We start from the raw sequence: 129,447 nt of genomic DNA, 5'->3' as shown, positions 1-129,447 counted from the left end.
CTTAACGTTCACTCTATATATCTAATCATTATTTTTATCTATTATAATATTAAAATTATCCTAACCTTTCTTTAAAATAAATTATCAAAATTATCTTTGATCTAATCACTATTTTTATCTATTATAATATCAGTTAATAATCAGCCTTCAAGAGTTTGATCAAACACATCTGGTCCATTGTTTAGAAAACTTGGAAATTAGGCCGTGTCTACTTAACAGGCCTTGTTGGGCTACACAACATTTTGGACCAAATTTCAGACTTTAATAGAAATAATTACAAGGACCATTAAAATTAATAATAATCTCAAGGAAAATAATTAAATGGGCCCTTTAAAACCCATAATAGCCCAATTAGAAAGCCTTTAGATTCTCATTCGCAAGATGATAATTTTGCTTACAAATATTAAATATTAAAAAAAGTTAAAAATTTATTAATAGAAAGAATTGTTCAAGTAATTTTATTAAATGAATTTATATAAATATTAATAAGTTAATGACAAATTTAACCCTAGGCAGAGTCTCTGTAATTAAGGAGGAAAGGACAGTAATCGAACGGTCAAAATTTGGGCTCTGAAATGTAACAGATGTCAGAAAAAAAATCAAAGTGGATGTAAAATATTGCCAAATTTGGTCATATAGGCAGCACTGTACAATGCTGTACTAGTAGGGGTGAAATAGTAAAATACACAAGAAGCCGAAAGAGGTAACCAAAAATTGATCATCTCGGGCAATGAAACCATTGCTCGTCTTCCTATATGATAGCCTCTGGAGACTCTGTTTGGTTTGGAAATTAATTCATTATTTATTTTACATTTAAAACAAATTGTCATTAATATTTAAGGCATGTTTAGAGTCTATAATTTGTTACAGTACTTTTACGTAATAAGTTAATGTAAAAAATTATTATTAAACATTTTACGTATAAACTCAATTCTCTATGTCTCTCATTTGTAGAATAAATTGAGTATAAGTTGAATTCTATTGAACGTACGTAAGAATAAGCTGGGATGAATAAGTTGAATAAGAAATTATATTTTGATGAATAAAAAATATATAAATGAGAGAATAATGTAATTTATTTACCATACTAAGGTAACTAGTAGTAAGAGAAAACAAAATATTACAAATTACAACTAAAAAAAAGCTATTTGAATTCAAACAGGATATGAATGTTCAATATGGATAGTTCTTTCTAATTTAAAATAAAATAAATAATAATAATAATATAAATTATTTTAAAAAATCAAAATGAAATTAAAATGATATTTTATGCTATTTTACGTTCGCCCGATAAAAGGGGGAGTGAGTGAATGTGATGATCACTGACACTGTAGAGATAGAAAGAGGAAATAGGGGTAATTAATTAATTAATTAATTAATTATTTATTTATTTGTGCCTTTTATCAGACCCGACACCTTCTGCTCGGACAAGGACCGGTCTAGTTCCTTTTGGCAAGTCGTTTGTGGGGTCCTACCCAATCACCTCCTGCCACGTCCCCCACTCTCAATCATTAATCAACTTTACCTTTTTTGTAATTAGCCTGTTTAATAAAAAAAATAATTCAAATTTTTATTTTGAAATAGGAATAATATGTTTTTAATGAATAGGTCGAAAAATACTTATAATAAAGTCGTTGATATAAAACTTTATTATTAAACACATCAAAAGAGTTGATACATAATTAGCTGAATCTAACTTATGATATGGAACTTAATATTTGAAACTTTCGTTGTGTTTGATTTCCAATTACTTCACTCTATGGCTTTGTTCGTATTTGGGTTTTCAAAATAACCCAACCAAATCAATTGTCACTTTACTCCCTCTCTCATCCTTCAAATCAATCAAGTCATTAACCAAAATACTAAAATACTCTATATTTTAAATTATAATTATTTATTTTATTTATATGTATCAATACCCTTTAAGTCTTTTTACCAAAAAAACATTATCATTTCCTCAAAATTATCACCAATCATTATCAATAATCATTTTTCTCCCTCTCCAGGTTATTTAAATAATTTGAACCGAACAAGCCCTATGATATTCGATTTAGACCTGCAAGTAAACCGACTGAACCGCCCGAAACCAAACCAAATCGTTAAAAATCGAACCAAAAACAAATCGAACCGATCAACCGAAAAATTGATAGTCTGAAATAGCTTGAATCGAAGTCTTTCGGTTCGGTTTGTCGATTTATTGTTTGCCAAACTGAACCACGACCGAATCGATAACTTATATTTCTGGGTTATTGGGTTTGTGATAATTTTGTGTGTGGATAAGAGGATGAGAGGCTTTCATTTTCATTTATTTTCATAAATATTTTTTCTCTCACATAGTTTTTTATTTTTTATAATATTTTAAGTTAATAATAGTTAATAATGTTCTTATTTGTTATCTTGATGGGTTTTCAAAATTTTACATTATAAAAAATAGTTTTGAGATTTAGGATTTTAAGCTTAACTAACATTGTTTTATACCGTGTATCTAAGATAATGTTTTTTAAAAATTTACAAATTATAAAAATTCTAACTATTTTACAAATTTTAAGTTTAGTTATTTTATAAACCGAGTAAACCGAATAAATCGACCGAATCGATCATCAAATCGATCAAACCGAACCGATCATCAAATCGATCAAACCGAACCGATCAATAAACCAAAACCGACGGTTTATGATTTAGGCAAACCGACCCCAACAGTTTGGTTGTACATTCTGATCTATAAATCGATCGATCGAACCGAACCGCTTACCGGCTTAATTCGATTAACAGTACTCAAATAGGTTTCATATTATTTATTAGCTCAAATTATAATTGCATGTGTTTAAAAAATCAAACTAGCCTATATCAGTAACTTATTTAATTAAGGACGGTTTGATCTCTATGTAATATTTTTTAAGTGATTTTTACTTAAAATCTAATCAAAGTTGCATTCATTTAATTACTCTTTTTTATGTATCAAAATAAAAAATATCGTTAAAATAAGGGTATTTTCGTCCACAAACATTCAAAAAATTATCAAACAAATTAAAAAAACCAAAAAAGTAAAAATCAAACCAGCTCTAATAGTGCCTTTTAATAATTTAGATATAGATTGATTGAGCTTATAAAAGTAAATAAGTCATGATTTATTACAAAACTGTTATAATAATTAGTATATACTTCTGAGTTTTGAACAAATAAGAAACATAAACACAAACGATTATGCATATCAATTAAATTCTATTGAAATAAATTGTTAAAAAGAAATTGCAAATGTATTAGTCATTTAAATATATCGAAAGTACTAAATCATTAAAATTGAATATATATTAAGATACATAAAAGACAAGAAATTAGTCGGGAGAGTCTTGTTTTATTCTGTTTACTTAAATAATTTGTGTATTTAAAATAATATAGATTTTTTAATTTATTTATAAAGAAATTGAATTAAAATGAAGAAATGAAATCGATGGGCGACGATAATGAGGTTAGACAGGATTTGATGCGACGGTTGGTTGTGACAAAAAGTACGATGAAAGGGAGAGAAGAGGAGAGAGAAAGAAAAAGTTTTTACGATAAAAGTTTGAGAGAGAAACCTCGACAGAGATGACTCAGAAGCCCCCCGCGTAAAAGTCGAGAGCTTTGCTGACACAAAACAAAATTAAATATTTATATTTTTTATTATTATTATTATTCAATGGTCTCTCCCCGTCGTCTTTTCTACTGGACCATCATCTATCTCTCACTTTCTCTCTCCCGTATCTGCCCACCACGCGCATTATTTTATTAAATTCATCTACATATCTTTTATTATTAATTTCAAACATAACAATAATAAAAAGAGATCCTATCTTCCCAAAATTAAGATGAAAGTATTGAGACCAAATATGATAAATCCATAGCATTCCTCATATAAAAGTTACCCCATAACATAAATAAATAAATAATAGATTTGTAAATAATTTTTATTTTTAGGTTAACTATATTAATATTTGATACCTTGACAATAATGTATAGGTAAGGTTTAATATATATATATATATGATAAATTTGATTCAGCTTAAACTCAGGTTAATCGATCGTTGAATAGAATTCAACTTATTCGTTCCAATTTATTCACCACATGAGATAGAGAAGATATTATGTTTAATTATTTTGGCTTAGCTTATTGTTCTAACTTATTCTTAATAAATATGATTAAATATATAATCATTGTTTCTGCAAATAAAATATATTTTTACAGGTATTGTTAGTGGCATTGAGTATAGTAGGCGCGTGAGGGTGCGTGAGTAAAGAGAGAAAATGAAGAAGCTGTAACCCGTTTAGTCCGGGTCCTCATAGAGTTATGGGTCCCACCCAAGTCCAATCTTCTTCTTCTTCTTCCTTGGTCATATGAGAAAATTGGACTGTTAAAAACAGAGTAAAAAGACGGGTAAAGCTCTCGCGAGCTCGCATTAACAACGCATACTCTACACTACTCTAGTCGACTTTCACTCTCTATAGGCCGGCCAGCCAGCCACACAAACGGCCAGTGCCTGTTTCCTTCGCTTTTACTGCCACCATCGCCACCAGGCACGGCTCCTTCCCAGGTGGGGTGAGACACAACAAGTATATTCATTATCAACACCTTTCAAATTCCAATTTTGATTCCAACCCAACTTAGATCTCTACCTCAATTCCGTTCTAGGCTTTTCTTACTATGTATGGTTTCATCGATCTCAACTCCGTAGACAACGACGACGACGATGACACCTCGCCTCCACCGCCACCGCTCGATTCCCCTTCATCTGTCTGCTTAGAGCTGTGGCACGCTTGCGCTGGTCCTCTCATTTCCTTACCCAAAATTGGAACTGCCGTCGTTTACTTCCCACAGGGCCATCTCGAACTCGTCTCCGATTTTCCCGCCCCACTCCTATTCGATCTCCCTCCTCACGTTTTCTGTCGTGTTGTTGATGTTAAGCTTCAGGTACTTACTTACTTTGAATGAATGAATGGATGAATACTGTTTTTTAATGAATGAATGAATGAATGAATGAAAGAATGAATGGATATGAGTTTCTTGTGTAGGCAGAGGCAGCCATTGATGATGTTTATGCTCAAGTCTTTCTAGTTCCTGATGCTGAGGTATATTATTATTAAGACTAAGACTCTAATTAAGTAACTGCAGTCTTGTCTGCAGCTGATTAAGAATATAAAACATTGCAGATTGAGGAGAAATGGAGAAAAGGAGATGTTAGTGCAGAATATGATGATAGAGGAGATCAAGAACATGTTGATTCTGGTCAAACAATTAGCACGCCTCACATGTTCTGCAAAACTTTAACAGCTTCTGATACTAGCACTCATGGAGGTTTCTCTGTTCCTCGTCGGGCTGCAGAAGACTGTTTTCCTCCTTTGGTAATATAATATACACAACAGCAACTTGATTGTTCTTTGTTTATTTCACATGTTGTTTCAATGATTTTCATGGCAAACAAACTGTAGGATTATAAACAACAGAGACCATCTCAAGAGCTTGTTGCAAAAGATTTGCATGGAACTGAATGGAGGTTTCGCCATATATATCGAGGTCAACCTCGAAGGCATTTACTCACTACTGGATGGAGTGGATTTATCAACAGGAAGAAACTCGTCTCTGGAGATGCAGTCCTCTTTCTTAGGTTTGTATTTGATAATTTGATTAACCCACCACACCAACCTTGGTAGCAGCTTATATTAGTTTGATTTGGTTGTTAATGAAAGAGGAAGTGATGGGGAGCTAAGATTGGGAATCAGAAGAGCAGCTCAATTTAAGACTAGTAATTATTGCTCTGCTTCAACAAATATGAATGCTGTTGTTCATGCCATATCTAAAGGAAGGGTCTTCAACATTTGTTACAATCCTAGGTATTTATTTTACTATTCAATTGTTACACATTGGGATGTCTTTGTCTCTAACATCTGAGCTTTATTTTGACAGGGCTGGTTTGTCTGATTTTCTAATACCTTTCAATAGATTCATTACAAGTGTTACACATCCCTTTGTTGTTGGATCGAGGTTCATGGTGTGTGCAGATGCAGAAGATGGAGCTGACCGAAGGTTAGATTAGTTCATTCATTTCATTGTTAATGTTTTCATTGTTTACCCACCACCAACAAAAGTTGTATGTAGATCTGCTGGAGTAATCACTGGAATTGGTGATATGGATCCTGTCCGATGGCCATGTTCAAAGTGGAGGTGTCTCATGGTAAAAATTACATTACGACTTGAAATATTTTCCCAACACTTTCTTACTTGAATTACGATTCTAGGTAAGGTGGGACGATAGAGAAACACCCCGAAACAATAGAATTTCACCATGGGAAATTAAACCCTCAGGCTTTGTTTCCACCAGCAGCAGCACCGGTAACAACTTGAAAAGGAGTCGAATCGAACACCCATTAGCACAAGACTATAGTAAGGTCTTGCAAGGTCAAGAAATAATCACCAAACTAAAAAGGTGCAGCCCCATGGTGGGAAGAGTAGGACTTTTCGAGTCGTTGGGATTCAGCAACAACACCAACAATCGGGTCTTGCAAGGTCAAGAAATATTATCAACATCTCCTTTTTCGCCTTTACCATCTGTACCCGCTTCATTATTCCACCAAGGAAGTGGAAATACTCGTGTTTTACCTTCCATTATTTACAATCCTTCCAGATTTGAACCTGACCTACCTGTCCATCCCCATCGCCCTTGTAGATTGTTTGGTTTTCCCCTAACCCAGGCTGCCCCAAACAATATTACCAGACCCACTTCTCAAGTTGTTTTCCCTTTTGTGATCCAAAAGAACAACTCTTTGGCCATGACTAAACTAGCTAGTGATATTCCACTTGATATTAATGTGTTGCAATATTGAATGTCTAAACTTTTTCATTTTATTTTATTATTAAACAATGTTGTTAACTTAATTTGCTATAATATTTTGTCATTATAATAGTACCTACTTCCTTTTCATATATTTCTTTTAATTTTTAAATCTCAACTTTATTTAAATAACTAATGAACAAAACAGTTACCCATTTAAACTATATTTTATATCATTTTCTTTTTTTGTCTAGAACTTATTTATTTATTTATTATGGATTTGAAACAAGTTATAAAAACAAATGCAACTTGTTAACATGGCTTAGAAGATATTACAATGATTACGTACGGAATACTTGACTAATTATACGGGAGGATAGAATTTTAAAGAATAATCAAACATTTTTTCTAATTAGGATGAATGACTATTTGTATAAACAATTTTAAAAAAGAAGAAAATAAATGTGAAGATAAAGTGGAATTGTCACCTATTTTCTATTGTATTGGGTGATGAATTGTCCACTAATATTATTAATTTATTGTAAAAAATTCTATGCCCCTCCATATTGGAGGAGGTATAGAATCAAAACAAATAAACACCCATAGTCCATCGTCATCATCCAATCTTACATTTGATTGATTGATGAATAATTAGCTGTCCAATTTTATTTAATAAAACAATTATATTTTTAATAAGTTACAGTCTAAATAACATATTTTTTTTTTTCCATAAAGTGGAATAAACAAACATCAAACAAGCTCTAGTTGACTCCAATAAATCAGACTTTTCTAAAACAATTATTGTCTTTTTCTTTTTAAAAATTCAATTTTTTCTCAACAACCTTAGCTAGACGTGTATAAATGAACGATAAATTGGTAAGAAAATGACTCTGGGTAGAGTACAAGCAAACTAGATTACTACTTTTGATTATTCTTGTATTTATTTATTTATTAATTTATCTCAAAATGTTTTGGCATAAATTGTACTTTAGACATTTTTTCATTTTTATAATGTTTAACAAATCCCGACGATAAATTAAGTGTGTTTTTATGATTTTCTCATTTAATATGTTAAACTTAGTTCCATTTGAATCTATGAGATATCAAGTTGGGGATATCTAAATTTTAAATTGAATCTTATATCTATATTATCAACTTCTATCTAATGATTTTGGATAATATTTATTTAAATAATCTTGAATAGAGTCATAAAAAAGTTACGTTATTTAATTAAAAAGCTTAAAAAGTATTTCTATATAACAAAAAATATTTAATAATTAATATTTTAATTATTAAAATAATATATTAATAGGCTATACAGTTATACTAAGACTCTTTCAACCCTTTGCATAGACTATGGAACTCTTTGATGTTAGGTTTATTAAAAGGAAGCTTAACTTATTTTGGTGCTTTTATTTCTTTCAAAATCCTGTTTTTAAAATTATTTTATTAAAAATATTTTTAGAATTTATTGACCTAAAATAATAAAAAGTTAAATAAGAAATAATATTATCTTATTTTATTTTAGATTTAAAACTCATTTGTTTGATTAAATTTTTAAGAGTCAAACAAATTATTTATTTTTTAAAGATAAATAAATTATATATATACACCAAGGTAATTAAGAGTCGACTTAAAGAAACAAAATGTGAACGTGTTCAATTTTATCTGAAAACTTTGAATTTAAAGGGGTCATGGTAGCTCTCATTTTTTAAAAGAATAAATAAAAAATAAATTTTAAACTTAAAAAAAGAATTTATTTATTTTATAAAAAAAAAAAAATTGGCAAAAGAAGGTGGGTTGGGCCGGTCCGTTGTCGGCTGGACGTAACTTTCTCGGAACCGTCACCTCTCTCTCTAACACGTTGACAAATTCTGACATGTTCCCACGTCATCACAACGTCTAGAAAAATAACACGCTGTCATCACCTGACGTAATCACTTCCATTAAAATTGATTCAATATAAAAAGTCTAATCACGTAACATATTGTATTATCGATCCCCACTCATAATTCAAATATAATGCAAGAAGCAATTGCGTACAAGACGTGGCTTTTCCGGCCGACCTCCGACGCCGGTTCACTGACAACGCCGGAAGTAGAAGAAAGGGCACCCAAAACCTGCCGGAGAACGTCGTCGCGATCGGAGAAGATGGTGTCGGAGAATGCCGTGATCGTGTTCGGGCGGCGGGGTTGTTGCATGTGTTGCGTGGCCAAGACGCTATTACTCGGTCATGGGGTTAATTCGCCGGTCGTGGAGATTGATGAGAAAGAAGAGACGATGGTTATGGAGGAATTGAGGATGGCCGGAATCGGTGCAACCGCGGAGATGAAATTTCCGGCGGTTTTTATTGGGGGGAGATATTTTGGGGGGCTAGAGAGAGTTATGGGTGCTCATATTTCCGGTGAATTAGTTCCGATCTTGAAAAAGGCCGGAGCTTTGTGGCTTTGAAAGTTATCTTTTTGCCGGCGCAGGTGCCGGCTTAACTGAGTGGCCGGTGGATTATTTGGCTGAATTCAATGTTTGATATCTTCCAAATAAACTTGTATTATTTGAAGAAGATGAAGATGAAAGGATAGGGAAGATTCTTGTTAAATCTGAAAAGTGGTTAAAATATTTACTCATTTAAAAATGTTAATAAAAATGTTAAATAATGAGAATCAAACCTATTGAGTTTTGAATTGGATTTATTTATTTTTGAATGTTTTTGTGATTGTTCTTAGGGGAGAGACATGTAAATCTAGTATTGTCAAATTTTTAATAAAAGTTATTTTTTTCTTAATTTATTTTTCTCCTTTTGTTTGAGTATTCCTTTGCAATACTTTTATTTTAAAATCGTGAGACAACTCGAGTTTAACTCAATAAAAAATAGCTTTACAATTTGTACTGTTCATGCAAAAATAAGGACATGATTTGATAGTTTTTTTTTATTTTTTTTATTTTTTTTATAATTTTATTGATAATACCTTTATTTGGATTTCATAAATTTTATACTTTTTTCAAAATTTGGGAAATAGAAAAGGTGGACTATATATCTGAGAAAATTTGTGGAATTTTTAATAATCTAGTTGTTAGATGGGTAATATTTACAATGATATTATTTTGATGTTTTCTGATATTTGTTTTGAAAAGTCGATAGATTTCATCGGGAAGTTAATCGTTTTTTCGAGAATTTACGAGTTTGATAATTTGTTTAGTAACGTTTTTTATAATTAAAGCTTTGACGTTATGTTTAAACGAGAATATCACGGTTTAGTCTTCACTCTTGGTTCAATTGAAGGATCCGATTAATTAAAATTTTCGTAGATCATAATTTTTTTGGGTTAAGTTAAAACCATTAAAGTGATTAATAAATAAATCGAAATCAAGTTGACCTTAAATATGAACCAAAGTAAAACTGTTAATCCTTGTATTTTGTGTTTGTATTTTTCTCAATGTTTCCTTTCTCAATTAGGAAGCCTGATTTTCTTTTCTTTATGGCGAGTTAGCTCATTTTTTTAGGATTTTTTTATATGAATTTGGAATTTAGTGTCAGTGTTATTTTATTTTAATGTTATTTTAATTTGAAATAAAAATGTAATATTAATTAAATTGAGCTGAATTCAATTTTAACCAAATTAATCGATTTGAATTCCAGCGATAAATTAATTAGATTGAAGTTACAGATTTTTACACAAATTAGTAAACATTCCGGTCAACTTTCTGACCTTCAACTTGAATCAAGGTAAAATCATGTCAATTTGAAAGGTAAATTTGACTAAATAACTTCAAAGATGAGGTTATTTGAGCTAGTGGTAATTTAATAATTAAATTACGCTCGTGGTCTTTTTATTGTTTTTTTGACAAAATTGTCCTTTTCGCGAAACGCGAAGTGAGAATGTGTGAAATGTCCAGATTACCCTTACTATTTAATATAACCTCCCTCATTTTTTTTTCATTTCATTTCTTCTCCTTCTCTCTCTTCCCGCTCTTCTCCTCATTCTATCTAAATTGGGCGGCGGCGATCGGCGACGACGACGGCGAAATCCACGACAATGAGTTTCACGACGAGCACAAGCACTGTTCCACTTGGTACGTTTATCTTATGATATTTCAAGTTTATTGATGTTTGGTTTATGCATCTTCGAATGACTATTGTTTAGGGTTTACTTCCCGTTTCGCTAAGGACTTCCCGTTTCGCTAAGGACTTCCCATTTCGCTAAGGATTTCCCGTTTCGCTAAGGACTTATCGTTTCGCTAAATACATAAACATGAGTCGTCTTAGCTGAGCTGGTAGAGTGTGTGGTTTTTAACCATGTAGTTGTGGGTTTGATTCCCACAGATGGCATTTTTATGAGTTTTTTTTTTTTACTTTTGCATAAATCAAATGCTCATTTGTAGAGAAATAGTTATGTTTTAATTTGATGCATAAATGAAATGGTATAAAAAATGTTTGTTATGGTTATGTTTTAATTTGATGCATAAATGAAATGGTATAGAAAATGTTTGTTTTTTTTTTTTTTTACTTTTGCATAAATCAAATGTTCATTTGTAGAGAAATGGTTATGTTTTAATTTGATGCATAAATGAAATGATATAGAAAGAAATGAAACAAAAGCGGCTTAAACATTCATTAACAAATACTAAAGAAAGTAGTTCACTTTTTACATATTATTATTTTCTTAATTAGAATTAATTTAATTTATTTACTGAAGTAATCTTCAGTCCTGTCCTTGAATCCAATTTGTCCAAAAGTCAATGCCAAGAACAATCCCAAGTGCCAAGTATCCCGCCCTAATCTGTTTGTTTACTTGTTTATGTATATTAATATTAGAAAGAAACAGAAATATATTTTAATTGCTCAGTCCCAATGCTGGAAAGAGTCCGTTGATCGCCGGAATACTGGAAGGTGCTAACCAACCGATCAACCCAAACCCAATCACGTTCAGATCTTTCCGTAGCCAAACCCTCTCGAAACTACAATCAAACAAACAAATTTCAATTATATTCTTATTTTCTTACATTACATACATACATGATACATACCATGTAAACTTGGCACTTAGCGAAATGCTAAGCATTTAGAGAAATGCTAAGCACTTAGCGAAATGCTAAGCACTTAGCGAAATGCTAAGCACTTAGCGAAATGTTAAGCATTTAGCGAAATGCTAAACACTTAGCGAAACGCTAAACACTTAGCGAAATGGTAAGTCCTTAACGAAACGGTAAGTCCTTAGCGAATATTTCCTGAAACGAAATTCATATGATCCAAGATTATATGCAAACCCATTAATGAACCACACTTAACGAAATGCTCAAATATGAACCCACAAATATGAACAAAATAACAAATATGAACCAATATGAACCAAATTAGAACGGGTTAAATCGAAGGGTTTGAAATGAAGAAAATGGAAACATGAACATCTTCTTCGACCTTCAAATCCTTAGAATCGAAGAGCTGAATGCAAAATAGGTTTAGGGTTAGGATTTATGAAAATCGTGTAAATAAAAACATAAATCGATTTAGGTTAGAGTTTGAAATAAAGATCTTGTAAATCTCTATGAATTGAACCGCCGCCCCGCAGCCTCCGTCGCCGTAGCCGCCGCCGCCGCCGCCGTGAAAGAGAGAACAAGAGAAGAGAGAGAAAGAAAATGAAGGAAATGAAAAAATTACAGTATTTATACTAAACCTAATCCACTTCGCGAAACGCTAAGCCCCTTCGCGTTTCGCGAAAAGGACAATTTCGTCAAAAAAAAATAAAAGATCACGAACGCAATTAAAATTATATTTTGCCACCACCTCAAATAACCTCATTTTTGAGGTCATTTACTCAAATTTCCCACTTGAACAAGGTAATGTGAACATTATGTAGGATTATTATTATTATATATATTTTATTTATCTTCATAAATATTTTGAAATAAATTTGTTAACTAACTTTTTATACATAAATGATTAACAATAATTTTATAATAAATTTTTTGTAGGCTTTATTTTACGAGTTTTAAAAATTAATTTAAAGCAAAATCTCGATTTATGGATTTATCTCGATTTTAACTGTATTAATCCTCCTAGTAAAAAGTAGAGCCCATTCAAACACACATTTGAATAACAAAATTTCGATTTTCAACGTATACCCTTATTATAGATCAGCATCAAGATTGAACTTGGACTGGACCATCAATTAACAAGCCCGATTCCAATGATCATTTATTTACCAAATTCTGTACACTATATATACTTCTTCTTACTAATTATTGTTATATAATTTTAAAAAATAAATTATATTAATATAATCATTTAGTTTTGGAACCAATCAAAGGCATTGTCATTTCATTGATATACACAATAATATAAATTCACAATCATAATCAATATTTTACTTATTCCCTATTTTTAGATTACAATCTCTATTGAGGTTAACCAAGGAAACTATATGCATAAATATATAATTTATTTATTATTCATGGGTACACAACTAAAATTAAGGAATATGATATTTTTACTTTTATTAATATAGTTAGTTAAATTAGAATACCATCTATGATTTGGTTTACATAATTATATAATTTATTTATTATTCTTGGGTACACGACTAAAATTCAGGAATATGATATTTTTACTTGTATTAATAGTTACTTCAATTAGAATACCATCTTATAGTAATCAATCAACCCACCGACGAGTAATCTTTAATGTCAATCGGATCGAATACATAACAAAATGGATCGAAAAGTCTATTCATTATGGTCACCCGACCCATGATCATTCTTTCTTCTCGATCCATAACAAAACATAAACAATTCATCATCAAACATATAGAAAATCAAATCACACCACATTTTAGATTAGTCGAGCCTCTTAAACCAATCAAAGCCATAAAAATCTTTGTCCAAGCAAGGCCTCGAGTCTTCATGGAACAAGCTCGAGCTCCCAACTTCATCACACGAGGCCGAGATAGAAGAAAAAGAAGAGTTGTAATTGTTGTTATTATTATTATTATTTATTGAAACCAACATGTCGTGAGCTTTATCCAAGTCGTGTCTAAGCCTCACAACTTCCCTCTCAAGTCTCTCGTTCTCGGTCAATACACTCTCCAACCTCATCTTGATGGTTCTATGGTCATCCTCAAGACTCTGGCTCTTCCACCTCGCACGCTTGTTTTGATACCAAACTGCGACCCTTCTAGAAGAAATACCTAGTTCCATGGCTAGTTGCAACTTCTGATCCGGGTCTAGCTTGTTATTGAAGTTGAAACTCGTTTCCAAAAGCCTCACTTGGTCCTCGGTGAGTCTCTTCTTGTTGTTGATCTTTGGTTGAGATTTTCTACCATTGGAATAATGGATATGGTTCATTTTCTTATTTTAGTATACGTCGAAGCCCTTTTTGCTTTTTTTCGTCTTGGTGGGTACAAAGGGATCGATTTGATTCTAGGAACTTTATATAGATAATTGGATATATAGATCTGGCTGGCTAGGGTTTGAAATTAAACCTTGAACTTGAAAACTCTTTTTTTTTAGCATAAAAAAGAGATATATTGGAGGGCCCTATTGAGGTTGGCATATCATTTTCATTCAAGCATGTGATTTTCACATGGGTATGCCCTACTCTACTTAGAGTAGTGACACTAAATGATGTATGTATTCATGCATCTACTATACATTACCAAATGATAGCTAATATTTAGCTACCATTTCTAGTGATCAAGAAATAGAAATACAAGTACTTAATACCATTTCTATTTAAAAAAACATTCTTCAGGGCAACAATTTTAGTATTAAGTTAATTAGTACAAAGTTTTTTTAGGGATTGACTTACCTAAAGGACACCACCAAAAATAAAGAAGTTTTAGCAACATTTATTTCAAGCTCTGCAACATTTATTTTTATTTAGGACACTTTTAGCAATACTAGGTCAGATTGTAACTTAAAATACAACAATTTTCTCTATTTATTTTGCCTCAGTTTTGTCTATCTCTTTTTGAAACAATACTTTTCAATTATTTTCAACTAATTAAGCAACTCTTTACAAAAATTGAAACATGTGACATTATTCATAACTTATTCTATTTTATTGACATTTTGGTTTTATGTATTTTATTCATTGTTACAAATATACATTGCCAAATTAATCAAATCTGCAAACAATTATCCACAGTTGCAAAATAACAGCCTCTAAAGCTCTTTTTTTTTTTTAGTTTGAGAAACTATATGTATATAAGATTGTGACATTTGTATATATAAACATATGATTGTGACATGTATATACTTGCATTTTTATAACAATCAATTTTTCTTCTTTTCTTTTACTTAGAAAAAAAGTTCAAATATAACTGGTCACTAGAGATAGTGACGATAAGAGATTTGATCACATTATGTTCCTACTCGTGTTGGCTCTTACAACCACACAACTTTAATAGAAGACCGAGTGATATTATATTGAAATTCATTATTGGAATCGACAACAAACATGGTGGGTGAGTCATATATCTAGTCCTTCAATGGATTATTAGATAATTTGACATAATCGTGATGCACCACCGATCGAGTCATAGTCATTCTATAATTATATAATCACATGATTAAACGTTCAAAGGTTATGAGTCATGTTGATGTTGTTTCGAAACATTAGTTTAATTGTTGCTTTTGTTCATTTTATCAATTCACATGTCTTTATATCACCGTGAACCAATAAAAAAAATTCTTTTACTTATCTAAACTCTTTGAAATTTATGTTAAAAAAAAAATTGAAATATGAGAAAATAAAATGTTACCTTTTTGTGGGTATTCATGCACCCACCCAACCTTAAGGAAGGAAGATTGTAGAAATGAGTTAGGGGTCCATGATTAAAAATTGAGGTAAGTGTAATGTCCAAATTGTACGAATGACTGATCAAGGTCCTCAACTTAATGCACTTTTTTTTTTTTTTTTTTTTTTTTTTTTTTTATCTAAAGAATTATTGGGACCTTATAATATTAATGGCCATGCCATGCGCCACTCTATTACAATTTGTCACAAAGTGACTACTACTAGCTAGATAGGGTTATTGACATTAATATCATCATCATTGATTGAATGCCAAACTAATAATAATAATTGCTTGTTCACTCAACTGTGTTAGTCACTTCCAACAATCTTTCCTACTACTCAAACTAATCTTATATATATCTTAATTAAATTATCCTTATAAATTCAATTATAAACAATAATTTCTCATCCCATTTAATTAAAAACACAAAAATATTAGAGAGATGAAGAGTAGACCCAAGTGAACAAGTTGCAAAATTACAAACATGAAAAGTCAACAATTAAGTTCATAATGGAAAACAAGTGGTTGGCAGATAGATAGATAGATAGATATGACTTTTTTGAAAATGACTTGGAATTAGCTTATAAAATATACATTTTTTTTTATAAAATTTATGTATATGGGTTTAATTTTTCATAATAATATTGAACCAAATAATTAGAAATAAAGAGTAATTAACCAATTAATAATTAAGACTTGTATAATAAGTAGTGACATTTGATCGACTGATGGAGTGTAAAACAAAAGAAAAGAAATAAAAATAGCATTGAATTAAGACGCTGTTAGGTAGACAAAGTGACATATGACAGTCATAAGACAATGTCGTTAGGAGGCCATGCATTTCTTCCCCACTGGTCCCTTTCTATTTACTCTTCTTATTATGTACGTATGTCTCAAAAAATTCTTTTTAAATAAATAAATCTTATATATATTCACTTTCATTCACATTTTTCTTAGTTAATTTTAAAATAAAATTTTATACAACATATATAATTGAATATATAACGGGTAGACCCCCTTCCCTGACCTGGTTCTCGTTATGATCCATTAATTATACTATATATATATTAGAGTGTCTAAGTACATATCTATTTTAATATTTCAATGGAAGTTATAAGAAGCTTATATTTCCTCTGTATATAGATGGTCTCCATATTCAAACCTACAAACAGTCCTATATATTACATCAAATGATCGATCATATCTATATGACTATATCTATAGTATATGCATGCATGCATGCTTCTATATATGATTTATTAAGTGAGAAGATGCATGCATGATGAATACATTTTTTTAATTATCCCCCACATTAACAATATTAATTATCATGTTTATACATATATTAAATTAATATCATCCACTTGTTTGTGTTTATCCTAATTAATATGTATATATATAGATTATATATCTAGGAATTAATAAATATTAAACATTCAACGTACCCGCATAGAAGGGACGACACAGAAGCGAAAATTAAAGACATTAAAGACGGGAATTGAGACTCACTCCTGAGAAGAAATTCAGAAGGACAAGATACTGAATCATATAAGTAAACATACAACTACACGACAGACAAAGTATTCATGAATAGAAAGCTGAGGACAATGAGAAACTGATATCGAAGTAAATATGGGAGGTAACCCGGGAAAAAACGCAGAAAGTAGAATGTGCTCCTCTTGTATGGTCAACGAAGATTATCCCTAGACACTAGTTCATCCTATCCCTAAAACATTGTAATCAGATAATTCATTTACGTTTTTAGCTTTTTATATAGTTTTTATTCAGAATGTTACGACTTCAAAATTATTTTAAGCATGTCTAGAATGATCTCTTAAATTCGTGATTTTTTTTTTCATTTTTAAGAATTTTTAATGAAATAACGGTAAGGTTTTTTTTTTTTTTTTTTTTTTTTTTAAAACATTCAACATAGCCATCCATAAGCCCAACTCATGGACTAGGGAAGATTCACTCATGAATAGCATCTCAAATTAGAAAAAAATCTTTCCAAGCTTTGTCTGTTTTTATGTTCCACTCTCCTTCCACAGTTTCTCTCTCATTCTCTTTTTATTTATAAATTAGTAGAATTTTATCCAAAATTGTCAAATTTGTTGAAAATAACGAAAAGTTTATCATGTCATATCAACATAACTGTTTTATATAATATATATATATATTTAATATAATTATATAATTTCAAACGGGACCTTTTTTTTCTATCAAATAAAAATAAATAAAATAAAACATTCTCCATTCAACATACTTATTTCTATTTGATCATAATTTTGGAAAGAAATTATACGGTTATTCTAATTATAAAGTATCTATAATCTATAATGGAGATACAAATATTTTGTTAGGAATTTCAAGTTGAATAATACTTTCCTATTGAAATCAATTAATCTGATTAATTTTACAAGTCAACCAAATCATACTAGCAGATCAGCAAAGTAATAAAGAACACCAGATTTACGTAGAAAACCCTCTCAACACGGAGGGTAAAAAACCACGGGGCAAAACCAACAGATCACTAATCAGTAAGAAACCGATACAATTGTTCTTCTCAACTTTAAACCTAAAGTTGAGGTATACATACAGAGAAACTAATTTCATTCAAACCCAAACAAATCTAGGTTTGAGAAGACATGAAATTCCCTTTACAAATAAGAGAGAAATGAACTTAAGGGTAATCAAGACAAAGAAGGTGATACTCTGTTCTCCTTCTCTTCTTCTTCCTCTATATCTTCTTCTCTTCTTCTTCTTCTGTATTTTCTTCACTCTGTTTCTCTTGATCTCTTCACAGAACTCTCACTGAAAATTATGGTAAAGAGAGAAACAAAGTTAGGGTTTATTTGGTTTTTATATTGCCTAATTGGGCTGGACCCATAAGGCCCAACAATCTCCCCCTCCAGCCCACGGAGAGAGGCACACCGATCTTCAAGTCATCACTTGGTATTCACGCCGACAAGCCGACAACAAAGCTCAAACTTGTCTTTTGGAACTATCTTCGTAAACATGTCTGATGAATTCTTATTAGTGTGAATTTTCTTCAGCTTCATCTGCTGGCTTTCTATTGCATCTCTTAACCAATGAAATCTCACATCAATATGCTTAGTTCTGGAATGATATGTAGCGTTCTTGCTCAAATCTACTCTGGCTATCACAGAAAACAACTGCATCTTCTTGTTGCATACCAAGCTCCAAGAGAAATCTAATCAACCACAATAGCTCTTTACCAGCTTCAGTGACTGCAATGTATTCTGCAATTTGGATTTCCATGACACGGCTCCCCCTGTGAAAGTAAACACATAACTTGAAGTGGATTTTCTGTGATCCAGATCTCCAGCCATATCAGAATCAATGTAACCTTCTAGCACATGTTCATCATTTCCAAAACTCAAACACAAATTGGAAGTGCCTCTTAGATATCTAAGAATCTATTTCACTGCTTCCCAACGTTGTTTTCCTAGATTAGAAAGGAATCTGCTTACCACACCGACTGCATAAGCTATATCTGGCCTAGTGCAAATCATTGCATACATCAAACTCCCTACAACTGAGGAGTATGGCACACTTGACATTTCATCCTTTTCTTTTTCTGTTGATGGACACAACTTCTTGCTCAATTTCAAATGGCTAGGAAGTGGACAACTTACTTTCTTTGCTCCTTGCATGTTGCAAACACCCTTTCAATGTACTTTTCTTGTGACAACCAAAGTCTCTTAGCCTTTCTGTCACGAGTAATCTTCATGCCCAATATTTGGCGTGCTTGACCCATGTCTTTCATTTCAAATGTCTTGGACATCTCTTTCTTCAACATAGCTATAAACAGAGCATCATGTCCTGCAATCAACATATCAACAACATAAAGTAAAAGGATTATAAATTTTCCATTAGGAAATCTTTTGAAGAAAACACATGGATCTGCCTTGGTTTTCTGGTACCCATGACTCATCATAAAGGAGTCAAATTTCTTGTACCACTATCTCGGGGCTTGTTTCAAACTATATAGACTCTTCTTCAATTTGCAAACCATGTTCTCTTTTTCTTTCACTTCAAATCCCTCTAGTTGCACAATATAGATCTCTTCTTCAAGGTTACCATGAAGGAATGCAGTTTTTACATCAAGCTGTTCAAGTTCAAGATCTAGGACAGATACTAGACCTAACACTGCACGAATGAAAGTCATCTTTACCACTGGTGAGAAAATTTCCTCAAAGTCGATGCCCTGTTTCTGTCCAAAACCCTTTACAACCAGTCGGGCTTTGTACTTCATAAGTTCTCCATTTTCATCTCTCTTTAGCTTGAACACCCATTTATTTCTCAAGGCCTTTCTGCCCTTAGGAAGCTCCACAAGCTCATATGTGTCATTTTCTTGCAATGACTTCATCTCGTCTTTCATTGCATCCTGCCACTTAACTTTGTCTTTATGAGCTTGTGCCTCCTGAAAACTTTCTGGCTCTCCTTCTTCTGTCAACAGGATATACTATGAAGACGGGTATCTTTTAGAAGGTTTGTGCTCTCTTTCTGATCTTCTTACTTGGGGCTTTTCTGGCTCCACTTGATGATGTTGCTCCCCCTGCATAGAAGCATCATTAACAATATCATCATCATTACTACCATTCATGTCAGAGGTTTCTTCAACAACTTCTTCATCATGTTCATCTTCATTTGTTACTACTGACTGTACATATGAAGGAAGTGGTATGAGTTCTATGAACTCATCAACCCTCTCTAAATTCTCGTTGATTTCTGGACTTATCCCTATCTGACCTTCAAAGAACACAACATCTCTACACCTGACAATTCTCTTCTTTTCCGAGTCCCATAACCTGTACCCAAATTCTTCATTTTCATATCCAAGGAAAATACATGGAGTTGCTTTATCATCCAACTTGGATCTTTGTTCCTTTGGAATATGCACATATGCTTTGCATCCAAACACCCTTAGATGTGAGTATGAAACATTCTTCTTAGACCATACTGTTTCTGGTATCTCGAATTTCAAAGGAACAGATGGCGACCTACTTATGAGATAGCAGACTGTGCGAACTGCTTCTCCCCAAAACTGTTTTGGCAACTTTGCCATCTTCAGCATGCATCTCACCTTTTCTACAATGGTGCGATTCATTCTCTCAGCCACACCATTGTGCTGCGGAGTTCCAGACACTGTCTTCTCATGTCGAATACCATATTTGGTACAGTATGCTTTAAATTCCTTGGAGATATACTCTCCCCCGTTATCAGAGCAAAGACATTTCAGCTTACTGTCTGTCTCTCTTTCTACCATGACATGGAACTCTTGAAAGTAATTGAATACCTGGTCTTTTGTTCTCATAAAATAAACCCACACCTTTTTAGATGCATCATCAATAAATGTTAAAAAATATCGATTGCCACCCAATGACTCCACTTCAAAAGGACCACACACATTAGAATAAATCAAGTCTAACACACTATGTTTTCTTTCTGATGTCTGACTAAAAGAGACTCGATGTTGCTTACCAAATGGGCAGTAGTCGCATTTTAGAACCTCATCTTTGGTTGAGGGGATGTGCAACTTCCTCACCAGAATTTGCAGCCCTTTCTCACTCATGTGGCCAAGGCGTTGATGCCACAGATTTAGAGAGCTTTCAGCTTGTACTGCATTCAGATCATCTTTGAGTACCTTCACATGTGTTCTGTACAATGAGTGTCACAACTTCCCTTTTGCTACAATCATTGATCCTTTGCTGAGTTTCCATTCACCACCACCAAGATAATGCTTGAATCCATCTTTGTCCAATGCATCACCTGATATAAAATTTAGACGCAAATCAGGAATATGCCGCACATCTTTCAGTGTTAACCGATGCCCCTGTTCTGTCTGCAAATAAATGTCACCAATACCCACAATGCTTGAGTGACTAGTATTACCCATCTTCACTATACCAAGATCTCCAGCCTTGTACGTGGTGAAGAACTATTTATTCGGTGTAACATGATAGCAAGCACCTGTATTAACTATCCACTCAACTCCTTGGTGATCTTCTACATGTAGATATTGTTCCTTTTCACAAGAAAGAATAACTAAATCCTCTGCAGTTACTGTGGCTGTTGTATTTATGTTTTCATCATCTTTCTTCTGATTTTTGCCTTCATTCTGTAGTCTTTTCCAGGCTCTACAATTTTTCTTCATGTGAACTTCTTTACCACAGTGATAACATTCTCTTCCCTTAGATTTTGATCTGCCTCTTGACTTGTTATTGCCTCTTGATTGTTGTCGGTGTTCAGCTCTTCCCCTGTTCTCTGTGACTAGGGCCTGTGCACTATTTGTATTAGTTGACTTCCTTCTTGTCTCCTCATTGAACAAGCTGCTAGTAACTATACTCATAGTAAGCACACCATTCGGAGCTGCATTACTAACTGTCACAACCAATGTCTCCCAACTGTCAGGCAATGATCCCAATAGCAATAAGGCTTGTAGCTCATCTTTTAAGGTCATCTCCATCACTGATAATTGATTAATCAAGCTCTGGAACTCGTTTAAATGCTCAGCAACACTTGTGCCTTCTCTGAATTTCAGATTTACCAACTTTCGGATCAGAAACGCTTTGTTACCTGCCGTTTTCTGCTCATACAATGACTCTAGCTTCTTCCATAGCTCATGAACACTTTTCTCACTTGCTATATGGTGATAAACACTATCATCAAGCCATTGTCTGATTGTGCCGACTGCTTTCCGGTTCAGTTTTATCCAATCAGCTTCAACCATCTCTTTTGGCTTTGCACTATCTCCTTCAACTGGCTCATACAGATCCTTACAATAAAGGATGTCCTCCATTTTGGATTTCCAAATCTGCCAGTTATTGTTTGTCAGCCTGATCATAGTGCTACTGCCTTCCATCTGAACATGAGAAATGCACTCTTCAATAGAAAGTAAACCTAACAGCTCTAATACCACTTGTTAGGAATTTCAAGTTGAATAATACTTTCCTATTGAAATCAATTGATCTGATTAATTTCACAAGTCAACCAAATCATACTAGCAGATCAGCAAAGTAATAAAGAACACCAGATTTACGTGGAAAACTCTCTCAACATGGAGGGTAAAAACCACGGGGCAAAACCAACAGATTTCATTAATTAGTAAGAAACCGATACAATTGTTCTTCTCAACTTTAAACCTAAAGTTGAGGTATACATACAGAGAAACTAATTTCAATCAAACCCAAACAAATCTAGATTTGAGAAGACATGAAATTCCCTTTACAAATAAGAGAGAAATGAACCTGAGGGTAATCAAGACAAAGAAGGTGATACTCTATTCTTCTTCCTCTATATCTTCTCTTCTTCTTCTGTATTTTCTTCACTCTGTTTCTCTTGATCTCTTCACAGAACTCTCACTAAAAATTATGGTAGAGAGAGAAACAAAATTAGGGTTTATTTGGTTTTTATATTGCCTAATTGGGCTGGACCCATAAGGCCCAACATATTTTTGATTTATAAAAAATGAACTTGAAATCAATGAAAAAGAAAAGAGATGAAATTCAAGAATGATATTAATTTGTTGAAGACTAAAGTTAAACAACTTAAAATGGGATTTAAATATTGAAACTAAGAATCACTCCTTAAATATGAAATTTATCAAATTTGTAATATTTATTTTATTTATTGCATATGTGATATTTAGAATTGAATCTTGATTATCCTTTAGTTATTAAAAATGAAATATTCATTATCTTTTTTTTTGTATTGTAAGAATGAATTATCTATTAAAAAAAATGTCAATATAAACGGTTTTTACCGTTGATATTAAACAAAAAAAATGGTTCGTATTGAGTAATAACAACAGCTCAAAAAGCGGTTGACATCCGTTACCAGAACCTCCGTAGGCATTGCTCAAACATAAAATATAAACCATTTTTGGGCGGTTGTTATCACTCAATAACAACCGTTTTGTGAGCCGTTGTTATTAAGCAATATCAACTGCTCTAAAGACGGTTATTATTAAGCAGTTACAACCATTTTACATACAATTGTTATTAAGGAATATCAACAATTTTAAAAAAATGTTGTCATTACTTAATATTAACGGACATAAAGCTTGTTGTTATTAATCAATTTCTTAATTATAATGGTTGTTAACATTTTTTTTTTCTGAATTTATAAAAAAAATTATTTCAATTATTTAATTAAAAATCACTTTAAAATAAATTTAATTATTTTATACAAAATTTTAAATGACAAGATAATTTTTAAATATAATTCCAAAATTAACATTAAAATAATTTAATTCCAATACATACAAATACTACATTTAAATAAAAAAATCATAATAAAAAAAATAAAAAATAATAATTTTATCTTCATCTTCTATCATCTATTTCTTCTTTCTTCAGCATAACTTCCTATTCTTCATAATTAACTCTCATAAACCTCATCTTCTTCATAATTAACTCCGTCCAAATTTAGTATACCTACCTATAAAAATATTTACAACATAAATAATTAAAAATTAAAGTTAATAATATAAACATTGTTAGAGGAATCTGTTTAATCTATTTAACAACTTCTCAGTTTACCTCAAAAACTTGATTATAAAATGATAATTTTACCTAAGGCAAATGAGAAAGGAATTAAGAGCATTGATGTGAAGGAGGAGAGTTGTCGCTAAGATTTGAGAGCATAGGTTGAAGGATGAGAGAGAAATTGAGGAAAGAATAAGTAATCGATGTCATAAAAATAAAGGTTTTGGGAAGAGAGGTGATTGAGAAAAGAACAAGTTATTGAGGAGAAGTTATCAGACGATAAAAAATTAATTAATTAATTATTTTGTATAACAACCCATGATTTTAATGATATTTTATTTTATTTATTTTAATTATATATATATATATTATATTTTAACAAATTTAATTACTTAAATATTATATATATATATATATATTTATTAACTATTATTTAATATTAATTATTTTAAAATGGTAATATATATATATATATATATATATATATATATATATATATATTTATATTTATATTTATATATATATATATATTTATATTTACTCTATTAAATAACAAATCAAATTAATTATATATAAAATTTTAAATTTTAAAATATATTATATGTATATTTTATTAAATAAATATGATTATTTCAAATTTAATTATATACATATATTTATTTAATTACATAATATATGAAATTATATTATATTTTTAAATTTAAAATATATTATCATAAAATTTTAGTTTTTTTACTTATTATTATTATTTAATATTTATATTATATATATATATAATTCATATAATTATTTATTAATAAATTCATATATATTTATATAAATAATTATTAATTATATTTTAAATTTAATAAAAATATATGATTATATATTTTCCTATTTTCTCTATAATCTCTTTCCACTTATTAATTTTTTTCTTTAAATCTTAAATTTTAATTTCTCCTTTTTAATAGTATTTTTTATTCTTATTAAATCTTAAAATTTATTATTATTTTATATTTTTCATAAACACTAAATCTTATTAATATTTTTATTTTTACTTTCTCTAAAAAAAAATATTCCTTCATTTATATATATATATATATATATATATATTATCTTATCTCACTTTTATTCCTCATATAAAATAAATAAAAATAACTCAAAAATTACAAATAAATTCTCATAACAATTTTTAATAAAAATATTGAATAATTTCTTTTTTGCTAAAAGAATAAAATTTATTCAAACATTTTGCTGCAATTATAAAATATAATATAACAAAATTTATACAAAAGTTTCAGTAATAAAATATGAAAAAAAAATTTAAAAATTAAAATAATATATATAAGAATAAGTCTTATAATATCCTAAAGTTTAAATCCTAAATCATATATCCTAAACTCTAAACTAATTATATAAATATATATTCTTATACAAAAACTTAACCTTATACCCTTAACCTTAAACTTATTATATAAATATATATTCATATAAAAAATATAATAAATTAATAATATTATTTGAAAATATTTATAATTAAAGATATCATAAATCCTAAACTAGTTATATAAATATATACAAAATTTTAAAACAGGTCATTACCCCCTCCCCTTATATCAAATTTATATTAAGGAAGTGGGTCAATATCAACCGTTTTAAAATTCTGTTAATATAAATGTGTTAATATCAACCGTTTTAAGAGCGGTTTCTATTGACCCCTTTTATATCGAGTTAATATCAACCGTTTTAAGAGCCGTTGATATTGACCCCTTTTATATTAATGGTTTTTAAAACTGTTGTATTACCTCTTAATATCAACCGCGGAACAAACGGTTACTATTTTTCTATTTTTGGTTACTATTAATGTTTTTTTTACTAGTGGACCCATGTTAAAGCTTCATGTATTAGTACATATGCTACATTCAAAATAAAAAATAAGAGAAATTGTTAGATCAAGTTATTTATGCCATCGGTAGCAGAAAGAGCATAACAAAACAACCAAAATAGTATAACCAAGGAATTCCCATCTCTAGTTCATCCCAAACTCCTGAAAATAAGGTTAATGAAAAAAAGACTCAAATTGCTGATAATCATGAGAAGAAAGAAATTCTCATCTCTAGTTCATCCCAAACTTTTGAAATTGAGGTAAAAATTGAAGAGACGAGGACAACATGGATATTGATGCCCAAAAATTGCCCCTTAAAGAGAGTGTAATTGCATAAACCTCGGTGTCAGAATTAAATCAGTTATATTTGAACAAACTTCAAATGAAAAATTATTTAAGGTTCCTATTCCACAGGAGAACATTACTAAAGATTTGTTACAAACTTTTGTTGTTTTCTTTGGTGTTAAAGATTTTTATCATTATATGCAATACTTATTCAAAGGGATATCACATATGTTATAGGAGAAACACTTCCTCGTATACATTGCTATATTTTTTTGGGCTTTGATAATCATTAAATAAACTATATAGATAATGATGCCCTTGTGAACACTGTTGACGTCGAACAAATTGATACTATTTAATAATACCAGCCTTAACTTAGCCGGTCAAAATGAAAATACTTTGCAAACAAAACTACCAAAACTAACATGTATCCCGTGCATTTGCACGAGTAATAATATAAAAAACCGTGAAAAAAATATTACTGTAAAATTTTTATGGGCGGGTCAACCCATAATCCGACCCAAGTATCCATTTACTCTCACATATATCCAAATTAACCACAACTCTCAACCCGGCAATCCGGACACTTTAAAAATTAAGCATCATTATATATATATAGATTAATTAGTTAAAAAGTTGAACTTATATTGTTAAAATATCACGCGTTTATCAAATTTTGGGTTGAATTTAAAATATAAAGTGTTATTAGCCTAGTTGATTAAAAAGTTGTACTTGTTTTGTTAGGTTGAAAGTTCGAACCATACCTATAGCATTTTTAATTTTATTTTTAACCGTTTTAAGTTTATGGGCGGGTCAACCCACAATCCGACCCAAGTATTCATTTACTCTCACATATATCCAAATTAACCACAACTCTCGATTCGGCAATCCGGACACTTTAAAAATTAAGCATCATTATATATATATAGATAATATAACCAATAAATACGTACTTTGCAAATAAAACCACCAAAATAGTATAACCAAAAAATACTTTACAAATAAAACCACCAAAATAGTATAACCAAGAAATACTTTGCAAACAAAACTACCAAAATAGTATAACCAAGATATACTTTGCAAACAAAACCACAAAAATGGTATAACAAAGAAATACATTGCAAACAAAACCACCAAAATAGGCTTCTTCGAAGCTGCGTTCACAACAAAAAAAAAAATCAACAAAAATAGGACCAAAATAGCATATAAAATAGAACTTTAGTAGCACCAAAATAAATACATCACGCTTACAAAAGAACATAACAAAACACTAATTTATGGTAATTTGTTTTTCCAAAAAAAAATTATTTCTTCTCTAACTGCAGTTTGAAATTAGAGGTACACCTCTCCACATTAAATCGGGTAGCCTAATTCTATGATGTACCTCATGTTGCACCAACAATAATTGGTGTAGTTAAACCAACACTTGTACCTGCACCTTAATCAACAAACTAATTATTTATAAAATATTTTGCTATATATAATATGTTATAAAATATTATGCTATATAAACAAATAATATTTATAATATTGTGAGGCATAATTCTATGATGTACCTCAGTTGCACCAACAATAACTAGTTCAGTTGGACTAACACTTGTATCTACACCCTAACCAATAAACAAATGAATTATTTATATAATTTTATTCTATATATAATATGTTATAAATAATTAATCTGCTATATAAACAAATAATACCTATAATATTTTAAATAATAGAGAATTCGCTTTGAATATTTTGCGAGGATTGGCTTTGAGAAGATGGACCTTAATTACGAGGTCTATCCTTGGGAGGATTGTCCTCATGATGATCGTCTCTTGTATGTTCTTGTATAATTAAAAAATGAATTCAACACATTCATGATATCAAAAATTCTTATTTAAACAATACAACGTACTTGCATTGTCTCTCGGAGGAGCATTGACTATGCCACCACAATCATTTGTGCATCTTTTCTTGTTATGACCTTCTAGTCCACGCTTACTACAATGCATTATGGATCCTCTCTTTGACATTTTACCATGAGATTTTGGGTCATCTGAAGTTTGTCGTCTACACCTTCTAAGTCTACCAACTGATTTTAAGATGTCTTTTGGCGGTAAAACTTTAATGTCACTATACCAAGCATCTGGTCCCCGCATTGGTTTTATGTCAAACATATACGGCTTTAAATATGTATCTTTCTTATACTAATGAGAAAGAGTCTTCTAAACTCCCATTGGTTTGGCCTATTGCACAGACATTATGTACAGACGGGATGCCACTAATATTCCATGATTTACATGAGCATCTTTCAGTTCCTAAATCAACTGTGTGTCTATGATGAGCATATGTAACTTCAAATTCACGACTACCAAAAAAGTTCAAATGACATTTGTAATATTGAGACTTATTTTCTTCAATTTGACTTTCGGCATTTGGTGATATGTTGTGAGGCCATTTTCGTACTAAAATGTAATACTTAACTCTCTTTTCCATTACTTTTGACTTGATTAACTCTAACATAGTGCATATGTTTTTATCTCGAGCTTGAAAAATAGAAAAGTTAAAACTCTCACACATGTTATTGTCCACAACGTCACATTTTGGGGTCTCTAATTGAAATTCTTTGTCCACATCATTTTTGGGACAGAAACTGCACTTCTTAAAAAACCAATGCCACAAGTCTATGCTCTCGGATTCTACAACATCCCATGCAAGAGGGTATAATCAGTCGTTTCTATCTCGGCCAACTGCAAATAAAAGTTGACTCTTGTAAATTGTTTTTAAGAAACATCTGCCTAATCCGAGTATTGGTCTACACCCTGACAACCAACCTTTCTTCATTGCATCAAGACATACATAAATTCGTTGAAAATGTAGTTCATTTGCTTCTTCATCACGCGTAAGTTTCAACTATGCTATTGATATAGAATTTGTGCAATTATTTTCAACAGCATAACCAAATACTTTCCGGTACTATATTAAAGAACTACCTTTCAAATCTTTAGTTACCATTCGTTTAGCTCTTGCAAACATTAACTTTGTCACTTCAGCATTGTGTAATTGAAGGATCTATCTTTATATTATTATCAAATTTGGAGGCTGTTAGAATATAAAATAATATATAATGTAAGATATTATCACAATATTATAAATTGTGATAATATCACACTTCAAGCCTATTGGTGTTCCAAAAGTGCCTTTTCAAGAAGGCTGAAAAATAGCATTTCAGGCAGGAATAAAATAAATATGATGCCCGTGACTTAGTATATTATATTATATTATATTATATTATATTATATTATATTATATTATATTATATTATATTATATTATATTATATTATATTATATTATATTATATTATATTATATTATATTATATTATATTATATTATATTATTAGTTTCCTTATAAGCTCAATGTAATGTCTATATAATAGACATAACTTATGTAATTCAACATACCATTCAATACAATCTTCCTTTCTCCTTTTATTCTAACATGGTATTAGAGTCAAACTTTTGTTCTTGAGCTACAAATTTAGTCTTCCGCTGCCTCCATCAATGGTTACCTTAGCCATTGATGGAGGGCTCTAATCCTTCTTCTTCTTATTCTTATTATTATTATTTTTAATAATATTTTATTTCATTTAAATAATTATGTTGATGTTCTTACTTTTTTCGACAATCATATTCTCTGAGTTTGTTTTCAGTTGTTGCTTTATTCCAGTATTAATGCTCATATTTTTACTGGTTATTTAGTCAACATATTGCCATTCTCTCGTTAGAATGAGTTTTACAGGTATTGTTTCACTCTAACATTCTATTCCCATGGGATTCTACATACCTTCTTCGCTGGTTTTCTTTAATGCAACACACTGCCATCCCGTCGTTGGATGGATTTCGAGACTCGCGAATAACTTCGGAGTTCATTCGGTTGTTGTTTCACCCCAGGATTCTATTCCCATGGGATTCTACCTCTTTGTTGGTTTATCCGTCAACACACTGCCATCATTTAACTAGATGGAGCTCACGACTTTTTGAAGATTGAAGAATACAACATCAACATTTCATCATCTCGTCTTCAACCTCAAGTTGATCAAGCGTTTTCCATATTGAGTTTGAGGAGGGATGTTAGAATATAAAATAATATATAATGTAAGATATTATCACAATATTATAAATTGTGATAATATCATTAGTATATTATATTATATTATATTATATTATATTATTAGTTTCCTTATAAGCTCAATGTAATGTCTATATAATAGACATAACTTATGTAATTCAACATATCATTCAATACAATCTTCCTTTCTCCTTTTATTCTAACAGAGGCAATGAATTTTGTTGTTACTAAACCAATCTTGTTAACCGCATAACAAGCATGCTCACATTGAATTCTCTTGATCATCCAAGTATTAGTAGCGTTGTCTTTGGTAATGAACATTGTCCAAGAACACTTCCCATTATTGCATATTGCTTTTATGTTCGTTTTATTATCAACACTTAACCTCAAAGAAAACTTATTAGCACAACTATATTTATTTATGGCTAATTTAACGTCTTTTTATTTATTTATTGAATGTCATGCATGTTACAAACATTGTAGTATCATGACCATTTGGATTAAATGCATAACTTCTACTTAGTTTTCTCACTTTCTTCTTCATTAACTAGATGAATATATGTCGAATCTGCTTCACTGTTACTTTCTTCTTCTTCAACTTCAATCGGTTCTTCTTCTTCAACTCATTCTTCTTCCTCTTTAGTTTTAACTCGTTCCCATTATTCAACTTCAACTTGTTCTCCTTCTAAATATAAGATTGAATCCTTCTCAATAGACAATGGTTGGCTAGATAGAAAGATATTTATAAGATTTTTTTGTCTCCACTGATGGAGATAAGACCAAAAGTTAAGACAAGACCAGGTATACAATAATATAATTTATTATTATCGGCATTTGTATACCCCAAATTCTTAATTATCTCAATAATATCTAGTATGAAAATACGTCCAAATCACCTATAATTACCGAATTTTCCGATCCATTGACATATTGTGTCGCTTCATTATGACACATGTAAAATGTTCCTACGTGATTTATACACAATATATATTCTTGCGAACTGAAAAGGAAAAACAGACAATAGTTAATATACATATAAAAAATGACAAACAAATTCAATTGACTACAAATAACAATTTTCAAAAGACATAAACATATTGAATAACTACAAATCTAGATATCACATAACTAAGATTTAGATAACATTAGTATCCTCAATATAAAACACAATTAAGACACCATATTATTGTATTAAGAATTTTATATTTGTATCCATATGGAACGATGAAAGCTTCTTATACTAATGAGAAAGCTTCTTGTATCAGATTATTGATAAGAAAATTTCATCAGAAGATAGTCGCGAGTTGATAAGGGTGGTCACGAGGGTTGAGGTTAAAGAAGCTCTATTTAGTATTAATGGGAATAAAAGTCTAGGTCCTGATGAGTTTAATGCACAGTTCTTCAAAGACAATTGGTCGGTTGTGGGTAAAGACGTTATTGATGGGGTTCTGGAGTTTTTCCAAACAGGAAGATGTTAAAGCAATGGAATATAATGGTCTTAACCTTGATCCCCAAAACTGCGGTACCCGAGAAAGTACAAGATTTCAGACCAATTTCCTACTACAATGTGATTTATAAAATCATTTCAAAACGATTTAGAAATGTCATAGGAAAAATTATATATCTTAACCAATCTGCATTCATCCCCGGTAGGACAATCTCTCATAATATTCTTCTCATGCACAGCCTTTTAAAAGGCTACAGGAATAAGAAAATATCCCCGAGAGTGGCTTTCAAAATAGATATCAAGAAAGCTTTTGACTCTATTAGATGAGAAGTCATTCGAGACTTTCTGGTTGTATCTGCTTTTCTTATGATTTTTATTGATTGGATTATACAGTGTGTTTTATCATCCTGCTTTGTTGTTAGCGTCAATTGAGTCTACGGAGGCTATTTCAAGGGTAAAAACGGGGTAAGGCAAGGGGACCCCCTCTCTTCTTACCTTTTTAGAGCTATCATGACGATCTTTGAGAGCATCTTCGCGATGTTCCGAAAGAATCGTTCATACATTTTTCACCCATTCCATGAGGTAGAGGAGATAACCCATTTATGCTTTGCTGACGATTTGTTCATTCTAGCGCACGCAAACATTGATTCCATTAAAACTATTAGGGTTGCACTAACGTTCTTTTCTGAGGTTATAGGTTTAACTATTAATGAAAGAAAAAGTGTGACATTTTATGGAGGCGTGAATGAAGAAATGAAACAGAACATCTTCAACATCATGGGCATTAAGGAAGGCAATTTTCCGTAAGGTACTTAGGAATTTCGTTAACGGCAAAGCAGATCAAGATCTCACACTACAAGCCGCTGATTGAAAAGGTAAAAAATACGATATATGGCTGGACAGCGAAAAAACTTTCTTATACAGGAAGGACCGAACTTATCAAAACCGTGGTCATGGGCATAGTTGGCTACTGGGCACAACAAATGGTCATTCCGAAGAAGGTAATGAAGGAGCTCGATACACTGATGATGAACTTTATCTGGGGCAGTAGCGGAAGAGGAAGAAAAAAAGTCAAATGGACCGCTCTCTGCAAACCGAAGGACGATGGAGGCATCGACTTGAAGAACTGTATCGAGTGGAACAAGGCTCTCACCTTCAAGCATTTGTGGGCTTTGGAGCGCAATTAGGAGTCACTATGGATCAAATGGGTGCATAAGAGGTTTATGAAATACGAAACCAACATTCGGACCTGCAAAATTCATGAAGGTATGAGCTGATCTCTAAAAAAGATTCTTAAACTAAGAAGCGATATTGCAGATATGTATGACATTCAGCTAGGGGACGATAAATGCACTCTATTCTAGCACGACCCCTGGTTCGAAAACCAGCCTATCATCCACAAGGAGGAGTTTCAAAATACCCGCATCAGAAAGGACTACACAGAAGCGAAAATTAGAGACATTAAAGACGAGAATTGTGACTCACTCCTAAGAAGAAATCTAGAAGGACAGAGGATACTTGATCATATAAGTAACATACAACTACACGAAAGACCGAATATTCATGAATGGAAAGCTGAGGACAATGGGAAGCTGGTATCGAAAAAAATATGGGAGGTAACACGGGAAAAAGCACAGAAAGTAGAATGGGATCCTCTTATATGGTCAACGAAGATTATCCCTACACACCAGTTCATCCTATGACTCGCCATCTAGGAAAGACTCAGCATTCGTGATCGTATCAGCAAGTATATGAGCATCCCGGACACGAACTGTCTTCTTTGTAGAGAAAATGAAGAAACCATAGATCACCTATTCGAGAGCTGCTGTATTGCTTCAGAGCTTTGGAACAGATTCTATAAAAACTTGGAGATGATCAGTTTTCTGAGCGAATAGAATGAAATCAAAGATGCAACACTACTCAAAGTCAAGGGAAATAGATTTGCAACAAGCGTGTTCAAGTGTGGCTTTGGAGCAGTGGTGTATAACATTTGGCAAGAACGAAATACAAGGGTATATGAAAGAACACGCAAGAGCGTTGAAAAGTTATGGAAAGATATTGTATTGGATTGTAGCGCCCTCGCGGGAACGTGGACAAGAATTCCAAGCACGCAGCAGAACTGGAATATCTATAGAAACTGAAATTTACCGTTTTTTAAACTCACTAGAATTGAAAACATTGTAATTAGATAATTCACTTACGTTTTTAGCTTTTTAGCTTTTATTCAGAATGTTACGACTTCAAAATCATTCTAGGCCTGTCTAGAATGATATCTTAAACTCGTGGTTTTTTTTCCCATTTTTGGGAATTTTTAATGAAATGACGCTAAGTCATTTTTCCAAAAAAAAGAGAAGAAGAAAACTCAAATGCAACCAATGGATATTCGAGATGATGAATTGAAGAATCATGTAGCCGTCAAACTACTACGACGACTATAATAAATGATCAAATGCAAAAAAAACGCGAAGATGCCGAATAAAAGGTGTATATATATATACTATAAAAAACATAACATGTATGTAACTAGTTTTTTAAGCAAGTAGATAAATAATATTCTCATGATTTTTTTGCTAACTAGGATAAGTGTCTATAATTAATTTTCGGCAAAAATTACAAATTGAGGCTTCTTATTGAGTGTCAATTGCAATATCGGACCTCCTATTTAAAATCTTACAAATTGGGGCTTTCCATTGCCAATTTTTACAAAATAAGGCCTCTCGCTAACGGAAATGGATGTCTGTTAAAAATAAATTAGGTGGCATTTATATTTCTAAAAAAATAAAGACAGGTGGCATACACGTGGAAATTTAATTTTACTTAATAATTGTTATTATCAAAAAATGTATTCATTCAAATAAAAAAAATAATTCTCAATCTTCTCTCATAATACACACGTCCATTCCTCCAGGTAAACCCTCATCTCCATTTCTCCATTCTTTCTCAGTCGATCATTCTTCATTCCATTCTTTTCAGTAAGTCGCCCGCTCCATTCCTTTTAGTAAGTCGTCCGCCGCCTGCAACATGCCTCCGCCATCGACCATTCCTCCAGGTAAACCCTCATCTCTTTTATGATTCATGTTTGATTTTTCACATTTTTCACGTTTCTTCCTTTATTCAATCTCTTAATCGCAAGAAAAAGATGACATTAAAGAATCTATGTTTAAACCCTAAACTCTTAATCTTTTTGCTTCTTTTAATGAAAAATCTGTCAAGATTCAACAATTGGAAGAAAAGATTGAAGCAATGAAGTGCAAAGAAAGAAAAGAGAACAAATGGAAGAAATGGAAGATCTATGTTGTATTTGCTGCTATGTTGCTTTTTTATATGTATTTGTGTTTGTAAGTTGAAATTGTGTGTTGTGGATTGACAATAAAAAAATTGTGTGTTTATGTTGCTGCTATATTGTGTTCCATTTGCAGAAATATTTAAATTGGATGAAGACCTTTGCATCTTTTAACAACCCAGCTTGTGTTTTGAAATGAAAATCTTGAACAAGTGACAAAACAAGTTGACCATCAAGCCACACTTTTGTGGGCCAAAACATAAAACAAAAAATGATTCAAACACCATGAGAATACTAACATAAGCAAAATTAATCAACAAGACCATGATATAATACCACCTGGAAAAGTACCAGGTTAATATCATTAATATATAAGCTGTAAATTGACATTAATAGCATTAATATATAAGTTGTAAATTGACATTAATATCATTAATATATAAGCTGTAAATTGAGAGAGAGGATTATACATATAAAGCATACCATTATACATATAAAGTAGACCATGGTATACACATTCTTTTTTCTTTAATTTTTGGGAAGGAAAATACTAACATAAGCTGCTCTAATGCATATAAAGTAGACCATTATACGTATAAAATAGACCATGGTATACAAATTCTTTTTTCTTTAATTTTTGGGAAGTAGAATACTAACATAAGCTGCTCTAATACATCTTAATGGTTAATCAACAAGACCATGCATAAGCGGTTAAAACAGAGAAAATAATTTGTGGCATTTTGCCTAGTAAATTAGCATGTGTTAACATTTACAATGGTTCCTCCAACTAAATCATATAGCTGCTCTAATACATCTCCATAAACCAAAAATATAAATCAAACGAATTTCATTGTTTATAAACATAAACATTATTCATAAACCAAGAGCATAAACCAAACAGATTTCATTGTTATCCATAACCGAACTAAACCAAAAACATAAACCAAATGGATTTCATTGTTATCCATACACAAACTATACCAAAAACATAAACCAAACAGATTTCATTGTTATCCATAAATAAACTAAACCAAAAACATAAACTATATAACCTACCAGATTTCAGTTCATGAAGCCTTACTCTCTTGAGAAGAAATTACAGATTTCTTCCTAGTAATATTCAATCTCTTTTTTGCGGCAATCTCTTGTAGTTTGTCACTCGTTATAGCTGGTTTTCCATTGTACATTAACCCAGGCGGCTTGATACCATGACCTGGTTGAGTTGAACCAATCTTCAACACGCCCGAAGAAGAGGTTGAGCCTGCGACATTACCTGTTATTGATACTGATTTTCGGTTGAAATTGTAGGGAGATTGAGGAACATGGGCGACAGGGTTTGCTAGTGCTGCCTGAGGAGGAGGAACAAGTGGACCTGGATATGTTGGTGCTGCCCGAGGAGGAACACGTCCACCACGATTTGTTGGTGTTGCCCGAGGAGGAACACGTCGACCACGATTTATTGGTGCTGCCTGAGAAGGAAGAAGAGCCATGGGACTTGGAATTGCTGGTGCTGCCCGATTTATTGTTGCATTGTCCTCACAGAGATATCTAATTACATTATCCTCATTTTCATTAAGACCTAATCAGATAAACATTAAATACGTGAAAAATCAAACATGAATCATAAAAGAGATGAGGATTTACCTGGAGGAATGGTCGATGGCGGAGGCAAGTTACGGGCGGCGGGCGACTTACTGAAAGGAATGGAGCGGGCGACTTACTGAAAAGAATGGAAGGAAGAATGATGGATTGAGAAAGAATGGAGAAATGGAGAAATGAAGATGAGGGTTTACCTGGAGGAATGGAGAAATTGAGAAATGAAGATGGGGGTTTACCTGGAGGAATGGACGTGTGTATTGTGAGAGAAGATTGAGAATTATTATTTTTTATTTGAATGAATATTTTTTTTTGATAATAACAATTATTAAGTAAAATTAAATTGCCACGTGTAGGCCACCTGTCTTTATTTTTTTATAAATATAAATGCCACATAATTTATTTTTAACAGACATTCATTTCCGTTAGTGAGAGGCCTTATTTTGTAAAAATTGGCAATGGAAAGCCCCAATTTGTGAGGTTTTAAATAAGAGGTCCGATATTACAATTGACACTCAATAAGAAGCCTCAATTTGTAATTCTGGCCATTAATTTTCTAAATAGAGTAGGTGTTAGTAACTAATTTTCTAAGCTTTACTCTTACTAGAACTAGGAGCAGGTAAATAATATTATCATATTTTTTATTGTTGTAGAAAACATAATGAGTAAACCCCTCATACATAGTCCCTTCAAGTAGACCATGTAGTTAAAACATGTATCAAATAAACTTCAATGATAAACTATAAAACTAGTATTAGTTAAACCCTAAAAACTTCAATGTATTAGTTAAAACCCTAAAAACTTCAGTCTATCAATTTAAACTTCAATGTATTAGTTAAAATCTTACAAACTAGTTTTCTAAAGAGTTAAAATCAACAGTATAGTTAAGAAGTTAACCTAAATAGTTATAAAATTTGTAAATAATTATAAAAATAGTTAAAACAATTGTAAAGAAACTAACCTCTTTTCATGTATGTCCATATTAGGATCAGGGTGAAGATTGTACGATTTTTAGCAGCGAATATAAGAATTGCAAATGCAAAGATTGGATGAATTGGGGCATCAAACCCTACTTTAATATTACGGTGAAGGGTGAAAATTGCGGTAAAGATTTAACCGTTTGCAGTGATGATTGAGGTCAGGCGGCGTGGGTGAAGATTGGAAAAAGTTTAGGGTTGAATGGAGATAGGTATGTACGAGGTTCTCATTATTTTGACCATATATGTAGATGGTTGGTTACATGACATAACATTTTTCCGTTGATTATCAACCCACGGGTAATAAATTTCACAACCGTTCATAATTTTTGTTAGAACTTTTTCCGATGCCGCATAATGGGTTTGTTCGGCTTTCTCTACTTCTTCTGATACCGCATAATGGACATGTACTATGCCCCTATAATAGACAACGCGACTATACTCTATATAATAACTTTCCAATTAATCGCACAACCGTGAATAAAAAAACAAAATATATGAGCAATCTTCTTCTGTCAAGATCTTCAGCATAATCAGAGTCGATATAACCGACAACTCTATCTTTAGTCCTCCCAAACTGTAAGTGAACATCTGTTAAATTTCTCAAATAACGTAAGATCCATAGAACTGCTCTCTAATGCTCTTTACTTGGATTTGTTAAATATCTACTAACTGCATTTACTGAATATGTCAAATATGGTCGAGTGCAAACTATTGCATACATAAGTGACACAATTACACTAGAATATGGAACTCGTGACATTAGACTAAGGTGACATAGTATAAGAGAGTTTAAATTGAGTTATTAATGAGAAACTCACAAGACTAACACCATTCATATTGAACTGACAAAGGACTTTCTCAATATATAATTTCTAACTTAGGTATAATACTAGTAAAAAATGTACAATTATCGAGAATTGTCGCCGAGAGCGAAAGAATGCTCTCGGTAATATTAATATCACCAAGAGTAAAGGGTTTCCCTTTGTGATAACTTTTAATATTATCGAGAGAAAATGGTTGCTCTCAGATAATTATTATTACTGAGATAAATTGGATACGCACTCGATAAAATTATTATATTTTGCCCTATTTATGTGTACCTCTTTTTTCTTCCTCTCGGCAGTCTTTTTTTTCTCTTCTTCCTCTCTTTCCTCCTTTCATTAAAGTATTGCTCAAGTCTTCCTCTAAGAACATATACCTCCATTTCATATAGAGCTTACATACAGAGCTTAAATAGATTAGTTCTTTGTTTAGGCTGTATATGGATTTGTTTGAAGAATATCAAACTGATCCTTAAAATAACTCTGACCGATTCAGAATCGGGTGATGGTGGTTTCTTTCCCATAGTTATTGTTCATATCCCCATGTGTAATGAAATAGAGGTACAAGTTTTCATTTCCATTTATAACTTCAACCCGTTTCCTAAATTGGTTACTTTGATTAGGTCTATCGACAATCAATCGGTGCCGCCTGTAATTTAGATTGGCCCAAATCAAAGTTACTCATTTAAATTCTCGACGATTCCGATGACCCAACAACCCAATTACTAATTAATGGATGGTGAAGAAATTTGGAATGGAGTCGTCTAAGAGGAGTGGATTAAAACCGACGTTTTTGCATACGGAAATGCAGTTACGCTCAAATGTTTGGCCGGAGGAAACGATGACTGGGTTGACCATATGTTTTTACCAACATGGAACTCTATAATCCTATCTCTTTCTTATTCATACGTCGTCACCAAACTAATCCCTAAAAGTATTCTCAGACGCATTGCATTCCTTCCAATAATCCTCTTTAACATCTTTGATTTGAATTTATCGTGTATATTATTCATATCTACTCTATGTTAAAGTTGATACTAGCGATGGTTGCAAGTTTAGTTCAGATCTATCTGTTGATTATCTTATCTCATAAAAATTACACGTAAATGATATATGAAAATAATACAATGATAATAAAACAATACAACAGATTATTTAAGAAATGAAGAAAAATCTTCTCGTTTGCTCCGAGGCCTGTGGAATCACAGTTCCCTTAAAACAGTTTCACCGTCTCCCGTTTGTGCTGGAGAGTTTCGTCGGTGGCTGCTTCCCAGGGTACAACGGAACCTGCAATGATTTAGCACAGAAAAACCACTACAACAGCGAACTAAACAAAAGTACCTGAATCACAATCACCGGGTTTCGCACAGAAATGATCGAGTCAAGAAACTCGAAGAACGCTCACAAGAACACTCACAAGAATACTCACAAGAACAAGGAAAGACTTTAGAATTCTAGAGAGAGAAGTGATAAGATAATGTGTAGAGAGGAATACAATGTGAAGGGATATTTATAGTTGAAAATTAAACTCATAATCAATTCTTTAATCCAACGGTCACTAATCCATCATCCAACGGTTATCGTTGCTTGCCTTTTCATCATATTTGCAAGTTACATCCTACAATAAATATTTTGTAGTTACAATGGCAATTAACATCATTTGTTAATTGCCTCATTCAAGACATTTATGTTAATTGTAACCATTAACAAATTTAATTCACAATGAATTTGATGTGAATTTCATTTGGATGAAATTTCACCTTAATTTACATTTGAATTTCATGTGAATTTCATTTGGATTAATTTCACTTTAATTCACATTTGAATTTCATGTGAATTTCATTTGGATTAATTTCACTTGAATTCACATTTGAATTTCATGTGAATTTCATTTGGATTAATTTCACTTTAATTCACATTTGAATTTGGTGTGAATTTAATTAGCCCAAATATCATTTCCATTTAATTAATGGAATTAGTTTAATTCAAACAATCCCCCACATTAATGGAAATTGAAAGAGTAACCCGGTGAAAGGTTCAACAGTTGAATTTTACATAGGATAGGTAGGTGTAACCCTTTGAACCTTCCCTTATGAAAGTATATAACTTTACTAGCCGATTAGTAGACTCGATGTCCTTGAACTATTCTGCCTTTTGTGTAAACGATTACACACTTTCACATAAAATTCTTCCTGATACATGTCAGTTCTCATGATTGTGTTCGTTTTGGCCATGAACACTCGCCTGGTTCAGTGAGAGGGTCTAGAATTGAGCCGTGCAATTCTTTCGAAGCGGCCCCACTTCTCTCTCACATAGGTGATCTCTTTATTCATAAAGAATCATTAAAAGCCTGTGTGCTTATCCTTTCCCGAAATGCTATTTTATCGTAGGATTTTTACCCATAGCAATCTACCAAGTTTAGTACAGTTAGGTTGTCCCATTGAACCTAGTTCTTGGGATCTCCAGTCATCATAGGTTGGGTTTCCCTTCATACTAACTTATTGTAGGCTTAAGTCCCATTCCTTGTGAGGACTTTAACACCAACTCTCTATTTAACCCTTTGGTTAGCGGATCCGCAATATTATCTTTTGATTTTACGTAATCAATTGAGATAATTCCAGTAGAGAGTAATTGTCTAATGGTATTATGTCTACGACATATATGTCTGGACTTACCATTATACATATGACTCTTAGCTCGTCCAATCGCAGATTGACTATCACAATGAATAGAAATTGTTGGTACGGGCTTAGACCATATTGGAATATCTTCTAAGAATAGACGTAGCCATTCAGCTTCTTCACCACATTTGTCAAGAGCTATAAATTCAGATTCCATCGTGGATCTAGCAATAACAGTTTGTTTAGAAGATTTCCAAGATATAGCTGCACCTCCAAGTGTAAATACATATCCACTTGTTGACTTAGAGTCTTTCATATCTGAAATCCAATTAGCATCAGTGTACCCTTCGATAACAGCAGGATGTCTCGTGTAGTGCAGACCATAATCACGAGTATTTCTTAAATACCTAAGTAATCGTACAATGGCTTTCCAATGATTATTACCCGGATTACTCGTGTATCTACTTAGTTTGCTTACTGCATAGGCTATATCTGGTCTTGTACAACTCATTAAGTACATTAGACTCCCAATTATTCGAGAATATTCTAATTGAGAAATACTCTCTCCGCGATTTTTAGATAGATGTTGACTCGTATCTATCGGAGTCTTAGCCAATGCAGAATCATCATTGTTAAATTTTTCGAGGATTTTATCCACATAATGTGATTGACTTAGAACTATCCCTTCCGATGTTCTAATCACTTTGATTCCAAGAATCACATCAGCCAATCCCATATCTTTCATGTCAAATTTTGAATTTAACATATCTTTAGTGGATTTAACCATTTTATCATCACTTCCAATGATAAGTATGTCATCTACATACAGACATAAAATGACGTAACCATTTTTTGTGTCTTTAATATAAATACATTTATCACATTCATTGATCTTAAATCCACTTGAGATCATAGCATGATCAAATTTCTCATGCCATTGTTTTGGAGCTTGTTTTAAGCCATACAATGACTTAACTAATTTACAAACTTTATTTTCTTGCCCTTGAGAAGAAAACCCCTGAGGTTGATCTATGTAAATTTCTTCTTCCAAGTCTCCATTTAAGAAAGCTGTTTTTACGTCCATTTGATGAACTTCTAGATTGCGCAAAGAAGCAATCGCAAGAATCAATCGAATAGAAGTTATTCTCGTAACTGGAGAATATGTATCAAAATAATCAAGACCTTCTCGTTGGCGATATCCTTTTGTTGGAATTAAGCTAATTCCATTGATGAATGGAAATAAAATTGTAAATAAATAAAATCAAATAAAATTCACACAAATTCAAACGTGAATTAACGGTGAATTTAATCCAAATTATAATTAAATATTAATTGTTTAATTAATATTTAATGCCTAATTAGAAAATTAAAGCATAATGTTAGGATAAACATTTAGCTTTAATTGGCCTATTGGCTAACGTATGGACTCTTCAATTAGCTAGCATTAGCATTGAATGTCTAACATTGCATTTCTGCAAATGAAAGTATAGGCTGATTAACAAATGAATGAGCAATATTTATTGCTAATAAACGTTTGGATGGTTTTATTTACAGGTTTAATTCTCAGCAATATATACCCATTCATTATTCATTTTACACATACTTCATTTTCATCTTTCTCACTCTAGAATTCCAAAAGCCTTCTTCTTGTTTTGTGAGTGTTCTTCGAGTTCTTCGCTCGATATTTTCCGTTGAAACCCGGTGATAGTTCAGGTACTTTATCAAGCTCGTTGTGTAGTGATTCCGGTGCTGAATTACTACTAGATTCGTTGTACCCTGGGAGACAGCCATCTGTGACAAGCTCTAGCACACGGGGAGACGGTGGAACTGTTTTAAGGGAAATGTGTTTAACACATGCCTCGAATCAACCATTAAATACGGTGATATTGTTCTTCGTATATCTTATTTTATTTTTATTTATTTGTAACATCGTATGTATATATATTTTTCTGTTATTTTTCAAGACAAGATTTCTAACAATCTTAAAACAGTTTCTTTGTGCTAAGCTATTTAGAGAGCTTGCGCCATCGAATATTTTTTTTGTCTTTGATGTTTCAGAAATACGAGTCGTGGTGTTGCGAAAGAGATGATGTTCGTTTCGAAAAAATGAAAAAGATTCATCTTAAGAAATCAACAAATAAAGATAAGTTTTTAGTGCATATAAATATGTTTGATTATTAACACATATGTTTTTATGCTGTTAAAGCTTAGTTTTATAAGCTAATATATTTTGATATGAAAATTTTCTCAAGAAACATTAATTTGTATATTCATTATACAAATGTTATATAGAAAATAAATTAGAACACAATAATTTAATTTGTTCTAGTCTTATTTAAAGATTTGTTTGGTTATTAAAATTATTAATAATAATGAATAAAAATAAGAAAGTAACTAATATGTTAGCTTTCAATTTTTATAAAATTTATGGTGTTAAAATTAATTATAATTGAAACATATGGGTTCAGTTTTAAAATAATTAATTATAATGTATACCTTCTTTTTAATTAAGTAATATAATTAATAAGAATATGGTATGATGATTTAATAAATAAAGAGATATGATATCTTTATTTATACATTGTTTTATATATTACATTTTATTCTGGTAATAAGTTATCGTTTTAAATGTATATATATTTATTTGTTGACAGAGTCTAGTTAAATATGATGTATAAGTTGTCTCTAAAAAGAAGACAAAAGGTCATAAAAGCGGTATAACAATGAAATGGCGCATTGGTGTAGTGATTCAAAGTTCAGATGCAATGGTGCGTAACGGAAGGGAGGTCTGGTGTTCGAATCCAACTGATGAGATGATTTGATTTCTTTTTGTAGAAATCAGATTTACTAAAATGACTATGGTCATTGATGTTAAAATCCATTCCAATTTCTTGTGTAGAAATTATGAGATGAATGAGATTGTCAATGATTTCTTTGTAGAAATCAGACTTGTTAAAGTCATTGATGTTGAAATCATTCTAATTTCTTGTGTAGAAATTATGAGATGAATGAGTAGTCAATGATTTCTTGGTAGAAATCAGACCTGAGTCAGGTCTTGATGTGGAAATCATTATAATTTTCTTGAGTAAAAATTATGAGATTAATGTGTTCATAATGATTTTTATAAAATATAAATATATAATATGATTTGTCTAAATGACATTAATCATGAAGGTTGAAATCATTATAATTTCTTATGTAGAAATTATGAAATGAATTGAGTATCCTAATGATTTCTTTTATAGAAATTATGTGATTCATAATGACAGAAAATGAAGGTCATATGTATAATGAGATTAAATAAGTTATTTGTTTTAAAACTTATTCTAATCATGCATTTAAAGAGACACGACTGTGTTAGTCGAAATTGTCTCGGTGAGAACAATATACTCAGATTTATTTTGAGCATGCATAATCGTTTCATGTCGATTATTGTTCAAAACATGGCAATGTAAGTGCTTCGATTAAGATATAAAATATATTTGTAGTTATATTTAATTTGATTATGTGTTAATTGATTATTATTATAATCATGCATATTTGCTAATAATATGATGATTCATGTTATTCATAATAAGTATGATTATCTAGAAATTTATATATATATAAATTAAGATTTATTTTCTATCTATTTTTATTTTAATAGATAATTTTGAAATTTGTCACAAATTGTGTTCTTTGATTGACAAAGAATTGTTATAGAATGTTAAAGGTCATCTAATTAATTAAGAAACGAATAATTGATGACATGAATACTTATTTTTATAATTAGTTAGTGTTATATTCGATTAAAGATAAATGATCAACATTCTAATTAAGTGTAATAATTAATATTCTAATTAATTATCATATATTTTTTAAACGATATTTTTAATGATAAATGAAGTTGTATATATATTTGTTTAATAATATATATGACATATTATTTATCTGATTACGTTTCTATGTTATTGACTATATATATTATAGTTGTTTTGTCATCGTGGTGACTAAAATAAAAGAAGCAATAATATATAATATCATATAGATATATATAGATATATTAATTTTGGTTTAATATAAGATACTTGATATACATTGTCCAATTGCATCATTAAGACTTACTTAATTTGATAATTTTGAAATCAAATAATTACAAGTAAAGTCTTCTTTGATTTGAGAATAATGTGGCAAACGTGCCGATATTACGTGTTGCAAACGTGCAACCGGAAATAAATGTTTAAGCGACTTCGGTCAAAGGTGCTTGAAACATTATGATTTCTTTTGTAGAAATCATGTGATATGGTGAATATTTATTTGATTAAATATTCTAATTTCTTTTATAGAAATTAAGTGTTGAAATAAATATTTTAATTGATTAAATATTTTTAATTTCTTATGTAGAGATTATGTGAAGAATGATTTATAAATGAATAAACATTCTAATCTCTTGTATAGAAATTATGATTTATTCAATTAAATATTTATAATATAGTTATCTTATTCAATGTATGATAAGTATAACAAAAGAAATTTGTAAAATAATTGTGTGATAATTTCTTGATTAGAAAATCATTGATTTAAATCATACAAATGTGTGTGATTTAAAGGATACCAACACGAATGTGGGGGCAAATATTTTTATTGATTATAATACAAAAATAATTGTGTATATTACGATAAATGAAAAGATAATTCATTGTTAGAGAAATATGTTCTCTATAAAAGATAAAGTTGCGCAACTTTACAAAAAGAAAGAAAATAACAAGAAAATGTCTTGTTTATATTTGCTGAGTTGGTGCTCAAATCGATATTTAAAATTTGAGGATTTTGAAATCAAGAAACGTGTCATATTTTGACATTATTTTCATAAAACTATGAAGAACCAATGTCTTCAAAAGAATTTTATGAAATAAATGAAAATGAAGTTTATAAAATTTTGATATGACTTATAACAAATTTTATAATAATGATATGAAAATTTGATCATACTTTTATTAAAAAGTGGATGTGACAATTATATATATCATGAAGACAATGAAAATTATTTCATTACGTGTCTTTTGTACGATATTTTTATCGTTGAAAATTACGATAAAAATGATTAAATCCATAAAGGATATGAATTGCACTAAACAAAATATCATGTTGTTATCAAATGATATATTGATATTATTAATGAAAGACTTTACGTCTTAAAGTGAATATGTTTACACTTAGAAGTGCAATCTACGTATGGAAATCTTCTAAGAAACTTATGATGGATAGATTAAACGTTATAATCTATATTTTTGACTTATGTCGAAAAATAAAATATTTTTATGTAAAATATATAATCGTTTACACGAAGGCAGAATAGTTCAAAGACATTTTGTCTACTAGTTAGCCAAGTAAACAATATTTTCATAAAAAAATTAAATGATAAGCATGTACGAATGACTATGCTTCTTATTAGAAGATGTTCCAAGGTTAACTAAGAATGTACCAACATAAATTTCTAATTATTGTGATAGTAATTAGAAATTGGACAAGCTTAGAGTCAATGACAAGTCTAGACATACACGTCTTAGACGTAATGTCATTAGACTATACTATCTAATAGAGTTATCAAATTTGACTATGTAAGTCAAAGATAACATTGTGGATCCACTAATCAGATTATTGAATAGATAGATAGTTTGAAGTCTTTTGAGACATTAGCCTACTATAAGTTGGTATGAAGGAAAACCCAACCTATGCAGACTGGAGATCCCAAGAACTAGGTTCAATGGGACAACCTAATTGTACTGACTTGGAAAGTTATTGTTGAGGATTAATCCTATAACGAAACAATAATATTTTGACGAGGATAAGTATATCGCTTTTAATGATTCTTTGTGAGCAAAGAGATCACCTATGTGAGGGAGAAGTGGGGCCGCTTCGAAAGAATTGCACGGCTCAATTCTAGACCCTCTCACAGAACCAGGCGCGTGTTCCATGGCCAAAATGGACACAACCATGAGAGCTTGACATGTATTAGGGAGAATTCTATGTGAAAGTGTGTAATCGTTTACACAAAAGGCAGAATAGTTCAAGGACATCGAGTCTACTAATCAGCTAGTAAAGTTATATGCTTTCACAAGGGAAGGTTCAAAGGGTTACACCTACCTATCCTATGTAGAATTCAACTGTTGAACCTTTCACCGGGTTAATCTTTCAATTTCCATTAATGTGGGGGATTGTTGGAATTAAGCTAATTCCATTAATGAATGGAAATAAAATTGTAAATAAATAAAATCAAATAAAATTCACACAAATTCAAACGTGAATTAACGGTGAATTTAATCCAAATTATAATTAAATATTAATTGTTTAATTAATATTTAATGCCTAATTAGAAAATTAAAGCATAATGTTAGGATAAACATTTAGCTTTAATTGGCCTATTGGCTAACGTATGGACTCTTCAATTAGCTAGCATTAGCATTGAATGTCTAACATTGCATTTCTGCAAATGAACGTATAGGCTGATTAACAAATGAATGAGCAATATTTATTGCTAATAAACGTTTGGATGGTTTTATTTACAGGTTTAATTCTCAGCAATATATACCCATTCATTATTCATTTTACACATACTTCATTTTCATCTTTCTCACTCTAGAATTCCAAAAGCCTTCTTCTTGTTTTGTGAGTGTTCTTCGAGTTCTTCGCTCGATATTTTCCGTTGAAACCCGGTGATAGTTCAGGTACTTTATCAAGCTCGTTGTGTAGTGATTCCGGTGCTGAATTACTACTAGATTCGTTGTACCCTGGGAGACAGCCATCTGTGACAAGCTCTAGCACACGGGGAGACGGTGGAACTGTTTTAAGGGAAATGTGTTTAACACATGCCTCGAATCAACCATTAAATACGGTGATATTGTTCTTCGTATATCTTATTTTATTTTTATTTATTTGTAACATCGTATGTATATATATTTTTCTGTTATTTTTCAAGACAAGATTTCTAACACCTTTTACCACCAGTCTTGCCTTATATTTATCAATTGATCCATCATCTTTCATTTTCCTTTTGAAAATCCATCGGCAACCTAGTGGTTTATTTCCCGGAGGCAGATCCACTAGTTCCCATGTATGGTTTTGCAAGATAGATTCTATCTCACTATTAATTGCCTCTTTCCATTGAGGCCCTTCAGACGAGTTAATTGCCTCATTATACGTTTGAGGTTCACTTTCCATCATGAAAGTAATAAAATCTGGACCAAATGATTTTTCGGTTCTAGCTCGTTTACTTCGTCTAATTTCAACCTCAACTTCATTCTCCTTTTCTTGTTCATCTAGTTCAAGAAATCTTTTTGGAGAACGTTGTTCTTCATTAGACTTATATGGAAATACATGTTCAAAGAACGATGCATTTCTCGATTCCATTATCGTATTCTTATGAATATCCGGAATGTCCGATTTAAACACAAGAAAGCGATAAGCACTACTGTTATGTGCATATCCAATAAATATACAATCAACAGTTTTTGGTCCAACTTTCACCTTTTTAGGTAATGGTACGGCTACCTTAGCTAGACACCCCCACATTCGTAAGTATTCATATGATGGTTTTCTTTCATGCCATAATTCATATGGACTCTTATCTAGCTTCTTTCGTGGAACCTTATTTAAAAGGTAATTAGCTGTCAAAATAGCTTCTCCCCACATGTTATGTGGTAGACCAGAACTTAATAGAAGTGAATTCATCATTTCTTTTAATGTTTTATTTTTTCTCTCAGCTGTACCATTTTGCTGAGGAGAATAAGGTGCTGTCGTCTCATGGATTATACCATGTTGAGCACATAGCTCGGCAAAAGGTGATTCATATTCACCTCCTCTATCACTTCTTAACACCTTGATCTTTTTACCAAGTTGGTTTTCAACCTCATTTTTATAAAGAGTAAATTTCTCTATGGCTTCATCTTTACTTTTAAGAATATACGCATAACAATATTTTGTGTTATCATCAATAAAAGTAATGAAATATTTTCCTCCACCACGTGTTGGTGTTCCTTTTAAATCACACACATCTGTATGAATTAAATCAAGCGGTCTATTACTTCTTTCAACGTTTCGAAAGGATGATCTCGTCAATTTCGCTTCAACACAAATTTCACACTTGTGTTTCTTATTAATTTCGAATGTAGGTATACTACTCAGTTTTATTAATCGATGCATCGAATCATAATTAATATGACCTAGTCTACCATGCCATAAAATGGAAGACTCCAACAAATAAATAGAAGACTTATTCTTTTCATTCATACTTGGCTTAACTGCCATTACATTTAGCTTAAAAAGCCCATCAGTAGCATAACCTCTACCTACAAACATTCCACCTTTGGATAAAATAATTTTATCCGACTCAATCACAATTCTAAAACCATGCTTACTTAGAAGAGATCCGGATATCAAATTTTTCCGAATCTCTGGAACATACAACACATTAGTTAAAGTTAAATCTTTTCCTGAAGATAACCTTAACACCACTTTTCCTTCACCTTGTATGTCAGAAGTGGCAGAATTCCCCATGAACAGCTTTTCACCATTCTTCACTTCTTCGAGGCTTGAAAATACTTCTTTGTTGGAGCAAACATGTCTTGTAGCTCCTGTATCAACCCACCACTCCCGTGGATTAGATCCCACCAAGTTAACCTCAGATATCATCGCACATAGATCCATGTCCGATAATCCTTGAGTCAAGTTAGCCTCTCGAATTCTTCTCGGCTTCTTGCAATCAGAAGATCTATGGCCCATGCCATTGCAATTGAAACACTTGCCCGTGAACTTCTTAGAGATTCCTCCTTTAGGATTAAGGCTCCGGTTTTTGACAAAAGAATTATGTTTCTTCTTGTCTTTACCATGCTCAACCACATTTGCTTTAGCCACATGTTGACTAAAGTATTTCTTTGAGGCGCTTTTATTTTCCTCTTCAATGCGTAGACGAATCACCAATTCTTCTACGTTCATCTCCTTTCGCTTGTGCTTAAGGTAGTTCTTGAAATCGTTCCAAGACGGTGGCAACTTTTCAATAATAGCAGCCACTTGGAAAGTTTCTCCCAAATTCATGCCCTCAGCATGAATTTCGTGCAAAATAACTTGGATCTCTTGAACTTGTTTAATGACTGGTCTTGAATCTACCATTTTGTAGTCCAAAAATCGACCGACCATAAACTTTTTTGCACCCGCATCTTCTGTTTTGTACTTACGTTCAAGAGATTGCCAAAGTTCTTTAGCCGTATTCTTTTCACTGTACACATTGTACAATGAATCTGATAAACCATTCAGCACGTAATTTCTACATAGAAAATCTGAATGGTGCCAAGCATCAATGGCCGAAGCCGCTTGCACATCAACTTTCGGATGCACGTTTGCATCCGACGATGAAGCCACGTCTGGCTCATCGATTTTGGGAGTGGGAGGATCCTCCGTGAGGAATCGCGCAAGACTTAGGGTCGTGAGGTAGAAGAACATCTTTTGTTGCCATCTCTTAAAGTTTGATCCATCAAACTTTTCTGGCTTATCCAGATGGTTAGCTGGAACTGGCATCCTCATGTTAGAAGTAGGTGTTTCGGTAGTCATTCTGAATCACAAAACCAGAAACGTGTAAGAATCTGAGATAAGTAATATTTGCAGACTGTTTTAAGATTGTTGATTATCTTATCTCATAAAAATTACACGTAAATGATATATGAAAATAATACAATGATAATAAAACAATACAACAGATTATTTAAGAAATGAAGAAAAATCTTCTCGTTTGCTCCGAGGCCTGTGGAATCACAGTTCCCTTAAAACAGTTTCACCGTCTCCCGTTTGTGCTGGAGAGTTTCGTCGGTGGCTGCTTCCCAGGGTACAACGGAACCTGCAATGATTTAGCACAAAAAAACCACTACAACAGCGAACTAAACAAAAGTACCTGAATCACAATCACCGGGTTTCGCACAGAAATGATCGAGTCAAGAAACTCGAAGAACGCTCACAAGAACACTCACAAGAACAAGGAAAGACTTTAGAATTCTAGAGAGAGAAGTGATAAGATAATGTGTAGAGAGGAATACAATGTGAAGGGATATTTATAGTTGAAAATTAAACTCATAATCAATTCTTTAATCCAACGGTCACTAATCCATCATCCATTCATCCAACGGTTATCGTTGCTTGCCTTTTCATCATCTTTGCAAGTTACATCCTACAATAAATATTTTGTAGTTACAATGGCAATTAACATCATTTGTTAATTGCCTCATTCAAGACATTTATGTTAATTGTAACAATTAACAAATTTAATTCACAATGAATTTGATGTGAATTTCATTTGGATGAAATTTCACCTTAATTTACATTTGAATTTCATGTGAATTTCATTTGGATTAATTTCACTTTAATTCACATTTGAATTTCATGTGAATTTCATTTGGATTAATTTCACTTGAATTCACATTTGAATTTCATGTGAATTTCATTTGGATTAATTTCACTTTAATTCACATTTGAATTTGGTGTGAATTTAATTAGCCCAAATATCATTTCCATTTAATTAATGGAATTAGTTTAATTCCAACACTATCTTGGATTGGAATTTGAGTTTTCTACTTCTATCCAAATCGAAGCTTTTACGATTTTGAATTTTTTTTAGAAAGACTCTAATTATCATCGAGAGCCTTGGCTCTACTTAGTAAAATAATTTAATTATCTCCGAGAGCTACAACTGCTCTTGGTGGTATTTATTTTTCCTTCACCGATAGTCACATCAACGACACATTCCGAGAGTATTTACCGCCCTCGACGAAAACAATCACCGAGGGTAAATTGACTTTCTCTAAGGGCATAAGTCCTCGTTAAAAAACAAGTTTTTTACTAGTATAATTTTCTAGTTGTTATATCTCTATAAATCTCCATTATGAGTATTATATTTAGAATTCCTAAATCTTTACCTTATTTATTTTCTTCTAATTATTAGTCGTTATCAACATATCATCAACATATAGAAGAAGATAAACAAACGAGTCATCGTTACTAATTTTAAAATATACATAAAAATGAAAATCACTTTTTTTAAGTCACGAGTAATTATAAAAGAATCAATATTTTATATCACAACCTTGACGATTGTTTTAAACCATAAAGGAATTTCTTTAAATAACAAACACAGTCCTCTTGTCCTTAAGACTATAAACCCTCAAGTTGATGCATATAGATGTCCTCATATAGATCCCCGTGTAAAAACGCGGTCTTCATATCTAGTTGCTCAACCTCCAAATTATGCATCGCCACGATGCCAAGTAATGCTCAAATCGAAGTATGTTTCACAATTAGAGAAAACACGTTAGTAAAATCAATCATCAGAATTTAATTGTAACCTTTCACAACTAGTCTCACTTTAAACCTTGAATCTTCAATTCTATGTGTACCTTCTTTTCTTTTATACATCCACTCACAATGAATATCATTTTTTCTTATTTGTAATTTTATGAGTTTCACGTAACATTCTTATGAAGAGATTCAATCTTTCTTTCATGACAATCATCCATTTGTTAGAGTCGTCACAAATAACTACATCAGAATATGAAGAATATTTTTCATAAAAATCAATATCTTCTACAACACTCAATGCATGAATAACCAAATCCGCTTCACCAAGTCTTCGAGGAGATCTAATATCATGTCTAGGTTTATCAATAGCAATAGAATATTATGGTGGTGCAAGCGATGGTGAAGTATTAGTAACCTATAATATAGTTGTTGGTAGTTTTACAAATTCAAATTTTGATATACTCTCAAACTCCACACGTGTGCTATATTTATTTTTTTATTGAATCTTAGTATCGAAATGTTAGATTTTTGTTGAATCTTATCACCAGAAGTAATAAATTTTTGTTGAATTTTATCATCATAAGTGCTAGATTTTTGCTGAATTTTATCGTAATAAGATATAGAGGTTGTAGCATTTAACATAGATATTTTATTAAAATAACATCTCAACTAATTATTACATTTCTAGTTTCTTGACACCATAACTTGTACCTATTTGCACCGGATTTATAACCGATAAAAATACACTTTAAAAATTGAGCCTCCAAATTCCTTGATTAACATGAGCATACGCAGAACAACAAAAATTCTCAAGTCAGAATAATTATAGTGAATATCATACCATACTTTTTGCGAAGTCTGTTTATTCATCGCAGTCGATGGAGAACGGTTGACGAGGAAACAAGTTAAAGTTGCAACTTCAACTTAAAAAGACTTTGATAAATCTATATTAATAAGGAAAATATAACGCACCTTCTCCATCAGTATTTTAATCATTATCTCTGTCACACTATTTTATTGTGGATTCTAAGACATTGTGTGGTGTCTAACGATTTCTTTAGTCTTGCATAGAGTATTAAACTCTTCAGAACATAACTTCAAATCATTATCATTGTGTAAATATTTTATTGGTTTCCATGTGTGCTTCTCAATCATAGTTTTCCCTCCTTAAACTTATAGAACATGTCGCTCTTTTGCTTCAAAAGAAATCCCAAAGTTTTTCTGAAAAATCATAAATAATCATTAATATAATAAGCGTCTCTCCTATAAGACACTCTAGACGGTCCCTAGAGATTAAAGTGAATATAATAAGTGTGTTTTTAGTATTGTGGATGCATTTGGAAAAATTGACTCCTTTGTTATTTGATGAGGACATAGTGCTCACGGAACTTTAATTTTTTAATACTTTCTTCATAAAAAAGTCTTTTTTACATAATTCAGTAATGTCATTCTTACTAATATGATCAAGTCGCATATGCCATAATTTAGTGACATCATCATCAGATAACGAAGAGGTGCGACAACAACGTCGCCTAAAACGGTAGAACTTTTCAAAACATATAACATGTTAATTTTTTTTCTTTCACCCTTCATCACAACAAGAACACATCTACTAATTTTCTTCACTCCACCTTCAATAGTGTACTTATACCCTTTTAAATCAAAAGTACTAAGAGGAATTATATTTTTTTTCAAATTAGGAACATGTCTCACATCACTAAGTGTCCGAGTAACTCCATCAAATATCTTGATTTTTATTATTCTTATACTCACAACCTTACATGATTAACTGTTTTCCATCAATACAACATATTGGGAAATATATTATAATTTGAAAGCTAATCCCGATCGGGACACGGGACACATATGATATGTACAACTAGAATTGAATATTCATTCAACTTACAATCTTGTATCTCAAGCAAAAGCCATGATGATTTCATTGTCTTTAACTTTAACAATACTAGTTTTTAACTGAATATCTTATTTAATACTCAATATCTCCGAAAATAGATATAGTCTTAGAATAAAAAATGCTCAAGACTTTGATACCAATTGTTAAAAAACGGATATAGATCTAAGATTAATCAAAATAAATAAGAGATAAAATATCAACAAATAAAACATGATAAAAAATACAAAATTTACCAAAACGGGAAAAATCACGTTAAGAGAATAATTTCTTTTCACTATGTTGTCAAAAGAAGATTACAATTTAGAAACAGAAAAATACTATCAAATATTATGTTTGTTTGTAATAAAATCATAACTAGGAGCATATATTTATAGGTCACATAATTAGGCATAAATGCCCAATATCAAACGTTAAGATTTATTTAATTTCATCGCGAGCCTAGACTCTAGGGCGTCACCATAACTTTAACAATAAATTTATGAAACCTCTTTAATTGTTTATTTATAATGAAAATGAATTACTGTGATAAAATTGCTCTTCACTTTGTTTGATATTGGAAATAAATATTGTTGGATGAAAAAATAGACTTTTTAGATTTTGATATTGTTTGTATTTATTTTTATAAAAAAAAAATATTAATGTATTTTAATAGATAATGAAGGGTTGAAAAGATCAAAACAAAATATGATGCTCTTAAATTTCAAAAAAAAAAAATTAAACTAGCACTTAATCTATAATATTATAGAGATTTTTATTTTAATTAACATAAACTAGCCTCCCATCCCACGATGTACCTCACTTTGATTCGAAAGCGTTTTTATTTTAATTAACATAAACTAGCCTCCCATCCCACGATGTACCTCACTTTGATTCAAAACGCTTTCTAATAAAATTGAACGGGTGACATTTTGGTTTTTTAAGTCGACTATTACCATTGGGTTACTTTGATGCGTTATTACATATTTATTATTAAGGTTTTTTTTAAAAAAAATATATATATAAAATAACTTATACTTGTGAAATATATATATTTAGAAAGATGGAAAAACAATTAGTGAGGTAGAAGAGAAAAATATATAAGAAATTTTAATCGACTTTACAACTCAATATTATAGATATATTTCTGTCAAAATTTGTTTGCCTTATGAAAAAAATATATGGTATGGTATAAAAATTTTAAAAAAAATCAGCATCAAACTCTTAATGTATAATAGATCAATTATATACATTTGTTTTGTTGTTCTTAAAACTCAAATGATTTTTTATTTTTTGTATTACCTTAAAACAATAATCAACATGATTATTAGAATTGTACATTTTTTTATTTCTTATTTTTATTGTTTTAACATATTTTTTTTGTTTATTAAGATTTCTTGGATTGTTTTATTTGTACGCATCATTCTGGGCCTGGCCTTATAGGGCTCTTTGTTTACCAACTGGATCTAGTAGAATACAACTTTAAGCTATTTGAAATTGGTTACTCATTACACACCAACCCATTTAAAATGTAAACTAAGTACTTGGCAAAATCTAGCCCAATTGATTTTATATGACATCAAAGAAATAAAATGGATGTGTTTTTAAGTAAAAAACAACATCAATGGAGCTCTAAGAGAGAATTATAACTATAATTAAGATTATGAGTCTTAATTAAAATGAAATTAGTTTTAATGAAAAAACATTATTAAATTTATTAGTTATATATAAGTAAGGAATGATAAAAAAAATTATCATATCTAAATTAATAATCAAAATTGAAAATAATTAGATGATACAATGTGAGTCTAATGTGAAAATATTATCTAGAATAATTAATATATTGAAAAAATAAGTGAATTGAAAATAAAATATTATTAGTTTTTATCTAAATAATTACATTTCTCATTTATAGAGTTAGAAATTAACAAACTAATTATTAAAACTAATTAACAAGTTTTAAATTAACTACTTATTAGTTAATTAAACATTTTTTAATCTTCTTAGGAAGAAAACAAAATTTCAAACTCCAATATAGATAACTGAATCTTCGTTACTTCATCTATAACCATCACTATAAAATATCTTTTATATACTGGTTCCTAACTTTCAACCTTTGAAGCTTTAGTTTTTTTTTAATCCAATTTAGTATTATTCTCCGGTCTTGACAAATCATATCAACAAACTATTTTATTTTGCCGATTATAAAAGAATCTTTTTCTACTGTTTGAAAACTTTCAAAATCTCATTTTTATCCGACAAAGTCGTTATTTTGTCGTTCTCGCATTCACAAATCTGTCTTATTTTCATATAATAGTTGAGCTGCCAATCAAGTTGCCAGAGAATCTTCCAAGTGTATATTTATTGCTTAACGGACAGTAAGGATTACATTAATGTCTACATTTTTATTTTCTTCCTTGTTCTCTTTCATTTCTGATAATTTAGTATACATGTCACATGTTTTCATCATCTTCACCAATATTGCGTGATATGTATAATAATAAAGGCAAAATTAAAGTGAACATAGAATATAATGTATTCATTGCTTGTTGGGAATTCCAATTTGATTCAGCCTCTCTTGGTATGACAAAAATAAAAGTGATAAAAGAATTTTTAAAAACATACTATTTGACCCAAAACAAGTATAATCATAACAAATTTTTTATAGCAAAATTATATTTTAAAAAACAAATTCCAATTTGTACCAAATCTATTGGTAAAATGAATATAGGTTTAACTGGTCTCCACACGATTGATAAAATGAATTTACCCTTCCATCTAAGAATGTTCTTATCCTCTTATTAGTTAAGATCTAATAATAAGGAATCACTCGACAGAATGAAAAGTAAAAACACCATGTTTTTTTTAGTTATTGATTTTGTCTTACTGATATTTCATTTGGATTCAAAGAAGTGTACGTTGTTATTTATTAATTACACAATAATATCGTCTAGCGGCAACAATAGATGGATATTCCTAGCCTCCTTGTGAACTCCTGGGTACGAGTCCGTCAGACGCAAATTCTGCGTCTCGTTAAATGTGTTTAACCCTCTTGTGACCACATTTTTTAAAATTCTAAAAAAAATTACACAACAGCACATACATTACAATTATTTTATTTTTAAATTGAGAGAAATAAATATAGGTTTTAATGAAAAGTTTAAGCAAAAATACATGCTATGTAATGAATGAAAACTACAATTAAGTTCAAATGTGTAATCAATTAATGCTATTATATCTATGAAGCTTCACCTCATATGCTTTTGGAGTGACTCAAGTATATCAAGTAATGATAACATCTTATTTCTCTTTTATGCTTGTTTTTTCAACTTGAAATGTTTGGTTAGGACTTGGCATGATTGAATTGTAGTATGTATGGGGATGGGGGCCATGCGAATGAAGCGATAAGGAAGGAAAGAAGCTAACACGATGCCAATCGAGGACAATCACAAAGGATAGGCCATCCATCTCTCTCCCCAAGATAAGATGGACCCACTCAATATTATCTTTAAAAAAAAATAAACAATCTTTAGCAAAACTAAAACATTTCAAATTAAACATAGTGTCTAGATTCTTGTATAAGGGATTAAAAATTCTAAATTGATTCTTATGATAAAGACTTTGAATTGAAATTGGGTTATTTACTATTATTTTAGAAAAAATAAACAAAAAAAATCGTCTTGCAAGCTCAGCCACTCGAAAGACACGAATCTCAAGATAATTTCACAAATCTTCCTCCAAATGTGAACATATACAGAAATAAATATATCAACAGCTCACTCTAGCTTGAGTCTTCTTCTTCTTCTTCTTGATATTTTTCTCTTTCTCTCATTACCCACCAATCATCATCATCATCAATGGAGTCTCGGCTACTCACTGGTGCTTCTTCAATCATCGGCATTCCCCAGCTCAGGAAGCCTCCGGCTAGACTGACACCAACATGCTTCGCCATCGCTAAGCCGATCGGTCCAATCGCCGACGGCGGCAACCTCATTTGGGGAAGACAGCTCCGACCCTCAATCCTCCTCTTTGAGACTAACCCAATGGCTGTTGCTTATAATAATCATCCATGCACCTCCACCACCACCACCACAAAACGCCAGATTCTCCGACCAGTCCTCGCCGCAGCATCCTCACCTCCGGCCGATTCCTCCGGGTGAGGTCCGTTTTCTCTTTTTATATACCCGGTATCCAAACCCGTTTAAATCCCACACCCCCAACTGACTTTTGTTTTTTCCCCTAACTGGTTTCAGGGAAGCCAAGGTCGGATTCTTGAACAAGTACCCTTTCCTTGTTACCGGATTCTTCTTCTTCATGTGGTAAATAAATATAAAAAGTTTACATTTTTCAGAAACCCTTCTTTTAGATTAGATCAATTTTACCATTTTCTGTCAAAACTGTTTATCAGGTACTTCCTCAATGTCATCTTCAACATACTCAACAAGAAGATCTACAATTATTTCCCTTACCCTTAGTAAGTAATATCATGAGGGTTAATTTAATAAACATAATCATTATTATTAACATTGTTTGTTTTCTAGCTTTGTGTCCGTTATTCATTTGTTTGTTGGGGTAGTCTACTGTTTGATAAGCTGGTCTGTTGGTCTCCCTAAACGTGCTGTAAGTCAACCTTTGAACACCCCCCTTATGTAGCCCTAACAATGAATCCTCCCGATTTGTTGAATGTATTTATCTTCGGTTTTTGTAGCCTATTGACGCAAACCAGTTGAAGCTGCTGATTCCAGTGGCTGCATGCCATGCATTAGGGCATGTCACCAGCAATGTGTCGTTTGCCGCTGTTGCAGTCTCGTTTACCCACACGATTAAAGGTTTTGAGACATGAGCATTAAATTTTTTGCTTATTTTGGTTTGTAACTAACAATTATTTCTAATATAACACAGCCTTGGAGCCTTTCTTCAATGCTGCTGCTTCTCAATTCATTCTTGGACAGTCAATTCCAATAGGCTTATGGCTGTCGCTGGCTCCTGTCGTCATTGGTAAGAAATGATGTTAGCTCAAACTGTTAATTCTCTTTTGTTGTAGCTAATCGCAATCTTATAGATTGCTTAACCAGTGATTTGATTTGATGCAGGTGTGTCTTTGGCTTCACTCACTGAGCTTTCTTTCAACTGGCTGGGTTTTATCAGTGCTATGATTTCCAACATTTCCTTCACTTACAGGAGCATTTACTCTAAGAAAGCCATGGTTAGAACATCTTCGATTAGTCCTTTCGGTATAGTATAATCCTAAATGCAACATTGATCTGGGTTAAACACTGTTTGACAATCGGGTGCTTCTCATCCGTGTTCAACTCAGAATACGCATTTGTATCAGTATCCCATGAATCATTAGCTGGTTTATAAATACATAGGTTAAACTCCTCATCTGAAGGAAATGAGAACAAGGGTTCATTCCGGAGGACATTTCTAAATGAAAACCATTAATATGCTATGATCTCTCTTAACTTTCTGTTTTTTTTTCCTTATTCTGCAGACAGACATGGACAGTACAAACGTCTACGCCTACATTTCAATCATTGCACTCATTGTTTGTCTTCCACCTGCCATTATTGTAAGAGCTATATTCATTCCAATTATGGACATTCTTTCAAATCATTCACACACATAACTAACTTTTGGGGTAAAATAGGTTGAGGGGCCACAACTACTTAAGCATGGATTCAGCGATGCTATTGCCAAAGTTGGTTTGACAAAGTTCCTTACGGATCTGTTCTGGGTCGGAATGTTCTATCACTTGTACAATCAGGTCTCATTTATCGTTTCTAGTTTTCATAAGTTAAAGCTCACACCTTTTGAGCTAACTTTATTTTGATCTCCCTCTCGTCTCGCAGTTGGCAACCAACACACTGGAGAGGGTGGCACCACTCACTCACGCTGTTGGAAATGTGTTGAAGCGTGTCTTTGTTATCGGTTTCTCTATTCTGGCATTCGGTAAGTAGGATTAATATTAAGTTGGTTTCTCCTTTGGGGGGATTTGAGTCTACTTCTAATGTTTGTTCGACTGGTTAGGTAACAAAATCTCGACACAAACTGGTATCGGGACGAGCATTGCCATAGCTGGAGTGGCTCTCTATTCACTTATCAAAGCTAGGATGGAAGAAGAGAAGAGGGTGAGTTTTTGTAGTATTCTAACTACGTAAAATCCTAATGAATGACAATTATTCGTTTTTTATTCAGAAAGCAAAACCAGCATAAATGTTGATGGGGGATGGGATGGATGGAGCTAGGCATTTGTTGTAAATGCGAATTTGTCGAAATAAGTGGAGGATTTGTAAAATTTAATCCTGAAACTAAGATCTTATTCGAATTTGGTTCTATTTTGAGGGAATGGAGGTTTCTCTTTTCTTTGCTTTAATCTGTCATTTTAATACTCACTGCAACCAATAATATACTATGATTTCATTCAATCTCACATATTCATCAATTCAGTAGACATACCTAAAGAGGTGGGTCTGTTCTCATTCGAGGTCATCGGCCCACCCAAAAAACATAAGGCTATGTTTGGCTCAGACAGAATTTAAATTAGAACCCTTTGGTCTAATTCCAAATCTTTGTTTGTTCAATAATTCAAATTCATTGGTATAAATCCAATTCATTTCAATATAACCTAACCTGGTTGGGTAGTGGTTTCCATTTGTTTGCTTACTTCGGTGCATTGCTTGTCTGTTTCCTGCATAAATTGCTTAAAAATAATCATTTGATCAATCAAGTTTATAATTCATTAGTCCTCAAAACCATATATTCATGAAGGAAGAGTAATTTTCACTAAAAGATTCTAGAAATTTCAAGTAAAATTCAAAACAAGATAATAAAGATCCATAGTCAGTAAAAGTACTATTTATGACCTTTACCATGATTTTTATACCATTCCCAACACATCTAATTTAAGAAGGTAAAAACCGTTCATGACAAAATGCTTAATTTATACCACCCAGCAGCAGTTCCCAACTCCAGTTAGAGCCATCGATCATATTGATCACTCTTGGGCAACAACATTCACCAGTTCATATTCGATGGCAGACAGATTGTTGTCCAATTTAACCTCGAAATTAGCAGATTCATTAACAACCTCAACTAGTCCCCATTTGTCCACAACCAATCTCATGGATCCTTTAAACATGTCAATCTTTGCATTGCGGAAGTTTACTGTACTGCCAACTTTCAACAAATCAACTGCATAGTTCAAACATAACCCACTTCAGAAAACTACATTTTTACATATATTCTAATCAATTTGATGACTCTCATGTAACAAATATAGAATCCACCGAATTTGATGCCCTAAAATCCAAAATTTACAAAAAAAAAAGTACAACATACAAATAGAAATGTGAGAGAAAGAGAAAGACCTTGGTCGTTACGAGCGGTGAAAAGAATGGTGCCGGTTTCGTCACCGACGAGACACTCAGCAATGCGAGTCTGGCCAGAAGAACCGCGGATAGGGGTAGGAAGATTACGGTCTTTCTTCTGCAAGACGGTGCTAGAAGTCTGGACCTTGAGTGTGAGATTGTGACCATTCGTCCCAGGTTTCAACTGTTCTACCTTTACAAAGACCGGCTTTCTCATCGCAGGCTTCGGTGCCGTTCCCTCGCCGTTGTTTTGCTTCTGTGGCGTCTCCGATTCCATTGTGATTTTTTTGTGTGCGATAAACTGAAAACCCTAATCAACAATCCCATAAAAATACCTTTAATAGCTTTGGCGGCGCTCTTTAAATTTTGTTAATAAATGTCCCTACATTTCTCCCTTAAATGAATTTGGCTCTTTAACTTCTTCTAAATTATTTTGGTCCCCAATAATACCTTCTTCTATTTTTATTTTTATTTTTTAATAATTAGAGCTTGTTTGAATTTTTATTCTTTGAGGATTTTTAGATAAAATAAAATATTAATTTTTTTATAATTTAAATATGTAATTTATTTATTTTTCTTAAAAAATAGCCTAGTAGAACTCAAATTATGGATGATTGGTTTAACTAAATAGACACATATTAAGTTGTGTTTCTTTCTAAATCCACCTAAAAAAACTGATAAATTGGTGTTTGATGTTTGGTTTTTTGTTTGATTTATATTTAACTTATACTAAAAATAAGGGAAGTTATTTTTGCATTTTAATTTATTATCATATAAAAACTATAGTAATATAAAATAAATTTGACTTTTGAAGTTAACTCCAAGAAAGTAGGGCCTTGTTCAGACATTGTGTTATTAATTTTTTTTTAGTTAATAAAAACTATAATAATGTTTATTGGTTCGGTTTATGGGTTATTTCAGTTCTTCGGTTCATTTTTTTTTTTTGTTGACAAATTTGAAAACCGAACCAAATTCGAATAAATTCTAATAAAATCGAACCGGAATCGAATTTGATATTCGATTCGAATTTCGAATATATATATTTTTTTCTTTTATTGCCAAATCTTGAATTCAAATTATTCTAATTCAAAACAAATTTTGAAATAAAATGTGAAAAGACGGAGATAGATGTTTAACGGTGAGATAGATCTTGAATTCGAAATAGATGTTGAACGACTTTATTAAAGAAATAATTGAAGATATATGGATATAGATGAGATTCACTTGAATATAATGAGATTATAGAGGAATTGTTATATATTATATAATATATAATAAAATAAATAATAAAAAATAAATTCTTTTTGGTTTTCGAGTTGGTTTCAATTTTAAAATCATATTTGAATTTAAATTTGTTTGAAATTCGATTTAAAAACAAAATGAAATTCGAATTCGATGAATTCAAATTAGGTCGAATATTTAATTCGGACCAAATATTTATTTGAACACATGACACTCTACACAGTCATACACAGTCATGTTTTTCAATTTTCCTTTAAATAGTTTCCGGTTAAACTGATTTATTAATATACTAAAACATAATTGTTATTATTCTTTAAATAAAAGATTATTTATTATTATATATTAACAATTAAAATATTTTATTACTTAAACGAAAATCCCAATTTGACTAGGTGCTATTATTAACATATATTTTTCTACAATTTTGACCCAAAATAAACCGTATAATAGTTAATAAAAAAAATCTAATAGTTAAATAGAACAATTTATTTATGAAAACGAAAGATCAAACATGCTCTAAGTTATTTTTGAGATGCTAGACTGTATATGAACTTGGTCCAATGTACCTACCTATATGGATAAGGACATCCATGTCATGGGCGGTGCTGGACCGGCAATTATTTATTAATTTACCATCAATTATTTTATTTATTAAAATACAATAATTTTAAAATAGTAGTGTTTGTAGAATATTTAATCTAATTTATTTTTATTATATATTTTATAAATTATTGTATGATATGTTTTTTTTATTAATAATGTTTTAATTGTCTCCTTAAATTAAAAAAACAATAATAATGATAGTTTTTATAAGCTTAAGAATTTATTTAACTAGAAGCTCTTTTGTTTTTATCCTATATTCCTTTCTTCTTCTCATTCTTCTTCATCTTCCCCATAAATAAAGGAAGTGGAAATCAACAGATTGATCGATCGTTTTCCGTATTCCAATTGCAAGTCTCCTGTAGCTCTTAGGTCTGTCTAGCTAGGGTTCTTCCTGATTGCTATTATTAATATAGAGAACTGATCTGTACGTGTTACATATAGTTGAGGTAGATAGATAAGATGATGGTGGAACTCTTTGTTCTCGGTTGCTCCGGAGTCGTCGTCTTCCTCCACGGTGCCAATTTCTTCTTCCACGTTCTATCCTCTCACGTCGCCTTCAGATCTCTCAGGTCGGTAATTCTGTCTTTTCTATCTACAGAGTTAATTGAACGATGAAATTCCGGTTAAACTCAATGCACTTTCAGATGGAATTGAACCGTGAACTTAAGAGACTTAAGGCCTATTCTTAGGAGCTGCCTAATAGGGTATACAAATGATCAGTTTTTACAATAGAATCATTCTAGCTTCACCCTCTCAAGTTTCAATCTCATCCTCAAGTATAGCAGATATGATGATCTAGGTTAAATCTTGTGAGCAATAACATACAAAGGCTTTTAAGCAATTATTATCTGGATTAATTAAGTTTCTGACATCTAATAGTCATGAACCCTATTCATTTTAGCTTTATGTGAAAGTGTTTCTTGCAATTGTTGGTGATTTCTTTGTACTGAATGAATGATTTGAATTACTTTCTTGTTTGGAGATCAGTTTCTTGGGAGTTGCTGCTTGGTGAGGTCGATCAGGACAAGAAGAAAGCAAGTGCTGAATGAATCTCACCTCATGATCATCATCATATCATATATCTATAGCTATCAATATTTTAACATTTTTTTGATAAGGGAAAAAATGTTTAGTTTTTGTAAATAGTTTATCACTTTCTTTATTACTATTTTCTTCTTTTAATTTAATATTATATATATTGAAATGTTTAAATTTGTATTAAATAATTTTATAATATAATGAACAAATTTACCTTTAGCTTAATCGGACAATTAAAAAATAGTGGCGGTGACTTATCCGAATTGATTAGGGAGGATCATAAATAAAATAATGGTAAGTTTTGTCATTTCCTTATTAATTAAACAAAAAAAGTCGTGAATTAAATTAAATTTTAAAAAATAAATATAATGTCACATTTTTAATATATATATATATTTTGGGCTGAGTTATAAATCGGCCCTTCCCCTGCCCACCGGAATCAGAAAAGCCGGAATCAGAAAAGGGATAGTAATACTCGCCCAAACATGTAAAATCCTAGCTTTTATATATATATATATATATATATATATATATATATATATATATATATATATATATATATATATATATATATATATATATATATATATATATATATATATATATATATATATAATTTGAAAGTGTTGATTGAGGAGAATTTTAGATTTAGTTAATTTGTATATGGATGCAAAAATAAATGAATATTTCATCGCCGTTTATACACTTGAAATTATTAAATTAAAAAAATTAAATCAAAATATGATACACAACTTTCGAATTTAAAACAATATAACTTTAAGATTTTAACCAACTATGCTATATAATATTTTTAATTGTATATATATATATATTTATACAAATTTATAAATTATTTTATATTTTTATCACATATCACTAGTGAAAATGTGATCTTTACCGACAGATTATACCGAGAGATTTATAATTTTTTTGGTAAAACTCCTGACAAAAAGAAATCTTTAGTTATTAGAATTATTTAATGAGAGATGCATAAATCTTTCGTTAATATGATTTTTTATAAATCTTTCGGCATTCCCTCCATTCCCAAACACGAAAATAATTTTAAGTGTTGTAATGGAGAAGTACCGAGAGATGTATATACATCTTTTGGTATTCCCCTCAAGTACCGAAAGTTATTCGAACATTTTTCGGTATTGATTCTTTCTAAAAAAAACAGAAAATAATTCTAAATATTGGGATGGGGAAATAGCGAAAGATATATATACATCTTTTGCTATTGGTTCTTCCTAAAAAAACAGAAATGGAGAAGTAGAAAAAGATTAATATACATCTTTCGGTATTGACTCTTCCAAAAAAAACATAATATAATTCTAAGTGTTGGGATGGGGAAATAGAGAAAGATGTATATATCTTTTGGTATATTTCATAAATACCGAAAGATCTAGCAAAATCTTTTGGTATTATCATTCTCTTCTAAGTGTTTTTTCACTTTATTAGTTTGTCTAAACTACTAAGCACATCAAGTGTGTTATTTTCTAAGTATATGTGTCGTGTTTAATTTTATAAGTATATATAATTTTAAAAAGTGTGTATATAATATGTATGTTTGTGTTTGATGATAATTGGGATGTGTGTAGTGTTTTGATTATAAGATGTGTGCGGATTGTGTATAATTTTAAAACTAGATGAATGTGTGTTCATGTTTTAAAGATATGAAATCTGTTAAATTAATGATGTTCAAGTTAAGAAAGTGAAGAAGAATGACAACACTAAAAGATATTTAGAAATCTTTCGGTATTCCCATTAAATACCGAAAGATTTCTAAACAAATTTCCGTATTGATCTTCTTTAGTTTGTTTATCTAATTGTTTTTCACATTCTAATTAGTTTGTCTAAACTCTTAATTAAGCTAATCAAGTGTGTGTTATTTTTTAAGTATATGAATTGTGATTAATTTTATAAGTGTATACGATTGTTTTTGATTATATAAAGAAGTGTATATGTATGTTTGAGTTTGATGATAATAAAGATGTGTGTAGAGTTATATTATAATGATGTGATGAAATTTGTTAAATTAATGTTGTTCAAGGTTATTCGAAAGTAACACCAATTAGAATAACAAATTAAGAAATTCAATACCGAAAGATATTTAGAAATCTTTTAGTATTGAGTGGGAATACCGAAAGATATACCCATATCTCTTAGTATTGAACTCTTCCAGACCACTTAGCCTGAGGTCAAACATCAAGAGATATGAGTATATCTTTCGGGCTCGATTTGCTTTTTCAATATCCTGCTCCATCATGTTCCACAATATCAAAACGACACCATTTTGATAGTGTGGTTATCAGCTCTTAACAAACCAAAATAATAACACTATTTGATCTTTTTCTTTTTTTTACTTTTTATTTCATCACTCTCATCTTCTCCAAACTTTCTTTCTTCGATAAGAATCCTTAAAATAGATCTGAATCCACTACCGATCTAGATTATGAGCGTAGAACATTCAATTTGTTATTAATGTTGGCGTGCTCAACCAATAATGATGGATGTTATGCAAACCTAGTAACCAAGAAAAAATTATTGTTCTTGCTGGAGATAGTCATTGAAGTTTAAAATCAAGAAAAAGAAAGGAAGATTTTTGAAATTTTTATGTACTTAAAATTTATATTTTTAAATTATTAGACCATAGATAAGCATGATGTTGAAGTTTTGTATATTTTAATGTGAAAATTACAAATGGTACAAATCACAATCATTTATACACAACAAATCAAAACAAATAAAAGTATAGATTAAGATCCAAGGTGAGGAGTTCCAAGTCACATGAAAGTTAGATATATTTTCAAAGGTTTTACTATTCCAGATTCTTTTCTGAGATTTAAGAAGCTCTTAACTTAATTAGATCTAGTCGTCGAGTGTACAAGAACATATAAATACAACACTTGTGGGTATAGTACCAAATAAATCAATGTTGTCTAAGTTGGTAATATAGTAGAACATCAAATATCCAATGAACAATAAAGATAATCATCTTACCTGAAGAGGAATTCAACAATAATCACAAAAGAGAAGCATGCCACAAGAAGCTCTAAATAATTCACCAATAATCACCTGGCCCTAACCACCTGAACCTGAACTGAGTAAGATTTGAAATATAACAAAATTAGCCTATATAAGTAGAGAAAGAAGATTAATTTTACTCTAATAAATTTAGCAGCCACCAAGAAATGCATTGACTCCAAGATTAATATAACATAAAACAAAGGATGCAAAAAAATGTTATAGTTAAAAGTTAATGGATAAGTTAACCGGGCTAACCATGTCATAAGAACATCAATATATATCCTAAACATCCTAAAATAACCTGATAAACAACATCATTTAGCTACAACTTGTAAGCATGACAATCCCTACTATTCTATCAGAAGTGATTTTATGAAACTGTTGATTTGAGCCCGTAGTTATACAAATCCAAACACGTTAATGAGACAAAAAAATATCAATGGATCTATGGATTATGTGAAACTGGTGATCTAATCGAAGCCTCGGTTTTAAACCAGATATAAACGTTGTGAAGAAGATTTTATAAACTCATTTCAAGAAAAATAAATCCGTTGAAGTTTTACCTTAAACCGTTATTTTTTTTTATTTTTTTAAGATTTTAAATTAGATTAATAAAGTTATTTTTTTTAAATTTAGCTATTTTTTAACTAATTTCTAAAACCGACCAAACCGAATAAACCGACTGTCAAACTAATCAAACTGAACCGACTAGTATACCGAAACCGACGGTTTGTGATTTAGGCAAACCGACGCCAACGATTTGGTTGTACATTTCGATCTATAAACCGACCGAACCGAACCGCTTACAGGCCTAGGTAATAGTGTTCACCAAGGCGATAAATGCTCTCGCAGCGTCTCGGTGATACGACTGCCGGTGAAAGGAAAAAGAGTATCTGTGAGAGCATTTACTACTCTCAGAGATAAATATTTTTTTACCAAGAGAAGAGATAATGCTCTCGGTGATAATATTAAATAAATTCCAACAATTATTTTGAGCCCTCCTTCTCCATCCCTCTCTCACCATCAACAAATATTTTTAAGTTCAGATAAACAAAATGTAGAAGAAGAATAGATTTCTCCTTGAAGAAACAATTACATACCAAAAAGAGTAAGAAATCACCATGCAAAATATCATTACATATTTATAAATATCTTCTAAAGGAGTTGAAGTTCTTACAGATTCTTAGGTATACCCAAGCTGAATCAAACATCGCGAGTTATTTTCTCTCGGCAATAATTCTCGGTAATTGTGCATATTTTATTAGTGGATATTTTCGTTTATAAATGATATTGTATATGTTTGGTTTGGCTTATAACAAGGTTTGGTTGCGTAAAAAACGGACAACCTATTTGAGCCATTTTCAGGGACAATACCGAGAGATAATAGATCATTTCTCGGTTTTTCAAATGAGAGAACGAAAGATTTTCGAATAACTTTCGTTTTTTCCATTTTGTGAAAAAATGAGAGATGGTCGAAAATCTTTCGTTATTATTCCAAGAAAAAACCCGAGAGATAATAGATCATCTCTCGGTATTTTCTTTTAGGATAATACCGAAATATTTTCAAATAACTTTCATTTTTTGTCTCTAGTGTCTAAACCGAGAGATTTATGAAATCTCTTTGGAAACACTCAAATAGATTTACCGAAAGACGCTATACTGATTAATGCCGAGAGTTTCCTAATCTTTCGATATTTATGTTATACCGACAGATATAGGGTTATTAACGAGATATTCACTAGTATAAAATGTGTAATTACCGAGGATGCTCACCGAGAGCGATCAAATGGTCTCGGAAATATATTTTTAATCGAGAGCATCAGTTTTCCTTCGCTGATATGTGTGAAGACAACCGAGGGCATTAATTATCCCTCATTTATAACTTTTATTTCCGAGGACCTGTGATGTCAGCTTTCAGTGAAAAATTATTTTCGATGGCTCGCGATTACGCCCTCGGTGAAATCCTTTTAATTATCCCGCTTCCTTTTCTTTCTTTCTTCTTCTGCCTCTCCTGCTCCCTTTCTTTCTCCGCTACAGATCCACCCACATTCTCTCCCAAAACAATTTTCCGCCCCAATCTATTCTCCCTCCACCATTCTGTCCTCCTCTGGACACATATCCCCTTTGTCGATTTTCCGTCCTCCTCTAGCTACAAATCCTTTTTGTCGATTTTCTGCCCTCCTCCGGTCAAGATTCCAGGCCGATTCCAGGTAATAATTTTACATTTTCTCCTTTTGATTCTTGGTTGAAGAATTTGTCCGTCTTTTCCTTTCTTCATTAATTTTTTGTTTAACCTAAATTGAAATTCTTCAGCTATATGATGAAATTTATCTCTAGCTATATGATGAAATATAGTTATATGAAATTTATTGAGATTTCTTTCGTTTGGTTCAATGTTGATGGATTGAAACAGATTATTTCTCAAGTTTACATTATGTAGTGCTTGAAATTAGGAAATAATGTTCTTCAATTGTTTACAACAAATCAACATAAGATTATTGAAATCGTTTATTATTATTCTCCTAAGATTAGGGGTTTATTCTTGAAGCAATTCATTAAGAGCATAATAATTGAAGGATAAAAATATAATTTGTTCCATCCAAAAAGATGTCTTTATTATAATTATTGAAATGAGTACAAATATGATGTTTTCTTTTCTTGCTTCACTTCAGTAAGAAAGAATAACGTGTCTTATTTTCAAACCAATAGTGAAGAAAAATCATTCTTATGGCAATATACACTTGGCATTAAAGTTACAAATCCAGGATCAAATTATTCATCTCTTGTTCATTGATCTTGAATATCATTAGATATTAAACTGTGTTGGGTATTAACTTTGCTAGAGACAAACACTTGGGTCTATCTTTGCTGTTGAATTTTGTTGTCGCATTCTTTGATCCAATTCCATTTGCTAATCATTTTTTGCTCTTCTTCTTGCCAATTCTAGGTTATATTCATTCTATTTCGCCAACTAATCAATTTTTACTATAAACATTGATGTTTGTGTGCCTTCATTAGATATGTTTGTCTGCCTACTGGATTTACATTGATTTAGGGATTTACATTAGATATGTTTGCATGTCTTCATTAGATATTAATAAATCTGATATGATGATATTTATTTGAGTGATACTTGGACTACATAAGATGTAGGTTTTTCTAATAACACGATATTAACTTATTGATGCTTTAAATGATGTTTATTTCATTCTCCATAAATACTTTATTTGTTAAATTGTGTTACTAATTTAGGTTTTGTGTTTGATATTTTAATGAATCCTCTTGTAAGTCAAGATGTTACTTTCGTAATAATTCTTAATATCTAAACATTTCAAATAATTGAGATTAATTAATTTCTAATACTCTTTTCAATATAACCATAGTTTGGTGTTAAGAAATTTGATCATAGAGAATCTTTGGAAGTCGGTAACGGTAAGTGTTAATATCTTATTGTATTAACTTTCATTCTCTAATACAAAATAATAATTAATCTCGTGATTTTTGCAAAATCGTTTTGAGGCTGTGCCAGAACTTATTGAGTATTATCGGAAATAGATAATGGAACATGTTAAGGTGGTTTGGAATAGGTACGATGTGATATCAACCAGAATCATATTAAAGCTCATGATAGGGATATAACAACTATCATAGCACACAAACCAAATGAATATACGAAAGATGATTGTAATTATATTTTAGATCGTCACTTTCTTCGAGACGATTTCCGGGTGAATCTTTATTTTCTAAACTTTATACATTCTTGTTTATAATGTAACTAAGTATTAATTGATGTTTTCAATAATAAGTAAGAAGTGAGCGGAATTCACAAAATATGAAGAATCTTCGAATGACACATCATGCGGGGAGTGTGTCATTCTCTTAGGTGGTTGCAAATACGATAAGTATATTTATAGCCATTATAATATGTTAACTATATTTTGATAATCAACAATACTAACATTTAATCTTCATAGAAGAGGACTACGGGTATAGTGCCATCACACACTGAGCTTTTCTACAAGACACAGTAAAAAAGAAACAGGTGGCGACTCTACTCGTGTGGTGGATCTCCATATACAAGAGCATAATAATTGAAGGATAAAAATATAATTTGTTCCATCCAAAAAGATGTTTTTATTATAATTATTGAAATGAGTACAAATATGATGTTTTCTTTTCTTGCTTCACTTCAGTAAGAAAGAATAACGTGTCTTATTTTCAAACCAATAGTGAAGAAAAATCATTCTTATGGCAATATACACTTGGAATTAAAGTTACAAATCCAGGATCAAATTATTCATCTCTTGTTCATTGATCTTGAATATCATTAGATATTAAACTGTGTTGGGTATTAACTTTGCTAGAGACAAACACTTGGGTCTATCTTTGCTGCTGAATTTTGTTGTCGCATTCTTTGATCCAATTCCATTTGCTAATCATTTTTTGCTCTTCTTCTTGCCAATTCTAGGTTATATTCATTCTATTTCGCCAACTAATCAATTTTTACTATAAACATTGATGTTTGTGTGCCTTCATTAGATATGTTTGTCTGCCTACTGGATTTACATTGATTTATGGATTTACATTAGATATGTTTGCATGTCTTCATTAGATATTAATAAATCTGATATGATGATATTTATTTGAGTGATACTTGGACTACATAAGATGTAGGTTTTTCTAATAACACGATATTAACTTATTGATGCGTTAAATGATGTTTATTTCATTCTCCATAAATACTTTATTTGTTAAATTGTGTTACTAATTTAGGTTTTGTGTTTGATATTTTAATGAATCCTCTTGTAAGTCAAGATGTTATTTTCGTAATAATTCTTAATATCTAAACATTTCAAATAATTGAGATTAATTAATTTCTAATACTCTTTTCAATATAACCATAGTTTGGTGTTAAGAAATTTGATCATAGAGAATCTTTGGAAGTCGGTAACGGTAAGTGTTAATATCTTATTGTATTAACTTTCATTCTCTAATACAAAATAATAATTAATCTCGTGATTTTTGCAAAATCGTTTTGAGGCTGTGCCAAAACTTATTGAGTATTATCGGAAATAGATAATGGAACATGTTAAGGTGGTTTGGAATAGGTACGATGTGAAGAATCATATTAAAGCTCATGATAGGGATATAACAACTATCATAGCACACAAACCAAATGAATATACGGAAGATGATTGTAATTATATTTTAGATCGTCACTTTCTCCGAGACGATTTCCGGGTGAATCTTTATTTTCTAAATTTTATACATTCTTGTTTATAATGTAACTAAGTATTAATTGATGTTTTCAATAATAAGTAAGAAGTGAGCGGAATTCACAAAATAGGAAGAATCTTCGAATGACACATCATGCGGGGAGTGTGTCATTCTCTTAGGTGGTTGCAAATACGATAAGTATATTTATAGCCATTATAATATGTTAACTATATTTTGATAATCAACAATACTAACATTTAATCTTCATAGAAGAGGACTACGGGTATAGTGCCATCACACACTGAGCTTTTCTACAAGACACAGTAAAAAAGAAACAGGTGGCGACTCTACTCGTGTGGTGGATCTCCATATACAAGAGATAATTATAAGTGTATACTCTATATTTCACTTATTTATTGATTTATAATTAACTAATCAACTTTGTTTCTTTTTGTAGGATGCGATGCGTCAGACGCTCGAAAGAAATCCCGATCACTAGTAAAAAAATACACATTTACCGAAAATTATCGTAATTGCACATGTACAGATCTGAAATAGCAGAAGAAATGAGAAAACGATGAATTACACCTGATACGATTAGTACAAACAAATAGTGATGATGATCTTAGCTGTTTACAGTATTGTTGGTAAAGAAAAGAGATATGATTATGATGATGCGTATTTATTTCACAGTGAAGTTGAAAAAGATTAAGATCTGGAAAGCAATCCGTCTAGTTTATTGTATTCATTTCACTTTCCATTCTTTTTTTTAAATTATTTATGGTGTTTTATGTATTTGAAAATGAGATGGATGATGCAAGGTACAATAATTTACTACAGATAGGAGGAGGTTGTGAAGGCGTGGCAAAAATTAAATTTGCATGTGTAAACCCTAATTGTTGCATCAAACTAAGATTTGAGCAAAATGATATCAAACCAGGATGAAGATTTTAGAATCTTTTTTTTAGAAATATTGATTATCATCGAGAGCCAATTCTCTACTTTCGTTAAAAAATTTGTAATTATCTCCGAGAGCCGCAACTGCTCAGGATTTTTCTTCACCGACAATTCTATCACCGACATTGTCCAAGAGAATTTTCCGCCTTCGGCGAAAATAATCAACGAGGGAATTTTGGCTTTCTTTAAGGGTTTATGCCCTCTTTAAAAATCATTTTTCTACTAGTGGATATGTTCGATTATGAGTTGACCGAGAACGTTTTTTGACGACAAGTGCACGGGAGGGTCATTGGAATGGGATCTGGCGTGACACCCACCCAGTTTAGAGGAGATTTGCGTGGTGGAAGTCAGTCTCAGCGGAGGGAGAAATAGGTTGAGAAGTTGCGTATTGAATTATAAGAGGAGACTTTGAAAAGAGAACAATTGGAGGTTGTAGTTCTTGAGTCACAAAGAGAAGCACTTGAGAAGTTCTTGAGGCACAAAGACAAATGGAAATTCAAATGGAAAGATAAGCTCTTGAGTCACAAAGACAAATGGAAAGGCAAAGGGAAGAATTTCAAAACCAGTTGGCGGCGTTTATGTCGAGATATCATCCACTTCCACCTTCGGATCAATCTGGTATATGATGTTTTTATATCTTTAAATACTTTGACCGGTATATGGGATAATTGAGATTTTGGTTTATTAGATATTATAATTTTGAATGAATTGAGATTTATGTTTATTGATAATTTTATTTTTGTATTATTGGGATTTTGGTATATGAAATTCGGTATTTCTAATTTTTGTATGATTTAGGTCTGAAATTGTTTAGTTTAAAATAGGTAATATTCGGTTTATAAAAGTTTTATTAAAAAAATTATTATAGCCGAGAGCAATAGGCTTATGCTCTCGTTAATATTTTAAAGACATCTCCGAGAGCATTAGCGTTGCCCTCGGAAATAGTCTAAAGTCATTTCCGAGAACTTTTGATGCCCTCGCAAATGTCTTTTTTTCACCAACAACTTTATCACTGAGACATTGCAAAAGCATTTATCGCTCTTGGTGACTTATTTCACTGAAGGCATACAATCTTTCTCCGAGAGTTTCTGCCCTCCTTAAAAAGTGTTTTTTTACTAGTGATTGTACTCTCGATAATGACTCTTTTTTCACTAGTGTATATAATAACGCTTAATTGTGCATGACATGAATTTGTGGATCGCGCTCGGTGAGTTAGAGAAATTGGATCGGGTTTATTCATTGAAATATAAACTCAACCACAAATTAACGGGTATGGATATAAGTTATACAAAAAAAAAAAATTAAAATTATATCTCTAGTTTAATCATTTATATATATATATTTAAAAAATTAATGGATGTGTATTAATTAAAAATGTCAAAAGTATTTTCTTTCTAATTATATTCTTTTTAAATAAATAATTATATATATAGATAAATAATTTTATTATTATTAATTAATTTTATATAGTGAGAAGGCACTAGTAAAAATAACATAATTACTGAGGATGATAACCGAGAGCCATCAAAAGCTTTTCGGAAATAAAAAGATCATCGAGGGCTTAACATGGTTCTCGTTAAACTTTAAATAAATCACTGAGGAATTTACATAGTTCTCGCTGATAAAAGATATTTCCGAGAACTTTTAATTTCTTCTCTCGCTGATAAGCATATTTCCGAGGGAACCCGTAAGACCCTCGTAAATAAATTTAATTTAGCCCTAAATCGTCTTTCTTTCTTCTTTCTTCTTTCTTCTTTCTTGTTTCTTCTTACCGGTGAATCTCTAGTACGTTCCATTGCCTCCGCGAATCTCAAACATTTACCTCCGCGAACCTAATTCCATTGCGCGCTTGATTCCGTCGTCGTCCAGTACTTCATTGTCGTCCCGATTTCGCGAACCACCTGATTCCGTCGCCGTCCAGAATTGAACAGACTAGTTCTCCCATTGTTGCCTCTTTTCGTCCAGAATCGAACAAACATATTGTTCTCATTCTTGCCTCTTTCCCATTGCTGCATCTTTCCTCTTTCCAGATTTTTCTCCGATTTTGCGTCACGCCTCTTTCCGTTCCAGATTGTTGTTGTCGTTGCTGTTGTTGATTCCCCGGATTTTCCTGATCAAAGGTTAGTTCTCCCCTTCTTATTATCATTGTTGTTGTTTATTTTACCATTGCTGAAACACTTAAATGATTTAGTTGTTGTACGATTCCTGCTGTTTATTTTACCATTGTTGTTATTACCATTTCTGCTGTTTATTTTACAACTTAATCTTGAGTGTTTATCTACCTTTTGTGTTTATTTAAGCTTGATTCGTTTGAATAGCAGATGATTTAGTATGCAGCTTAATTAAATGTTTTTATTGCTGTAATTTGTTAGCTGTGTAGATGATTTAGTATGCAGCTTAATTAAATGTTTGTTGCTGCAATTTGTTAGTTGTGTAAATAATTTAGTATGCAGCTTAATTAAATGTTTGTTGCTGTAATTTGTTAGTTGTGTAATTTGGTAGTTATAAGCTGTAATTTGGTAGTGTTTATTTACAGCTTAAAGGTTAGAATTTTTTTGGTAGTTATTATAATTTGGTAGTGTCATTTGAGTTTGTTAGCACTATACTTTGTATTGTTAGACATAAGCTTTGGATAGGCTTTGGACTTGAGCTTGAGGTTGAGTTCTTAAAACACTTTGATTGAAAAACTTGGGATAATTAGACTATATAATTATTTGGGTTGGGAAAAGAACATGCTATAACTTGGAATATGTAATTTGGTAGTGATATTTGGAATATATAAGATGTAGGTTTTTCTTGTAACACGATATTGACATTATTGATGTGTTAAATGATGTTTATTATAATCTCCATAGATACTTTATTTAGTTAAATTGTGTTACTAAATTATTCCCACTAAGTTTAAAATATCTTAACTTAACATTTCAACTTATTGAGATTAATTAATTTCTATACTCTTTTCAATATAACCATAGTTTGGTGTTAAGAAATCTGATCGACGTTTGAAAATGGAAATTTAGGACAAAAGTTGGATGCTCCTATGTCGAGATCATCCACAATATATGAAAGGCGTTGAACAATTCATAAAATTTGCTCAATATTCTACTAGAAGAGAAAATATTGTTTGTCCTTGCGTTAAATGTGCAAATCAAAACTAAGGTTGAAAATTGTGACAACAATAAACCCACGTTATTTGAACATCTAATTAAGGTTTCATTGTATTTTATTTGAATTTAATTAGTTAAAATTATATAACATCTTTTTTTAACAGATCGAGATGGAACTAAAGTAGAAACATAAAGGGACATGTATGGGCATCTCGACGATCTCCAGAGGAGAGCCGATCTTTAGAGGAGCACCAATCTCCTCGAGGTGTGTGGTTCTAATGAGCTAGATGACACACCTGACCATGTAGATCCGACGTTACCGGAGATTGAGATGATGACGACATCATCCTCCTAGCCTGAAGGTATAAGTTATAATCTTTGAATACATAAAAATTCATTTTACTAATGTTGTATAATTTTTTTTGTAGGTTCTACATCAAAGAGAAAGGGTCGGGGCAAAAATAGGAACACGACTCTCTCGAAGTTGAGCGCGGGTGAGAAAATAACAATATAATTATCGCCAAATGGGAGAGTGTGTTGCGATAACGGCACTACATGGTCCAGACATATTGGGATCGTGGTTCGGGATCCGACTGTGATATCACATCGTCTCCTACATTGGTCAGACTTGAGCTCCACCGACATAGAGCATCTTTGGAAGTCAGTAACGGTAAGTGTTAATATCTTATTGTATTAACTTTAATTCTCTAATACATAATAATAATTAATCTCTTGTCTTTGCAGAATCGTTTTGAGGTAGTGCCAGGACATATTGAGTATTATTGGAAACATATAATAAAACATGTTAAGGTGGTTTGGGATAGGTATCGATGTGATATCAACCGGAATCACGTTAAAGCTCATAATGGGGATATAGTAGCTATCAAAGTACACAAACCAAATGAATATACGGAAGATGATTGGAATTACATCTTAGATCGTCACTTTCTCCGAGACGATTTCCGGGTGAATCTTTAAATTCTAAACTTTATACATCATTGTTTATAACTTAATTAATTAAGTATTAATTGATGTTTTCAAAAATAGGTAAGAAGTGAACGGAATTCCCAAAATCGGAAGAATCTTCAAATAACACATCATTTGGGGAGTTATTTAAGGTAACTATATTTATTCAAGAGTCATTATAATATGTTATAGTATTTTGATAATTAGAAAAACTAACATTTTAATAATCTTAAGGAGTACGGGTATTGCGCCATCACACATTGAACTTTTTTACGAGACACAGAGTAAAAAAGGAATAGGTGACGACCCTACTCATGTGGTGGATCCTCATATACAAGAGAAAATTGTAAGTGTATACTTCATATTTCACTTATTTATTGATTTGTAATTAATTAATCAACTATTGTTTCTTTTTGTAGGATGTGATGCGTCAGACACTCGAAAGAAATCCTAAAATGTCTGATTATGAGCTGACCGAGAATGTTTTTGGATGACAAGGGCACGAGAGAGTCATTGGAATGGGAACCGGTGTGAGGCCCACCCAGTTTAGAGGAGATTTGCATGGTGGAAGCAAATCTCAGCGGAGTGAGCAAGAGGTTGAGAAGTTGCGTACCAAATTACAAGATAAGGCTTTGAAAAGAGAACAACTGTAGACTTTAGTTCTTGAATCACAAAGAGAAGCACGTGAAGCTAAAAGAGAAGCACAAGAGGCACAAATAGAAGCACAAGAGTAACAAAGACAAATACAAATTGAAATTGAAAAACAAGCTCTTGAGTCACAAAGACAAAGGGAAGAATTTCAGAACCAGTTGGCGGCGTTTATGACGAGATATCCTCCATTTCCACCACCGGATCAATCGGGTATATGATGTTTTTTTTTATATTTTTAAATACTTTGACTATGGGTTAAATGAGATTTTGGTTTATTAGATATTGTAATGTTGAATGAATTGAAGATTGAAGTTTATTGGATAATTGTATTTTTGGATTATTGGGATTTTGGTATATCAAATTCGGTATTTCTAATTTGTGTATGTAGGTCTGAAATTGTTTGATTTAAAATATGTAGAATTTGGTTTATAAACGTTTTATTTTTTTTAGAAAAAAAGTTTAGCCGAGAGCATTTGAAATGTTTTTGTTAATAAATAAAAGAAATTTCCGAGAGCATTAGAACTGCCCTCACAAATACTCTTTTATTATTTTCGAGGACTTTCACTGTCCTTAGTTATACTTTATTTCCGAGGACTTTCACTGCCCTCGCAAATGTGCTTTTATTTTCTCCGACAACTGTTTCACCGAGACGCGCCGAGGGAGTTTATCGCCCTCGGTGAGTTCTTTCATCGAAGGTATTGAACTTTTTTCCGAGAGATTCTGTCCTTCATAATAACTAATTTTTTACTAGTGAGGATTGAGAAAAAAAATTGGTTTTTAATATAAAAATATAAAAATAAATTAACAATCTTAAATATTGTAATAGTTATGTGTTCATAATTAAGGACTAATAGTTCGAATCTAACTGATATATAGTTTGATTGATAGTGGGTAACAATGAATATTTGTTACTTGAAGAAGTGAGAAAGAGTATGAAATTATAAATTAGGCTAGCTTTTGATAAGCATGTAAATATATTAACAGATTGGAAGTATTGTTGATAAATAAAAAATATCATTATTTTTTCTATTAGTATTTCATTCATCCTTTTCTTTTCTACTGTCAAATAAATATTTTGTCTCGACTATTTAAGTATTAAAAATATTTATTTATGTTATTTTAAAAATAATTTAAATATTCAGTGTACCCTCCATCCTCCGATTGAGGTGAAAATAATATCGTAGACACTTGTATTTTCTACATCAAGTCTAAAATTTAAATTTTGACTCATTTTAATAAAATAATATTATAAATAATCAAACATATTAAAATGGACCAAAATAAATTAACCATTTTAATTAGTTTGTTTAAAAATATGTGCATAAAGGTAGCCCAGGCAAACGCCCAGACCCATAAATCAAACAAGGATGAATTGAACTAATTCAATTCTTTCTTAGAATCTATTTGGGTAGGTCTGAGTTCTTAAATGTCTAATAACTCCCGATAGTTATAAATGATGTTAATATATTGACAGAGGATAATGGAAGGAAATATGATTATACGAACTAGTATGTATTTCGTGTATTTGCACTAGTAATAATTTAAAAAATCGTGAAAAAATATTACGGTAAAAATGTTTATGGGTGGGTCAACCCACAATCCGACTCAAATATCCATTTACTCTCACATATATTCAAATTAACCACAACTCTCGACCCGACAATCCGGACACTTTAAAAATTAAGCATCGTTATATATATATATAGATTAGTTAGTTAAAAAGTTGAACTTATATTGTTATAATATCCCGTGTTCATCAAATTTTGTGTTGAATTTAAAATATAAAGTGTTATTAGTTTAGTTGGTTAAAGGTTGTACTTGTTTTTGTTAAGTTGCAAGTTCAAATCATACCTATAACATTTTTAATTTTATTTTTAACCGTTTCAAATTATGAGAAAGTCAATCCACAATCCGACTCAAGTATCCATTTACTCTCACATATATATCCAAATTAACTATAACTCTCGACCCGACAATCCGAACATTTTAAAAATTAAGCAGCATTTTATATATATATATATATATATATATATATATATATATATATATATATATATATATATATATAAATTTTCAGTTAATATGTTTAAAGCTTGCATTATTTATCTCCTTATGTTCCATATTAGTATTTAGTATCTTTGTTCTAACAAATTTTTATTACTTTTAGATTTATGACACGATTTTTTTTATTAGTATTAAATTAGGAGACGATTTTAAAAAAGTCAAAAAGTAGTCTAAATCGATGTTTTTAAGTACACGGTAGTCAAACCTCCTATTTTGGTCATCATCTCAATCGAGAGTGACTCGAGAAAAATGTGAGTTATGAGATACGACTATCTAGTAACAAAAACTCTTTTACGAAAATTGTCGATTTTTTACCTTACAAATATATAATAAAAATTTCTCATCGGAAATCAAAACGCAAATGATAGAACACCGGGACGGGGATAGAAGACGTGATAGTAGAGATTCGGGGAATGGGATACTACACGCATTACCATTAGAGATTCGAGGACTGGAGACTTCCAAGTTGTGCTTAATAAACACTCAAATAATTAATTTTACATTATTTTATTTGAGTTGGTTTTTATGTTTTTGTTATTATTGTCTTATTCCTATTTTTTAAACAGAATTTGAATGTTAATTAATCCTTTGTTTTCTTGAAATAATATAATCCTTTAGTCCGTCTACTAACAACTTCTCTCTATTTATTATTTTTATTAAAAGTGAATTTTTGTTCAATCAAAATTGTGAAAAATTCAAAGAAATATAGACAATAAAAAATAACAGTGATCACCACAAATATCAATTAAAAAATGACAAAATAATCATAATTTTTTTATTGAGAAAATAATAATAACAAATAGAGTTGTGATCAATATCAATGCTTTGATTAAGATTCAAAACCCTTTGGTTTTTCTTTTTACTTCAATATCTTGACATTTCATAGCATTCTCTTCCATTATTATTATTATTATTATTATTTTTTCAAGGGATAACCCAAAACTTGGGACCGAATTTGGACTTAAGAAATGTGTAAAACATTTGTATGCCTAATGGAATATTTTCATTTCTAAATCGTGTCTAAAGAGATAGAATTCATTGTATTAATTACTATCTATATAATATTATGATGTAATCAAGTTCCATGAATAGGTCAAGTGTAGAAATTCTTTTTCCAGTAGTCTATGTGACAGAAATAGAGAAGAACCTTCCACTTTGACTTCTTATTTTTATCTTCTTTTTTTTTTTTTTCTTTTCTTTTTCAAGAATTGGGAAAGTTCCTCTCTAATTCATTCACATTGATTATTTATTTATTTATTTTACATTACGCGGTGGCCGAGGATTATCCTTCGTTTGTTCCTCATGCTTCAATAATGTAATCACGAATGTACGGCAGGCAGCTTTAAGTAACAAACGCCGCGGCTGCGCTCTTCACAAGTCAAAACAACGCCCCAAATATCTGTTCCCACTTCAATTTTTATATAAACTGATCCACCATCCCCATTTCTCTATTCCTCATCTTCTCTTTCTCCAACAAAATTTAATACTCATGGCACCCAATGAGGAGAAGATGAAGAAGAAGCCTTCTTCTGGATCTTCTAAATTGAGTGGCCAAGAGAAGGGAATTACAAGAGATATTCGTTTCAGGGGTGTAAGAAAACGCCCATGGGGAAGGTACGCCGCCGAAATCAGGGACCCTAATCGAAAGATCCGAGTTTGGCTCGGTACATTCGACACGGCTGAGGAGGCGGCCAGGGCTTATGATGCCGCCGCAAGAGGCTTTCGAGGTGCCAAAGCTAAGACCAATTTCTCTCTTCACTTGTTGAGTCCTACTCGTCAGACTCAGACTAGCTTGGAGTTGGGCGGTGGAGATAATCTTAGAAACGCCGCCGCCGCCGCCGCGATTTTACAATCGCCGGCGGCGAGTAGCTTGTTTTATTTTAACAGGAATGAAGCAGTACCCATTGTTACACCAGATGAGAGCGAATCCGATTCCTCATCTTCGTCTTCTGTCATTGTTCTAAATCAGAAAATTCGGGAATTTGATTTGAATATTCCTCCGCCCGATGAAGAAGAAGAGGCTTGACGGTGGTCGGATATTATGTATTGTTTGAATTATCCGAGGAAGGGAAACTAGTCGTTGGAGAAGTACTTTTGGATTAACTGTCACCGTTAGATTTACTTAGCCTTGCAGTTAGGGGTACCCTGCAGTTAGTCCGCCTCTTTTATTTAGTTAGGGTTTGTTTGATATCTCTACTGCTCACAAAATTTGCAATCTTTCTAAGCTTCCAATGCTTTATTTTAAAGAATCCTAAGCTTCCAATGCTTTATTTTAAAGAATTTGGGATGATAAATTACCTTTGAGAAAGACTTGTATCAAATTAATTCTATGTCTTATCATATTATTCTCAATAATAACAGAGTGTCATAACAGAGTATCTCGACCGCCCCTTATGTGAGAGAAGAGAAGGGCTGAAGAACCTTGGGCGTCACAGGTTTATAGGCCGATCTTCTTACTTCTCTTCGCATCTCGAAGGACAGAAAAGATCTCTTATTAACTTATTCAAGCAGTCGAAGGTATTAAATATTTATACTTCTTCTTTAATGTCCAATGTTAGTCTCGCTTCTTCTAAATTTTCAAAGTCGATCACTAATTTCCCTTAGTTTGAGTACCGACCGGGACAACAAAAATGCACCAAAAGAAAAGGCACGAATCCAACGTAGTCTGATCAGTTGTGTAAAAGAAAGAAAAATAAATTGTAAATTCAATTCCCGCTCATTGTTTCAAATCATCTATTTCTCTCAATTCTCCGGCGAAAGTCGTATCCAAACCCAAAATTCTAGATTTATTTATTACGTGAACTCAAAAATACAAAAAATTTTATCGAAATAGTAAGTTTTTTAGCTTTAGTTACAAAAAAAAAAAATTATTTTGTATAGATAACGAACTCATTTAGGTTTAATGTTCATGAATACAGCAAAGACAACGTCGCAAAAGATGAAACATTGAACAAAAGAACATAACTTGTTATTTTTGCGATAAAAAAAGTAGGGTTTAGGGTTTTCGAACTTGAAAACTTACTTTTTTGACAAAGAGATGAAAGGACGAACGACGATCTAAATTTTTTTCTGCAAGTCGAAGAAGAGAGGAATCGTTTCGTTTATAAAAACTTGAAAATCGTCGAGAAGAATAAATGTTTCGGAAGAAAATTTGACTTTTAAAAAATTCTATTTTGGAAAAAATAAGAAAATAAGTCGAATGTAAAATTTGCAATTATAAAGAAGAACATAAGAAGAAAAAAGAAAAAAAAAAAAGGAAAGTGACGAAAAGAAATAATAAAAATACAATGAGGCTCAGAGAGAAAAAACAAATAAAACTAAAAAAAATAACAACGACATAACACATCAGATTCATAGTCTTACTTTCGTTATATTTTCGTTGTCAAAATAATTTTTCTTAAACCAAATTCACCTTCAATCATTATTTCACTCCTCATTTTTTTTTTCAAATTCCTTCATAATAAATCATATTTTATCCATTTTTTTTAATCATATTACTTTTTGTTTTATTATTATATATTAATATTTTAAATTTTTATTTTAAAATATATTTATTATTTCAAAATCAACACTAACTATTTTTTTTAAATAATTAAAAGTTTATTAAAATAAATTTATATTAAAAAAGCTCACTTATCTTTTTTATATATTTATCAGTTCATAAATAAGAAAAACATTATATAAGAGATCCAATATTTTGGTTTTGATTCTTAAAATAATGTCATTAGTTTGAAAGATGTCATGTTTGGACTAAAGCCGGTTAAAGCTTCTATATTCGATATCGTATATATATATATAATAATGCTTAATTTTTAAAATGTTTGAATTGCCGGATCGAGAACTATGATTAATTTAGATATATTTGTGAGACTAAATGGATATTTGGGTCGGATTGTGGGTTGACCCGCCCATAAATTTAAAACAGTTAAAAATAAAATTAAAAATGTTATAGGTATGTTACGAACTTACAACCTAACAAAACAAGTACAACATTTAAACAACTAAGCTAATAAGAATTTATATTTTAAATTCAACACCAAATTTGATGAACGCGGAACGTTTTAACTTTTTAACTACATAATATATATATATATATAATAATGCTTAATTTTCAAAGTGTCCGGATTGCAGGGTCGAGAGTTGTGATTAATTCGGATATATTGTAAGAGTAAATTAATATTTGAGTCGGATTGTGGGCTGACCCACCCATAAACTTAAAGCGGTTAAAAATAAAATTAAAAATGTTATAGATATGTTTCAAACTTGCAACCTAACAAAAACAAGTACAACCTTTTAACCAACTAGACTAATAAGACTTTATATTTTAAATTCAACACCAAATTTGATGAACGCGAGACGTTCCAATTTTTTTTAAATAAAATTAAAAACGCTATAGGTATGTTTTGAACTTGCAACCTAACAAAAACAAGTACAAGATTTAAACAACTAAGCTAATAAGACTTTATATTTTAAATTCAACACCAAATTTGATGAACACAGAACGTTTTAACTTTTTAACTACATAATATATATATATATAATAATGCTTAATTTTCAAAGTGTCCGGATTGTCGGGTCGAGAGTTGTGGTTAATTTGAATATATTGTGAGAGTAAATGGATATTTGGGTCGGATTGTGGGCTGACCCGCCCATAATTTAAAGCGGTTAAAAATAAAATTAAAAATGTTATAGATATGTTTCAAACTTGCAACCTAATAAAACAAGTACAACATTTTAACCAACTAGGCTAATAAGACTTTATGTTTTAAATTAAACACCAAATTTGATGAACGCGAGACGTTCTAATTTTTTAAAAATAAAATAAAAAATGCTATAGGTATGTTTTGAACTTGCAATCTAACAAAAATAAGTACAACATTTTAACCAACTAGAATAATAAGATTTTATATTTTAAATTCAATACAAAATTTGATGAACGCTGAACATTTCAACTTTATAACTAACTAATCTATATATAATGATACATAATTTTCAAAGTGTTTGAATTGCCGGGTCGAGAGTTGTGGTTAATTTATATATATATGTGAGAGTAAATGGATATTTGTGTCGGATTGTGGGTTGACCCACCCATAAACTTAAAACGGTTAAAAATAAAATTAAAATGTTATAGGTATATTTCAAATTTACAACATAACAAAACAAGTTCAATCCTTTAACCAATTAGGCTAATAAGAATTTATATTTAAAAGTCAATACCAAATTTGATAAATGCGAGATTTTATAACTTTTTAACTAACTAATCTCTATATATAATTATGCTTAATTTTTAAAATGTCCGGATTGTCGGGTCGAGAACTGTGGTTAATTTGGATATATATGTGAGAGTAAATTAAAAATGTTTTCACATTTTAACTGTAATTTTTTTTCTCGATTTTTATATAATTAATCGTGCAAATGGACGGGCTATATGCTAGTATATTTAGTTTGACTAATTTGAAACTTGTTTACATCATAAAATAAGGGTTTTACTTTCTTTCTCTTTTTTTTTTATTTAACGAGCTCGGACGAATTTTATGTTGGACTCGAATACTCAGCAAATGCAAAATCAACATTGTTAGTTTGATTCAGATTATTCACTTAAATTTATTTAGTTTATTCTAATAATGTTTTTTTCTTTAAGAAATTAAAGAAGAACTAGCATAACACCTACCGTCGTGGTTCACCGTTTAAATTTAAAGTATTTTCAGATGAAATTGAACCCGTGACCTTTTGATCTTTTAAGTCGACTTTTACCATTAAACTATCTTGATCGGATAAAATGGGACAACAGATTAAATATGTATCTCGTAAATACTTAATTATATAATCAAGCGCAGAATTTACCGTTTGACAAGTTCAAACTCGAAAACTTAAAATTAGTATTTACATCTTATTCTAGTAATGTTCATCTATATTTAATTTAATTTATCTTATTATGCAATCAGGTATTATTATTATCAAACTAGCAATATCGTGAGCCATAATTAAACCTAATTTATAAATATATAATTTAATTTATTAAATAAAATTTTTAAAATATCTTCTATTTAAAAATTCATAAATAATACACATCAAACGTACCTCGAAGTTAGATGCAAATTAATTGCAGGCATGGTAGATAAGGGTAAAATCAAATATAAATTTAAAAGAAAAATAAATTGTAGTTAAAAAAATGAATAAAATATAGAAAATTGTACTGAGTAATGAGTACTTGGACCAAAGAATTTATCTCCATCAACAACTGTCTTGATCTCCCACCGTAGGTTAATTTAGATCGGACCGCTCTAAATTGTCACGATAAAATAACTTATCCTCGATCATGATCATACACGTGGGACCCATTTTCCTAAAAAAATAGCACAAATGACAACACCATACCTGCTTTTTTAAATACTTTAATTTTTACATAAACAAACGGGGTATAGACAATGACCAATCCTGAAATGCCACGTTTAACGTACTCTCTTCCCGATCTGATATATATCAACGTGGGACCCATTTCTTTTATTTTTTCCATAATATACAAATAATTCACTCATCCTTATCCATCCCATTTTATATTTCCACACTTCAATATCTCACTACTTCCACACTAATAATTAACTTATTCACTTACTTTTAATATATAACAAAATTTATTATTAGGATCAAATTTTAAAATGGACCTAAATTATAGTAAAATGTTCAAAATGAAATCTAAAATCTCTTTTTCTCTGAAAAAACCAACCCACCAACTCTAATGTTTGGTAGATTAGTTTAGTTACAGACTAACCGTTAACTGACCAATCATCTTAAAATTTAAGAAAATAAAGAAAAAAATTAATTATGGTAAGTTTGATTTAGCTTATACTATTCAACTTTGATATGATTTAATTTATACTCAATTTATTCGCTAGAGAAGATATAATGATACAATTTTATTTAAACGCAAAAATTGTTTGATTATAATTTTTTATGTGAGTTTATTATACAAAATTACTGTAACAAATTATTACTTAAACGCTATACGTTAAACTTTAAGCCTCAATCGAACGCGCCTATGAGTGAATACTTAAATTTAAGAAAATATAATGAATCGATTGGACCGATCTTTTGTATCCTAAACCGACATTAATAATTTAATGTAGTTTTTAAATCGACATCAACAATTTAGTTCTACATCTCGATATACAAATCTATTTTCCTATCAAAACATGCATCACATTCAAGAAAACTCAATTCAAACAATTTAGTTCATTTTTGTAACGAGTGACATGAAAGTTATATTTTAAGCCTTATTCGTTGAGATTATTTAACGAATAAGACTTAAAATAATCTTAATCTAACCAAATATTATTTCACTCTAACTCTCGTTCATAAAACTACTTGATTATTAACTAAAAATATAACATATTCTCAATTATATAAAATATTTTATTATTATATATTAATATATTTAAGTCGTTTTATCTAAGCGAAAAAAATCACAATATCTCAAAATCATTACGTATAATTTTTTTTATGTAACCCGATACCCTTTTAAGTATATTTTTTATAACCCATTTTGAAAATATAAAAAAAACATTAGGTCTCATTTTGAATTAAGAAATTTGAATTTACCCTTTTAAGTATATTTTTATAACCCATTTTGAAAATATAAAAAAACATTAGGTCTCATTTTGAATTAAGAAATTTGAATTGTGTTTTCGAACATGTAGCAAAACTTTATGTCCTATATTGACCAAACCATTATTGTAAAAACTTGGATATAGTTAAAATGATATTGGCTATATCAAATTAGTGTAGATGAGTATGAAAAATAATGCTCACCAACCTCTATTAATAAGCTGCCTTATTCAACCCAATCAATTCATCCATCACACAAACAAGCAACAAAACAAAGAGAGAAGAAAGTATGGTTCTACTAGACAAGCTTTGGGACGATGTAGTGGCCGGACCAACGCCCGATCGCGGCCTAGGAAAGCTAAGGAAGATCGTGACAGCCAAACCTTTGGAAATCAAAGGTACATAATTAACTTAATAATTTCTTACTTATATATATACTTAAACAGATGATATAGTAATAGAAAATGAAAACAGATGTGGAGATAGGAGAAAGTAGCAGCAAGTATCAGAGATCGTTATCGCTACCTCTTACTCCTGGAACGCCGGGAACGCCATCTCCGACGGGCGTTAGGAAGGAGAATGTTTGGAGAAGCGTTTTTCATCCTGGAAGTAATCTTGCTACTAGAGGAATCGGTGCTAATGTCTTTGATAAACCTCTTCATCCAAATTCTCCCACTGTTTATGACTGGTCTCTTCTTTTTCTATAAAACCCATTATTATTTTGTTTCATTTTATTTGTGTTCTTTATGATTCAAAATGATTAATAATAGCATCTTATTGTTTCTTGGTTAATCAATCACTTGCAGGCTTTACAGTGGGGAAACAAGGAGCAAGCACCACCGTTAAGACTTATCTTTATGGTTTAATTTGGCCTTGGCATGTAAATATTATGTTTTGTTATGTGTATTAGTAATTAATTAAGCAAGAAGAAACCCACCCCATATATGTATAACTTCTAGTAGAGATTGATGGTCATGAGGTTTTAGGGTTCATCTTTTGAATTTTAAGTTGTTTGTGTGACTCTGTTTGTGTGATGATGATCTTTAATTTTGAGGTTATGATGATGGTAATAATAATATGATGTTATGGGTGGGGTTAGTATTTGATGTTAATTGTTTGTTTATTTATTTAATGTGGTTTTCTAGATAAATTTAATGATAATGAGATTGGATGGGATTGGGATAAACATTAAAATAAATTAATATTATATTTCAAATGGGTTAGAGATAATGATAAATTATTTGAATTAATTATTAATTTAAAGACCATTGTTATTATTATTATTTGGAAAATTTTAATTTGTAGATAAGTATTGAAATATGTTTAATTTAGATTGTTTTATTTATTTATATAAAACTAAATTATAATAAACTGCTGTGAGAAAATGATAGATGGAAAAAGTATATTTTTTTAAAATTAAAACAAATTAAGGATATATAATATAAAAAATAAAATTTTGGGGTATGGCTTAGTAAGTGAAATTAAACTGAATCGAATTGTCCTTGAGACGTTTTTTCCCCGAAATTGAACGGATGATATTTGTATTCCCGTCCAGATCAAACTCCGATTATACCCCAAACACTATAAAATATATTAAATCACCGTTATATTTATTTATTTACTTACTATATTTTATAAGTCTATTTTTTATAATAATATAAAATTTTAATATATTACAATATATATTACATTAAAAAATTTGTTTATATAATAATATTTTATAATTTTTTTATTTTTTAAAAAATATTTTATTAACCATGTCATGCGGGTATTTTCCGACGATAGAAAAATATCGAACGAGACGGAAATAGTAATAAAAAAAATCTCAAAATAAAAACAGGATGGAAAGGTAAATACATTCCTGCCCTCCATATTAGGCCCCATTGCCCTCCATAGTTGGGCTAACCCTTTATGAGTCATTTGATCTTTATTTTTTTAATTTTATATATAGATAGATTTTCACTTATAATAATCTTTGCCAATTAAATGAATTAAAGTTTTTATCCTTTAATAAACAAAAAATACTCTATACAAAATTAATAAGGGTTTTTATTTATTTTAATTAACACGCTTATATTAGATTGGTAATTACATACACTTTGGATTATCATTTTATTTATTTATTTATTTATTCTAATCTATAATACATTTTTATTTCTTTTAAAGAGAGTCTGAAGATGGGCCTCACAATCTATCTCAAATTCACGTGGAAAATCAAACACAATAGACCCAGTTGCATTACTGGACCACCTTTGGACTGGGCTGACCCTTTTTAAATAGGGCTTAATTTTGCTTCAAATTTTCTCTCCGTATTCCAATCTTATAAACTTATCAATAGTAATTCACATTCAAAAGATCAAATTTAGAATTTAAAATCAAGCCGTCTTAGCTCAGCTGGTAGAGCGCATGGCTTTTAACCATGTGGTCGTGGGTTCGATTCCCACAGACGGCGAAAACTTTTTTTTTCTTCAACTTTCCAAACAATAAGGCACAAAAGATTTTATATCTACACTTTGTAATATTTTCTTTAATTTATAAATTGTAGTAGAAAAAACAAATGAAAAGCACAAAAGATTTTATATTTACACATTGTAATATTTTCTTTAATTTATATAATATCATTTGTAGTAAGAAAAACAAATGAAAAAGAGATAAAAAAAAAGAAAAAAAATGCAAATATAATTACTAGGATTATATATTCTCCACTATCATTATCTTCATAAGCTTAACACTAATCACTAGTTAATTAATAACTAGAGCACACCAAATGACCAAAACATTATTAATGTGTTGCTGAAAAATAATACTTATATAAATTAAGGAAATGAATAGGAATGTTTAATCATAAGTATTCAAGTGTGTGCATGATTGGACTGCCCGGGTCTTCCACGAACCTACCCGAGGTTTGCCATTGAATTTCTGATCTCTTTCCACTATAAATTTTCTGGAATTTTTATTATCTATTTTTAATATATTTATAAATAATCAAACATAATAATTATATATATATTGTTTGGACATTGGTTGATTAAATGATAGGATATTTGAGGGTCCCATTAAAGGAACAATGTCTAAGGTTAATAAATCCATGAGCTAGAATCCATGAAGAAAGAAGATGAAAAAAAATGTAACGTAGCTTACAAGTGAAAGTCACAACTAACACCCCCTGAGATAGATAGATCAATCTATCCAGATTCTTCTGTACCAATTTAATAAATGCCATTACCCGTACGTCTCATTTTCTTACTTTTATCTTCATCATGTTACACCAAAATTAGGGTTTATCTAACACGTCAAAAGTATAGTGCGCCGATGTGTTAGGTTGTTGTCGAGAAAATGACCTTACCCAAACTTGATATCATTAGCACAAACAATAATAATAGCGACAACCCAATGTAGTGCCAAAACGGTTTAATTTTCTTTGTTTGCGCCCACATATTATAGCCGTGTTTGTTACTCTCACTACTCCTGTTCCGAGATCTATTCATTTGTCTATGAATCATAAAACCGGGATTTGAAAATTAGGACGGTTTGCAATACTTAGTTACTAAAAGACCAAATTAAAATAAACTAACATTAATTGACCCTATAGCTTGGATTTGAAACTATTTGGTTGAACCATTTATTTTACTATAAAAGTCTAAAACATTTATTTATAAAACATTTTACTTTAGACATGCATGCATGATTATAAAGTTAAAAGATGACAAAGATGAGTGGTGTGATACAATAAAAGTGCATTTGATTTCAGCTAGCGTGACAATTAATTATATTTAATTTGTGCATCCGTAAGAAATAATTTAAAATATTTTTGGCACATTTTGTCTTTATATTGTTTTGGGTACAATTGTATTCAGCCTTTAATGGTTAAAGCCTGCATCTACTACTACTCTCTTTGCTTTCTGGTTTTTCCTTTAAAGCTGCGCTTTCCCTACACCATTTATGTGGCTCTAAATTATTAATTCTCTTTTTAATTTTGTTAATAATAAGTACATCATTTCTGATTTGTTTGTAAAATTACCCAAATCAAGCATTGCAATATTCTATTTTTTATGTTAATATTCTATTTAGATTGTTTAATTAATTAAAAAAAAGACTAAAAGAGGAAATAATTATTTAATTAAAGCATGGCCAAGCAAACACTTGTTACAGCTGATCGATCACATGCACTCCTTTGTCACTTTCTTGTTGTATTTTTTCACTCTTCTTCCTCCTTCTCTTATATATATATATTTATAATTTATTTATTTAATCAATTATGAGAAATAATTTAGATAATCAAGTTAAAATTGACTTCTTACACTCATAGCTAGTTGTTCAAAGAAGGATACAACTTATGAATGAGTTTAGAGTTTACCTTATTAATTATGAATCACTTACAAAAACAAATTAAAATTATATTTCTCTTAAAATTTGAATATTTATTTAAATTGATTTTGTTATTTTTCATGTTAAAATATTGTATATTACAAAATAAAATATATTGGTTATGGCCTAACAATCCCAAGGCTTACAGCCACAAGGAAATTAATGTACAAGTGAGTCATATTTAAAAATATCTTCAAATTGTAAAGTTTTACAAGAAATATAACGTTATATATTATTATAATTAAGATATGTTAATATTATTTTATATAATTTAATATTTGGAAGAAAAAAAAGAAAGAATGCCCGATGTCATTTGTTCGTACAGTAGTTGGCAGTGAATTGCCACTTGGTACCGACAAAAATAAATAAATAAATAATTATATTTGAACTTTTAATAAAATTGATAAATGCCTTTTATGGAAACAATTTATGAAATTATGATGGCCTAGATTCAATTTATTTGCTTTAACTTGGACAAATAACTAAATATTTTTTATAATATTCACATTATTCAAATCCATAAAGTTTGTTAGGTTTAATAAACTTAATTGTTTCGACTTATCCTTTTTATTTGTTTCATATTATTTAGTTATGATTTTATTTAACTTATTAAAAAACAGTAACTTATTCATATTTTAGTTGAAAAACCATGTCGGTCAAAAAGAATCTTTATTGTGAACTTGATAAATCAATTAGTATAAGTCTTTTACATATAAGAAAAAACTCTAGACAAGTGAAATTTCATTATCCGTATATCCTTAGTTTTTTTTATTTTTTTTATTTTATAACACAGGAGGAGGGTGCATTATTTTCCTTTCCAACACTTAAATTTGATTTAATTAACTTAGATTTGAGTTAATATTATATTTTGTTTAATACGATATTATATTTTACCTGCATACTTGTTGTTTATAATTTTCGTAATCCAAATAATATTCTTAATCCTTAATGAATCGTTTGTTGCTTGTACTAACAATAGTGTTAGTGATTATTTTTTAAGTCGGTCTTTGTCTATTTTTTGTAGCAAAAGAGATATTGTTATTGGATCGGAAGTTATTTTTTCATTTTTTTAATAAAGAATTTTTTTAATTTATTTTTCATCTAGATATTCTTGTAAATAGTTTATAATAATTTTTACGAGTTTTTCATTATTTTGACCATATATGTATATAGTTAGTTATCATTTAACATAATTTTTTAGGCGTTATTTATCCACTCTCAAGCAAAGACAAATTTTATTGTCGTTCAGAATTCTAAGTAAAAATTATTTCGACACCGTTTCGTTGGTTTATTAGATTTTATCTCATTCATCACTTAATGGAACTCATATGAGTTCGTCTTTGAGTTCAACCTAAGAAAATTGTATGATTATTAGTTTATTTTAATTACAATTTTAATATTTGTAAATTTGTATTATTTAACCTATATTATTTTTTTATTATTTTTAAACTGTATTTTATTTGTAACTCCTTATTTTATTTAATAAAAATATTTTTTTATAAAATAAATAATTATTTATTTTTTCTCCTATTTATTTATTTGAACAAATTTATGATAAATTAAATAATTAATATTATTTTTTAGCATCTACAATTTGTTTTTATTAATTACTCTTAATTTCTAGCTACTTGTTTAGTTTTGATATTGTTTTTTATTTTGATATAGTTTTATTTTGATTAACTTGTGTGAATTAATATCATTAACTTTGACTTTGATTTATAATATATATTTTTTTGTATTAATCCACATACATTATGCTAATAATGTATAACTTAATTAAAAAGAAAATCTCAATTCCTTAAATTTTGAAGTTGAAAGAGATGATAATATATATTTAATAATAAAAATAATATATGAATATATAACTGTTAAATATTAAGTCAGAAATATTTCATTTATTTAAATTTTTTGTTTGATAGAGGTAAATACTCAAACTAATGACCTATTAGACCATTTTCAACCTACAAATTTATTCTCAAACTCAAAATGCAGTAAAAAGTTATATCAAACATCTCCATCTCAAAAACATATTTTCAAACTCCCCAAGAATATTTTTAAAATATTCCTTTCTTACACTAACTTTTTAACCTTATTAATATTATCTATATATTTATTAACTTTACATATTTAACCTCAATCTTTTCTCATTTATTTAATAAAATTAAAATTAAATTAATTATATATAAATAGTTCATACACAATAAAATAATTCAATAATACATTTAAATAAATAAACATATTATCTAAAAACAAATATTATTAATAAAAAAACACTTGATACACATAAATATAAAATAAATTAAATAAAATTTAAATATAATAAATTTAATGATTTAATTATATATTTAAAAAATATTATAATATTTTTATCTTAAAAATAAAAAATATAAGTTAAAGAACTAATTTACATGTAAAGAAATTAAAAGATATTAGAAAAAAAAAATGTAAGGGCCATTTTTAGAAAAGACAATGACGATAATGAATCGTCCATACACATATTTGCGTCTGGAATGTGGAGAGAGAAGACTAAATTGCATAATGTTTTTTTTGCCGGTGGATTAGAGGAAGAGGGCACGCATAATGGGTTATAGGTTATGCGTGCCGGTTGGAGTTGTTCTTATCATGAAGATACAATATTTTTTTTATTTTTTTTAGTAATGTTATAATTTATTTTTTATTTGTACATAATTATTTATTTAATTTTTATTTTATTTTATAAAGAGTGCCAAAAATATAACACACATGAAAGTGTTTTATAGTTTAACTTAAATTATACACGTTTTAGTTTAGTTAATATAATTTAAGATATTAAATTTGATTACAAGAGTATTGAAAAAATAAATAGAATCCTTTAATTTCTTACATGAATAATAGATCAGATAATAATTGCATAATGCAGATTTAAAGCTGTAAAAGGTACTAATAACTGTTGCATGTTTAAGCAGCACAACAGACAAGCATTAATAATTTCTGAAACATTTTCCTTTTTCTTTTTCGTTTGCAGATTGACCTATCATCATTAAAGTTGTCATTTGTCCATGGAGTAACGCTAATATAAATTAAATTGGTAAAACATAAAAGTTTTACTTTAGTCAAAAATACTTTTTAGTTGAACTACTTTAAAATATTTATCTAATGATGTGCTTAATTAGATATAATGGTATTAGTAAATGAAGTTTATATTTGAGTGGGTTGAATATATATTCCAATCATTTTTATTCTGTTATATATTATTTTAATAGGGAGCTAGGTTTGTACTAACCAATTAGGTAGTTGTAAGAGTATTCAATAGTATATTAAAATTTTCATCCTAAATTAAATATATATATTATTGTGATTTGGGTTTCAGGTTTTAATTTTTTTTACTTAAAGGAAGAAAACAAATAATAATCGGTGATAATTTTGAAGAGGTAATAATTATTTTTAGTAAAAAATACTTAAATAGTATTATATATGTAAATAAAAAAATAATTTAAAATATAGGGTATTTTAGTATTTTCGTTAATGAAATAAGTGATATAATTGTTGAGAAGTGATTAATTTGAAAATTAATTTTGATTGAGTTTTTTTTAAAACTAAATAGAACAAGGACTTGTATTCATAATTATAAGAAAAAAAGTGTGACAATGTCACATGTGTCAATGTCAGGCTCCTTTATTGATAATCTAATTTTTGTAATTGAATAATTTTTTGAATGTATAAATAAAGTAGTAAGTATTGTTTTTTTATAAAGAAAACAGGGATCTATTATTTTATATACAATCAGCCAAAAGTGCATTTTGATACACCTTAACGTTTGGTAAGAGTTAATTAACTACATTCTATTTTTATTTTAAAATTTAGAACTAATCTGAAAACATTTAAATTTTTAGTTAAACTTTTTCCACATAAACTATCCTTTCTTTATATATTGGTAAAAGTGATTATATTTCACTTGAGCTTACTCGATAATAATGAGTCTAGTTACAAACTCAAAATAATTCTGTTTCATTTTCAAATAAAGTAATCATAGTTCTTTTCAAAAATTCAAAAATGTTAATTTTCATCTAAATAAGTCTCCTTTAATTGTGCATGTGATTTTCTTATTAGTTCACACAAAAGCTTTATTTGGTTTGAGTTATTTAAATAACTAAAACTAATCCAATATCTTTTCATTCATTTTTTCATCTATCATATTATTCAATTTATTAATTAAAATACTAAAATACTCTTTAATTTTATTTTATATTTTACTATATATTAATTTCTATATAAAAATAATTATATCTCCTTAAAATTTTCACTAATTTTTAATTTTTCTCTTTTTTAAATAATCACCATCAGTTAAGGTTTAACTATTCTTGCGTTCAAAATAAAATAAATTGAGTAAGTAATGAGATTTAATTGGAGAATTAAGTACTCATTCATAATTATGCAATGAGAAGTAGGTGTTAGCTTTATATTTGTAAGTTTTTTTTGCATCTCTATTCTTCTAATCAAAACACTTAATTTATTAAATAAAATATCAAAATATTTTTATTAAATTTAAATGATGTGGTAAGTGTTGCCGTTGACACCTCGATCGAGTGAAAATTGTATTTGTTTGAAGGATTCCATTGATAGAGAAGAAAGCAAGTGTGAGAGAACATGATGCTCATCTCTTCCACCATCAATCTTATGGCCACACCTAATCATTCATTTTCTCTCTCAAACAATTATCAGACCAAGCATGACCCTCTTTTTGTTTCCTAGCTTTTGGAACAGAATCTCTCTCTCTTTATGTCTTTCTTTCTCTTTTAACTTCAACCCACCATTTCTACTCTCTCTTTCCTTCATCATCCTCTATAACTTCCATCTTCTCTTTCTCTCTCTCACACACACAGTAGCTAACTAGGGTTACAACTTACCATGGACAAAACAACGTCCAACCAGCATCAAGAACAGATGATCATGAAATGCCCTAGATGTGATTCGTCCAACACAAAATTCTGTTACTACAACAACTATAGTCTCTCTCAGCCGCGACACTTCTGCAAGGCCTGCAAACGATACTGGACCAGAGGGGGTACCTTGAGAAATGTCCCAGTCGGAGGCGGTTGCAGAAAGAACAAGAAATTCAAGAAACCGACAACAACAAAAACAACAACCTCGTCCTCTGCTAACATGGAAGAAATTGTTTCTGTTACAAACCCTAATAGTATGACGCAAACCCATATGGACGTACCCACAAATAATACCGTGCTTTACGGTTTACCGACTCATCGTACCGATCTAGGGTTTGGCCGATTAGGGTTTTCCTCGGGGTTGTTTAATGATTCAGATTCTAATATTCTTTCAAGCTATAATAATAGTTCTACTAATTCTCTGTTGACTTCAGCATCTCCGAGAATGGTTTCTGATCTCATGTCTTGTCCAAACAACACAGGAGAATCTTATGGTTTTCAGAGACCTTATCTTATTGAAGGGCTGCAAATCGAAACAACAACAACTATGGCTTCGAAAGAAGATAAAGTTGATCCAAACAAATTGGATTTATGGAATGAACTTGTCCCTTCGTATTGCCAAAATCAGATGGGACAGATCAACCCATCCATTCAACACCACCCATCTTCTCTCTATTGGAATCCACAAATGACTTGGCTCGATCCTTCCATTGTTGACTTCTCTAGTAACTAAAAGACAATAGCGACGGTATTTTCTGTCGCTATATCTAATTTAGTCATCTCTTGATCTTCAGTTTCTTTCTAATTCTCTGATTAATTTCTCAGCCTCTTCTTTTTCTTGTAAAGAGGAAGGGTTGCGGCGGTTTAGAGGAGCCTCGGATCCGGGCGATCATGTCGGGTGCAAAAGAAACGGTAGAATAGTACATATTTATAAGTCATTATAATTAAGAATTCTCTTTGCTCTGAGAGGAACCTCGGATCCCATTTCATCTCTTTTAGTTAATTACTTAAACCCCATTTTAATGTTTCGTACGTTTGTAAACTTATAAGGTGAGGGCTTGGTCATGTGTTTTGATCATTGACTAAGACTTGTACTTCACGTAGAGGTTTGTCTTTGTGTTTTTTTCTTTCTTTTTTTTGAAGGCGGGTATATATACTGGTGGGTATAGGAATCTAGATCTCGTCGCCAAAACTTATCTCTGCCACATCAATATTAAAATGTACGTCGGCGAACAATTCTATTTGATCCAGTGGACGAATGTAGAATGGAGAGCACCGGTTGTATTGATTTAAAACAAACCAACAATATTAGTAGTTTGTTTGTGGGGGTGAATAAAACGTTTGTTCGTATGTATTTTTACTTATGTTATTATAATATATGTTTCTTCTCAATGTCTAATATAATCTGATTTTGTGAATTAACATGAGATGTGTTCATGAATCCCATATGTGTGAAAATGAACTATTAATTATAAAAATCAAGAGCTAGCTAGCTAGCTTTGTTAGGTTAGCTATAATGCTATATGTATATCTTTTCTATGATAGAGGAAGATGAAAAGGACAACCATATATGGCTTGGTTAGGAAAACAATGGGACCATATATATATCTCGATCGATCCATAAACTGGTACGTACGGTACATACAAACTAGTTGATCATTCGTCAAGTGGAATTAATGTACCGACATACATGTCATCATGTTAAGGGCAAAAGAGTAATTACAATTCGGGGTTGGTCACAATATTCATTCATGTATATATAATTATATGGTTAATTAGATGTGTTCATCATGAGTTGTATATTAATTCTAATAGCTTAGGTTTCATGCTTTTTGCTTTTTTGGGTTGATCAGATTTAGGGCCTGGTAGTGTACCTTGATAAAGAGATAACCTAAGTTGTACATAAAATAATCTATTTATAATGAAAAATTATGAGAGTAGTACACTACAAATGACATGAAAAAAAGAAAAAAAAAAAGAATTGGGATTTATATAAGTTGATTAAGGCTGCAAATTTAATGAGTCAATTACTCAAGTTGTCTCAAAGCGATGCTCGCTCAATTCAAGGATATTAAATTTAATTTGTTGCTAAATAATTAGCTAGATATAATCTAATAAAATATATTAATCTTTACATCGTATGATAGTGTCTAATAACAATATTTGAGTAATTAAGGGTTATTTTCATCTTATAATTGTAACTTTTTTTCTTTTAAAAAATAATATTTTAATTTTAAAATATTAAAATTTGGATAGGACTAATATTATTTTATTACTTACTTTGAATTGTTCTTGAAAATAATTTATTTTATTTTTATAAAATTAATATAATATGATATATATAAAATTCGACTAAGTATAATAAGAAAAATAATACAATATATATATATAAAGTGTCACCAAACACAACATAATTAATCATTTTAAAAATAATAACGAAAACATATCATAATAATAAATTCAGCATTGAACAAATTAATATAAAAAGCTAGTGAGTTCACCGAACTATTCATCATTTTTTTAATAGTTTTTCTGTTTTAATATATATATATATATATAGATGCTATGAAAAAATTAAACTACTGTAAAACAAGTGCAATAAATCATTCTTATAACTCATAAGTTATTCAAAATGAATAACATTTGAAAGTATATATAAAATATCTCAAAGAAAATAAGAGAAAACAATTTTTTTAAAATAAACAACAAATATTTTGATTCCTACAGAAATAAACTGTCCATAAATTTGAGAATATTAACAGGATAATCAACTTAGAGCATGATAATTTGTTGCAATCAAAAGGAGTCCAATAATCAAAAGTGCACACCTGGGTCAACACTAAATTAGCTAACAAGACGCTAATCCCGTTAGCCTAAACGCTCGAACGCCACGGGACACTTGGCGATGGATGACATGCCAACAATGCATTTATTTAAACAAAATGATGTCGTTTTGTTCGTCTTTTCCAATGATACAGAGCGAACGCCGGAGGATCGTGCTCGACGCTGACGATCCTTCCTAAAGCATTATCTCAGCCATCTTCCATCCTAATCCCTCCAAATTTCACCCATGTGCACGTCTCTCCATCACCTTCATTACTCCTAGGTTAAGAATTCAAACCCTGCCCTAAAATTAGGCTAGCTAGGACAAAACAGAAATCAAAGGATAAGGTTTCAGAAGTCAAATTCGATATAAATTCGATTTCGAAACCGACTTAGATCAAGTATAAATACTCCCTAGATCTTCTTCTTCCAATCCATCGAACAAAATCCAATAATCACACTGTTTGAAGATTTCCATTAGAACTCTGACGACTAGTTTTCGAAAAAATCATTCCGTTGATTCAATTTTTGATCAAAAGTTCTGAAAAGCTTCCTAAAGACAATTAGAGTGTTCTCCAATAAATAGTAAGCTTACAGACCCGTTGCAATTCAAATTGTGATTCAAAATTGGAAATTTTCAAGTTTGATCGGGTTGATTTTATTTAGGGTTCAATTTTGTGCTTTCTATTGAAAAAGATTTCATCAATTCATCCCCAATCAAAAAAACTCAAATTTGATTTAAAAATTTGGAAAATTTAAAATTCATGTTCTTGATCTTTTAAGCTTGAATTTTGATTCAAATAGTTGCCTAACATTTTTGTAAACATGTTAGGATGATTTTCTAATCAGAAAAATATATCCCGATCATGTTTGATCGAACTGAAAATTTTGAAATAAAAAGTTTAAATTTCAATTTTAAAATTTGTTATAGAGCTTACTTGATGTTCTTGTTTTGGTCGTGTTTGATTGTAAATATCATTTCGAAACTGTTGGAACAAGAATTTGTCCATGAGATGACCTAATTCAAAAGATCTCAAATTTTTCCCTAGAAATAGTTTTGAAAAATCAGTCGTCTTAGGGTTTGATTGATCGATTTTAGGGTTAGGGGTTTTGTTCCCTACATCTAATGGTGTTGATAACAACTTACAAATCATGCTTTCATGATTTGAATCAAAAGATACAAACCTGCAATTTTCAGACCAAATGAAGAAGATTCGGTATTCTTGGACCTAGTCTTGTAGGACCGATGACCGAGACCAATTATCGATATTCTTGAGATAGGACCGAGTCCAAGGATCGATGTTCTTGGGTAATGACCAAGAAATCCGACTAAGAATTTTCACATAGGACCAAGAGATTTGACCTAGGATCGAGACTTCCAAGACCTACAACCGAGAAATCTAGATCTGGGACCAAGACTTCCAGAACTAGGACCGAACAATCCGAGTTCAAGACCGAGCCTCCCGAAGCCTAGGACAGAACACTCTAGTCCTCTAACCGAGTATCCCGAGCCCAGATCTAGAGCACCCTCAGTCTAAACCGATCCCATCTAGTCTCTGACCAGTAAAAACAAACTCAAGCTCTATGACTCCGGTCATAAGGCCTGTTTGGTTCTACTTTTCAAAACCCAAAATTATTTTTTATAATTTTGGAACACCATTCATTTTTAAATAATTCCGAAAGGTCATAAAATGATTTCAAAATATTTTTGGGATATTTCCCAAACAAATATTTTGACTAAGGCTCCATTTAACATTAAGCACTTCTAAATATTTTTGTACAATTATTTACGTAATCGTTTAAAATATAAAAACTGTTTTTAACGGATGCGGATGACATAGCGTGAAAACTCTTTCCCGAACGTAATCAAATAACGAACCGTTTATAGAAACTTTAGTTTAAAGTACGTTTATACACGTAATTTTATTAATTTTTCTAAAAATTACTTGGCGACTCTGTTTTCAAATAAATAGTCTTTTATTAAATCAATTACGTTTGATTAATTTAAACCGGATTTCAATCAAATTATTATTTGATTATAACAAATCTCCATATTATTAAAATTTGAATAAAATTAATTATTTATACAAAAGCAGTCATACATTGTCAAAATTTATAAAAAAAATGTCTGACATAAAAATTAATTTTGAAACCATCGAATCTCGAGCCACCCCGAATCCCTTATTGTCACGTATCATCCATCGCATGCTAAACTACGGAACAATGGATTTTTTGGAATTACAATATTATATAATAATAAATTATGTATAATAATAATAAAACATAAAAATTAAATGATATAAGAATAGTGTGACTATTTTATCAAATATAAGAAATAAATTATATAAGAAGATAAATTTATACCAATGGTAAAAATATAATTACATATTAAAACATTATTAATATAATTTATACTATTGTTATACATTTTTATCCAACCAAACAAACATGTATATATATATATTTATTATATTTTTTAGATTATTTTTATAATATATTTATAATTAACTATTTTAAATATCAATACAAATACATTAATCTTTTATGTTAAATATAATACGAAGCACATTAATTATTTTTATTTATATATATATATATATATATATATATATATATAAATCCTTAATAGTTTTAAAGCATCGATATAAAATGAAAAAATATCATGTTAAATATATTATTTTTTAAATTTAATATTTAGATATTTATTTAAAGAATGAAATAAAATCTCATTAATAAAAAAAACAATATAATTATCAAATATCTTATCATATTAACAAAATATTATTTATTAAATTAAAATAGTTAAAATATTGTTTTTTTAAAAATTTAATATAAAGTAAATGTTTGTAAAAAAAATTATTATTAAATAAAACATTGAAATAGAATTAAATGAAAAATGGTTAGAAATGGTAATCATTTAAATTATAAACATAAATGCAAAATATATTAAAATAACAACTATCCCTAAAAAAAACTTAATTTTAATGGCTTGCTATTGATTTTCTCATATATCAATTAATTGCCATATATTTCTCAATTTTAAAATTTTATTATTGGTAAATAAGAAAATATTTATTATCATTTGTCTTAAGTTTTTATTACTTTATATTTTTTTTAATTAATAAATAAATTTAAATATTATAATTTTTTTAAGAATTTATACATCATTGTTTTAAAATTATATATATATATAACTTAAATATATTTATTTTAAAATTTTAAAATATATATCTAGCTTGATATATGATTTAAAATAAATTATATAATTAAAATAAAAATATTTATAAAATTTTAATTTAGACAATATAATAAACTATTTATATAACTTTTATAATAATTTTTTTAAAAATTATAAATTAATAAATAATTTTAAATATATATACTCAATTATATTAATATAATAAATGAAATATAATAAATGAGAAAGGATGGGGAAGGAAATTAGAGAAGAAAAGGAAAAAGTGTAAAGAAAGAGAAAATGGAAAAAAAATTTACAGCCAATCATCTAGTCATTAGTCATGTCATTTCTCTTTTAATTATTTCTCATAATAAATATATAATTAGAAAAATAGAGTTAAACTTCAAGTTATTATTTTAACAATAAGACTCACGTTATTCTTTTGTTTAATAACAATATTCACTCACCTTCTCATTTTTCTTATTTATAATTTTCTACTAAGTGTGTAATTTTAAAAATATTAGTTTATTTTATTATATTGAACAAGATTATTTGTTTGAGTGACAATATAATACACTGTGTATGTTAAATATATATATGCTGATTTATATAAATATAATAAATGTGTAGCGATAAAGGAAAGAAATTAGACTGAGAAAAGGAAAAAAAATGTGAATTGAGAATATATATTTATTTTTTTATTATATTTTTAGATTGGAAAAGAAACACTAATTGCATTTTCAGTCAACAACAGTCAATTAGCCTTATAATATTTTTTTATATTTTATTTGTGACTTCCTCAAACACTAAATATCTCATATTTGACAGAATTTTTTATTCTCTTTATTCTTTTCGATTGGAGATTGAATGAATACATATTCATCTAAAGTTATATCTCCCCAAAAATTATATTTTATTTTTATAAATAATTTAAATGTGAAAACAGTGTAATTTTTTTACTTCATAACATTCTTGACTCATCTTTTTATTTCTCTTATTTTTATTTTTCTACTAACAACGACCTATTCTAAAATTATTCGTTTAGTTTATTAAATTGAACAGATTATTTGTTTGAGTGACAATATAATATAATAGAATACAATGAATATAAGTTCTTAAATTGAAAACAAATAAATAAAAATGAAAAGAAAAACTTTGATTAATAAAAGATAGATGAAAGACCTCAGTAGTTCTCAGCATGCTTGAACAAACAAACAACTAAAAAGAAACTGGTAAAAGTCTCAAAACAACTAACAAAAACTGAAAATAAAAGTCTCAAAACAACCAACAAAAACCAAAAGAAAGTCTCAAAAAGAACTAACAAAAACTGAAAAAACTCTCAAACAACCAAACCATCACTGAGCTCCCTCCAAAAGACAAGAATATATGATGATAGCAATTCTAGTTAGGCAGATTAGACCAATGATCTGCAGGAATCATGGTACTTCCAGTAGCACCACCAGTTCCATTGTTCATGTTGCTCCAAAAATTCGGGTTTTCAAAGTGCAGTCCCTGATATGGAGGAGCTAACGCCATGTTCGGTTGCTGCTGCGGCTGCTGATGCATGAACATGGGTTCCATGTTGCCTGCTGTCTCCCTGCTGTTAATCAGCATTTGATAAAACTGGCTATTGGTAGACTGGTTTACCAGGTAGGGATTAACAGCACCACCGCCAAATCCATTATGAAGATGAATCTGTGATTTATTAATCATTAGAAAAGATAAAGATTGTCATATTCATAGAATCTAAATAAGAAAGAAACCCATCACCAGAAAAGTAAGATGCAGGAGGTGAAATTCCAAAACTAACCTGACCAAAGTTGATCGGCTGCAGGGATCCAACCGAGCCAGAGACGGTGGATAATGAGGATCTGCCGTTCCTCCTCTTCCGGGCGCTACCGCCGACGGGGACATTCCGGAGGGTACCACCATGTGTCCAATACCTCCGGCAGCCCTTGCAAAAGTACCTCGGCTGAGTGAGGCTGTAGTTGTTGTAGTAACAAAACTTGGTGTTGAAGGAATGACACCGGGGACAGCTCGGCGGCGGAAACGACGGCGGAGGCGGAGGCGGTGGAAGATTCGCCCGGGGAGGATTGGGAAGGAGAGGAAGCATGCTCATGTCCCGAGTACCTTCATTCTCCTCCATGTTATTCATTTTGTATATATAAATCTCATCACTTAGTCCAGTATTTATACATCAAAATATGTAAGAATAGAATTGTTTGTAGATGCTGGAAATCTCTAAAGTAAATATTTTTAAATTAATTTTATAGGAATCTTTTTATTATACATCTAATCTCTCAAATATGAACAAATTTTTAATTAATGACATTTCTCTAATGTAAATCTATTTAGAAATCTGGATTTTAACATTTTTAATGTCAATAAATGATTAGTTTGAATAGATGGACAAATTTGAGTCACTAATTTTTTGCTTTATCAAAATTGATAATATTTAATAAATATATTTCCACTAAATTAAATAATTAAATAATCAAAATTTAATGATGTTTAAAAAAATATAATAAACTTGTATAATTATATTTAGACATTTATTTACTACATTTTTTTACAGTTGTAATCTCATTAAATGTTATTTTTATATGTTATAGATTTTTTTTTATTTTTAAAATGTTTGATATATTTTGAAATAATAGATTAAAATGTATATACACTTACATATTTGTAAAATAATCTGGTTTTGTAGTATAAATAATTATTAATTTGAATAGTATTAGCAAATTTTTAAATAATTACTTATTAAAAATTAAAATAAATATAAAAAAATAAAATTTTGTTTTATAAAAAAAAAAAAATTTGCCGTATTTCAATATATCATTAATTTTTTTAACAAGATTTTTAAATAATTATTATTAAAATTTAAAATAAATATAAACTTAGATTAATTGTCGTATTATAAACGTTAATTACATGCTAAAATTTAGCATAATATAATAAACAATTTGTTTTTTAAACACTTGTCGTATTAACACAGAATTAGTTAACAAGTTTTTCAAACACTTGTCGTATTAACATAAAATTAGTTAACAAATTGTTTTTCAAACACTTGTCGTATTAATATATAAACAGAATTTGTTTTTCAATTTTATTTTGTCGCCTTACAATATTTTTTTATAACGGTATTAACTAATTTTAAATAATTATTACAAAATAAAATAAATATAAAAAAGAGAATTTTTTTCAAACTTTCTTTTTCATGTATTATAAATGAATAAATCATTATTTTTTTCTGTATTAATTAATTTTTAAATATTTTCTTATTAAAATCTAATATATATAAAAATGGAAAAAAATCTGTTTTTCATATTTTCCCTCATTTATTTACAATTTTTTAATTAATAAATTCTTATTTTTAAAATTAATTAAATAATCAAACATAATAATATTTAAAAAACTTTTAGAGATTAACATAATATTACATTAATATATTCAGTTATAAAGATTAACATAATAAAACTAATTAAAGTATATTAATGAATACATTTGATAAAATATATAAAACAAATATTGAAAATATTTTTATTTATTAACTAATTTTTAAATAATTACTCATCTTTATCCAAAACTTTTAAACTTTATCTTTATCTTATTTAATAATATTTTTTTTTTTAACATTAGATTTATTTCCATTTGAACAACTTATTAAAAGTTTTACAAATAAGTTATTAGAATGAATATAAATCAATAATATTTTTATTATATACTTATAATTTTTATTTTGTTTTAACGATATTATCTTATGTTAAAATAATAATTTATTAAATTTTAAAATATATATAAAATCACTCTTTCTAAAATAATTTCAAACTTTATAAAAAAAAATTCAATTATTTTTTAACCTTCTCATCTTACATTTAATTAATTATTCTAAAATATTTTCAAAATAATTACATATTTTTATAATTATCTTCTTTTTGTAAGTATATAAATTTTTAACTGTATTTACTAATTTTAAAATAATTACTTATTAAAATTAAAATATAAGAAGTAAAAACAAAACTACAAAACAATTACCTTTTTATTTTATTTTATTTCATAAATATGATTTTTTAAATAATTAGTTTAAATTTTTTAATTCATAATTTTATTATTAATGATTTTAATGTTTTAATTAAATAATATATTATATAAAGAAAATTAATATATATATATATATGTATTTTTTAAAATATATATTTATATATATAATTTAAGATAAAACGTGTATAAAAATATAATTTTAAATGTTTTGATTATTTTATTTATAATTTAGGCATTATGTAATAATATATATATATATATATTATAAAATTATAAATAATTATAAATATAATAAATATTTAAATAATATAAATGTTATTAATTATATATACAAATTTAAATATATTTATTTATGTAATTTTAAAATATATATTTAGATATATGGTTTTTAATAAATTGTGTTTAAAATATGTGGAGTGATAAGGAGAAAAAATTTGAGAGAGTGAATAATGGAAGAAATGATGTGTCATCACATCAATGAGAGAGATGAGGAAAGAGAGATAAATTTTATTATTAACCAGGTTATTCTCTTTTCTAAATTTTATCCCAATCATTTCTCTTAAATTATATAATTAAGAAATATATATTTATTTATTTGTAATTTAGGAATAATCAATAAATATAAATATTATTTTATATAAAATTTATAATTAATGATTTTAAAAATAATAGTGTATAATTCTTTCAACTTGTATATATTTATTTAAAACTATTATTAATTTATAATTTTAGAATTATTAATATTAAAAAAGTATATTTATTCTTATACACAATAATAAATATTTTTTATAATATAATAATTTACAGAAAATTTATTTTAATTAGTATATATATAGTTTAACAATTTTTAAAATATATTAATACATATATTTATGTTTTTAGTATTATTAAATATATTTATGTTTTAATTTATCTCATAAGAACAACTTATTTTATGTATAATTTGTTTAGAAGTTTGCTCTCAATATCTCAATTATATTAAAAACTATTAAATTAATAATATATTATATGTTTAAAATAAGAGAAGTGATTGAGGAGAAAGAATGATAAAGGGAACGAGTAGAGTTAATAAAAAATAATAGAGAAAAAACATGTCAGGTCATTCTCTTGCTTATTCTCTTTTTAATTCAAACTCTCAATCATTTCTTATATATTTCTTTAAATAATTTGAATGGTTAAATTAGCCAATTGTGTCTAATTATGAGGTCAATTTGATTTTTTTATTATTAAAATTATATAAATTAAGATTTTTAATATCTTCAACTTATTATCTTTGACATTATTTAGGTAATAATATACACATAATTAAATTTTTTACATGTCACCTTTTTTTTAACTATTTAATATATATTGATATATATCAATATATATTTGAAGTATATATATTTTGATACACAGATTTTAATTTGATAGGCTTAAATGGTTAATTTAAGATTTTAGTCTATAATATTCAAATTTTATTTTTATTTTTTATTTTGATTTATAGTGTTTTCTTCAATTTAAATAAATGTTCTATGTTATTTGAAACTAAAATTAGGGTTTTCTGTAAAAAATTTTTTAAAATGAATTAAATAATGTATGATTAGTATCTAACGAATAATCTAAGAAAACTTTTAGTCGAAAAACAAAGGCCTTTAAACACCCTATTAAGTTTAGATAAAATTCCTCAAAATTCCGTACTGTATGATATTTGAATTTTGTATCCCTCTTAATAAAAGTTTTAGTGAAAATTTTGAAAACATCAAACTTGAATTTGTGCAAGTTGATGAAATTTATACATTATGGTAAAAAAATATTGATTGTCATTAGAGATGTGGTTTAATTATGCATTAGAGTTTGTTGAATCATTGAGTTACAAAAATCGGTCTCTCTTTAGGTTTTAGTATTGTGGGATGATGTGATTTAAGTCCATTCAACACTGATTATAATGTAATAGAGATTGTATAACTTTTTAAAAGTTATCTTGAGATTACTATTAAGTAAGTAGTAAGGTTTTAACTAATATTTTAAATATCCCTATTAAATTTCACTGAATGACCGATACTAACACATTTTTACTAGTCCTCGTATAGTCCATCAAATCTAATTTCTCGTGTCCTCCTTCTCCTTCTCTGACAACACTATCGAATCATAATACTAGTGTTATTCCATATTCTGGCCAATTCATTTGAAAAACAATATCAATAACAAATAATATTATAGGATCATTCTCTTCGTCAAACGTATTGAAGATTGGTGTCACTTAATCAGCTCACGAAATCAAGACACTTAGGCAAATGTTCAATGGAAAATTTGCCATTACCAAACTATAAGAGATAGTTGTAAGAAAAAAACAAGAAATCAATGTTTCATTATTAAGAGGGAGGAAATTAAGCTACATTAACAATGCAATGTTTTTCTTTTTGTTTTTTGGATTGTGATTTTTCCGGTTTGTTTGTTTATGATTTATATTTTTTTATGGATAATGTTTTTAATTTGTTTATGTATAATTGTTATAAAATTTAATTGTTTATGCATCAAAGTTATTTAAAAAATCAAATCCTAAATCATTTTTTTTATAACTTAAAAAAATCATAATTTCAGTTTCAAATTAACATAGAACTTTTATTTAAATTTAAAAATAAATAAATCATAAATTGAATTGAAAAACAAATATTCAAATTTGAACTATAAATTATCCCTAAATTAATTAGTTAAATAAATTAATTAGTTGAAGATTATGTTAGAAGAGTTGTACGGTTGTAAAACCTCTATAAATTAATAATGTTAAACCATAATATTTTATTAATTTAGGAAGATATTATTATATTGATAAGTTAATAATTTATTAATTTAAAGATGTTTTACGTATGACCTATAAATTTTTAAATCAAATATAATAGTTTAGTTAAAGATGAAAAATAAATTATAAAATAAGTTTCAAGACACATCTTATGAATGTACATACATTCACAAATTAATTGAATTGGTAAAGTTTATTATTTTTGAATGAGTAAAAAGTTAGTTATGTTACCAAAAAAGTTAATACATGGTACCAACGTAGTACATTAAATATGATTATAAATTGATCACTACAAAATGTATGTCCATTGAATAATTTTAAAATCACATCAACTATGACTCCTAAACTTAAAGATGTTAAAAAAATCAATAATGACCAATCAAAAACGAAAAATGTTATGCGAGTATAAAAGAGATCACTAAGAATGCACTCATCAAGATTTGGTGTAATAAGTTGACAAAACCTTTTATTGCAATACAAGAAGACAATGCCCCAACTCTTAAGTGCAAGGAAGAAATTTAAAGATAAACTCAATAAAGATTTAAAGTTCAACAACAAAAAAAAAAAAAGTGATTATAAATACATTTTTAACTAGACAATTTTAAAATTTGAATCATTTAGTAATTATTAATTTATAGTTTCGTTTGGACTAATATATACACTAAGATTTTAAAAAAAGTTATTATCTTATTATTTTATCGATTAAGGTCCAATTTTATATTGGTCCATGTTGGGACTAGACAAATTATAATTTTATCAAGATTATTAATTTATCGAGTATTAATTTATAGAGATTTTACATTAAATTAGTGACGTGTATTTATTATATATATAATGTGAAGTAGATAATAAATTAATGGTGTAGAAAACCTTTAAAACAAAATCACGTTTTATATAATTTTAACAATAATTTTTTTTAAATTATTAGGTTTAAAATATGAAGTTTGAAATCCAAATTATACTTCATATAAAGTCTCAATTTGATAATTTAGCCTTTAACTATAATGAACCTATATAATTTCAAAATTACTTAAGAATAAAAAATATTTTTTTTATCGTTTTAAACATAGTATACAATTTATTTTATTTTTCTATTAAACTAATATTAACACTTAAAATAATATTAGTTATTTAAATAAAATTTATTATCTATATTTCATTAAAACAAAAAATAAATCTTCATTATAATTGTTACAACTTACATAATTATTAATCATAACAGTTTTTAAAAAATAATAAATTACTTTGATTAATTGAGAATGGTTCTTCATTAGATTTTGAGACGACATTTGGTGTAGTGTCAAAAGTCTAACTACGACGTATCATGAGTTTGCTTCCATTGCTATATGTAGAAATGACATAGTTAAAGACATGTTTGATCCTCGATCTAGTGATTTCGCTTGTTGAATTAGATATAAAAGGAGATTAAACATTATGGAGACTTGTCCTATAATAGAGTTTACTTATGATATGACGTAAATAAGTGTCATTGTCTGAACAAGACGTTATGCGTTGGCAAATTATGGATAATTTCCATGTGAGACATTGCTACAAGTTGTTTGTTAAGATGATTCCATATAATTTTTGTTGAGAAAAACTTTGAGAGTCAAAGATTCCAACCAAGATCTCGTTCTTTGGATGGAGAGTTATTCATGGTGGAATTCTAACGAATGATATGTGAATGAAAAAATGTTGTGTTATGGTTAGTCGTATGTGTCACTGAGAGGTTAAATTAGAAACTCATTTACTTTTGCATTGTCGAGGGATGACTAGTATTTGGAGTCTTTTGAAAAGTATTATTGTGATTCATTGGGGGTGATGCCCGAGTCTTTGGGTAGTTTTTGGGAATTTTAGATTGATGCGACTGATATAGCAGACGTACATATTTGGGTTATCATCCCAATTATTTTTTGCTAGATTATCTTATTTGAAAGAAATCGTCGAAATTTTAATAACCGTGGTCGTCTGATGCGTATCATTTATAATACTATTATTATGACGTTTTCTGAAATTTGTTTATGAAAGTCAGTAAAGTCTGTTGGAGAGTTAATTTTTATTCTCGAAGATTTATGAGTTTGTAACCCCTAGAAAATCATTTTCCTAAAAAAACTCGAGGTTTGAGAAATTTCAACATCGATTTGCGTTAGGAATATTTTTAAAATAAAACATTATTTTAAAAGATAAACAAGCCCTAACATGTTTTAAATTAATTATAAAAACAATTAATTTGAGTTCAAATAATCTTTAGATTTAAAATAATCAAATTAAATTTTGATTTTACAAATATGTATTTAAATTAATTAAAAATAATTAATTTAAAAGATTATTTATTTGAAATAGAGTGGTCAATCGATTTTTAAAATCAATAAAAAAAAATATACGTGTACAAACGTATTTTTCACTAGAGTTTCATTTAGTTCGAAATTTGGCGATACTCGGGAAAGACTTTCACACTTCATCCTCTCTACCCGTTTTGAAAATGATCTACTTTATAAAATTTTGATTTTTGAAAATTAGTTATATAACGTTTTATTTTAACTAATTATTCTTCCGGACCTAGACATGCATATATTTTTTGCGTATTTAAAATTATAATAACAATATTTAAATGCTGATATTTGTTGCTGCTGATGATGATGAATAAGTGGGGAAATACCTGAAAAGCATCATTATTTAGGGACATTAGGGTTTAAAAATAAATTTCAAACGAGTCCTTATATAAACATTTTTTTTGTGGAAATATCCCAAAAATATTTTGAAATCATTTTCAATTTTTTGGTGATCTTTTAAAAAATTGTTTAAAGTTTCAAAATTATAAAAATAATTTTGAAAAAAATATAAGTTGCAACTAAATAGACCCTAGCACCGGTGTCCTCGGTCGGGGTTTAGACATCCTTAGTCGAGTTGTGAATGCCTCCCGGTCCTTTGCTAGAATTCTCGGTCGGGTGTAAGAATTTTCGGTCGGATGTCTCGGTCCTAACTGGTCGAACCTTCCGGTCCTCAAAATATCAAAAGTATAGATTTTGCAGTTTTTGATTAATGCCCAGATCATTTGATCGAAGGGCTTGGGTAGCTTCACAAAGCTCCCATGAACATTATGAATATTATACCAAGGTATCATTCAACCTAGGTGATGTTCAATTTGTTCAAAATAGTTTGAACGCCAAAAATCGAATTTTGGTTTCAAAGTTTAATAAAGTATAAAGAGTTTGACAATACATTCTTTATACTTCATAGGATTGATTGATATCAAAACATGAACATTAGTTGTTCATTTGGACCAAATCAAGAACTTAAATTTTCATTTATTTTTTGAAAATTTTTATTTTGATCAAACATGATCTAAATAGGTGTTCAACATCATTAGAAACATATTGGGAAGCTTTTTAGGCTTTTGTTCTTAGGCAAAAATTTTATAAAAAAAAAACCCGATTTTGAATTTTTCCAAATTCAAATTTGGGGTTTTTGTTTTAGATCGGTTGATCGTTTTTAACTTCAACAAAAAGCTTGCAAATTATCATAAGATCATTTTTCAATCACAAAATTCAACAACCAGAAAATATACAAACTTATGAAAATTGAAATATAAAAATTTCAATTTCAAACTAGAAGATTGAATTAGAGGGTGATTTAAAACTTACCATGGATTGGAGAGCACTCCTTAGACCTTAGGGAAGCTTTTGGGATGCCTAAATCTGAGCTTTCAACCCTTATGCAAAAATTCCAAAATCCAGAAGCTCGGAGCTTCAATGGTGGATTTCTGTGATTTTTTGATTGAGGTCTTAAGAGTGGATCTTTTCTCTTCGGATTCATCAAGGGAGGCTATTTATTCTCCCAAGGTCGGTTGATCGACCAAGTGGGCTTCAATTAGTCAAACACCCATAATGGTGTTTGGGTTGTTTTTAGGCGTTGAATAAAAATACAACGCCTATCTAATGGTTGTGGTTTCGGCTATAGTGATCCTTTTAAATTTCGGTTACACCTAATTATAGTTTTTTTTAAAACCTTAAGGGTTTATTTGAAATAAATTTTTTCTTTACCTTTTGGCTTTGTATTTAAATCTTTTAAAATGTACAAAATATTATAAATAAATATGACATTTATTTTGTCAAATGTTTTTTTTATATTTTTGAATTAATAAATAATTTATTTAAAATAAAATGGATACAACATTTACCTAAATTATTTATGTTAATCCTCTTGATTTTTCAAAAATTAATTTGAAATAAAATGAGTACAATATTTATCCCCTTGAATATATTAATTTTTATTAATATATAATTTTAAATATTTAAATATATTAAGTATTAATTATTTTTTATTTTTGAAAAATATACATGTATATTAAAAATGAAAAAAATCATTTAAGCATAGTAATAAAGTATGACATAGAAAAATATTAAAAAAAATTAACGGTATTAAATAAGTTATCGAGCTCGTAAATACCCGAGAAGAATGATTAACTCCCCGACAAACTCTATTATCATTTGTTAGATAAATTCAGACCGGTTCGAATAAACTTAACTTAAATAAACTTCCCATGCAGGAACAAGGAACCGGACCAGATGAACTGAAGAAACCTAACCGGTCAAGCTACCAGACCGATCAAGAGTATTCGAAACGTGACCGGCCAAAGCTTAAAACAAGATTCATCAAATAGCCGATCATCCATAAGAGAGAAATAACCGAAAGAAGTCCGGTTACATCATACAGAAAGACATTCGGCCAAGTCAAATGACCGGCCAGTACAAGAAGACACTTCGGGTATCTGTTGAGAACGATACCAAAGGAACAGACTGAATACTTCCATATCCATGCAAGTCTGAGGAAAGACTGTAGGCTGCAGAAGACAGTACTACCGGATCATTCTACTTCGAGATGAAGTAGAAAGAAAATCTTCCAAGTACAGACAACTGTCCAACAGACAGTGCTTACATCAAGTAAAAGACAAACCCGGCAGGTCTGTCTTACACACCGGAAGAACAGATCACCAGGTCTGAGGAAACGACCGCAGGTCTGAACCTCTGAGACACTGAATCACTGTGCCTCTGATCAGCCAATCAGATTCAAGGCAATGAAATATGACCGTTGGCATATTTCACCTATAAAAGGAGGCAGTTGCAGAAGAGTAAATGCGGGGGACTTAAGCGGGACATACATTGAGATAACGAGCATTTACTATAAGTGATAAGAGTGTGCTGTTCTAGAAAGCCTAAGTGTTGAAAGTTAGAGTGTGTCTTACAATTTCGGTGTAAACTGTAAGAGTATTATCGAGCAGGAAATAAGTCTCGATCGGCCTGTATTTGTATTCCTTAGTGAATATCCTTCTCGCGGTTTCGAGAGGAAGGGGTGACGTAGGAGTTTTATCTCCGAACATCCATAAAATCTGTTGTGTTATTTACTTTCTGCCGGCCTCATTACATAACCGACTGACTTAACCAAACCGACTTTATACTAATCATACCGAATATCCAGATTACCGAAACCGACCCACCATTCCCAAATCTCCATCATCTGAAACCGACCGTGCCTATCATATAAGCGTGCCGCTTCAACCTGAAAGCAAACCTCTTCCGCGCTTGAACCTAGTTCAAGGGTTTGTGACAGGTTGTGTAGTATTGAAACCCCGGTATTAATCTCTAACCGGATTAACTACCACCCTACGAGTAAGAACCGCTAACCGGTCCAACCCCCGGTCCACCAGCGGCGATCTAGATCCTAACAATTGTTAGATAAAAGATAAAGACTCTTCCAAAACTTCTCCCTCAAAATTTTTCGAAAAACTCTCTAAGTCTTTTTAAAAAACCGGACAAACAAAACAACCGGCCTACGGTTGCAAACTTACATAGTTTTGATAATTTTAAATAAAATAATCAAAAAGGGAGAAATTGTTAGATAAATTCAGACCGGTTCGAATAAACTTAACTTAAATAAACTTCTCATGCAGGAACAAGGAACCGGACCAGATGAACTGAAGAAACCTAACCGGTCAAGCTACCAGACCGATCAAGAGTATTCGAAACGTGACCGGCCAAAGCTTAAAACCAGATTCATCAAATAGCCGATCATCCATAAGAGAGAAATAACCGAAAGAAGTCCGGTTACATCATACAGAAAGACATTCGGCCAAGTCAAATGACCGGCCAGTACAAGAAGACACTTCGGGTATCTGTTAAGAACGATACCAAAGGAACAGACTGAATACTTCCATATTCATGCAAGTCTGAGGAAAGACTGTAGGCTGCAGAAGACAGTACTACCGGATCATTCTACTTCGGGATGAAGCAGAAAGAAAATCTTCCAAGTACAGACAACTGTCCAACAGACAGTGCCTACATCAAGTAAAAGACAAACCCGGCAGGTCTGTCTTACACACCGGAAGAACAGACCACCAGGTCTGAGGATTGACCGTCAGGTCTGAGGAAACGACCGCAGGTCTGAACCTCTGAGACACTGAATCACTGCGCCTCTGATCAGCCAATCAGATTCAAGGCAATGAAATATGACCGTTGGCATATTTCACCTATAAAAGGAGGCAGTTGCAGAAGAGTAAATGCGGGGGACTTAAGCGGGACATACATTGAGATAACGAGCATTTACTATAAGTGATAAGAGTGTGCTGTTCTAGAAAGCCTAAGTGTTAAAAGTTAGAGTGTGTCTTACAATTTCGGTGTAAACTGTAAGAGTATTATCGAGCAGGAAATAAGTCTCGATCGGCCTGTATTTGTATTCCTTAGTGAATATCCTTCTCGCGGTTTCGAGAGGAAGGGGTGACGTAGGAGTTTTATCTCCGAACATCCATAAAATCTGTTGTGTTATTTACTTTCTACCGGCCACATTACATAACCGACTGACTTAACCAAACCGACTTTATACTAATCATACCGAATATCCAGATTACCGAAACCGACCCACCATTCCCAAATCTCCATCATCTGAAACCGACCGTGTCTATCATATAAGCGTGCCGCTTCAACCTGAAAGCAAACCTCTTCCGCGCTTGAACCTAGTTCAAGGGTTTGTGACAGGTTGTGTAGTATTGAAACCCCGGTATTAATCTCTAACCGGATTAACTACCACCCTACGAGTAAGAACCGCTAACCGGTCCAACCCCCGGTCCACCAGCGGCGATCTAGATCCTAACAATTGTTAGATAAAAGATAAAGACTCTTCCAAAACTTCTCTCTCAAAATTTTTCGAAAAACTCTCTAAGTCTTTTTCAAAAACCGGACAAACAAAACAACCGGCCTACGGTTGCAAACTTACATAGTTTTGATAATTTTAAATAAAATAATCAAAAAGGGAGAAATTGTTAGATAAATTCAGACCGGTTCGAATAAACTTAACTTAAATAAACTTCCCATGCAGGAACAAGGAACCGGACCAGATGAACTGAAGAAACCTAACCGGTCAAGCTACCAGACCGATCAAGAGTATTCGAAACGTGACCGGCCAAAGCTTAAAACCAGATTCATCAAATAGCCGATCATCCATAAGAGAGAAATAACCGAAAGAAGTCCGGTTACATCATACAGAAAGACATTCGGCCAAGTCAAATGACCGGCCAGTACAAGAAGACACTTCGGGTATCTGTTGAGAACGATACCAAAGGAACAGACTGAATACTTCCATATCCATGCAAGTCTGAGGAAAGACTGTAGGCTGCAGAAGACAGTACTACCGGATCATTCTACTTCGGGATGAAGCAGAAAGAAAATCTTCCAAGTACAGACAACTGTCCAACAGACAGTGCCTACATCAAGTAAAAGATAAACCCGGCAGGTCTGTCTTACACACCGGAAGAACAGATCACCAGGTCTGAGGATTGACCGTCAAGTCTGAGGAAACGACCGCATGTCTGAACCTCTGAGACACTGAATCACTGCGCCTCTGATCAGCCAATCAGATTCAAGGCAATGAAATATGACCGTTGGCATATTTCACCTATAAAAGGAGGCAGTTGCAGAAGAGTAAATGCGGGGGACTTAAGCGGGACATACATTGAGATAACGAGCATTTACTATAAGTGATAAGAGTGTGCTGTTCTAGAAAGCCTAAGTGTTGAAAGTTAGAGTGTGTCTTACAATTTCGGTGTAAACTATAAGAGTATTATCGAGCAGGAAATAAGTCTCGATCGGCCTGTATTTGTATTCCTTAGTGAATATCCTTCTCGCGGTTTCGAGAGGAAGGGGTGACGTAGGAGTTTTATCTCCGAACATCCATAAAATCTGTTGTGTTATTTACTTTCTGCCGGCCTCATTACATAACCGACTGACTTAACCAAACCGACTTTATACTAATCATACCGAATATCCAGATTACCGAAACCGACCCACCATTCCCAAATCTCCATCATCCGAAACCGACCGTGCCTATCATATAAGCGTGCCGCTTCAACCTGAAAGCAAACCTCTTCCGCGCTTGAACCTAGTTCAAGGGTTTGTGACAGGTTGTGTAGTATTGAAACCCCGGTATTAATCTCTAACCGGATTAACTACCACCGTACGAGTAAGAACCGCTAACCGGTCCAACCCCTGGTCCACCAGCGGCGATCTAGATCCTAACAATTGGTATCAGAGCAGTTAGTTTCAATACTCAAGCAAGCATGTATCAAGATAGGCCTCCAATGCTAGAAGGTGATGACTTTGCCAACTGGAAGGCACGCATGCACCTACACCTAGTCACCTTGGATGATGAAATGGAGTCCATTCTAACTGAAGGACCGATAATCATTGATAAAGAAAGAAAGGAATGGACGGCTGAAGATAGGAGAAGAAACAACCTGGATAATCATGCAAGAAACCGGATCTCCAACAGTGTAGACAGAAACACGTACTACAAGATCAGAGACTGTAAAACCGCAAAGAAGACATGGAACACGGTCATCCAGATCTTTGAAGGAAATGAAAGAACAAAGGAGAACAAAATAATGGTAGCCACACAGAGGTTTGAAAGCATCAAAATGAAATCAGGAGAAACTATGAAGGAATACAGTGACCGGTTCACTGGTGTGTTAGATGAATTAGCAAATCTGGGCAAGAAGTATGACAACAAAGAGGTCATCATGAAGGTTTTGAGATCTCTTCCAAGTGCTTGGGACATAAAAACAATGGTCATGAGGGAATCAAAGAGCCTACGTAAGATGAAATTATACGACGTATTCGAAGATCTTAAGGCATATGAGTTCGAGATGAGATCTAGAACTGAAGAGGAAGTCTCGGCCTCAACATCAACCAGAGCATTGATCACATCTACGGAACCGGCTGCACCTGCTCCTGCACCTGCACCTACACCGGCACCGATCCCTGCACCTGCACCTATCAGAACTGCCGAACAGTTCACTGAAGATGCCATGGCAATGCTTGCACAGAAGTTTGGGAGGTTCATGAATAGAAGCCAACCTACGAACAACTACTATGGTGACAAATCCAATGTAAGATGCTATAACTGTAACTGTTTGGGACATTTTAAGTGGGAATGCAGGAAACCAAGGAGATACCCAGAAACCGGACTACCAAAACAACCGGAACAACTACCAACGAATCGGTGAAGGGAGTAGTAATAACCGGAATAACTATCAACAAATCGAAGGGAGTGAGGTACCAAAAGCACTGATAGCCGACGATGGAGGAAGTCTATGGGCTCACAGTGACAGTGACGATGATCTCACATGTCTCATGGCAAATGAGGAACAGGACCCAAAGAAGCGGCTAGGAAACTCCGAATGGTTCTTGGACAGCGGTTGCTCCAGACACATGACCGGAAATAGTAATTTGCTAACCGACATCAAATCAGCAACCAGTGCTCTAATCACCTTCGGTGACAATTCAAAAGTGAAGATGAGACTCCGGTTTTCAGGTGGTTTGTCCATGACCAAATGGGTAATATTGAAACCCAGCCGGATCAAGCTGTTCCACAACAGGAAGCTGACACTTCGGTCCAATCCACTGCAGAAGCTGAATATCTGGCGGCCGGAAGTTGCTGCTCTCAACTCCTATGGATCCAACAGCAACTGAAGGACTTCGGTGTCGTAGCCGAAGAATCCCCGATCTTCTGTGATAACACAAGTGCCATAACGATCACCTACAATCCAGTTCTTCACTCCAGAACCAAGCACATCGACATAAGGCATCACTTTATCCGGGAGCATGTCACGCTGAAGCATATCCGGCTGGAATACGTACCTACTGATCAACAAGTAGCCGATATCTTCACAAAGCCTCTACAGGAAGCTAAGTTCTCTCAATTCAGTCTTACTCTCGGCCTAACCGACATAAATCAGATCCTTCCTAAGGATGCTTAAAGGGAAATCGGTTCAGATAGATAAAACAGGTAGCTCTTCTTAAGCTGTTGACTTTTGAATCTTCGAGTTACCTATGGAAGAACCGCCCAGTTCATCAGATAGAGTAAACCGACCGGCTACTTGGTGGAAACACCAACTAACCGCATCGGGATGAACAACTGATGACTGACCGGTTCGGAAGTAGGTCATCCTAGACTATTTGAATTTCACAGATGTGGAACAACTACCAATGTTTGTAGATATCTATTCTGAAATATTGCCTTGTCAAAGAAAACTGGTCACGCCTAAAAAGACGTGAAGATCTTTTGATATCTTTCACAGTCCAGGCCTATGACCGACACCTAGACTGCAAACATGCCTATTTTAATGCAAACTCTCTTATCCTGCAGTTAATACACATCACTTCATTTATTGCCTGGACAATAGGATAGTCCCTAACCTAGTATTTAAGTAAAGCAAACATTCACCACAACACTCACAAATCACAAGAACACTCTCTCACTAAGGCAAAAATGTCTCAGTTTCCTAACATCCTTCAAGTCGATTTTCGATCCTGCTCAACCACATAGCAGTATGATATATACAAAATGATAAAATCGTTGGAAGAAACCGGCCTTGAGAGTTTCCTATGTGCTAAGCACTCCATCTATCCGGATTCCGTTATGGAGTTCTTCCACAATGCAAGGGTGTTTCGAGGGACTCCCCATTTTGACACCCACATCCAGTCCAAGGTGGGCGGTATCGTCTTCGATTTCACTGAACGGGACTTTGCTCGGTGTCATGGTCTGCCAAGGCACGGGTTGACAGATCTTGACATCCCTGGGGATGTCAAAGCCGAAGTCTGCGTGGCCTTTTCTCGGTCTGATGAACCGATTGAGGACCATGGGGCAAAATCATGTTTGAGAGCTGAGTACCAGCTCCTCAACGATGTGATCGGGAAGAGCATTTTTGGTAGGGATGTTACCAACACCTACAATGTCTCCACTTTCAACATGATGGCGGCCATCACCACTGCAACTCCAGTCAACTAGTCCAGGGTGCTCTTCGACATCCTCATCTGGATGATCGGCATCCAATCAGTCGGCTTCGTCCCTCAGATAAGCTGTCTCCTCGTAGAGCTTGGAGTGCCAACCTGTCCCGGCGAAGGTCTGCACCAAACTCAGGTCCTCACCAAAGAAGTAACCGACCCATTCTACAGGCGGTTCGAGAGAGCCTGGAGGAGAAGAAACCGCCAGAACGATGACGTCAGCCCCTATGCACCCTAAGTCACTCATTCCTACATCCGGTCATTTTGCTTCATGCACCGGATGTATTATTGTCCAACTCAAGATTGATCGTTTCGGCCTCATCCATGTCCCCTTCGGTTTTATTTGTGTCTTCTTTGATTTCATTGTTCTTGAAAGCCATTTTCGGCATTGTATCTGTCATTTTCGGCATCTATCTAATTAATCTCGGTTATGTTTTAAGTACACTTAATGAGAAACCTAATTAATGAAGTAACCCCCAACCACCCGCACATTTAATTTCCAACCAAACTGGTTACTTCCCAACCAATACTTGTCTCGAGCCTTGCAATCTGCTGCTTCCCCATGCGCCTTGAAAAGGGAAAGATTCTTTTCATTAATAAAACAAAACTGACCATCAATGCTTAGATTTTCCCTCCAAAACCGATCCTATATAAGGAGCCATCACCTTCTCATTTCATCACATCCGAAAGTACAAAATCACTCTCTCTTCTTGAATCCCGTTTATCTCTCTCAATACCAAAAATCATGCCGAGCAGAACTCTGAGAAATTTCTTATGCATCGATTTCGAATCTTGCACGGACATAAGGGATTGTAATGCTAAGAAGAGAATCATGTATGACTCTCTTGTTGAGACCGGTCTTCAACCGTTTCTTGAAGAGGCCGGTCCTATCCTTCTAGATGATGTCAAAGCCTTCTTTTGAAGCGCCTGCATCAGGGGGAAGTACATCGTCTCGACTGTCAGAGACCACACATTCTGGATCGACGAGGAGGAATTTTCTTCACTCTTCGATCTACCCGCTGAAGGCTTCTCTGACTTCCCGGCTGTTCAGGACCTTACGGGATTTGAAACCGCACTTTACCTGTCGGCCACCCCTCTTCCGGTGGAACAGTTTGGGCCAAAAACCCAACTTGCTAGTCACGGTCAGCTCTTGCTCGAAATCGTGACCAGGTCAATTCTGTGTCAATCACCCAATCAACGGTATTCCAGGAATACCTACAATATCATGACCAACATCCTTCGCAAATCGGCCATCAATTGGTCATCGGTCATCTGGGAAAACTTAAAGAATATGGTGCTGACCAAGAAGGGTCTCGGGTATGCACCGCATATCAGCAAGCTGATTCTTGGGTATCGACCGGAGTTCGGACCAGGCACACCGACTTCCTCTTCAAACATCCTCAACAGTGGTTCGGCAAGAGAACGACTCTGGAGAATGTCCGTTGAATAGGCTATATCTTTCATTATTTCTGTATGCCTATTTCTATACCGAATCTTATAATCGGTTTTCTTAATCTGATATTTCTTGAATTTCATTATAATCAGTTTAAATGACCAAGTCTTCTTAAATTCTTTGAACTCCTATCTAAGTAACCGGTCTACACCTTCGACATATAACCGAGTACTTGTCCGGTCTTATAAAATCTGCTTAAAACTGTTAAACACTCTGATCAATCAAAATATCTGGATAGACTTAGAAACCGCTCAATCATTCGGCTTCAAAGAACATAATGCGTCATCCATGACATGGGCAAGGTTTCAGAGGGAAATCTCCCGCTCAAAGTTGCCGCCCACCTTTTCGCACGTTACCGCCCATAGTTTGGCGTCTTTTCACTTTGGAGGGAAAATTCCCGCCCATTCATGATGGGACGGTTGGGCTTCCAAACCGCACCTATAAAAGGGACCCTTGGTCATTTTCTTTCATTCTCACGCGAATTCACTTTCTCTCTCTAAGTTGTCTAATCCTTTTTGAAGCGGTCATCTGAAGCGGCTATCTCTCTCACTTTCTCAAACTCTTTAACATGGTCGTGATTCGGCATTGTTCAAACTCTACTCTCAAGTGGATTTCGAGGAAATCCGGCTGAATGGGACAACCGAGGCGAAGAAAGTTATTGACCGGCTGATTAAAACCGGTCTGGGATATTTCCTAGACGGTCCTCACGTAATTTATAAAGATGCGGTCGAAGAATTCTTCAACACCGCAATCATCGCATACGACAGGATCATCGCGACGGTTTGCGGTTCCCAAATCGAGATAACCGAAGCATTGGTGGCCGAGAGCCTGCATCTCCCAACAACCGGTTAGGATGCAACGGCAGAAATAGACCCGGAAATCTTTGAGGCGGCTTGCCACATTTTATCGGCAACCACTGAGCCGATCACAACATCTGGGAGTAAACAAATGCTGAGGCCGGAGTATATCCCGGCATGTGACATTTTCGCCAGGGCGATACTGGCAAGGGGAGGAAACTTCAGCAACCATACCAAAGACAAAATCAAGATGTTGATCGGTCTGATGGAAGGAAAAGAGGTCAACTGGGCAAGATCAGTGTTCAGCAACCTCATGGACATGGTGAAACCGGACTCAACCCGGTCGTGGGGATACGCCGTGCCGCTCGATAAGATATTCCTCCACTTAAAAATCAATCTCGGTCCCGGCACCGTTCTCGCAAAACGATGCCTCATTAGATTAAGGCAGTTCCTTGATAGAACGCAGTCGGCCTCCAGTGCCACAGGTGGCCGAAAGAAGAAAGCCGCGAAGAAAGATGCCCCGGCCAAAGCAAAGACCGGAGGAAAAGGGAAAGAAAAGATAACCTTCGTAGACCCACCGCAACAAACAGAAGAAGAGGAATGGGCCTCTGAGCATACCGAAACGGAGAGGACCGATAATAGAACGGTCAATGACGATGATCAGTCGGTTTGGGGCCCAGAGGATGCCGAACCAATCAACAATCCTGAGACCACCGAGGGTGAAGAAGGGGTTGATAAAGAAGCCGATGTTGAAGGCTACAACACGGAAAAGGAGGAGGCCGAGGAAGCAGAGGCCGATAGATTAGTCCAGAAAATTTTTCAGGGCATTAACAAGCGAGACGAGGACGTTATAGACCTATATTTGGAATGGCATGAGCACCGGTTCAGTACAAAATATAAAGAAATCCTACCGAGCTTCACGCAAAAGGAATGCATCGACAGATTGGAGGAAGTAGAGGATCTGATGTTACGCCTCACAAAATCCAACACAATTCAGGAAGTACAATGCCGAACCTGTCTCCTGATACCGAGAAGCCAACTTCGGAAACTAAGGAAGCGCATCCGGAAAATTAAGGAAGAGTATAACGAGGGGGGATCGGTGAATACCGTAGCACCGCGGGTGCTAACAAAGCTTGCAAAAGGCAAATTGGAAATACTTCAAGAAATAGAGCGGCTGGAAGCAATATGCAACCAAAGGCAAGTACCGGTATATACTGCTCCGGAAATTGAAGAATTTCCAGTTAACTGTCCAACACCTCCAAGGGATGTTGAGGCACGGATACAAGAGGATGTTGAGGCACCGATACCAGAGGATATTGAGGCACCAATATTAGATGTCGGGGTACCGATTTTGGAAAATGCGGTAACGACCTCGGAGGATGCGGCAACATTAGAACTTCCAAATGAGAATGCTGCACCGATAGACTCCAGTGAGAGAGCCGATCCAGATCCCACTGAGCAATCAACTCCTACTCCACCACCGGAAGTCACCGCTTCAGTCCCTCCTAAAGAATGGATTGATGACCGACTTCAAAAGTTTGAAGCATCAGTTTCGGAGCGGATTGATGACCGACTTCAGAAGTTTGAACTGTCTATATCGGAGCGGATTGATGACCGCGTACAAGAACACGACGTGTCCAAGTTTCAACCGTTCAAGGATAGATGCAACAACATAATTGATTCGGCCATGAAGTTCACCGACGTGACAAAGCAGCTGCTGGATCAACATCAAGCACGTCTCTCAGAACTCGGCGTCGGACTGTGGGAAGAGGCCGGTGAGCGCGAAAAATGTGTTCAGCGAACCGCAACTCTGGAGGATGTGACTTCCAACTTAAAGAAGGATTTCGAATGGGTCGACACGACAATCGACCGGGTCTCAGTACTGGAAAAGACAAACGAGAGTCTCGTGGCCGAAGTAAAGGCACTTACCGAACAAATGGCCGAAATTCTAAAAGCTAAGGAGAACGCGGATGCCGCAGCTATAGAGGCTGATGCTCTAGTGGCTAAACGGGTCCAGGATGCGCTGGACGCCGAAGCGAGCAAAAATAAAGAGGTACCGCGATCGTCTCAACTGACCGAAGCGGAAGTGGAGGCCGAAAGAATAAGAAGAGCTGAGGCCTTATATCCAGGGTATGCTGAGAAAGTGGCCAGTCAGGCTGCGGATGATGCCGCACGGCTAGAAAGGGAAGCACAAAGGCTGGCAGGCTATGCAAAGGAAAACGAGAAGAAGAAGAAAGCGGCCGCCTCCGTTTCAGCACCGAAGAAGAGAAAGAGGGAGGCCCCTAAGAGAGTTCGAATAGTAGAGATGCTCAACAAGGTCTCTGAACCGGTCATCACGGGTACATCGCAGCAAGCCGACCAAGTCGAGGACGAAGTCGAAGAACACCTGCGGTCCCGTTCTAGAAGGTAACGATACTCCGAACCGACCGGTCAGCAGCAACCGAAGAAAAAGAAGAGCGCCTACGAATTCACGGACTCTGAATAGGGACTATCTTTCTTTTTAGCCTTAGTACTTCTATACATTTTGTCTTTTCCGGTCATCTATATATAAATATATAAAGTTAATTTTGAATCTGGCCTTATTTTATATTTCTACTTAGTTTTGATAATTTTAAATAAAATAATCAAAAAGGGAGAAATTGTTAGATAAAAGATAAAGACTCTTCCAAAACTTCTCTCTCAAAATTTTTCGAAAAACTCTCTAAGTCTTTTTCAAAAACCGGACAAACAAAACAACCGGCCTACGGTTGCAAACTTACATAGTTTTGATAATTTTAAATAAAATAATCAAAAAGGGAGAAATTGTTAGATAAATTCAGACCGGTTCGAATAAACTTAACTTAAATAAACTTCCCATGCAGGAACAAGGAACCGGACCAGATGAACTGAAGAAACCTAACCGGTCAAGCTACCAGACCGATCAAGAGTATTCGAAACGTGACCGGCCAAAGCTTAAAACCAGATTCATCAAATAGCCGATCATCCATAAGAGAGAAATAACCGAAAGAAGTCCGGTTACATCATACAGAAAGACATTCGGCCAAGTCAAATGACCGGCCAGTACAAGAAGACACTTCGGGTATCTGTTGAGAACGATACCAAAGGAACAGACTGAATACTTCCATATCCATGCAAGTCTGAGGAAAGACTGTAGGCTGCAGAAGACAGTACTACCGGATCATTCTACTTCGGGATGAAGCAGAAAGAAAATCTTCCAAGTACAGACAACTGTCCAACAGACAGTGCCTACATCAAGTAAAAGACAAACCCGGCAGGTCTGTCTTACACACCGGAAGAACAGATCACCAGGTCTGAGGATTGACCGTCAGGTCTGAGGAAACGACCGCAGGTCTGAACCTCTGAGACACTGAATCACTGCGCCTCTGATCAGCCAATCAGATTCAAGGCAATGAAATATGACCGTTGGCATATTTCACCTATAAAAGGAGGCAGTTGCAGAAGAGTAAATGCGGGGGACTTAAGCGGGACATACATTGAGATAACGAGCATTTACTATAAGTGATATGAGTGTGCTGTTCTAGAAAGCCTAAGTGTTGAAAGTTAGAGTGTGTCTTACAATTTCGGTGTAAACTGTAAAAGTATTATCGAGAAGGAAATAAGTCTCGATCGGCCTGTATTTGTATTCCTTAGTGAATATCCTTCTCACGGTTTCGAGAGGAAGGGGTGACGTAGGAGTTTTATCTCCGAACATCCATAAAATCTGTTGTGTTATTTACTTTCTGCCGGCCTCATTACATAACCGACTGACTTAACCAAACCGACTTTATACTAATCATACCGAATATCCAGATTACCGAAACTGACCCACCATTCCCAAATCTCCATCATCCGAAACCGACCGTGCCTATCATATAAGCGTGCCGCTTCAACTTGAAAGCAAACCTCTTCCGCGCTTGAACCTAGTTCAAGGGTTTGTGACAGGTTGTGTAGTATTGAAACCCCGGTATTAATCTCTAACCGGATTAACTACCACCCTACGAGTAAGAACCGCTAACTGGTCCAACCCCCGGTCCACCAGCGGCGATCTAGATCCTAACATCATTTTTAAACGAATTTTAGAAAGCGTCATAATAATATCATTATAAATGATACGTATCGAACGATTGCGATCATTGAAAGTTCGACGATTTCTTTCGAAATAGATAATCCACCAAAAACTAATTGGAATGGTAACACAAATATGTAAGTCTGTCGTATCAATCGCATCAATCCAAATTTCTTAGCGACTACCCAAAGACTCGGGAATCATCCAATAAATCCTAGTAATACTTCACAAAAGACTTCAAATACTAGTCACCACTTGACAACGCAAAAGTAAATGAGTTGTTGATTAAACATCTTCGTGACATATACGACTAACCATAATATAACCATTTTTCATGCACATATCATTTGTAAAAATTCCACCGTGAATAACACTCCATCCAAAGACGAGATCTTGAATGAAATCTTTGACTGCCAAAGTTTTTCCTAACAAAAATTATATGAAATCATCTTAACAAACAATTTGTAGTAATGTCTCAAATGTAAATTATCCATATTTCGTCAATGCATCTTGCTTGTGTCCTACCAAAAATAAAATTATATTATGGGACAAAGTTTCCATAATATTTTATCTCTTTCTATATCTAATTTGATTGGCGAAACTACTTGACTGAAGCTCAAACACTTCCTTAATTGTAGAATTTCTACATATAACAATGAAAACAAACTCAAGATACGTCTTTGACACTACACCAAATATCATCCTAAAAACTAATTGAAGAACCATCCCCACAATGAATTTAGACTGTTAACGAAAACTTTTCCACATAGAATAAATTCCTTTCCAAACGCTACATCTCGTTGGATAATTAGATATTTTGGTAAACCAACTAGACCATACTTACATTTGATTATCGATGCCCAAAAACTATTTGGCTTCGTTGCAAATCTACTACACCATTTTGATAAAAGAGACTTATTAAAAAAAAATAAGATCTCGAATATCTAAACATTCTTGATTTTTAAAACATTTAATATTATTTCAATTAACTAGATGACAAAACGATGAGTTAAAAGATCCCTATAGAAAATTACACAATATTCTCTCCATTTTCATCACCACTCTTGAGGATAATGAATAACGACATCATATATGTGGGCATAAATGACAACCCACTCTTAATGAGGATTAGTCGACCCCTTTCGAGATTATTTTTATTTTTCCATCTAAATAATTACATTCTATTTTAGTGATAATCGAGTCCCAATAGACCTTGTATTGTAATTTATCATTCAATGACATACCAAGATATGTTGATGGAAGACCAACAATTATGAACTTCAACACATTTATCAAGCTCATTATTTTTTTATTCAAATAGAATCTCAAAAAAGATGTTTGACTTATTTAGATTAACTCGAAGATCGAAACATACACCGAATAATCATAAAATATCCCGAAAGTGTTTAAAATTCATATAGGTAGAATGGACCATGTAGAGCGTGTCATCAATATATTTTGTATTAGATGTTCTTATTTAAAAATTATAATGACATTTGTTGGGTTTGA

General features: G+C 31.2%; 10 protein-coding genes and 1 non-coding gene across 13 annotated transcripts; 8 read left to right on the top strand and 3 right to left on the bottom strand.

Moving 5' to 3' along the window:
• Positions 1-4,404: 4,404 nt before the first annotated feature.
• Positions 4,405-6,918, top strand: LOC124930849 (auxin response factor 3-like). Its single transcript, XM_047471213.1, has 8 exons — positions 4,405-4,948; positions 5,050-5,106; positions 5,188-5,379; positions 5,467-5,642; positions 5,725-5,868; positions 5,942-6,061; positions 6,134-6,209; positions 6,274-6,918. The coding sequence occupies exons 1-8, from the start codon at positions 4,682-4,684 to the stop codon at positions 6,856-6,858; spliced, it is 1,617 nt and encodes a 538-aa protein (XP_047327169.1). The 5' UTR covers positions 4,405-4,681; the 3' UTR covers positions 6,859-6,918.
• Positions 6,919-8,814: 1,896 nt separating this feature from the next.
• On the top strand, positions 8,815-9,527 carry LOC124932399 (glutaredoxin-C9-like). Its single transcript, XM_047473018.1, has one exon. It carries the CDS (start codon positions 8,829-8,831, stop codon positions 9,255-9,257), a length of 429 nt encoding a protein of 142 aa, XP_047328974.1. The 5' UTR covers positions 8,815-8,828; the 3' UTR covers positions 9,258-9,527.
• Positions 9,528-13,449: 3,922 nt separating this feature from the next.
• On the bottom strand, positions 13,450-14,274 carry LOC124931955 (homeobox-leucine zipper protein ATHB-52-like). The gene is made up of 2 exons (XM_047472545.1): positions 13,807-14,274; positions 13,450-13,741 (listed from the first exon to the last, which is right to left on the bottom strand). The coding sequence occupies exons 1-2, from the start codon at positions 14,142-14,144 to the stop codon at positions 13,732-13,734; spliced, it is 348 nt and encodes a 115-aa protein (XP_047328501.1). The 5' UTR covers positions 14,145-14,274; the 3' UTR covers positions 13,450-13,731.
• Positions 14,275-58,094: 43,820 nt separating this feature from the next.
• Positions 58,095-60,759, top strand: LOC124929468 (triose phosphate/phosphate translocator, chloroplastic-like). Of its 2 annotated transcripts, none has more exons than XM_047469835.1 (12): positions 58,095-58,487; positions 58,585-58,650; positions 58,740-58,805; positions 58,873-58,951; positions 59,040-59,160; positions 59,234-59,329; positions 59,425-59,537; positions 59,826-59,903; positions 59,982-60,098; positions 60,184-60,283; positions 60,362-60,462; positions 60,530-60,759. In XM_047469835.1, the coding sequence occupies exons 1-12, from the start codon at positions 58,189-58,191 to the stop codon at positions 60,545-60,547; spliced, it is 1,254 nt and encodes a 417-aa protein (XP_047325791.1). In that variant the 5' UTR covers positions 58,095-58,188; the 3' UTR covers positions 60,548-60,759. The 2 variants fall into 2 exon arrangements, with proteins under 2 accessions (XP_047325791.1, XP_047325792.1); XM_047469836.1 differs by having other exon boundaries at positions 58,259-58,492.
• Positions 60,760-61,125: 366 nt separating this feature from the next.
• LOC124929469 (uncharacterized protein At4g28440-like) lies at positions 61,126-62,021 on the bottom strand. The gene is made up of 2 exons (XM_047469837.1): positions 61,702-62,021; positions 61,126-61,525 (listed from the first exon to the last, which is right to left on the bottom strand). The coding sequence occupies exons 1-2, from the start codon at positions 61,976-61,978 to the stop codon at positions 61,329-61,331; spliced, it is 474 nt and encodes a 157-aa protein (XP_047325793.1). The 5' UTR covers positions 61,979-62,021; the 3' UTR covers positions 61,126-61,328.
• Positions 62,022-77,694: 15,673 nt separating this feature from the next.
• Positions 77,695-78,712, top strand: LOC124929888. The gene is made up of 5 exons (XM_047470270.1): positions 77,695-77,716; positions 77,773-77,858; positions 77,940-78,010; positions 78,096-78,204; positions 78,278-78,712. Exons 1-5 carry the CDS (start codon positions 77,695-77,697, stop codon positions 78,350-78,352), a joined length of 363 nt encoding a protein of 120 aa, XP_047326226.1. The 3' UTR covers positions 78,353-78,712.
• A 3,173-nt stretch (positions 78,713-81,885) lies between these two features.
• Positions 81,886-82,818, top strand: LOC124932879 (ethylene-responsive transcription factor 11-like). Its single transcript, XM_047473590.1, has one exon. The coding sequence runs from the start codon at positions 82,063-82,065 to the stop codon at positions 82,597-82,599; it is 537 nt and encodes a 178-aa protein (XP_047329546.1). The 5' UTR covers positions 81,886-82,062; the 3' UTR covers positions 82,600-82,818.
• Positions 82,819-88,411: 5,593 nt separating this feature from the next.
• Positions 88,412-89,282, top strand: LOC124932028 (dormancy-associated protein homolog 1). Its single transcript, XM_047472627.1, has 3 exons — positions 88,412-88,576; positions 88,653-88,866; positions 88,985-89,282. The coding sequence occupies exons 1-3, from the start codon at positions 88,468-88,470 to the stop codon at positions 89,022-89,024; spliced, it is 363 nt and encodes a 120-aa protein (XP_047328583.1). The 5' UTR covers positions 88,412-88,467; the 3' UTR covers positions 89,025-89,282.
• Positions 89,283-90,557: 1,275 nt separating this feature from the next.
• Positions 90,558-90,630, top strand: TRNAK-UUU. The gene has a single exon. It is a non-coding gene; the product is annotated as a tRNA-Lys (tRNA).
• A 6,551-nt stretch (positions 90,631-97,181) lies between these two features.
• LOC124928748 (dof zinc finger protein DOF1.4-like) lies at positions 97,182-98,860 on the top strand. Of its 2 annotated transcripts, none has more exons than XM_047468995.1 (2): positions 97,182-98,216; positions 98,315-98,860. In XM_047468995.1, exon 1 carries the CDS (start codon positions 97,434-97,436, stop codon positions 98,199-98,201), a length of 768 nt encoding a protein of 255 aa, XP_047324951.1. In that variant the 5' UTR covers positions 97,182-97,433; the 3' UTR covers positions 98,202-98,216; positions 98,315-98,860. The 2 variants fall into 2 exon arrangements, with proteins under 2 accessions (XP_047324951.1, XP_047324950.1); XM_047468994.1 differs by having other exon boundaries at positions 98,294-98,860.
• Positions 98,861-104,870: 6,010 nt separating this feature from the next.
• On the bottom strand, positions 104,871-105,615 carry LOC124929887 (dof zinc finger protein DOF5.3-like). The gene is made up of 2 exons (XM_047470269.1): positions 105,280-105,615; positions 104,871-105,164 (listed from the first exon to the last, which is right to left on the bottom strand). The coding sequence occupies exons 1-2, from the start codon at positions 105,613-105,615 to the stop codon at positions 104,871-104,873; spliced, it is 630 nt and encodes a 209-aa protein (XP_047326225.1).
• Positions 105,616-129,447: the final 23,832 nt, after the last annotated feature.

This window comes from Impatiens glandulifera, chromosome 3 (assembly GCF_907164915.1).
Source record: "Impatiens glandulifera chromosome 3, dImpGla2.1, whole genome shotgun sequence".
Classification (NCBI taxonomy): Eukaryota; Viridiplantae; Streptophyta; class Magnoliopsida; order Ericales; family Balsaminaceae; genus Impatiens; species Impatiens glandulifera.
This window is presented reverse-complemented; position numbering and strand designations above follow the sequence as displayed.

Coding starts and splice junctions, on each gene's coding strand:
- LOC124928748 (XM_047468995.1), top strand. CDS start 97,434: ATGGACAAAACAACGTCCAACCAGCATCAAGAACAGATGATCATGAAA.
- LOC124929469 (XM_047469837.1), bottom strand. CDS start 61,978: ATGGAATCGGAGACGCCACAGAAGCAAAACAACGGCGAGGGAACGGCA. Junction 61,526..61,701: donor CACCGCTCGTAACGACCAAG/GTCTTTCTCTTT, acceptor TGAACTATGCAG/TTGATTTGTTGAAAGTTGGC.
- LOC124931955 (XM_047472545.1), bottom strand. CDS start 14,144: ATGAACCATATCCATTATTCCAATGGTAGAAAATCTCAACCAAAGATC.
- LOC124932399 (XM_047473018.1), top strand. CDS start 8,829: ATGCAAGAAGCAATTGCGTACAAGACGTGGCTTTTCCGGCCGACCTCC.
- LOC124932028 (XM_047472627.1), top strand. CDS start 88,468: ATGGTTCTACTAGACAAGCTTTGGGACGATGTAGTGGCCGGACCAACG. Junction 88,577..88,652: donor CAAACCTTTGGAAATCAAAG/GTACATAATTAA, acceptor AAATGAAAACAG/ATGTGGAGATAGGAGAAAGT. Junction 88,867..88,984: donor TCTCCCACTGTTTATGACTG/GTCTCTTCTTTT, acceptor AATCACTTGCAG/GCTTTACAGTGGGGAAACAA.
- LOC124929887 (XM_047470269.1), bottom strand. CDS start 105,615: ATGGAGGAGAATGAAGGTACTCGGGACATGAGCATGCTTCCTCTCCTT. Junction 105,165..105,279: donor AGCCGATCAACTTTGGTCAG/GTTAGTTTTGGA, acceptor AATAAATCACAG/ATTCATCTTCATAATGGATT.
- LOC124929888 (XM_047470270.1), top strand. CDS start 77,695: ATGTTAAGGTGGTTTGGGATAG. Junction 77,717..77,772: donor GTTAAGGTGGTTTGGGATAG/GTATCGATGTGA, acceptor GGGATATAGTAG/CTATCAAAGTACACAAACCA. Junction 77,859..77,939: donor TTCTCCGAGACGATTTCCGG/GTGAATCTTTAA, acceptor TTTCAAAAATAG/GTAAGAAGTGAACGGAATTC.
- LOC124929468 (XM_047469835.1), top strand. CDS start 58,189: ATGGAGTCTCGGCTACTCACTGGTGCTTCTTCAATCATCGGCATTCCC. Junction 59,538..59,825: donor TTTACTCTAAGAAAGCCATG/GTTAGAACATCT, acceptor CTTATTCTGCAG/ACAGACATGGACAGTACAAA. Junction 59,904..59,981: donor GTCTTCCACCTGCCATTATT/GTAAGAGCTATA, acceptor GGGGTAAAATAG/GTTGAGGGGCCACAACTACT.
- LOC124930849 (XM_047471213.1), top strand. CDS start 4,682: ATGTATGGTTTCATCGATCTCAACTCCGTAGACAACGACGACGACGAT. Junction 5,107..5,187: donor TTCTAGTTCCTGATGCTGAG/GTATATTATTAT, acceptor AAAACATTGCAG/ATTGAGGAGAAATGGAGAAA. Junction 6,210..6,273: donor CAAAGTGGAGGTGTCTCATG/GTAAAAATTACA, acceptor TTACGATTCTAG/GTAAGGTGGGACGATAGAGA.
- LOC124932879 (XM_047473590.1), top strand. CDS start 82,063: ATGGCACCCAATGAGGAGAAGATGAAGAAGAAGCCTTCTTCTGGATCT.